At 37.9% G+C, this 144,179-nt stretch overlaps 4 protein-coding genes across 4 annotated transcripts; all 4 read left to right on the plus strand.

Annotated features, from left to right (window-relative positions):
• Positions 1-1,619: 1,619 nt before the first annotated feature.
• LOC108674157 (bicaudal D-related protein homolog) lies at positions 1,620-92,611 on the plus strand. Its single transcript, XM_018162067.2, has 12 exons — positions 1,620-2,226; positions 71,881-71,984; positions 78,704-78,815; positions 81,402-81,518; positions 82,171-82,317; positions 83,545-83,692; positions 84,312-84,415; positions 84,963-85,091; positions 86,252-86,464; positions 87,685-87,819; positions 89,706-89,858; positions 91,383-92,611. Exons 1-12 carry the CDS (start codon positions 1,978-1,980, stop codon positions 91,551-91,553), a joined length of 1,782 nt encoding a protein of 593 aa, XP_018017556.1. The 5' UTR covers positions 1,620-1,977; the 3' UTR covers positions 91,554-92,611.
• A 21,890-nt stretch (positions 92,612-114,501) lies between these two features.
• Positions 114,502-117,818, plus strand: LOC108674156. Its single transcript, XM_018162065.2, has 3 exons — positions 114,502-114,960; positions 115,828-116,513; positions 117,037-117,818. The coding sequence occupies exons 1-3, from the start codon at positions 114,934-114,936 to the stop codon at positions 117,248-117,250; spliced, it is 927 nt and encodes a 308-aa protein (XP_018017554.1). The 5' UTR covers positions 114,502-114,933; the 3' UTR covers positions 117,251-117,818.
• A 1,418-nt stretch (positions 117,819-119,236) lies between these two features.
• On the plus strand, positions 119,237-119,974 carry LOC125179489 (50 kDa gamma-zein-like). Its single transcript, XM_047885483.1, has 2 exons — positions 119,237-119,242; positions 119,531-119,974. The coding sequence occupies exons 1-2, from the start codon at positions 119,237-119,239 to the stop codon at positions 119,972-119,974; spliced, it is 450 nt and encodes a 149-aa protein (XP_047741439.1).
• A 3,932-nt stretch (positions 119,975-123,906) lies between these two features.
• Positions 123,907-126,728, plus strand: LOC108674152. Its single transcript, XM_018162062.2, has 3 exons — positions 123,907-124,183; positions 125,196-125,911; positions 126,218-126,728. The coding sequence occupies exons 2-3, from the start codon at positions 125,199-125,201 to the stop codon at positions 126,408-126,410; spliced, it is 906 nt and encodes a 301-aa protein (XP_018017551.1). The 5' UTR covers positions 123,907-124,183; positions 125,196-125,198; the 3' UTR covers positions 126,411-126,728.
• The last annotated feature ends 17,451 nt before the right edge of the window (positions 126,729-144,179 follow it).

A 144,179-nucleotide genomic window follows, 5' to 3' on the forward strand; every position in this document is an offset into this window, starting at 1 on the left:
AAAAAAAAAAAAAAAAAAAAAATTGGAAAGCACGTAGGCTAAAAAAACAATAGCAGTAAAAATATTTATAGCTATTATACCGGATACTGGCCGCTAAGCTCAGATATGGTCATTTTACTTATTTTTTCTTTATCATTCGCTACTGCCGTATGAAGCAGCCAGTACATCTTGACACTAGGCCAGTATTGTAGCAGTTAGTGGCGGTTATTACTGGCCAGTTGTAACGGACACTACTACTGGCCTCGTGGATTTAGGTTTTTATACCTTGTTAGACTGCATAATTTTACAACGTTATGATCGTAACGAGTTTAGGTACATTTGCATCTGAACAGCAAAGGTTAAATAATAAAAAATAAAGCAACAAACAGAAGCAGGTGAGATGCTTGGCGGGTTGGGGTGAGAGGGGTGCGGACGGGGGGGGGCTGATGTTGACGTCACGGCACCTGGGAACTTCAATGATCACAAGTGATCAGTGCGTATCTGCTGGTGAAAGTAGGAGGTAGTTGTCCGTTTTGCTCCGACATTCCAGGATCTAGAGAGCAAAGTGAACGTTTGCTATTCAAGTGGTGCTGTGAGAAAATTGCGAGTTTGATAGAAGTTCTTGATAACTCGAGGTTTGTTATAAGATCTACAGTGTTTTAGCGTTGAATTTATTGTGTAATTAAGTAATTTTTCTCAAAAGTGCTAACTAGGTTTCAAGTTATTAGACACTGCCGTTCCTGTGTTGGTTGAATTGTCATTGCACTTGATTTCCGATTCAAATGCCTGGGACATTTAGCCTTTAGGGGAAGCATCTGTACGCGAGTCATGGATACCTGCTACGCTTGACGACTGAATAAACAAAATTCCTAAAATTTACCCCATTTATATTCATGATAAATGTACATGTCTCATTAGCATTGGTTGTCTCGGCATCTGTTTTATTCATTAGTATGAGCATGACGTGATGACGAAACTCGGTGAGCATTAAGTGACATTCACTTTGATCGACCATGAAAATCGATGGTTAATGAACTGCATACATGGCTTGATTTAATAGATTTGAAATTTAACTTTATTCTAAAAACATAGATAATTCAAACAAAGAAACGTTAGAAATATTTCAAGGACGTTACGTGGAGAATTTAATTCAGCTTGAAATGCTATTAACTTGTTAACGATGTGCTTTTCACTGCCCATTACCTACCTATTTAGTATTAGTAATCTAGCATTATCAATAACATATTCTATTACGTGTTATGCCATAGACATGATCACAGCCATAATATTCAATTAGTCTTTCCCTAAACAAAATTCGTTAAAAATTCACTAGAATGCTTCACAGTGAACTGTTATTTGTATCACAGGTTTTAGCCTGAAATTTAATGGCCTAAGGCTTGTAAATGCAAATTCTTCACGAAGGCTTCAATGCTGAGATTTATTTTGGCCTTTCGCAAACGCTTAATTAATTCGAATTATATTAAAATAAAATCTCTGCAACGGATTTCGAAACAATTTTTTTTACGTTCCTTCTATCGACATGAGTTGGTACGCGCATGTTTCGGATCATACATTCCTTCGCAATTCTCGATTTGCTTAGGTATCTTGATGCTAGCCGAGATAGCTGACTACCACTTTCGTGTGTTCGACAGGAAGACGGTTCTCTGAGAACAAATTGCTTTTAACTATTTAAATCCTAATCTTTATTAGCGATAACTATACATCATTTTGAAAACGTCAGAATAGTTTCTGACATGTAAGGCCTCAACTGAAACTTCGTTTACGTAGTCAGGAAAAGAACAAAACTGTTAAGCGACCGCCAATCAAATCCGATTGATTTCGGATTCTATTCCTCGCGTACGTTACCAAAAATACGTAAAAATTCCTTCCTCGTTGAGAAGAAGTCCAAGCCCTCCAACCGTGGAGAGTTTACTGGAGAAATGGAGCAACTCCAAGAGGAGTGGCTCTGGAGCTCGATCCATCCACCCTCTGTCCATCATGCCTTCTGGAGTGGATGACACGACTTATGAGCTCGAGGATTACATCTACCAAATGCAGTGTGAGGCTAACAGGACCACTGCAGACGACGATGAAGAGGATGGTCCCAAAGACCCCGAGGCGGACTTGGCCAAGCGGGAGAACGATCTCGTGATGGCCGCGGAGCTTGGTAAGGCGCTGCTCAAGAGGAACGATGACCTCGTCCGCGACAACGAACAAATGGCCGAGGAGTTCAGCCGTAAACTCGAGGTGAGTCATGTTATATTTCCTGATTTTTGGCTTTTACGGACAATCGTCCGACGATTATCCTCAAGTATTCCGTTGTTCAAATCCGTTACCTTGCATCCCGCAACAATGTGGCAACAGTGAAATTTTTCGAATGGCGCTGAACTAATTATCAACGCTCTCATGCCGTAATTTTAATGATAAACCTAAAGATTGACTAAGTATTAAACATCGATTATGTTCTGAAAATATTATGTATACATTATACAATTTATCATTATCGGGCAACACTTGATAACTTCAATTACTCCGTGTATTGATGTACGAGTTATTTATTAATTCTTCTTTATAAGATGCAGAAACAGCTTTGTATGACTTTGATATGAATAATATGGATATGAATGCGTTCACCTACCTACCGGTCGTCGTTTGCTCTTAACATTGGAGCATAACTTGTCGTTTTTATCGTAGGAACTTCTACCGATTACATTTTTAATGTTGTTCATAATACAGGACAAACTTCACGTTCGTTTATCTCGGAGAATTATTAAGTTCATTGACAGAATATGTAACTGTAAATTTATTATTTCAGCGCTGATTTTCCAGGTTGTAAGAGAGAGCTGATTAGTTTCGCTTGTTTCCGTATCGGTGACAGCTTTCCTATAGTTGATTATGAGGTCTGTTCTTTGTGTCATACCTCCTTTGTTCCTGAGGTCAGCAAAAGCTGGGTCGCTTTCGAGCTCATTCTCTTCATTCCATGCGTAGGTACTATATCAGAAATCATGTCAGGTATTCTTTTATCGGAAACAATTCTTTATCACCATTTTTATTAGGATAATGGTAATTATCAGGGTAATGTTAATAGGGAATTTACGGTAAATTTATGTAAATCACACGGACTAAAAATTGTAATTTTTGCAGTCGGTTTATCGAAATTTGTTATGTCACGTATACTGTACCTAACTCGCTACTCATTAATTAAGTTGCATAATGTACATCAGCAATAAAATAATTGGTTGGTTTCTATTAATATGAAAAACTGCAAAGCTGTGCTACATCTCACTCTGATGTTCCAATTAAATTCTGTTTATGAAATATAAAGTTTCCTTTTGAAGCGGTTACTGGTGGCAAGTTAGTGTATGGTCATTTCTTGTTCTTTCTTCATTATATAATTGATTTTTGGTAAAGTTCGTATCTGTACTCTTGCTGATTCTTGAATAACGTACCCATTACGATGCATGTTGTTAATGGAAGAAAGGAAAAATTCTAATCGTGTTTTTTGCTGCTAGTTGATTTATTCCGCGGTCCATTTCCATGAACCCTTTAAACAATTTTGAGCGTATGAATCTGAAACTGAAATGTGTTATAAGCTGTGAACAATTATTTCACGACACTATTTGCTATGTTGATTAATGGCTTCAGAGTTTTAATATTGCTATTTATATATTATTCCACTGTCTCGAACCCTCTACCATCCATGTATGATATGAATACGTACCTGAATAACAAGCACTGTATTCAAAGAAGATAACTTTGTTGTCTTTCTTTCGTGAGCTTTGACCGGTTTGAAAATTAGGTGGAATATATTAAGTATAATGTAAACGAGCTCCTTATCGACTTTTACATACATTAACAGCTCCCGTAGCATCGCAAGCACTCAACAACTCCCGTAGCATCGCAAGCACTCAACAACTCCCGTAGCATCGCAAGCACTCAACAACTCCCGTAGCATCTCGAGCACTCAACAGCTCCCGTAGCATCGCAAGCACTCAACAGCTCCCGTAGCAACGCAAGCACTCAACAGCTCCCGTAGCATCGCAAGCACTCAACAACTCCCGTAGCATCGCAAGCACTCAACAACTCCCGTAGCATCTCGAGCACTCATCAGCTCCCGTAGCAACGCAAGCACTCAACAGCTCCCGTAGCATCTCTAGCACTCAACGGCTCCCGTAGCAACGTAGTAATCGCTTGCTACGGTATCGAAAATTACAGTTCTAGGCACTAGCTGCATCGCAGAAGAAATTCCTGGAACCTCAAATACCAGTTGCGTTTGTACGACGATCGATTCCGTGACCTTGTACCGTCTTGCCACGTTCGTGACATCGTCTTTGTTCAAAGTCAATGCAACTGTACCGTGTGTGCTGGCACAGTCTTTGATCGGATTAGATGGAACTGGTCATGGTCATGGTTTAATGTCCGTTACATCGTCTTTGTTCTTAGTCGGTGCATCTGTACAGTCATGGTCGCAGTGCGACATTCGCTACATCGTCTTCGTAGCCGATGCCTCTGTACTGTCATGGTCATAGTGCGACATTCGCTACATCGTCTTCGTAGTCGATGCATCTGTACTGTCATGGTCGCAGTGTGACATTCGCTGCATCGTCTTCGTATAGCCGATGCATCTGTACTGTCGGGGTCGAAGTGCGACATTCGCTAAATCGTCTTCGTATAGCCGATGCATCTGTACTGTCGGGGTCGCAGTGCGACATTCGCTACATCGTCTTCGTATAGCCGATGCATCTGTACTGTCATGGTCGCAGTGTGACATTCGCTTCATCGTCTTCGTATAGCCGATGCATCTGTACTGTCGGGGTCGCAGTGCGACATTCGCTACATCGTCTTCGTATAGCCGATGCATCTGTACTGTCATGGTCACAGTGCGACATTCGCTACATCGTCTTCGTAGCGATGCATCTGTACTGTCATGGTCGCAGTGCGACATTCGCTACATCGTCTTCGTAGTCGATGCATCTGTACTGTCCTGGGCCTATACTTTCAAAAAAAGTTAAGAGATCGTAAGTTCATCCGCCAATCATTGACGGCCTTTCAAGCAACATCCACCAATCACAGACAAGAAAATAGAGCGTAAGTACTTACGTTCACTTAGCGAGTTTTGAAAGTATGGCCCTGGTCGTAGTGGTCGTTCATTCGCTACATCGTCTTCGTAGTCGATGCATATCTCAGTAAGGTCTCAGGATACCTACTTTAATTGCATTACATTCTCAAAGCTCCGCCACGCTCTTTAATATGCGAGCAAATATCAAACTATTTCGAAAGCCTGGCCATGTGCCATGGTTAATGATTAACATTTATTGTTATCCCTGTCTTTACGGTAGGAAAGTGGTCACGAAATGTAAGGAAAGTAAACAAAAAGTGTTATTATTTACATTCAACGGAAGAAGGATCTCCACCAATTGTGAGTAACTCGCTCAGAAGGTGATGGGGTTTTCTTCGAATGAAAAAATTGTTTTCATGTTTACCTCTTTTAGCTTCTATGCGACCGCTTCTTTCTACCGAAAAACGACGCGATTTTAAAGTAGTTTTTTTCAGATTCGTTTATGTTTTGCTGAACATTATTTGGATTTCTTATAAACTAGGTACCGGTACATTATTATCCGGTAATTGTCTGATAAAAAAATCATTACAGATTTTGAATTGCGCATTTCAAACGAGTTAATCTAATATTAAATCACAGGTTCGAAAATTTTGCTAACAATGAAACTGAGTTGTAAATTGTAATCAGTATCAACAATCAAAGATTGCTCCTGGAATGAATTGACGTTACTCAATTCGCTTGTCGCTCGACCGGCCGTTTCTCATTTATATAGTGAACGTCTGACATGCGCGTCTCAATTGTGTCAGCGTTTGCATTCTAATGAACTGTTCGAGCGATCGCCAGCTTACGTTACTCATTCAGAGAAACTTTTCGTAACACAACAGCTCTTAGAAAACGCTGGACCATTCATCTAAGTCAATGAAAGTGAAAAGTATTTGAAAGTAATTGAAAACTATTGAAAAGTAATTGAAAAGTGATACGTGCATGTTGGTTTTACTTAAGGCACGAAAGTGAAAATTTAAGTAGAAATTAGCATGCAAAGTAGAATTCTAAGCGGTATATTACATGTACTTATTTTTAATTTATTGATATGGTATTTTTCCGAAGCGCTCATTCGGAACGATAACTAATTATAACATGCATTAATGTACATATATGCAAAGCGTTCCTCCACTTGATTGTCAACTAAGCAACATTGTTTAAAAAAACGACGACGAATTTTTTCTCGTTCTTCTGGTCCTTGAACGACGTAGCTTTTGCTCCCAATGCCAAGGATCCCGGCCTCGGTGTTCCCGCTATTGCTTTTTCTATTTCCCATCATGTGTTTTATGGCTTTGCTATTTCCCATCGTGTGTTTTATTACTTTGTTTTCCCATCAAGTGTTTTATTGCTGTGTTTTCCATTTAGGACTGTGGCTCCCGAGTACAGGGTTGAAACTTTATCACTGCGGAGTATGACAGTCGATCACTATATTTTAGCCCAATAGATTACATAATTGGCATATTCCTTGATCGTTTTGTCTTCTATGGTTTCGTCTCCATCTTTGTTGATGTTCGAAAAGTTGGTTCAACATTTATAAACAATTTTAGAGAATAAAAATGATAATAAATGAAGCGTTAGTCGCCATTGTCATTATTAATAAATTATTTAGTGTTGCACCAATCAAGCCCCCGTTTATGGAAAAATCGTTCTGTAATGTCAGGAAGTTCTACGTTGAGCGAAAGCACAGCTTTGGATGTTCTGACCTTTAATACACATCACTTTTTAATTATCATTAGGCATCACAGTTAAATAGATCATGCAGCTTTTTTACAGTGCGAGCAGAGATTCATGATGCTTGTTTCTTAGCCAAGTGCCGAACGATGTTTACTGAACGATGATTGAGTGTCGGCGATGTCTTCAGTTTGCTTACAAACTGACGTGGCTCGTGAGAGTTCGCCGCATGAAAGACACAAACTGGGACGATTTCATGAAATTAAATGTAATTTTTATTCTGGTGATCAATGGTTCATGCCTGAAAACAAAACTATTACAATCAGTTTATGCGCCATAATGGAATGTGTATAACATATTTTCTGACATACATACCAACATGACTTACCTTGCAGATCTTTTATTGATATTTTATTTAGTGCTATTTTTGCATTTTGTTTCATCGAAATAATTCCTCATTTTTGTTATATCTCGCAGCTTTTCTTCGCCTACTACACCAGCATGTTGACTTCAATATCGTTACTAACCTAAACTATATGATTTGTGTTGGTTTTATAGGGTCAGGTGAATTTAATAAAACCACATATGTGGCCGGCAAGAGGTGCGTGAAAGGGCATTAATTGGGCGAGTGAAAGGGCATTAATTTCGAGGGTGTAGCTGAGGACGTGGCGTGTGAGTTGTTTCGTTTCTTGCTTCACACGTTCAATGTGCCACACTCTTTCCTTACTTCTTGCATTCTTTCCTTACTTCTTGCATTCTTTCCTTACTTCTTGCATTCTTTCCTTACTTCTTGCATTCTTTCCTTACTTCTTGCATTCTTTCCTTACTTTTCGTCCATACGCACGACTGTAGTTTTTTCATTCATCAAATGTGGTACCTTTTTTCTTTCATCCATTCATAACATCTCGAAAATTCTGTCCATTTGCTACCTCTTCCAAAGCAAGCGGCGTTCCTTTCCATCTATGCCGCCCCTTCTTCTTATCCCTTTTACACCTCCTTCTTGTACATCTCCCAACTATACCCCCTTGGAAGTACACTCAATACAGTAAACATCGTTCACTCCTGTACATTTTTACTTCTCCCACGTACACCTCTCCGTACACCTCTCCGTACACCTCTCGGTACACCCCTCCGTACACCTCTCGGTACACCCCTCCGTACACCTCTCGGTACACCCCTCCATACCTTCACCTCCATTCATAACCCCTGATTACCTCTCCTCCTCTCCCCTGCGGCTAGACCCCCCCCCTGCCCCCTTGTCACGCACTATACGACAGTAACGTGTCGTGACACCTGCTGCTGGTGCAGCTGCGGCACCCTCTGGTTGTCATGGCAACGTAATCAACAAATACTGCGCTAGCTATTTTTTCTTTTCTCATATTGGACACTTCGACTGGTGGGCAGACGTCGATAAACTGCGGTGATGTTCCGCTAATAGTGATGCTGATGATGCTTGCTGACACTGTACTGTTGTTCTGCTTTTTATTAATGATGATATTGACACTATATTACCGATGCTCCTTTAGAGCCTCACATGATGATATTGAATGCAATTTTATTGAACTCCCAACAATATGGTTATTCTCGAAGACATGTTAGATTGCAATGATTGTTTGCATCATTTGTGCGCCTGTATATATCTCCTCCCCGTTTGTACTTTCTCGAGAACAAGAAAGAATTTGTTATCAATAAGCTTGTGATTCATATCAAGAACGATTCTTACTATTTATTTCACGTATAATTCAATACAGACATTCAATTGTTCTAATCACCGAATACGTTTTCTCCGAGTCGCTCTCTCGCGCTCGACCTCACGTACCTCCATGCGCTTAGTAGTGCAGTGATTATTACGGAGGTTTATTAACTTATTTAATAGCATTGCTTCATCATTCGCGTGACGGCATCACAAATTACGTTAGAGAGATGATTCCTCGCGTGAACAATTGGGTTAGTTTCACGCGCTGGCAACCCCGAGGCGACGGCCAATCACGAGTCATGGGCTAGGCTTTTGAAATCCGACGCGCCGATTGAACCGAAGTCAATCGTACGCTCTGACTGAACCGAAGTCAATCGAACGGGTCAAATGAACCGAAGTCAATCGAACGGTTCAAATGAACCGAAGTCAATCGCACATGCCGGATGAACCGAAGTCAATCGTATGCTTTGATTGAACCGAAGTCAATCGCACACGGCGGATGACCCGAAGTCAATCGCACACGCCGTATGATCCAAAGTCAATCGCACACGCCGTATGATCCAAAGTCAATTGCACACGCCGTATGATCCAAAATCAATCGCACACGCCGGATGAACCGAAGTCAATCTTGATCAAAGTCAATCGCCCCCCCCCCCTAATGAACAAAGTCAATCTTACGCGCCGAATGAACTGAAGGCAATTTTGACGCCGACCGAACAGAAGGCAATCGAACGCGCTAACCTAACCGAAGCCAGTAGGAGGCCTTGATCCTACTGAAGGCTATTATGCATGCAGACTAGAACAGAACTTTACGACTGATGTTGGTTGGTTAATTCGATAAAAATTGTGCACGGCTTTCGATTATTGCTTATCTAGCTTGAGTATGTGAACTAGATTTTGTACTTAGCAGCAAACGTTATTGTATATTGTATCCGTATTAATTAGCTCTGATGTGTCCGTATTAATTAACTGCTGATATCAAACTTCCCCAGCTTGTTCAATTTAGATTCACAGAATGATAACATTAAGAATTCATAAATATTCCCGCGTGAATGGGCTTTGATGTTACTAATTAAAGTGAAAGGTGTTGATGAAATCGGCCTCAAGGTGGAATTGAAATGGTGACTTACAATTACATGGTAATATTTTGGTTTATTTATTGGTTTTTATCTTTATAAAGCACATTTTAATATTGTGTTATTCCGTAGCATAAAAGATGCGGGTATAAAGAGTATAATAGCGAATTTAGGGAAGGTAGAAATGGCCCACACATACTTTCGTGAACTTTACTACACGTTTTCGTGCCCTGACATGTCACTGCATGTGAAATAAGAACATCATTATGATGTGTAATGCAATAGTGATGACACATAACGTAACCTGATGCTCAAGGACACGTCACCACACGCACAACGTTCGGCCTTGACCACATTAGTGATGCAGGATTCACGTGTATCCATTTGAGGATGAACGTCAAATTGGGAATAACTAATCATTGCGGCAGTCTGGGTCGTTGTTATACGGGTCTATTATGCATTATACGGGTCGTTATACGGGTCCATTATACGGATCGTTATTTGGGTCCATTATACGGGTCGTTATACGGGTCCATTATACGGGGCGTTATACGGGTCCATTATACGGGGCGTTATACGGGTCCATTATACGGGGCGTTATACGGGTCCATAATACGGGTCGTTATACGGGTCCATTATACGGGTCGTTATTTGGGTCCATTATACGGGTCGTTATACGGGTCCATTATATGGGTCGCTATACGGCTTCATTATACGGGACGTTCTGTTCTTCTGTTTCTGTAACAAAATATGTTGGGAAGTAACTTTAAGAAAATGATGGAAATATCTAAGCGTCTCTTTATCAGAGCTAAAATTATCGTTGGGTTCTGTACCTACTTAATTTATAAAAGTCATGCCTCAAATATGTTGACTAGCGTTGTTTCGATAATCATAGCAGAAATGCCTACGGCATCTCAAAATGATTTACGACTTATTGACATATAAAATGACTCGTTTTTTCTTATGCATCGAACTTTATGGCTAGAATATAAGTTGATGATCATTCAAAAAGAACCTCCGTGACATTTCGATGCGAGTGATCCAGACCTCTGAGGTATGCAGGAGTTGATTGATCCTACACACCCACACACGCTGATACCATCAAAATATTTTAAATACAAATGCTCTGCACAATATTTTTATTTTATTATGAGCTCGTCTGTGCCTCCTGCGACGTGTCACGCATCAGATGCCGGCGCTGTGTGTAAAATATCTACCTACGCTATTATTTAACTGCCGGGGCCGTATTTATTATTTAACAATATTCTAATAATAATATTATCAGCGTTGCGCAAAACTTTGGCAGAAACTTTGGCGCAAAGTTTTGGCAGTAATTCCTGACAAAACTTTGGCATTGCAAAGCAGGAATTTTGAATCAATGAAAATGTGGAATAATTCGCTATAATTACATTGAGAATATTTCGCAGACATAATTCGTAGCAAAGATTTAGTGTTTTAAAGTTTCTGGCTAACCTGGCATATTTTTGTTTCTCCCGAGCTATAGTCGTAAAGCAAGTATGTGCGGAGCTGCGTGAGATGATAAATAATAATAAAATAAATAAATTTATCCTTACGTGTGATATTATTAGTCAATTTATGGTGATAAAACAGGGCATTGATTCTTTTGATTTGATTGAGTCATCATAAATCATAAAGAGTTGATTAAGAATAATGGAATTCATTTGGTTATTGAATGCAATCGCAGATGTGACTACACTCAAATTTGTTATAAATTCATTTCAATCTAATAAAACATAGAGATATTTTGTCAGTGTTTCTCGTATAATTGTAGGTGATCCAGCAGAAAATGACTTGATGGTTTCATTGCGTGATTGCTTAATAATTTCAGTGAATATCTTTCGCTAGCATTCTTACAATCTGTTAACAGTTTATTTATGAAATGGTAATCCTTGAATATCAGCTTTGAATAATTTAATCGTCTCAGTTTTATTTTATACGTACCTGACTCATAAATTTGAATTTTTTTAATATTATACCAAAATCTCAAAAGAATCATATGCATCGCCTTTAATGCTCTGCTGACTGGCGTTAGCCACATATACATACACAAAAATAAACTTTGTATAAGATTAAAAAAATTATAATTACCCTGAGATTTTACCAAAAAAATTTAGCAATGCGGGCATTTAGTCTACGTTATATTCACAATATCATATACCTACGTGTAGGAATAATACTGTGTTGCTGATATTTTGATTTTGACGTCAGTTTTGAAGCGAGATATAACCGTTCATTGATGCGTGTTAACAATGAGACGTTCATTGTTAACACGCATCAGGTCTGAAGTGAGACGTTCATTGTTAACACGCATCAGGTCTGAAGTGAGACGTTCATTGTTAACACGCATCAGGTCTGAAGTGAGACGTTCATTGTTAACACGCATCAGGTCTGAAGTGAGACGTTCATTGTTAACACGCATCAGGTCTGAAGTGAGACGCGCTTCGCTCTCGTGCGTGAAGGCCGTGACTCGACACTTTTAGACATGCACTGAACGAAACAAAGTCTGATCCTAGCATCATGTATAGTTGCCGGATCCTATGTAATAAAAACGTATATAGGTACGGTACCGAAGATAGCGGTTGTCAGGGGCCGTGTTATCGAAATTAGTTACGAGTTTGTAACTCCATCAGCCATTTTTTTAAATTTTAAAACTATTCCAACCAATCACATACGAAAAGTCTGTCACTTGTGCAAATTCTGATAGCGCGGGTCAAGACCATCTATCGGATGTTCTTCGAGATAAGCCTGCGATTTTAGTATTTAAATTTATACCTATCAATATTGAGAATGTTTGAAATTGTGACGCAAATGTAGCGATCATGCTTGTGACATTATGGCTGGCATTATGTTTTGAAATTGTAATGGCAGTAAAGCTATTCTTGCAAATTACGATTAAAATAATTGAACTTCTTTCATAGGCCGAATATAGACACTATTCTCCTCCTGCCAGACTATGAATAACTCCGAATCTTGCTTAAGAAAACATTCTAAATATTTATTCGTGTGGTATTCTTACCTGGAAATTTGACAACCTATCTTGCTTAAGAAAACATTCTAAATATTTTTTCGTGTGGTATTCTTACCTGGAAATTTGACAACCTATCACATTATAATTGATATTAATACCTCAGTGACCATCGGTCCACTCACGATACCAAACAGGCAAGTAAGCATTTATGATTAACTCTCAATAATTATTTATAATACTAATTATTGAAAAATAACTATAAAAAATAATATTTAAATTTCTAAATCTAATACGTAACTAAGATTCAATGTTCTGTGATTGCTATTGCATCCTTTCAATTCAGAATATATACAAAATTTTATGGTTTCAATTTCTAGCCACGTTCTATTACAAGGAGCCAAAAACCCTGTACTTATTATATATTAAATTAAATTTAGAGAAAACTGTCAGTTTTCCGAGATAAAATTTAATCAGATTTCATAGATAAGATATGAGCTAATCGCTTCATCTCGGTGAATTACGCGCCTGCATGATAACCACTGATAACGTTATCCTAGCGTAGCTAGTGACGCTGACTCACAACCACGCTGTTAATTCTGTTGCTATGAATGACTTAGTATACATAAATTAGGTTCCAGGATTAAATATCCATAATTTTTTATTAATGTTCACAAATTCGTGTGCAAGACTTGTCCAATGAGGTGTATACGACAAAATTTTCTATTTAGATATGTTGAATCTTGCACGATCAGTAAAAAGTTTACCTTCAAGCGTTGTTTTGCAAAAAAAATATATTGTAATAAAGTACTACTAATTTTCATGTTTTGATGTTTTCAAAGGTGCCCCATTTATTTTTCCGGGTGTAACGAACACATACACCAGATAAGAATCTCAAAAGCGTCCAGCTGCTCCGCCGTGGTCGGAAATTAACTTTTTTGTCTTCGTCGGACGGCATTTTTTATGCACTGATTTCACTTTCATTCGCCGAGTGTGCGGCGTGTAATGAATGAATGTGGATAGTTTTTTATTGAAAGCGACTTTAAGGTATCGAAAGAATGGTAATTTCGCTTTCAGCGCGTGTGTATCGTACGTACTTTGATGAATGAATGTTTGAGGTTTTGTCTAATTTCACTCAAAAGTTCTTTACAAACGGAACTCGTATTGAATGAAAAATTAAAGCGTAAAGCCTCTCGCGTTATCTCTATATTTATTAATTCCAAGTGGCATGAATTATGAATAAATCTCTAATCTCTAGCGAGTATTTATAAATATTCCACGCATGTATCAACTGAACGTATGGCATGACGTATCTTATTGTATGTACGTGTGTTTTTATTCAAAATGTTCGTTGAATATTCAATTCAATGTTAATTGAAACCTAATCAATTATGGTTCAGCGTTTTAAGGCAATACTTGTTTTGGTAATACAGCGTTTTAAGGTAATACTGGATTGGTAATAAAGCGTTTTATGGTAATAGGAGTTTTAACTTGAAAATTTCTTAGCACATGTAGTAAACCATCTTTTGTTTGATCTTGATAAACTTGTCTTGTCTTGTTGTCTTGAAAAATGTCTTGGAAGCTGTTGATATGTTGCAAAATGCATATAATTATATAAAAGTTTATAAAATCTAGGAGCTAGATGACTACAGCTAACTATATCACTATAGCAATCTACGTATATCATTATAGTAAAATATATCACTATAGCAAACTGTATCACTCTATCAAATTATATCACTATATATAGGCACAATGACATACTATACGGTATCATTATAGCAGACTATTTCAATACTGCTAGCTACATAATCATGTTTGCCCTTCAAAAAAAAATAATTAATTGAATGGTCACATTAATTGACATTATTTTGCTTGATCGAACGATTTTGATTTACTTGAAGCAATTTTTCTTGAAATGCCAGAAATGCCTAATGCCCATCGACTTTAAAAGATTTACTTTGCAGCCGATTCAACAACTTTGATATAATTTTTTAACGTTAATTTATTTTTCAATGCTATTATTAGAATTATTTTTGCGTGAGACACAAAACTCAGCCCCATGACTCATCATTGCCTCATAGCGGAAGAATTCGTCCTCACATTCATGCGTGTTATTCATGCTGGAAACGCACACATTTGTTTGGTATCATTGTTTCCAACGTGAAAGTGTTCTCTAGCTCATATCCCTTTTAAAGTTCTTGTATAGTATTGTTGAGAATTTAGATGGAAAGTATGAATTTTTGATGTCAGCTGAAATTATTAACCTTCCATATCAATTTATTAGCGTGGTTTAGAATCAATTTGTTATCCTCTAGTTACCCCTTTAGTAATTTAATTAATAGTTACCCTCTAATTAACGCTAATCGCTTTGGATCGTTATAAAGTATAAAAAATAAAAAAGTTCGTAACCAAAGACTATCATATAAAAGTGTTTGTATCATATTATAAAAGTATCATATTATAAAAAATCAAACACCATCAGTGCATGGAAGTTCGCCGAATATTAGCTTATCTACGGCCACACATAATACGACCATGTCTTTCATAAGATATATATAGGTCAAGGCCACGGAGTTTGAATGCAACTATGCAGTTCACCCTGCATCCACCTGCGTACAGTTTATTTATATATTTTAAACAGTTTATATTAGATAGACCAACGCTTTACGATCTGCTAGCGGAAATGGCTGCATATACAGATAATTTTCCAACAATTGTATTCCTTATTGCTTTTTGAACGTTCAGGGAATGATCGTTATATGGAAAATGGCGATTTTACAGCTCATTTTTGTAAATGAATGTTCGATAAGAGAAGCGGGTGTGAGCTTGTCAACACAGTTTAATGAATTGTGTGAGGATCTCTTAGCATCTTTAAAGGAAAAAATTAAAGGCCTATATTACCATTGATGTTCGAAATCTAAAGTGAAATTATGAAACGAAATATACGTTAAACATGTCAAGAATATTCCATTGAAATTATAAAAAATTAGGTATTTTGGTCTGCAAATGATCGCTAAATAGTCAGCTGACTCGGACACACGCGGACTCAGCGTCGTCGATGAGAGCGAAAGTGTCGGTTCGTATAGTGACCGCAAGTTCTACACGCTCGCTGCTGATAACTTTCTTTTAGAATAGAAGTGTCGGCGTTGAAGACATAGGCCCATGGCCTGTTGCCGATTCTTGAATTTTTCGTGACTTGATTCACAAGGGATCCGGCCTTTGGAACCCGATCTTTCCATAACTGACGATTGATTGAGATAGCTGCTGGACTTATTGCCTGGTCCGTAATTTGCTAGGCATTTTAAGACTGAACATATGCTCCTGCATAGCTTCGTCTGGACTTATTGCCTGGTCCGTAATTTGCTAGGCATTTTAAGACTGAACATATGCTCCTGCATAGCTTCGTCTAGTCTGTTGTATATTCAGGTTGTCTGTTTATTTTTGTTGTTCTTTACAACTTCGCTGCTGTTGGTTCTTCCTCTTAAGAAATCTTCGTTCATTTTGCGATGACTTGTAAAATTATTTGCGGATAATTACGTGTGGCGAGTAACGTCAAATTCTCTTTCACGTGCAATTAAAAAGATTGATTTATTTTATATCATTTTTATTTTAAATTTTACAAAAATAAAACATTTTCACCTATGAATTTCTACAAAATAAATTTGGCAACTTTATTTAATATAACTATAAAATGAATGGATAATCTTGTAATGAACCTTTCATTGCCTTCAAGACTAATTCTATGGTATTTTTGATATTTTATTTACGCTGTCGATATTATTTATGCGTAAAATAATATGGAAGATTTTCCCCAAGAATGTTCTCAGGCACAATGAAGAAATTATTCACAGAAAGCGGAAAAGTTGAATATTTTGCTCTTTCAATGAATTAACGCATTGGTAAAATGAAAAAAAGACAATGCAATACTTATTTCAATCAAAGAATTTAATAGAACAAAGCCATTCGAAGACAATCGTCTAAAACTGAGGAATTATTTTTACTTTCGCTCTTACGTGTTCATTTTTTTAGTTCTTTGGTGTTCTTAAATTGAGTAGTTGTTTCTATTTACGCTCTTGATTATTTATTTTTTAGTTCTTTGGTGTTCAGTACAAACAGATAATGTTGTACGATCGCTAGCCTTACACATGACGTAGGTGCCGCTGGTATGTATGTTTGTTCCGACGTAACAACAGACGTTGCAAAAACCTTGAACTGCAGCGCACAGACACTCAGCTTCCTTCCAGACGCTAAAGGTTTGCTGTGTCTCAACTGTTAAAATATCTTTTGTTGCAAATGATAGATTGATACTATAAATGATTAATTGATACTATAAACGATCAATTGATACTATAAACAATTACCGTAATAATTGATATGATAAACTATTAATTGATACTATTTATCGATTTACTTTTCACGGATTTATTTTGGCGAAATTGCATTTATATTGATTATCTGGTTGTCGGGTTTGCATTGCGTATTCATGATGCACGAGTTTTTGGATGCCAAGTATTCACATTTTTTCTCGAGCCTTTATTTTTACCCTCTGCTTTTCACTTACGTTTCACTAATCGTATATACACTCTGTGTTTCCGCATTCGTTTTCACATTTCTGAAATTCTCGGCGACTTATATCCAAAAATATGTCTTTGTATGAGCGATAAATTTTTCGAAATTTAAGCGTATTTTAAAATTTAGGATTTCACTCCAACTGTTTTGGTGAAACTGCATTGCGTTGTATAAACTAGAGTGTTTACTGAGCGGTCAGTTGTGTACACACACTTTCTGTCTACAAATCTTCCTGTTTAAACTTCCTTGCTTAACTGACCGAGTGATGGATGCACTTTCCGCCCACAGCTCTAGTCTGAGAAACTCTTTTATAGGCGTTTACGTCTGTTCAACTTGACTCACTGAATCATGCTGCTTCTTCGATTTCAGGGCATCGTTGAACCGTTTCCATCTTGACATGATTTACATTTCAACAGTTCACGCTACATTTCAGCAGTTCACGCTAGATTTCAGCAGTTCACGATACATTTCAACAGTTCACGATACATTTCAACAGTTCACGCTACATTTCAACAGTTCTCACTACATTTCAACAGTTCACACTACATTTCAACAGTTCTCACTACATTTGAACAGTTCACACTACATTTCAACAGTTCACGCTACATTTACACTACATTTAAACAGTTAACGCTACATCTCAACAGTTCACGCTACATTTAAACAGTTCACACTACATTTAAACAGTTAACGCTACATCTCAACAGTTCACGCTACATTTAAACAGTTCACACTACATTTAAACAGTTCGCACTACATTTAAGCAGTTCACGCTACATTTCAACAGTTCACGCTACATTTCAACAGTTCACGCTACATATCAGCAGTTCACGCTACATTAACATGGTAATATTGTCAAGCTTCCGATAATATTACATGCTCAAGTTTCGCTTAGTAAGATACCAATGTCTTTAAGTTGGAAATGGTTGCTAAAGATGGGAGTGATTGCATTGTTGAAATATTTCGTGCTATTTTTGTTTATGGAAATTAATTATAACATTTAATCTCTTCAAGCCCAATTTATGCCAAATTATAAGCCATTAGCAAATGTAAAGCTTTTTCATCGGAATCATATGCAAAAATAAGATCTTATGCAAAAATAAATATATTCTGAGTGAGAGGAAATTATAATCATAGGATAAGATATCGTCTGGGTAATGGTTGGATGAAGATAAGCCACCAAATGGCCCTTAATAAACCCAAATAATCTATTTTCGCGTGAAAATAAAGTACGAGCAGCGGTGGCGACGACACTGGACGAAACGCTGTGGATGTCCTCGAGTGACAAGCCCGTGAAGACTGGCCCCGATATGCGCTGCCGGACACGCGCGTGTTGGATGTGTGAGTGTGTGTGGTGAGTGTGAGTGTGTCATTGGGGGTGTGTGTGTGGGGTGAGTGCGAGTGTATGATTGGGGGTGTGTGTGTGTGGTGAGTGCCAGTGTATGATTCGGGTGTGGAGTGAGTACGAGAGTGTGATTGGGGGTGTGCGAGTGTGTGATTGGGGGTGTGTGTGAAGAGTGCGAGTGTGTTATTGGGAGTGTGAGTGTATGATTGGTGAGTGCGAGTGTGTGGTGAGTGTGAGTGTGTGGTGAGTGTGAGTGTGTGGTGAGTACGAGTGTGTGATTGGGGGTGTGTGTGGTGAGTACAAGTGTGTGATGTACTCATGTATGAGTATTATGCGGTGTGTTGTATTTGGGAGGTGGTGATGAGCACTGCCTGAGACTATGCCATGTGAGTGTGTGGTTTTTAATTATTGAGTGTGATGAGAGTATGATGCCCGGATATTTTACTCACATGTATTATTAAGACGTGTGGAGTGAGTTGCTGTGCGTCTTGCGATGCAAGACGCGTTACAGTTAATGTCACTCGTATGAACGCTCTAGTTTCATCCCCGCAATAATCCCTCATCAAAGTGTTACATCAAAACGTTATTTCAAATCATTTGAAATTCATCATCAATGTGTTATTTCAAATCCCTCATCAAAGTGTTACATCAAAATGTTATTTCAAATCATTTCATATTCATCATCAATGTGTTATTTCAAATCCCTCGTCAATGTGTTATTTCAAATCCCTCATCGATGTGTTATTCAAATTCATCATCAATGTGTTATTTCAAATCCCTCGTCAATGTGTTATTTCTAATCCCTCATCAATGTGTTATTTCAAATCCCTCATCAATGTGGTATTGCAAATCCCTCATCAATGTGTTATTTCAAATCCCTCATCAATGTGTTATTTCAAATCCATCATCACTGTGTTATTCAAATCCCTCATCAATGTGTTATTCAAATCCCTCATCAATGTGTTATTTCAAATCCATCATCACTGTGTTATTAAAATCCCTCATCAATGTGTTATTTCAAATCCCTCATCAATGCGTTATTTCAAATCCATCATTAATGTGTTATTTCAAATTCATCATCAATGCGTTATTTCAAATCCATCATTAATGTGTTATTTCAAATCCCTCATCTATGTGTTATTTCAAATCCCTCATCAATGTGTTTTTGCAAATTCACCATCAATGAGTTATTTCAAAATGTTTTTTTAAATCATTGCAAATCCCTCATCAATGTGTTATTTCAAATCCCTCATCAATGCGTTATTTCTCCGTACACTCACCCTCCCACATTGCCGCTCATTTCCTCCCGAGTTTCCCATGCAACCTGAATTTCTCCCCACGACGAATCACGAATATGAAAGTGAAGCCGTGATTGATTTATATTTAGGACACGAAGCGTATCAATATGCAACGCCTTTACCTTGTTATATAGGTTGTACTATAGTGCATAGTTTGTTCATTTCAAATAATTTAATTTAAGTTTAGTTTCAATGCGTACTCATTAACTCGTATGGAGAGGAAGTTTAAAATATTCTTGTTCTTAATTTTATTCTCAAGGATTTTCTATTCCAAGTTAATGAATTTATTCGGCTCAAATTCTTTACTTCATTCGATTCAGTAATTTAGAGTTTTATAAAAAAGTGTTTTTAAATGCAATTGAATATCGTCAATGTTAACATTACTTTCAAACTAGTAATAAAGCTGATAAATTTACCTGATAAATAAATTTTAATTTTTAAATTTAAATTATAAATTTAAAAATTATAAATAAAAAATTTGATACATTTTTTGATAAATAAAGACCTTGATAATTTACCGATATTTTCGAGCGGAAATGGCTATAAAACTTTGATCTTCACCATATAGAATCATTTGGCTTTGCGCTGCCGTGTACGATGGTGATGCTTCGTTTCCGGCTGCTGTTTGCGTGCGCAACAGCACCGTTATAATAATGGCGTTGAGGGTGAATAATAATCATAGATGAATGTCAATAGTGTAATAAAAATAATGGTTCATAATAATCATTCTCAATAATCATTTTCACGGTGCACAATAATCATTCTCAATAATCATTTTCACGCTACATAATAATCATTCTCAATAATCATCTTCACGGTGCATAATAATCATTCTCAATAATCATCTTCACGGTGCTTAATAATCATTCTCAATAATCATCTTCACGGTGCATAACAATCATTCTCAATAATCATCTTCACGGTGCATAACAATCATTCTCAATAATCATCTTCACGGTGCATAACAATCATTCTCAATAATCATCTTCACGGTGCATAACAATCATTCTCAATAATCATCTTCACGGTGCATAACAATCATTCTCAATAATCATCTTCACGGTGCATAACAATCATTCTCAATAATCATCTTCACGGTGCATAACAATCATTCTCAATAATCATCTTCACGGTGCATAACAATCATTCTCAATAATCATCTTCACGGTGCATAACAATCATTCTCAATAATCATCTTCACGGTGCATAATAATTATACTCTATAATCTTCTTCACGGTGCATTATAATCATTCTTAATAATCATTTTGAGGATGCATGCAAAACGGTGCTTTCAACCTCCCGCTTCTTAGCGGTATTTTATCATCACTTCGCTTGTCCCGTTAACAGTTTTTGTCGGGACAGCAATTGCACGAATTCACCGTTTCCGCGGTAACGGCGCATGCGATCAACAAATAAAACTTTGAATGCCTTTTATAAAACTAACAAAACTATATAAATGTATCCATACCTTCCTGAAACGGTGATCAAACATCATTTTTAATGTGATGTTCTATCTAATGTGTCAATTTTTATCATCATTCATGGCTGCTAACTTTCTGGACAATAATGCTGTTTCTAATAATATCACAAGCCCTCTAAATTGAGCTTCGATAGTTTTGACTACAGTTCTAAGTACTAAAGGGAGTATGGCCCCAGATAACGTATTTTAAAATTTAATAAGCATTCTTTAATTTCTAAATCAGCCGAAAATCCTAAAGAACTGGATTAATTACAGAAAGAAATAACAGAAATAATGCAAAAAAATATTTTAGCTTAAATGCACATAAACAAAACGAACAGTTATGTTAAGTAGCAGCTCACGTGAAATGTACACGACTTTCTGAGTTAAGCGAAAACGTCTTCGCCAAGCCATATGTCGCTCGCGGCTGAACCGTCCCATTTTAGCGGGTGTGGCGACATAACGTGTCTACTGAGAGAGTTTCTGGAGTGTTACGGGAGTTTCTGGAGTATTACGGGAGTTTCTGGAGTATTACGGGAGTTTCTGGAGTATTACGGGAGTTTCTGGAGTATTACGGGAGTTTCTGGAGTGTTACGGGAGTTTCTGGAGTAGGTATTACGGGAGTTTCTGGAATATTACGGGAGTTTCTGGAGTATTACGGGAGTTTCTGCAGGATTACGGGAGTTTCTGTAGGATTGTGGGAGTTTCTGTAGGATTACGGGAGTTTCTGCAGTATTACGGGAGTTTCTGGAGTATTACGGGAGTTTCTGGAGTATTACGGGAGTTGCTGGAGTGTTACGGGAGTTTCTGTAGTATTACGGGAGTTTCTGGAGTATTGAGATCTTTAATTACTGTGACATAGTATTACGGGAGTTAATGTAGTATCGGGGGAGTTTTGTAGCTTCGAGGAAGTTATTGTGGTATTGTGTGAATTTCTGTCTATAACATTAATGGTGTTTTGCCACTACCGCTATTTCATTCGCGTGAATTATTGTGATAAGTTCCTTACCATATCGCGTAAAGTAGTAAGAGTATATCTTCCTTCTAAGTATTTTATTTACTCTAGTACCGTAAACTGGGGTAACTTTGACCACTTTTTTTTCAAACTGATGCCATTTTTTAACTAGATAAGTTAAACTTAAATTGAAACATGCAAAATACAGGTCTATACTCTAGCTTCACTCACCATAAATTGCTGGCTCCTGCCTCTCATAGTTTTGATGTAATTAAAAAAAAATCACTGGTCTTTTTTACCCCAGCTCTGAAGGTATCTTTGACCGGGTGGTAAAATCAATTTTATTTTTTGGTAAAATAACTCCAAATAACTCCATGCATTGTAGTAGAACTCTTCTAGTTACATATGCAAAAGAAAAATTTTAGGAAAGTGTCATAGTTTACAAATGGGGGGCGCCACCCCCAAATAGGCAAAATGTGACCATCTAATGGCAGCCGTGACGGGGTAACATTGACCAGTTTGGAAATTAAGTTAAAATTACCATATATAAGACTGTAGAGTCTGAAACATGAAGAAAAAAACATTAATAGGTGTATCAAACATAAAATATGTTATATAGGTACCTATGGTAATTTATTGGGGGGCGGCGCCCCCCATTTGCAAACTATGACACTTTCCTAAAATTTGTCTTTTGCATATGTAACTAGAAGAGTTCTACTACAATGCATCAAAACCTGGAGTTATTTTACCAAAAAATACAAAAATTGGAGGGGGTACTCCGACAGGCTTTAAATAATAGCTCTTTTTCGTGGGTCACAGTTTTAATTTTTTAACCTATTAGAAATGCAAACTTTTTAAATCTTTCTATTGTGTTACGTAGCCTCAGTATTAGGCCTTTAATGCCCATTAACAAAATTTTTCTATGTCAAATAGTTTTTGAGTTTTGGGGGTTTCTGTTAAAAAACCAAAAGTGGTCAAAGTTACCCCGGGAGTCAAAGTTACCCCAGTTTACGGTACTTCAGTGTAAACATCTTCCAAAGCAAAGTATGAGGGATGATTTAAAGCTGCAGATCAAATTTTAACAGTGGTATATAGCGGACGGCCGGTGGATGAGTCTGTGGTTGCACTCCGAATCCTCGGAGCTGAACTAGCGTCTCGAAAGTAGCGCTTAAAATGTTTAGGGATTAACGCTATGTTCAGCCGTGAGTTAATGCTGTTTTTTGTCTCCAGCAGTCGTAAATGCACGAATTATATAAATGAGTGGTTTGGTAAGCTCTTGCCTGACAGGCTTCCTAGTCCGGTTGTTTGATGTATTATTTGCGTAATTCCAGGAATTCGGACAAACTTTGCTGTCGGACATGTGTTAATTGAGGCGTGTTGGCTTTATATATAGTTAACGATGAATTGTGTAAACTATTATCGTGAATTGAACCTGGCTTGTATCATGTTGTTTGTATTGTATGACGTTATACTTCTAAATCGTCAATGATTTTTAGTAGATTTTAGTAGCGCTCTATTTAATTATACCGTGAAGAAGAAAATTGGAAGAATTTTAACGAAGAAATTATGGAGCCGTCAGAACTGGTAACAATCACCATCGCGAAATTTCTCAAGAATTATAAGTTGATAAAGTTTATCTTCCAGAAATTGAGAAGTAACTTGGAAGCACCGTGTTGCTGGATACGAGCAAATGAGATTGTGTGTGCTTTGAGTTTTAAATATTATAATTGCAATAAAATAGAGTTAACGTGTGTCTTCATGTCTTAGAAATTACCATGCTTAGGCTGCTTTATCTCGTGGTATCGTTGATCATACAAATTTATTAACTTTTGACCTTTTGACTTCAAAATATTAAGGATAAAATTAAGTTAATTAAGTAAAGAACATTAAGTTAATAACAGCGATTGACACGTTTCTGTAATAAGAGTTACTATTACTGGAATATTAAGAATACGTATTGCCTACAGCGCTCCTAATTTAATGATGTTATTACATCCAACATTTACAGTCCTTGATTGCATCCTACATGTACAGTCCTTAATTGGATACTACTCGGACAGTCCTTAATTTCATCCTACACGGACAGTCCTTGATTACATCCTACGTGTACAGTCCTTGATTACATCCTACGTGTACAGTCCTTAATTGCATCCTACATGTACAGTCCTTAATTGCATCCTACATGGACAGTCCTTAATTTCATCCTACGTGTACAGTCCTTAATTTCATCCTACGTGTACAGTCCTTGAATCCTACATGTACAGTCCAGTCTCCGGTGCTATGGCGTGATGAGACTCCGGGTTAAATACCAGCATGGCTTTGTGGGTTTAGGGCATGCCTTGTTTACAACTTGAACTTTAACTTTTACTTTTTAACTAACTTTAGAGTTAGGTTTATTGGAGCGAGCTTATGGTGAGAAATATTTTCAAATAATTGTGTATAATAACTTGTAGGAGTGATGTGATGCCGGATAACTTTTTTTATATATGTATAAATAACAACAGAGAGTCTACCCCTTTCTAATTCTTAATAATATGGCGGTATTGTTTATTTGCTATATATATTTTTGCAAATTTGGAACGTAGTACGTGTGGTGAAAAATGCATCCGCTTGAGAAATGTACTATAGGAGGGCGAGGTTCATAAATCAATTATTGTTACATCATTCATAAAATGGATTTTGCATTAACTGTGGCTCTTCTAAAATTTTCATATTGAAGATTAGGTGAATAAAATTTGAATTAGATCTAGTAAAACATGGAAAATTTTTGAAGAATAGTCTTATTTTAAATTGACAGTACAGTATTTTTATGTGCTTAAGCTTGTAATACATATCCATTTTTAAGGTAAATTCTCGCGAAAGAATTACTCTGTTCAGGTGCCATCTTATATAACGTACCCAATTTGGCATTATTCGTGAACTGTGCACAATTATTCCTGGTGTCTTCTAAAATGCGAATTTATTGTATTTAAATATATATGAAGTATAGTAGGTATTAGTTATGGCAGTGGCTGCAATATGCACGTTCGCAGCTGTATAATTCTCGTCAATTACTTTAAAATGTACATCAATAGGTACTTAGTTAATCAATCCACAACTGGTATAAAATATATATGAGCGTCAAAATGAACACCTGGCGTTCGATTTGAAAGTGAATAATGACCAAACCAAACACATTGAAATTAATGACCTCTGGTAAACACTTGCCTCAATGCTGTGTCATCCAAACTCATTTGATTGAACTCAAGTCAAGAAAATATGTTTTTAGGTCACGGAAAAATATTTCTTGACTGCTCATACTATTTTAAGTTATTAATTCCTTGTGTAACGTAGTTATTTTTTGCACTTATTCCTTATTCCTTCATTATAATATATTAATTATATTATTTATAACATAATTGATTTTATTAATGATATATTTTATTATCGTTAATAATTCATTTTATTAACGTTAGTGTCCTGAAAGTCTTAGCAGAGTAAAACACAAGAAAAAGCTTCTTTTGAATGCAAAATAGTCATCGCCGACGATAATATGTCTCAACAATTAGTTTATTGAAGAATTCGTTTTCAATTGTAATTTAAAATTTAAATCTAATTTGTAAATTTAACTTTTTAGTACGGGTACTGATTTCCAGCATTGATGCCCACGTTTAGCACTGTAAACAAAAGGAAACAATTAAACAATTTTCAGTTTTCTTTGCACGCTCCGCTGCACGAAATACTCGTAGTTACAGACAAGGCCATGCGATGTTCACGCGTCGGCTGCTCGAAATGCCCTTGAACTCAACACCTATAACAATACTTCAATGAAATAACTCGCGCATCGACGTATAAATTCAAAACTAATTGAAATATAGAGTTAAATCGACAGGTGCAACACAATGTCATTGTGATTCTACTGATTGTATTTAGTTACGCGAAAATTTGCCTTGGTTATTTATTTGTTTGCCTAAAGTTTCGTCTTGATCTATCGTTGGCCGAGACGAAATATAATATCGTTTCTTGTTGTTTAACGAAGACGAATCGAATTGTTTTGATGCTGCTACTCCTTCCCTTCATCAGTTACCATCTTCCACTCATCAGTTCCCATCTTCCACTCATCAGTTCCCATCTTCCACTCATCAGTTCCCATCTTACACTCTTCCGTTCCCATCGTCTACTCATCAGTTCCCATCTTCCACTCATCCGTTCCCATCTTCCACTCATCAGTTCCCATCTTCCCCTCATCCGTTCCCATCTGCCACTCATCAGTTCCCATCTTCTACTCATCCGTTCCCATCTTCCACTTATCAGTTCCCATCTTCTACTCATCCGTTCCCATCTTCCACTTATCAGTTCCTATCTTCCACTTATCAGTTCCCATCTTCCACTTATCCGTTCCCATCTTCCACACATCCGTTCCCATCTTCCACACATCCGTTCCCATCTTCCACTTATCAGTTCCCATCTTCCACTCATGAGTTCCCATCTTCCACTCATCAGTTCCCATCTTCTACTCATCAGTTTCTATCTGCCACTCATAAGTTCCCATCTTCCACTCATCTGTTCCCATCTTCCACTCATCTGTTCCCATCTTCCACTCATCCGTTTGTTACTCCCTCCCACTCATGAATTTGTAACTTCCTCGTAAGTTATTCATGTTCGTCTGCTGCTTCTCTGCCGTTATTCATGACACTCCTCTTCCAGTGAACTACATACAGTCTTCCGTAATTGATTCCACTCGATGGACACTCCTGTTGCGCTCACCGACCACTCCTGTTCCTCTCAACTGCCACTCCTGTTCCGCTCAACTGCCACTCCTGTTCCGCTCAACTGCCACTCCTGTTCCGCTCAACTGCCACTCCTGTTCCGCTCAACTGCCACTTCTGTTCCTCTCAACTGCCACTCCTGTTCCGATCAATGACCACTCCTGTTCCGATCAATGATCACTCCTGTTCCGCCCGACTGCCACTCCTGTTCCGCTCAACTGCCACTCCTGTTCCGCTCAACGGCCACTCCTGTTCCGCTCAACTGCCACTCCTGTTCCATGCTGCTGCTGCTGCTGCTGGTGCTGCTGCTGGTGCTGCTGCTGGTGCTGCTGCTGCTGGTGCTGCTGGCCTTGCTGCTGCTGCTGCTGATTTTGCTGCTGCTGCTGATGCTGCTGCTGCTGGTGCTGCTGCTGCTGGTGCTAGTGCTGGTGATGCTTGAGCTTGCACTGGTGCTGCTGGTGCTGGTACCGGTGCTGCTGGCGCTGCTGCTAGTGCTGCTGAACTTGTTGATTCTAGTGATGCTGCTATTTGCTGTTGCTGGTGAAGGTGCGACTGAGGGTGCTGCTGGAGGTGCGGCTGTTGGTGCTGCTAGTGTATTTGATTTAATTCATATAAGTTAAATCAGCTCTTGTATAGTCATTGCTACCATTCCCATCGGTAGACCGATGACAATTATCTATTAATATTCAGTTTAACTTGACGTGCCACTCAAATATCTCGTTTTCAATACCGCAGTTGTAAGCAGGGCTTGAATAAGAAGGCACGAATACACAGAATTACCATAGGGCCCCTGCCAATAAAATTAATAAGATCAGTGAAACGGTTTTCTAATGAGATAGAGTGCGAGTTTTTAATATATGTGCCGCTTATGTCAACACGTGATGTTGAAATCATTGAACATTGCGCGATCAACTTAGTTCCTGTTATTATTCTATTATTTCAAATACTTAACTTTTCATATGACATGGAATTAATTGGCGAATACGTACTTCGATGACGGGGTCAAATGAATTCATATTCATAAAATTCGAAATTTATAAGTAAAAGATCGATGGGGAAGCCTAGATGTTCAAATAAATAGAGATGACAGCTTCGTTTTTACACGGTAAAATTTAATCAACGGTCTTGGTCTCGTGGATACAAGCCCGTTTCTTGACTACTCTTAGTGTAATTTTGGTCTAAACATAAACATGACATATAAGCATAGGTTTATAGGATGGGCAGGGTTGGCTAGAAGGCGATTCCGATAACGCTCATGACTTTATTTAACCTCTTAGATATTTATTTAGTAGTACCTCATCACGGTTCTAGTGAACGAATGGTTTGGTGGTTAATGTTATAGATGAAGGTGATTCTAAAACAGATATTTGACCTCTTAGAAATCTAAGGACTTGCCTATTGACCTGCAGCTCTATCTAAAACTTACTTTGAATCTAATAAGCTGCGGAGTTTCCACCAATTTCTGAGAAGGGAGGCACTTTTAGTCGGGAAATACTTTTATTTGCATAGATGCATCTATAGTCTGTTCTTGTGTCTCTGTATGTGTTCAGTGTTATTCTGCAATTCTCGTCCAGAATTAACGTGTTGTTGGTATATAACTGGTCGCTGTCACGTGATTTTGTACGTTAACGAACTCAATTGCTGTCATTAATTCCTTCCTGGAACCCCGTGCGATAACGTTTATCTGTCGCTAGCCCTTGCGCTAAATGGCCAAGGTCACATGCATATTTGTCGTCTGAACTTCACGAGGAAATCTTTCTTCAAATGTGTTTCTTTATTAACTTGAGTTCGTTTTGTTTATGGGAATTCATTTCACTTCGGTTTGTTTGTGAAGTATTTTTTTTTTCTACTGGGGTCAATAGAATTTTGCAATTTTTGGATATGAAATTTTAGAATTTTTTAAATGGAATTGAATTTTTCCTATTCGGGTCAATGGAATATACTTTAAAAGGTCAATTGCCCTATAGAAGTATATTTTTAAACGTCAGTTTAGGCATCTATTTAGCACATTACCATCAATACTATAGAATTAAATCCTACATATTTCTAGAATTCCGCTGAGGATATTCAACAAATTTTATTGCTAAATATTTCTAAGCTTCCACTGAGATAATTCAACAGATTTCAATGGTCCAAGCATTCAGTTGAACAGGTACCTTACCTTCTGCCGTAAAACGTGCGAGTTGAATGAAGTTGAACGCCTTCGAGTTCAGCAGTCGCTTCGTCACGTCATGCGATTTCATCGCTTTGTAACCCTGAACGTTGATCCCGAGTTTGATGATCATTTATGGTTCTGTATTGTGGTTCATTATTATTAGAGCTTGATCATTTGTGTACCTACCTGTATTGTGGTTGATTATTATTAATTACTTACGAAGTTCTCATATTTTTCCACAAACTGTTTGCACAAGATGTTCGTTTTTAACTGGACGTGAGGTATGCTTGACACGTGGAAATTCACTTTTAGTCTTTAAAGTTAAGTAAATAGAAAAATTAATCTGGCCATGAGAGTTGGCGCGAAGTAATCCTCCTGCAAACGCTTTATAGCAACGATAGTCAGCTTGAACAGTTCAAGCGAAGACGTACAGGATTGTCGAGTCCTAACTACGGTAACGCGACATTCATATGGGAATATCCTAATGCGGTTATTGCAATATACGTTCGTTAATATTATTTAATTATAGTTAAATTCACTCGCTGAATTCCTATTTCAGACACGATAAACGCGTCTCACTACTGGATCCTATAAACAAGTCAGAAACCCTTGATTGCAGTCAGTCATAAAACTTCTCTGTTTTCTTAGACAAAATCCGTCACTTGATATAAACTGCATGCGGCTGAATGGCTGCTGTTTAGTACAGTAGCTACTGTTAAATAGGTACCTACCTCTGTTGCGAGCAGTGGTTGCTTTTGAATAGCTGTTGTGTAGTGGCTACTCTTGACTGCTGTGTCTCCAGGTAATTGGCTGCTGTCTTGTGCTGTGGGTTTGGTGCAGAGGCTCAAGTTCAGTGTCCTGCATGGCTGCATTGCAGTGCATGCAATGTTGCTGCACTGAATTGCTGCATTGCAGTGCAGTGCTGCTGCAGTGCAATGCTGCAGTGTCTCGCACAGCATGCTTGAGCTGTGGCTTTGGTGCAGTCAGGTGCAGTGGTGCAGTCAGGTGCAGTGCTGTAGTCAGGTGCAGTGCTGCAGTCAGGTGCAGTGCTGCAGTCAGGTGCAGTGCTGCAGTCAGGTGCAGTGCTGCAGTCAGGTGCAGTGCTGCAGTCAGGTGCAGTGCTGCAGTGCAGTCAGGTGCAGTGCTGCAGTCAGGTGCAGTGCTGCAGTCAGGTGCAGTGCTGCAGTCAGGTGCAGTGCTGCAGTCAGGTGCAGTGCTGCAGTAAAAAGTTCCCTCCCACGCAGGGCACTCGTACAAGTGAGCGCTTGCCATACGCGGGCTGGAGGCGTGCCATCCATGCGCTGGTGACTCAACCGTCTGCTAAGATGTCTTCAGTAGAAAAAAATTAATACGATATCGACTCGAGAAAAAGGTCGAGTTATAAAAGATACTCTTTTTGGATTATAAGTTAATCACAGGTAAAAATTTGATCGTTCGAACGTAAGTTGTCATGCGTTCTAAAATGATTAGTGTACCGCAACTTGAAACAATACCATTATGGTGGCATGGTTAAAAATGTTTTACAACTGCAATGAATTGCTGTTGCTGTTATGTATATAGAAGTTCAACCAAATACAAGAAATACGGACTTGACAATTGTGTTGATGACGAACAACATACGCCTTGTGATGGTGCTAATTGGTTGATTTGTCAACGTAAAGTGTACCCTGATATCTACAACAAATTGCCTCGTAAAGGATCTTCTTTGTGAAATTATCTATGCACATCACGCGAAAATAAAGATTGCAGCATACGTTCGCTCTCAATCAAGAATTCTGAATTGCTTCTGAGAATGCAATTGATCTCAGGAGCTTGATGTTTTGAACAAATTGCATTAATCCGCAAAAAAAATGGTCAACTTAATCGATAATTGCGAATTCATTTGGTAGTTAACAAACTTCGAGGTAAGGATTCTTTACCTTTTTTGAAAATATTTTTTTTCAAACTTTCTTCCAAAATTTTATGACCGATGCGAGCTTGTCCTAATCCTGAAGATGCTCGACCTGAAGCAGAAAGCTGCAGCTGCTGTAAGATTTTACCAGCCTTTTATTCTCGTCACATGTACGTCGGCCTACGAGAAACTCAATGAGTTACAAGAACCAATTAATTTTTTAACGGCCTCTGACAACATAAGAGGACTGGTTATGTTCAGAATCTTTAAGTTATCCACACTCCGGTTTGATGTAGTTGGATCAGACTTGAAAGAAGCCATAAACCCACAAATGTTTTTGATAATCTGAATCAAAATAGACATTTTTTGGGATCTTGAATTCTTGAATAGGGAAAGTGACGACTAATAAATTCTTGATCTTATCTATCAAATTAAATTCGAATCTATTAGTTGATTGACAATTTCAATATTCGCCGACCATAGTTAGAGTGAGGAGACTAATCCATAAGTATCTCCTATCAGGACATAATGAACGTACCAAATCTCAAAAATAGGTAGGTAGTCCAAAAGCCAGAACAGTGCTTGTCAAAACTGATTACAAGATTGTGCCACTATATTGCCAATTGCCCTTCGTATAATTTACTGATTAATTGACAACAGCAAAACTTACGCATTCCATAGGAGATTCGCGTTTTTGTGTTAAGCAGTTAACTGTTAATCGTAAACTATATGTATTTCCTGCTAGGGTGCGCCGTAATCGTTTTTCGTTCGTATACTTCAATGACCCTGAAGGATACGAGACCGAAGTTGCAGTCGGCACAGCAAGGGTTCTCACAACCGACGGACCTGTGACAAGATAGAAGGCACAACTTTATGAATTTATTCATATACAGGGTGTTTCAGAATTAAGTAACCCTTTTAATTTGTTAATAAATAAAAAACTGAGAACGTTATGAAGTTGAAACTTGTTTTATTTAAAAGAAGAACATTTTTATGGTAATATTGTATCCTAGTTTTTAAATATAATATCTTTTAAATGCCCACCACAATTGTTTTGACAAAATAGGGCTCTTCTCTTTGTTGCTTTCATAACCTTCATTAGTGTTTCTGACGAGAGTGCAAATTTTTGATATCCGCAAATTTTCGATAAATATATTTAAATGTGTTTTTTGAAGGATCCTTGTTTTGAAATGGATCCTGTAATCACGTTGAACTTCTGTTATTGACATCGTTATTGACTGTAGCGATAATTTTTGTTCTTTCTTCTTTGCTGTAGGGAATCGTGATATGATGAAAATTTAAGGCTTGATAATTAAACACAAATTTAGCAAGCTATACAGGATAATGACGTAACTATGATGCAATATTACCATGAAAATGTTCTTCTTTTAAATAAAACAAGTTTCAACTTCATAACGTTCTTAGTTTTTTATTTATTAACAAATTAAAAGGGTTACTTAATTCTGAAACACCCTGTACAATCGTAGTTCTGAAGCTTTGAAATTATATAGCGAATTTTGAAGATTTCACTAAATTTGGCTAGGTAAATTTAAAACACCTACCGAAATGGTCGATGGTTAAGTGAAATTATATAGCAAAATTTGAAGATTTCATTTAATTTTGCGAGGTAAATATAAAACACCCATGGTTAAGATGTTTAAGCGTCATATTTACGTACCACAGGTAAAGTTTACTACTGTGTTCTCTATTTATTGTTATTTCAGTTAGTATTCTCTTCAACCGAATATACAAGCTGAGCGTAGTTTGCTATTAGGTAGCTTCTGAATAACCTCGCCTGCAGTTCAGCACTGTTCATCGATCAGCACGTTATTACAGAGACCTTGAATAACTTTTGCTCTTTGCTGTTCATCGATCTCTGAACGGCTCTGAAGGTCCCTCTATTGATAGTAGAATATGCGAGTTGACTGGATTTTTCTAGAATGTCGGCTTACTTACAATTTACCGAGTCAGAGAAGAGAACAATTCCTTGAAAGTTATCTCGTGTGTTGACTAAAATAGGCTGACACAAGTCAAAGTTATCCTCGTATGTTGACTATAGAAAACAAGTTGACACAAGTCAAAGTTATCCTCGTGTGTTTACTATAACAAGTTGACATAAGTCAAAGTTATCCTCGTGTGTTTACTATAACAAGTTGACATAAGCCAAAGTTATCCTCGTGTGTTTACTATAACAAGTTGACATAAGTCAAAGTTATCTTCGTGTGTTGACTATAACAAGTTGACTCAAGTCAAAGTTATCCTCGTGTGTTGACTAAAATAAGTTAACGTAAGTCAAAGTTATCCTTGTGTGCTGACTAAAATAAGTTGACATAAGTCAAAGTTATCCTTGTGTGTTGACTAAAATAAGTTGACTCAAGTCGAAGTTATCCTCGTGTGTTGACTAAAATAAGTTAACATATGTCAAAGTTATCCTCGTGTGCTGACTAAAATAAGTTGACTCAAGTCAAAGTTATCCTTGTGTGCTGACTAAAATAAGTTGACTCAAGTCAAAGTTATCCTTGTGTGTTGACTAAAATAAGTTAACATAAGTCAAAATTATCCTCGTGTGCTGACAAAAATAAGTTAACATAAGTCAAAGTTATATTCGTGTGTTGATTAAAACAAGTTGACACAAGTCAAAGATATCCTCGTGTGTTGACTAAAACAAGTTGACATAAGTCAAAGTTATCCTTGTGTGTTGACTATAACAAGTTGACATAAGTCAAAGTTATCCTCGTGTGTTGACTATAACAAGTTGACATAAGTCAAAGTTATCCTTGTGTGTTGACTATAACAAGTTGACATACGTCAAAGTTATCCTCGTGTGTTTACTATAACAAGTTGACATAAGTCAAAGTTATCCTCGTGTGTTGACTAAAACTAGTTCACATAAGTCAAAGTTATCCTCGTATGTTGACTAAAATAAGTTGACATAAGTCAAAGTTATCTTCGTGTGTTGACTAAAACAAGTTGACATGAGTCAGGGTTAAGTATGGTATGGTGGTATGGTATGTGGTCAAAACCGTTCATTCTGAAACTAACTGATTAACTGACCGGGATCTTTTTAACCCTTATGCCCTCGTGGAACGATGCGTTGCAGTTTTAAAATAGCCCAACGCCTTGTTTTCCAATACTTTATGAAGACTGTTGAATATTGGCTTATTTCATTGCAGTCTCTTTACCGAAAATATACAAATAAATCAAAAATTTTACCTGAAAAATAAATGGGGAATTCAATTTTGATTATACCTGAGCTCCAGACCGTGAAACTCGGTCTTGTTTTCAACGTTAGCAAAAATTAGATCTTGAACTCGGTTTCGCAAATGCGTCGATTATGCTGATAAATATCGTTGAGTGAACGTTGATGAAAAGGTTGATCCCGGTTTTGATCCGTTTACACGAAAGCTTGATCCCATTTGCATAAAAACTAAATTATATGCCGGTATTCATCCAAATGTAGAACGAAATCATGCTCCCTTAATTTTGCCTAGAAAACAAAACCAAATGCCGTTATCCATCCAAGCAAAAACCTTAAATTGTGATTCCGGTTGAAGGAAAGTTCGTTCCGTTGTGCACAGACACCTCTCCGGGAAGCGGATGTTCCGTATCCGGTTTTGTCGCGTGACAACAGAACAGCTGCCGGACGGACGGTCGACTGGGATACGAACGAATATCACCACAAACTGCAGCTATAGCTGGTGTATAGATGGCCCATGTATATATATTGAATCAATAATAAATTGAATAATAATGAAAATAAATCCCTTAATTTTTACTTCACTTCGCAGGTCACCTCAACAACCTGGACTACCTCTGGGGAAATACTGTAAAAAATTAACTCAGTACTCACTGCAGTGAGTGACAGAGAGCGCATTTTCTCGTCGACGAAAACTTGACGTCACGGACGGACAGACAGACAGACAGACAGACGGACGGACGGACATGGCGAGCACAATAGTGCATTTTTTCCATAAATGAGAAAATGCGCTCAAAATAGTTAGGAGTGTATAAATCCGTCAGGCAACGGATTTACCGACGGCTTTCGAAACTAACGCATCCAATCATATATCTCAAATCAGCCGCTCCGTGTACCTATATATAAGCAAGCTTTGAAAGTGAATCTCCCGGTTTTGCTCTAATTTATAGCAAAGAACGCATGGCGTTAATTCAATCTATTTGCGTCAATTTTTTTTAATCGACTATTAAACTTGTGCCCACCATAAAGATATTCTTCTCAAGTTAGATCTGTCATGTTTCCACAATGTTATGCTTTCATCTTTTTTAATTAAAAACTGAATCCCGAATCCCGATTTCGATTTTTTAGCCATATAGTTGACGAATGAACACCACATCTTCTCGTTTAAAATAAATATAATTCTGAAAAAAGAAACACAATTTTGCTCATGTTCAATCAGAAGTCCGATGTTCAAAAATTCATACAATACGCATAAATTATTTTTTGGATTAGATAGTTTAAATTCGACGACGAGATTTCGGATTAAAACGTCTGAAGCGTATAATCTAGCCTACCTAAACAACTATTACCTAGAAACCAGACCGTACCCGGTACTCGATTCTCTTGCGTTCCACGTATCTAGAACGCATTGATTCGCATTAATTGCCGTTTGCAGGCAGTACTTAATCACTGTTGTAGTGAACGAATGGTTTGATGGTTGATGTTAGGCATGTAGGTGATTAAAAAGTATAACTCAGTACTCACTGCAGTGAGTGACAGAGAGCGCATTTTTTCGTCGACGAAAACTTGAAGTCACGGACAGACGGACAGACAGACCGACAGACGGACATGGCGAGCACAATAGTGCATTTTTTCCATAAATGAGAAAATGCGCTCAAAAGGCATTTCTTATAGTAAAAAATTGTTTTGCGCCGGAAAATGCATGACCTTATGCTTTTAGAATATCATTTTAGTTGAATAATGTGACTAACGAAAAAATATTCTAGGTTGTGAGCGCGATGTTCTCATGAGGCGTCGAATTTGTTGACATGTGCGTTGCTATAGCGTCAATGACGTCGACTGATGAATGTTAATAAATCATCGATTATAGGAGTCTGCTCTAGACAACGTGGTGCAAGTGTGTTGTTCTTAGTCTGAACGAGAATAAAGAACTTTATCGACTACTGACATGCCATTTGAAAACGTGTGGCCTGATCTCTGCAGTACTACAAACTGTCCAATTTTGACTTCAATGGGCCGGCGATGGCTCAAAACGTGGTGTGTTGGAAAGAAATTACAAATTTTAAATGATTTGCTGTCTTGCATATTGTTGTCGGGTCGCTTGTTAGGGTTTGGTTCAGTAATTTCGCACAGGGAACAATTTAAAAGTCATTATTCAGACTTAAATGAAACTTGTGTACATTATAGATATAAGATGTAAAGTTTCTAAATCCTACTTGGAGACAAGGCTAGCGCTAAACAGGTGAAATAACACGAATATAATAAACAAAACTAGTGGATAAAAGGTTATAATTCTACCTACAACATTTTAAAAGTTTTTCGAAAATTCAACCTCAATCTTAAACCTTAATTATTACATCGCTGTCACCGTCGCGTATTAATTGTATCTATTCTTTCTTATCTAATTAACGTGCCCGAGTGTTAGATTTTTATATTTATTTCGGTTTTATTTTCATGTTTTAATTATTTTTCATCGACTACATTCAATAATACTTGGTACTACAGACACTCGCATCAATTGATGAACCAGTTTCAAATATTTTCGAATCACGTAAATTGTAAGGAATATTCTTCTAGCTGATGCCCATTAAAAAAACACGTCTACACATGGTTGCCTTCGTCTCGTTGGCCAATATTCGTCTCGTTCGTCTCGTTGGCCAATATTCGTCTCGTTGATGCCGATGGAGAAACACGTCTAGTTAGGCCACGACAAGGAGGGTCTGGCGGGGGTCGTTTTTCGTCGGGTTTGTGTCGGTTATCTGTCGTCACTGTGATCCGTACAGCCGCCTCGGGGACGATCAAGGCCGTGGTCACGTCCATCCAGACGAAGGAAAGAGAAAATAATGAGATCGAAGAAGCGTCGAGGAACCTGACGTTGAATAAATGTATTTTAATAAAAAATCAACGTTGTCTAAAAATTCAAATAAAGTTTTTTTTAATAAAAAATCAACGTTGCCTAACAAATCAAATAAAGTTTTTAATAAAATAATCAACGTTGCCTAGAAAAAATCAACGTTGTTTCATCGTTATTGGAATGCATATGCATATTGGAAAATCCAGTTAGTACAATATTGATATTATAATTAACACCGAATAATAGTCCTGTGAACTCTGAATATTTTCAATCTTTTGCTAGTCAAAAGTTTCTCAAATTAATCTCCGTGTCAGTTTAAGCATAAGTCACGATTTTAAGTAATTCTAATTTTAAATCGTTTTTTAATTCTAATTTTAAATTTTAGTTCTAGTTTTTTTAATTTTAATTTAATTTTAATTATCTTCTTCTCAGGTACGTAACTTTTGGGCTACCATATGGACATCCGTGTTACCGGAGAGTTGTGAGTTTGTTGGCGAATATAGCAAATTCTTCATTATATGTTGAAATTTCTCGTATAAGAACACTGACTGATGATTTAAAAGTTCCATGAAGTTACGCAAGAAAATTCTATCAACTACTTCTTCTGTTTGTGTTTTCCAGTCTTGGTGTTTCACATGAATAGAGTTTACGCTATCGTTGTATTTGGTTGTACAATACCTTTATAATTTGTTTATTTTGACATATGTTATGTCTTTTGATTTTTTATTTATGATGAAAAACGATACATTAACAAACACATTGCACGAAATTCGGCTAGTGGTTAACTGGAATGATTGTCACCAGCGGGTATATAATTGATGTGTTTCATTGAAGTGAATAATAATTTAATCAGTGAGAAATAATTTAATGTAAATTATTGTAGTACGTCATTGGTGTGAATAATTGATGCAATTAGTCGATTTTATTGAAATTTGTGTGTTATTGATGAGGTTCGCTAGTGTGAATTACTGAAGTGTATAACGGCGTTGGTATGGCGACTGGCGCGTTAGACCTTTTCCTGTCGTTTAAATTCAGTGGAGCAGCAAACTGTTAACTTCTTGCATTTCCGCGTCGTTCAGACTTATAGTGGCTAATCCACTTCAATCAATAAGTCATGCAACCTACTGCAAATGCTGAATGTTGGTTTACCTATCATTCTGAATTACTTGAAGAATGAAGTCACATATTATTTAGTTTAAATATTCACCTAACTTGGAAAACAGTGCTCTGTAAAAATAAGTTGGATTGTTTGATCTATGTTGTTGTGGCTATATAACCATTCTCTATGTGACAAAATAAATTATAAAACACTTCCAGAAGCTGTATTATATATTACTTCGCTATTTTTTATGGAAATTTCTAGACATTTTCAATCACTGTCTTCGTTAATCCGGTGATTGTGCCCGATTTCGTGATTGGCCTTCTAATAAGTATCTATTCTTCACTATTTTAGTATCGATATCAACGCAATTCCATTTTCACACCAAATATAGGAAAATGCGCAAAATTAAACCAATACACGAAAGCATTGGTTTTAATTGGAAAACATCACAATTTTTTAACATTGAATAATTTCAACAACATCCTCTAACTTCTTGTAAGCTATTTTTCATTTAACCTGTTAAACATAAATCTGTCCATCGTCCTTTAACCTATCTATAAACTGTCAAAAATTACTCTAATAAATACTTTCTTGATTATATCTATTTAGCTACTTAATGAAAGTTATTACTGAAAATTATTTCTCTTTACGTTCCAACAGTTTTTCCTCATAAATTATATCCCATATTGATATGGGGTTTATCTACTGTATATCATTACATACTTTATACTGTAATAGGCTAGTATACTTAACTTATTGCTTATATCCGCCTTTAATTCAAACATAATTGTAAATGGTCGTCTGGCTCGCTATTACTCACCTCTCTATATCAGGGCTCAGCTGTGCGTGTGATAACGTGTAGGTAATAGCGCACGCTGACGTGTAGGTAATTACGCATGCTGACGTGTAGGTAATGACACACGCTGACGTTAGGTAATTACGCATGCTGACGTGTAGGTAATTACGCATGCTGACGTGTAGGTAATTACGCATGCTGACGTGTAGGTAATGACGCACGCTGGCGTGTAGGTAATACCGCGCGCTGACGTGTTGGTAACAGCGCACGCTGACGTGTAGGTAAGTAATTACGCACGCTGACGTGTAGGTAATGACGCACGCTGACGTGTAGGTAATTACGCACGCTGACGTGTAGGTAATTACGCGCGCTGGCGTGTAGGTAATGACGCACGCTGACGTGTAGGTAATGACGCACGCTGACGTGTAGGTAATGACGCACGCTGACGTGTAGGTAATAACGCACGCTGACGTGTAGGTAATAACGCACGCTGACGTGTAGGTAATAACGCACGCTGACGTGTAGGTAATAACGCACGCTGACGTGTAGGTAATTACGCACGCTGACGTGCAGGTAATAACGCACGCTGACGTGTAGGTAATAACGCATGCTGACGTGTCAGTTCGTATGCAGGTAATTAAATTACTCACGTAATCGCACCAGTCACACTGCGTGACTCACTCCATTGCCTCTCTCGTTCACACTCTCCTGCATCCCTCTCTAATTTGCTCTCCATTCATGCCTCTCTTTTTTGTATTCTTATATTGTGTTTCTGTTCCAGCATGCGTTTCATGCTAAATTTTCTATTCTATTTTTCTACTTTTGACAGCGAGTTGTTTCATTTCAGCTATGATTTTCGTGCAATTGGTTCTGAGAACGACCATCACAAAGAAGAATTTTGATACGAACTCACTATTCACCTTTCGAACTTTTTCATGCTAATTGAATAAAATCATCATTATTAAAGTTATTAGTATCCTGCAGCTTTTTCGAAACGTTAACATGAAATAATCTCATGAATAAATGAATGAATGTATCGGCTTTAGAATTAATCTGAAATGAATTCATCGGCTTTTTAATCAATTAATCTGTAATGAATTAATCGGCTTTAGAATTAATTAATCTGAAATGAATTAATCGGCTTTAGAATTAATTAATCTGTAATGAATTAATCGGACAGCCTGTATTATTCAGCAGCCTGTATTATTCAGCAGCCTGTATTATTCAGCAGCCTGTATTATTCAGCAGCCTGTATTATTCAGCAGCCTGTATAATCGACCACATGAGTTCTCATCGAGTTGCCTATTACCTTTCATTGAATGCTTGGAAATGCCCTCATCGATTAAGCTCCCAGCTCGCCCTAATTTTTATAGGTTCAGCTGTATAAATATTTGTATTTTTTGCATTTTCAAATGTTATTAATATCCTTACCTGAATTCGGAATTTATATATTCCACTCTTTCTCCTATACTAGCTGTCCGCGCGGAAATATTCGAACGTTCATTAATTATTACTATGACATTCCTACCTAGATTGTTAATTATGCTGTAAAAATCATACCCGAGATTTGTAATGAACTAATTTTTGTGCTTTTCACGCTTCAACAAGCAGAGTTGAAGCTAAAAATGAATCGATGCGATAACAAAAGAATTGCGCGTCACCAGCGGCGCATGGGCTGAGCAAATCAAAGCCTGTCATTCAATGAACGCTTTGGCCTTGGATTATTTAAAACCAAGTCGATTGCATTTATTTATGAAAGAAATGAGCGTCTATTTCTATCAGCACCATTTGAGTAATTTCATATCACTCAACTCTATGTGTCTCACTGGTGTTTCCGAGCCAATATTTTGCTATTATAATACGTTATGCTGTAGAAATATCGCGATACTTTCATATATCTTACACTTTTAAATTAAATTATGTATAATCATATGAGTAAGGAAGCTCAATAGGAGATTGGAGATGATTCTTTCATATTTAAACAAGCAATGTCAATTAACGCCTTTTTTCAGTTTTTATTTCAGTTCCATTCAGGAGCATTATATTGCATCAGAGCCAATTGTTTTTGCAGTTTTTTTTTTGACATTTTACCTTGAAGTTTTGCTCAACTGCCCCCCAATGCACACCGTCTTTATTGACTCGTGCGACTCGCTTCACGAGCCGCTGCTCAACGTGTCTCCAACGTCTATATACGCCGCGGCAACTAGTGCACCCAATGTGCGGATGTTTTATTAAAATTCAATGTTCCTTCACTAGCCGCTGCTCAACATGCCTTCAACGTCTTCATACGCCGCGGCAACTAGTGCTCCCAATGTGCGCTGACTTGCCTTCAACGTCTCCATACGCCGCAGCAACTAGTGCGCCCAATTCTCGAATGTTGTAACAAAATTCAATGTTCCTTCACGAACCGCTAAGCCTGACTTGCCTTCAACGTCTCCATATACGCCGCGGCAACTAGTGCGCTCAATGTACGAATGTTGTATTAAAATTCAATGTTCCTTTACGAACCGCAGCCTGACTTGCCTCCAACACCTCCCTACGCCGCGGCAACTAGTGCACCCAATGTGCAAATGTTTTATTAAAATTCAATGTTTCTTCACGAATCGCGCAGCTCGACTTGCCTTCAACGTCTCCATACGCCGCGGCAACTAGTGCGCCCACTGTTCGAATGTTGTAACATAATTCAATGTTCCTTTACGATGTTTGCTAAACCCATTGTCTCGGGTGCAATGAACAAGTGTTCTTCATCAAACCAGTGAATTTCATGAAACCTACGCATGACGGTTTACTTGTGCAATCAAAGATTTGCGTTTTTAGATTGAGTGATCAGGTTAATAATGTTTATTTTTATGATCAACTTTTCAACCAAATATCAAAGTGTGTCCCAACAGTACAATATTATTACGCAAAATAATAAATTTGAGTACCAAAAATTACCACGTTTCTAATGTTTGAATGATGATTGTGTTATATTTAAATGGAAAAAACTCTATTGTTCGCGTGCACAATTCACGATTATTACCTTCTGAACAGTGCTGCATTTTCTATTCTACGAATGTTCAATTAAGACGCTCGGTTTCATTTGTTGTGTTACTGCAAGGTCAAGTTCTTTCAAATACTGCATTTATATGAAAACCAGTCACTCCTTTCCGTAGCGTCAGGCTTTCTAAAAAACTGGTTAGAATTATATGCATGGTAGCTTATATATAGGTTCTGTGTTACGAATGTCTTCTGGCTGGTATGAGAAACTCAAACGCGTAAGAAACTAGCTCGTACAGCACAGACATTATCGAGGTATTGCTGCGCCATCAGAGCTGCATTTAGGTGAGGTTGGGTAGTTTCGCTTGCAGCTAGTGCGGTTGCTATTGCAAGACGTATGCGCGCAGTAAACTAGGCCACTGATGTACGAGCGGGTGCGGTGTCGTAAAGAAGAGACAGTTTAACCGGAATTATTTCCTTAGGCGTTCATTTCTACGTGCCATTATTGTAAGGCTGCTGCAATGGTTAAATGGCTTGCCGATTACTTAGATGTGGATGGGACTAGTCTTCACTTTTTCAGTATAGCTAATATTCATACTTCAGTTGTTTTCATACATGGCTGATATAAAACGGTTACATTTCTTCATTTAACATTGACTTTTTGCGTGAATTCTCTTGAACCTAATTGGGAATGAAATTTGCCAGCTATCCCCTAACCATGCTGCTCCACATGTTTGATCAGTTGCGAAATGGAATGCGAGATTTTTCAGCGCCTTAATTAATACATACATACCTGACCTTTAAACAACGATAAGCAACTCAACTAGGGCAATAATAACCACAAGAATAAAAAATATAACTCAGTAGGTACTCACTGCAGTGAGTGACAGAGAGCGCATTTTCTCGTCGCCGAAAACGTGGTCACGGACAGACGGACAGACAGGCAGACGGACGGACGTGACGAGCACAATAGCGCCTTTTTTCCTTAAATGAGAAGAAAATGCGCTAAAAACGTAACTCAACCACGTGGGCAATGTCAGCTCGTGCAAAAAATCTCGAGCGTGACTCGGCGTCGTAACGTGCAAAAATCTACCGGTCGGAATCGTCTTCTTGTAATTTGCTGCGTGTTTCAGGCCTCTGGGCGCGGCTATCCAGCACAATTGTAGGCGGTTACACGCACTGCTTTGTTTTATTTGCCTCTTTATTATAAGGGGGACTGCTTGAAGAAAGCAATGTATTTTGACTATAATATCTAGAACATTCTGATCTAACCGTTTTTTAAATTATTGTCATGAAATTTCAGCAGAAATATTAATATTTTTGACTGAAGACAGCACTCTAATACATCAAACGTTGGGAAACTGAATATTTCAAAATGCCTGCTGTAAATATGTAAGACAGGTACCGGTACGCTGTTCTAGAATATGTTTATTTAAATTGAAACCATTGATAATTTTGCAATTGCATTTGTAAACTCAAGTGTACCGTGCGTGATTATATATGCATGTATGTAAGTTATTTGTTGTTCAATGGCTATACCGTATCACATGCAGTATGAGATTTGGAAATATGCGATGTCCTTCATACTTCGATCGATGCTCTCGTATCTCGTACGTGAGCCTTACATGAACTGTCGTATATGAACGTGGAATTCGTATGTGAACATGTATGAACGGTCGCATAATGTCGCCAGGTCTCGACATTTTTTCCACGTTGCATAGGGTATGTAAAACAATTCGTGACCAACATATCACATTCATAAATGATTTTTAGCGCATTTTCGCAATTATGAAAAAGCGCTATAATGTGCTCGTCATGTCCATCCATCCGTCCGTGACCTAATTGTCCGTCAGTCCGTCCGTGACTTGCGCTCTGTGAGAAAATGCGCTCTCTGTCACTCACTGCAGTGAGTACCTACTGAGTTATATTTTTTTTTCTTCTTGCCGAAGAGATAAAATATAAAAAAATTTTTACCAGGGTCTCACCAAGGCGCTCGATGGAGCGAGTGCAGAATTAGGCAGATTAGCTCGTAGGCGACACACGATCTCTCCTGCATGGCACGCCTCTTGGTCAATGTTGTGACATGGTACGGTATATTGCATGGTTATGTATCATGTCACATGACGCGTTCATGTATCTTACTTTGTCATGTATCTCACACTGCCATGACACATAACGCCGTTATTAATCTTACACTGTCGTGTATTCCAATCCCACGATGAATTTTTCTGGATTTTTCTAGAGAAAAATTCCGACTTAATAAAAAAAAGGTAACTCGCTTATTAAACCGCATTTTTCGGATATTTACAACAATTTCGGCAGAATCTATGCGCTAGCTCGAAGTGCAAGATGAAGGACGGTATTTCTGATTTGAAAGTAGATCAGCGAAAGATATCCTCTGATGAGGGCAAAGCCAACGTACTTAATCATTTTTTCAGTAGCGTATTCACTGAAGAGGACTTGAACAGTATTCCAGCTATTGAGGAGCGCCCAGTCGGCTCCAAATTAACAAGCTTTGAAATACAAGAAGAAGAGGTTCTCAAGCGCCTTATCGCTGTAAATCCAAACAAGTCATGTGGACCAGACGGCTTCCACCCCAGATCACTCAAAGAGTTAGCAACTGTCCTAGCCGGCCCTCTGACGTCACTTTTTCGAAAAACTTTGAACGAAGGAATGTTGCCGGCTGACTGGAAAGAAGCTCAAGTGACACCATTGTTCAAAAAAGGTGACAAAAGCTGCCCGGGCAACTATCGCCCTGTCAGAAAGGCCGGATCCCTTGTGAATCAAGTCACGAAAAGTTCAAGAATCGGCAACAGGCCATGGGCCTATTTCTTCAACGCCGACACTTCTATTCTATTCTATTCTACCTCTGATTTTCTTCACAAACTTTTCCTATTTTTGTAAAATACTTGCACTTTTTCGTTCTAAAAGATATTATCGGTGCGGCCAGGCTTGACTTCCTCGAAATGAGAAGATCCTGTTTGACCGGAAGTTGGGATTCCCGAAGCCTGGCGACGACGCAGACCAAGTTCATTATAAAGCTCATGCTTTTAAGCGTTCACCTTCATAAAGAAAATCCCCAGTGATTCCTCAGAGGTGGACGATAAGATGAATGATGATATGATCTTATACGATTTGTTCATCTGAAAAAACTGACCAAATTTGTCACCTTTTCGTTTGGTTTCGTTGGGGCCGATTTTCGCAACCACTTTAGGATTCATGTATGATAATAATGAATGATGGTTCATCTTAATGTATGACACAGATGACTGATAATCCATATTAATGGATGATAATTGATTTGAAAGGATGATAGAATGGATCTTGTGGATTCAATCTTATCATCCTTTTGCTTCCACTTCTATACCGAATTTTTTTATGCAATTCGTTCACTGATAATTATATATATTTTTTAAATTAGAAGATCGCCGTGCTTTGAAATGTGTTTTAAAATGATATTTAAATTGACGCAATGCTCATTTGAGGTATGAGTAAAAACCTGAGCACGATCAATAGGGCTTAAATTTTAATAAGAAAGTATTTATACAAGCGTAATCAAGCCTTCTATACAAAAATTAAAGGGAATGTAATGTAATGATTCAGATTTAATTCTGGTGTGCGTTCAAATGAACGACCAAGTCGGGCAATGATTAATTTAGACATTTTTGCTTTTAGTTAGTTTAATTTATAACAAATCACGTAACAAATATAAATGTTATTGATATTTTGCACTACGCGTTCATGTGGGTTGCTGCGCTACCTGCTGCCTGGTTGCTGCGCTACCTTCTGCCTGGTTGCTGCGCTACCTGCTGCCTGGTTGCTGCGCTACCTGCTGCCTGGTTGCTGCGCTACCTGCTGCGCTACTTGCTGCCGGTTTATCTGCACCTAATATATTTATTAAACTCTACCTTCTTATTCACTTGTTACTGCTATATCTGCTAAATATTACTACTTCATTTTCTGTATACATTTATATTTTTCCGTAATTATGCTGAATGTATCGTTTTGTATACTCATATATATTTTTTTACGTAATTATCCGTAACTTTTTTGCTTTGCTGTTTTACCTGTCGTGTGGTCATCACCAAACGTTGTAGCGGAACCTACCGCTCAATATACCATATACTATATACCATATACAATATAGGTACCGTATACCGTACCATATACCATACACAATAAACCATATACATATACCATATCTGCTGCAGCCTTGAATGAGGATCTCAGAGCTCAGCTGATTCATGCATACAGCGATGCTGGCTGAGTCACTCGTCAGGCTTCACCATCCAGAATGTTATAGAATATTGAATTCATGTCAACCATCTATAGAATTCTTATATATGGGTGACAATATATAGAATAATACAGAATTCTTGTCACCCAGAATGTTATAGAATATAAGCTCAACTGAATATTTTGCTAATATACGAGTACTTTCAAAGTACATTATAATGATGGAAATTATACCCTTCAATGTCTGCAGGTACCTATATATGAATATTACCTTGAACCAGCAATGTAAATTTCTTCCTTATATTTTTTGAATGAATTGTTAATACCTCGGTCATTTGCCTCCTTGAATGCTCATTGTACCACTTGTGTGTTCATTTTTCAGTCGTGTCGTTTATTTTATTATTTCTTGTAATTTTCAGTACGTAGACCATTTCTGATTCTAACCTTAATTTTTGTCCTTGAACGTATATCTTGAATTTCATCTTCAATTCAGTCTGTGTCAACTTCGCGCAACTGTCCAACATGCACATCTATGTATTTATTTAAATTCCCTCTGGCTGCCTAGATCTTAACTTGTTTTGCTCATATCCTCGCTCCTGCACAATTTTTTTTCTCCAACCTTAACGATGTCTTCCTCTTTTCTGTCCGTCGCCTTCATCCCAACCTGCAGAGTTGCCAGTGGTCGTACTATCAAAAATAGTTGTGAGTTCGGATCTCTGTGAGCCAATCACTGTTAGGGTTTTTACCTAAATCTTCAATAACAGTCGAGACAATGGCCGCTACGCGTACTTAGGCCGCTACGTGTACTTAGGCCGCTACGTGTACATGAGCCCGANCCTTACCCTCCTCCCATTTACCCCGTCCTCGCCTTACCCTCCTCCAATTTACTCCGTCCTCGCCTTACCCTCCTCCCATTTACCCCGTCCTCGCCTTACCCTCCTCCAATTTACCTCGTCTGCGCCTTATCCTCCTCCCATTTACCCCGTCCTCGCCTTACCCTCCTCTAATTTACCCCGTCCTCGCCTTACCCTCCTTCCATTTACCCCGTCATCGCCTTACCCTCCTCCCAATTTGCCCCGTCCTCGCCTTACCCTCCTCCAATTTACCCCGTCCTTGCCTTACCCTCCTCCCATTTACCCCGTCCTCGCCTTACCCTCCTCCAATTTATCCCGTCCTCGCCTTACCCTCCCCCAATTTACCCCGTTCTCGCCTTACCCTCCTCCAATTTACCCCGTCCTTACCCTCCTCCTGTCTCTTATACACATCTAGATGTGTATAAGAGACAGTACTTAGGCCGCTACGTGTACTTAGGCCGCTATGTTTACTTGGGTCGCTATGTGTACGTACTTAATTTTAAGCGAGTTTTAATATGAAGTAACCAGCAGTTATGTCTATCTCACGCTGTCCCGGAAGCGTGGCGTTCGCATGACGCCATCGTGACCACGCAGCATGACCTCTCCGCACCGCCGCTCCCGACATTTTGTCCTCAATATCTATCGTATTGTGGATACCGTAGTGATAACCGGCCATTTTATCCGCAATATCTTTCGTATTGGAGATAGTGATTACTGGTCATTTTGTCCGCAATATCTTTCGTATTGGAGATAGTGTTAACCGGCCATTTTGTCCTCAATATCTTTCGTATTGTGGATAGTGATCGCCGGCCATTTTGTCCTTAATATCTTTCGTATTGGAGATAGTGATCGCCGGCCATTTTGTCCTTAATATCTTTCGTTTGGAGATAGTGATTACCTGCCATTTTTTCCTCAATATATCATCGTATCAAACTCAGCGAGGACCTACCAATATTGTGCCATCAATATAATAGTATCTAATAAATTATGTGACGAATATTCCATTGATTGTTCATTGTCTTGTCCGCAGCTATTTCATAGCCAGAGGATTTGAAGATACAGCAGCAAAGATGGATGAATTTGATATTAATATATTCTTAAATATGCAACGACTTCTAAAAATTTGTCTTCCCACCTAATCGTTAAGTTTGGAATGTTTCAAGATAAGTCATAAACCGGAGTTATTTAAAGTTTTTCCCTAAACCTTATTAAAGGTTTAGGTTTATCTAAAGTTTATCCCTGCGGCATAGCTACATAAATGTTTGTACGTTGTGATATAAAAATAAAAAATTAGTGTTCATCAATTCCGTCATTTCTTGGGATAAAATCCGTGGCCTTGATTGGTTAAATTGGTTAAGATTGGTTAAAAATTGGTTAAACTGAACTGCATAAGAAATTGGTTAAGATTAAATTGGTTAAGATTGGTTAAAGATTGGTTAAACTGAACTGCATAAGAAATTGGTTAAGATTAAATTGGTTAAGATTGGTTAAAAATTAAATTGGTAAAGATTGGTTAAAATCCATGACCCACCTCGTCCAGAAATCCGTGTCCTTGATTGGTTAAGCGCTGGGGGGAAGGGAACATCACAGCTGCTTCAGTGCTGCATCTGCGCACACATCTGCTGCACCTGCAGCTCTATAGCTGCTGTGCAGTCCACTCCACCTAATACACAAGTACACCTGTACTAGTGTATCTCCAGTCCACCAACAGTTCATTAACCGGCGTTAGAAAAGTTTATTTACATATAGTCAAATGGGGTAAGACAGGATCGCAGCCTTCATGGGGTAAGAAAGGACCGGCCCATTGCATGCATTTTATTGTACTGAATTTAATTTGACAAAAGAATATGTTAGAGCAATCATTGCCTGTCATTTCAGTGTTTGTTTCAACCCTCTTCTGCAAATAATTAATTTTTGGTTAATTTTCAAAGAAAACCTATGTAAAGAAGGGTCACAAAATAGTTAACCCTGTTTGGGAAATTAGCTGTGTCTGATTAAAAAAGAATTTTTGGCCAGGTTTGTGGATGTAGGCAAGTAACCTCAAGTAACAAGCAACTTTTGAGACATACTAGGCATTCCTACCTGCTATCATCACTGCCTGACAACTATTCTAAAATGGGGTAAAAAGGACCGGACATGGGGGAAGACAGGACCACTAAATGATCCTGTTTTACCCCACAAATGGTCCTGTCTTACCCCATAATTGCCACAATCGGTCCTCTTTTACCTCATAGTTTATCAAAAATAGCTTTTAAATGAATATATTATTGTTCATATGTATACATGGAGTATTTTGGTCAAAATTTTCATCTTTTGCTTAAAATAACCATTCTAACTTGTTAGCTTTTTTTATTAGATAAATTTAGCATACTATATTGTGAATTGCATCATGGGGATGGAGAAAATTGGGATGTCTCTTCCCATTAGTGAGCTGCAGAACAATGTGCAAGAGTGGTTGGGGGAAAAATCCTTGTGTGAAACATAAAAAATAATTATCACAATTTTGTGAGAGGGCATGGGCTATGTTTGAAGAAGTGCACCACAAATGCAGTTAGCAAAAAAACGCATGACAACCGACTCTTAAGTTATTATCTATTGGTTTTATTACCAATTTGATAAATTTTCAGACAAGGACACTAATGGAATATACATGTAGCACATTTGGCAGTGCTCTACAATGAATCAAAGCCAACCTACTATTTCTCTGCTTAACAAAGTTTTCTCGTGTCAAAAACTCCAATGTGACTGATATTATAGTTGACTTCCTGCAACACAAAACAGTAACAAGTGGACGTTTAATCAAATAATGTGTTTCTAGATGGATAATATTGAATATCAGATTTATATTTTTACTAAAAACCTTGTAACATAAGAATTACCTGTTGGTCCTTTCTTACCCCAGCCTTACCCACGGTGCAGCTCACTTTTTTTAATTTGTACAGAAAACTGTGTTGTATGCAAAAAGTCTGAGTTGTAGCTTTGAAGCCCATTGCATAACCACATGTACCTTATGATAAGTTTAGGATTTTTTAGTTATTCATGGTACCTATAGATGCTACATGCCTGTTAGTGATTTTGGTCCTGTCTTACCCCATCTGACTATATATATATATGTTTATGTTTTGGCATATATTTATATATATATATACAACGCGCGACTGTACTGGTAATATTTCGTATCCAGTTAATGTATGAGCCTACATGTGTAAAACAAACTGGCGTTTGTAACATATAGGTTCAATTTTTCGTACCTATCTTATTTTAAATTGAAGCTCAATTCCTGTTCGTTGTTCCGTGGAATTCAATTTGAAGTCTTGAAATCAATGGCTGAACTATGATCGTCATGAACTCATTTCAACATACAAATTCAATTAATGAGAGCGTCCGGGTCAAAAAATCGAAAAAATTGGCTTTTCGTTTTTCTACTCATTTTGGAGCTGCGGAAAAGGCGCGTCTAACGCAGCAAACCGCATGTATGTGCGTGCACTAGTTATTGCGTAAAGCAGTTTCAAAATTATATAAAATAAACATTTTTAAACAAAATGTACAAAAATTTATTTAATAAAAATTGTTATTATTCGCGTTAAGGGAGTGGGTTTTAAGCTCCTTATGTAGCTGCAAAGGCGCGTCTAACGCAGCAAACCGTATGTATGTTTGTGCTTCATTTTTTCGCGTAAGACAGTTTCAAATTTATATGAAACGAACAGTTTTCAATAAATGTTCAAAGATTTCTTTGAAAAATTGAATTTGTCGATCATTATTTACGTTAATTGTTATGTGTTTGGACTCATTTTGAAGCTGCAAACGAGGCGCGTGCAACAAAGCAAATAGCGTGGATTTACATGCAATACTTTCTTGCGTAAAATCGTTCTGAATTTTTACCAAATGGCCATTTTATATAAATGAATGTATTAGAAAAATCACATTATTAACTCATTATTCCTGTAACACTGGACAAGGATAAGTCTAAGGACGCTTAATTGCTGGAATCCTCAATACGAGCAATTGGCAATGGGAAAGCTAGGGTTACAGTATCAAGCAATTTTTATAGTATTTTATTCTTATTAGCGCATTTTCTCATTTATGGAAAAAATGCATAATTTTGCTCGCCATATCCGTCCGTCAGTCCGTGACTTCACGTTTTACGTGCAGTGAGTACTGAGTTATATTTCTTTTACAATTTCATTTATTTGGCTCTCTGAACAATAAAAATTACTAAAAAATGCCACCTAAAAATTCTATCTCCTATAATTTTCAAGCTACAGCATTGGAAGACATATCATTCAATTTGTAATGACAATATCTCGCGACTCTAGAAGCCTTTTTTCTGATTTTTACATGCTTCGGATTTTATATTGAAAAAACTATGGGGGGATAATGGAAAAAAGTAGTCTGAAGAATAAATAAAATGAAAGATCAAAAATAAAGGTTTCCATTTTCAATAGATATTCTCTTTACAAATAAGATAATATCTCTCGATGTTGTAGCACCTAAATTGAGTAGGAAATAAATTTATAATGGACATCTCTTTTTAGCTCATTTTCTCTTTTATGGAAGTTATATGATCGTCATGTCCGTCCGTGGCTTCACGGACAGACGGACGGACAAGAAAATGCGCTCTATCACTACACTGCAGTGCATATGTGTACTGATCTAATTTTTGCCAGTTTTCTATGCATTTTACGTTTTCTTTCATCTATGTAAGCAAAATTTACAATAGCGAAATTTTCTTCTCATGCTCTTTTACATATGCGTATTAGTTTCACAAAGATCCGTCAGTAAATGATTTTTTTTTTATTCTTAGGCAATAATGCTATTGAAATTAAATTGTTATTTGTGCACTTATGATCTAGTTTCATCACATTTATGGTTGTTATTTCAGTTTCAATGGAAGCTGACATAAAAATTATAGTTTAGCTTCGTTTTCTGTCGTTTCCGGAATCGTTAGTTTTAATTCATTGAGCAAAAGGCCTTGAAATGTCTTGATAGCAAAATTACTTATAGTTTCATTTTCTTTTTTACTATCGTATTCTACGCACGACTGCTCACTCTGAATGCCTTTTGGCGTTACGCAAATGCTTTCAGCACCAACATTCATGCCATATAAAATCAATTGTTATTTATTTTCCCGCCTGTACTTGCGGCAAATCTGCCCTATGATCCTATAAAGACATTTCTTGCCTCTTTTAGTTCTTTTGTTCTCGTAATAAAAACTTTTTCAGGGTGTCATATCGGAAAAAAACAAAAGAATTGGAAACTTTAGTGATCTCATACCAGGCAAAAATGAATATTTAAGCTATCAGAAGTCGTGTCTAGGCAGTTGATGTCCACCAGAAAATGCGTTTAGAATTTTATATCTCAAAGCCCATCTGAAAACGTTGGTAAATTCCAATCAAGTTTGAGGTTGTTGTTATGGCACCGTGGACGGCTGATGAACTTCACTGAAGTTTGAGGTCGTCTTCACGGCCGTTATTGCGGACGGCTGATGAACTTCACTGGAGTTTTGGGTTGTTTTCACGGCCGTTATTGTGGACGGCTGATGAACTTCACTGGAGTTTGGGGTCGTTTTCACGGCCGTTATTGTGGACGGCTGATGAACTTCACTGGAGTTTGGGGTTGTTTTCACGGCCGTTATTGTGCACGGCTGCTGAACTTCACTGAAGTTTGGGATTGTTTTCACGGCCGTTATTGTGGACGGCTGCTGAACTTCACTGAAGTTTGGGATCGTTTTCACGGCCGTGATTGTGGACGGCTGATGAGCTTCATTGAAGCTTGAGGTCGTCTTCACGGCCGTTATTGCGGACGGCTGATGAACTTCACTGAAGCTTGAGGTCGTCTTCACGGCCGTGATTGTGGACGGCTGATGAACTTCACTGGAGTTTGAGGTCGTTGCTACGGCCGTGGTTGTTGAGAGGCACACTTGTCTCGTTATATGACGTGTCCTGGAAGGTCAGTTGACATGACGGCCCCTTGACCTGCTTCCTTAACACTTGTACACCTGTGCACCCGCATGTGTAGTTGTGCAAGTGTGCATCGTCAATACTGCGCACATGTCAACCTGCTTAGACTGCGCACATGTCAACCTGCTTAGGCTGCGCACAAGTCAACCTGCACCTGACACGGTGCACTGCACCGCGCCTGACACGGTGCACTGCACCACACATCCGCCCCAGGAAGGATGTGGATTATTTTTATGCGTCGTTCGTCGAGACGCACGCGATGTCGGCGCTTCTGAGACGCACTCTTGTGCGCTTCTCAACGACGTTACTTCTCGACGTCTTAGAATATTTCTAGATTATTGAATATTTCTAGACTATTGTTAGAATATTAGTGGATTATTGTTGGATAATTACTGAAATATTGTAAGATTATTACAATATTGCTGGAAAATTATTAAAATATTAAATATTTTTAGGAAATTTTTTTTGAATATTATTGGAGAATGTTCTGGAAGAATTATTATAGTTTTGTGTAATTCTTGCTCTGGAATTTTTGAGTTATGAATGTCTTTCCGAAGTCATTGCCAACTAATCTTTATTGCAACAATCGCTATTCGGAGCAATTTTCACGTACTAGTATATATGTGTCTTAAGATCCTACAATTCCCTGCAAATATCCTGTGATTTAAGATGCTAGGTACATAATACAGAAGAAATATTTGAAATTGGTTCAGAACATGCATACATTTAGACACAATTTTATCATACCTGTTTCAAGGGAATTACGATCCCATAAATGCAATGTAAGACCGATTTTCGATCTTAGTATTCATAAAAATTTTTAAATCCTACTTAGCCTGTAATCGGCTGTGGAAAAATCGCCCATCTTTTCAGCAGCTTCTCAAGAATTGTAACTTACGTACAAGGTTAATTTATTACCTCATTGTCTCTAAATTCCCTTCTAAACACTTCAACATACTTTCACAAATCACGTGAATAAGTCACAACTTTTAATCAATTTCCGAAACATTACATCTCTTTCATGCCCATTCAAGAACGTCAACGATCGCGGTTATTTAATTTTTTTACCCATATAATTTTTATCTTCCATTCTGCACATGCACCTAAACATCAGCGTTACCCTCCTGAAACTTACCCCATTGTCTCACTATCCTTCTGCTCACCTGGAATAACAGCGTTACCCTCCTCCAATTTACCCCGTCCTCGCCTTACTCTCTTCCAATTTACCCCGTCCTCGCCTTACCCTCCTCCCATTTACCCCGTCCTCGTCTTTCCCTCCTCCCATTTACCCCGTCCTCGCCTTACCCTCCTCCCATTTACCCCGTCCTCGCCTTACCCTCCTCCTGTCTCTTATACACATCTAGATGTGTATAAGAGACAGTACTTAGGCCGCTACGTGTACTTAGGCCGCTACGTGTACTTAGGCCGCTACGTGTACATGAGGCCGATACGTGTACTGAGGCCGCTACGTGTACTGAGGCCGCTACGTGTACTGAGGCCGCTACGTGTACTGAGGCCGCTACGTGTACTTAGGCCGCTACGTGTACTTAGCCGCTACGTGTACTTAGGCCGCTACGTGTACTTAGGCCGCTACATGTACTTAGGCCCCTACGAGTACTTAGGCCGCTACGTGTACTTAGGCCGCTACGTGTACTTAGGCCGCTACGTGTACTTAAGCCGCTACGTGTGCTTAGGCCGCTACGTGTACTACCAATTTACCCCGTCCTCGCCTTACCCTCCTCCAATTTACCCCGTCCTCGCCTTACCCTCCTCCAATTTACCCCGTCCTCGCCTTACCCTCCTCCCATTTACCCTCATGGAATGCCAGGTGGTTTACTCTTCCCTTGCGGTGCCACACCCTCACATTACCTGATTAATGGCCTCTCTCTAACTGGGCGCTTCAGGTCTCCGGCTTTGCGTTTAACACGACAATAAACTAATCTCGATGGCTACTTTATTTCTTCATGTCTGTGAACGCGATCAAGTTTACTGTTGTTTTTTATTTGTTTCAGAATTTTTAACTGAAGTTTGTTTCTGCCGACTCGCTGAAATTTAGCTAGCGAAGTAGGAATACATGTGTGTCTGCTATGCAGTGTATTCAAACGTTGCATGTAGCTCTTACTTCGAAAATAATTGCTATGTATGCATATATATAGGTTATAATACTCAAGGGTTCGCTTGTATATCAACTGCAGAATGACATACTTGTTCGAGAACACGTTATCGTGCGTGCTGTTTCGATGTAATTGTCGGCTAGACTAATAAAAGTTATAATTAGTAAGCATTTTGATTTTATTCAGACAGTAAATATGGCGAGGACTCAATACAAAATTCATGTACATGATACGGGAATAAAATTGTAGAATATTCGAAGAAATTTTGAAAAATGGATTCATCTTGTGGGACCCATAAATCCTACTCATAGCCTAAATTCCAAATTAGTTTTCTTATATGTGTTTAAATGTACTTATTTAAATTTGAGGGAAGTCGTGACGTTTGTACAAATAAAAAAGTGGGAATAAATTTATTTACTGTTAACAAAGTTTTACTGCTAGTTTTATTATGTAATCTTCATAACAAATTTCCCTCATCTCCGGCATTTATTGAGCTTCATGACATCTTTGTTGTTAAGCCGTCACCACAATATTTTTTGTTAAGCAGTCACCTGGATCGTGCACAAAAAAAAAACACCGTTCATATCGCGCTGTCGTTCACGCTTTCTAGGACTGACCAGTGAGCGGTGATGTCTGATGCCATACTTTCAAGAAAAGTTAAGAGATCGTAAGTTCATCAGCCAATCATTGACGGCCTTTCAAGCCATACTTTCAAGAAAAGTTAAGAGATCGTAAGTTCATCAGCCAATCATTGATGGCCTGTGAAGCAAAATCTACCAATCATAGACAAGAAAATAGAGCGTAAGTACTTACGTTCACTTAGCGAGTTTTGAAAGTATGGCCCCTGATGCGTGTAGCGTCCACTAAACTGTCCTGTGAGTCGTACATCAGACTTGCATTCTATCCGTGATCCGTGTTGTAGCTTTGCATGTCGAGTTGACCTTAAAATGTTAATAGTTTAGGGGCCATACTTTCAAAACTCGCTAAGTGAACGTAAGTACTTACGCTCTATTTTCTTGTCTATGATTGGTGGATTTTGCTTGAAAGGCCGTCAATGATTGGCTGATGAACTTACGATCTCTTAACTTTTTTTGAAAGTATAGTGAACGTAAGTACTTACGCTTTATTTTCTTGTCTATGATTGGTGGATTTTGCTTGAAAGGCCGTCAATGATTGGCTGATGAACTTACGATCTCTTAACTTTTTTTGAAAGTATGGGTCCTGGACTGTATTCTCATTTAATAGTGGGAGAAAACATGCGAGGAGTACCTATATAATTGCATGCGAAAATAATATAATTGCGTGTGAGGATAATATGTGGGGATAATTTAATTACATGATAGAAAAATGTAATTTTAGGTATTTATTATATAATTAAGCGCAATGATTATATTATTGCACGTAAGAATAGTGTAATTACATGTGTGGATAATATGACTACATGCTAGTACTTTGTAATGAATATTGGGATAATATAGCTATAAATGCTAGTACTTTGTAATGAATGTTGGGATAATATAGCTATAAATGCTAGTACCTTGTAATGAATGTTGGGAGAATATAGCTATAAATGCTAGTACTTTGTAATGAATATTGGGATAATATAGCTATAAATGCTAGTACTTTGTAATGAATGTTGGGAGAATATAGCTAAATGCTAGTACTTTGTAATGAATGTTGAGATAATTTAACTACATGCTAGTACTATGTAATGAATTTGAGGATAATATAATTGCATGTGGTATTATACAATTTTTCGTAAGGTTTATGTTAGTTATATACTGCTCGTGAAAATATCGTAACGTAATACCTACTGCATGTAGCATGTACGCAGTAGGTATATGATAAGCTTAAGGGTACGCACACAATGAAAACAGGTTTGTCCGCGCGGGCAACCTGCTCCAACCTGCCACAAGAATGAACATAGGATAATAATGTAAGTGTTCACAGTGAAAACCTGTACGAATAGGCTTCTGTATGCTATGGTTTCAACCTGCCACAAGAATGAACATAGGATAATAATGTAAGTGTTCACAGTGAAAACCTGTACGAACAGGCTTCTGTATTGTATGGTTTCAGGCGCCAGCCTGAGCAGGTAACCAGCACGCTGGTAACCTGCTTTCACTGTGTGCGTACCCTAAGTCATGAGAACTTACCGTATATATATCCAGCCTACTTATAGATCTCAGCTAAGACTATAATAAGCTGTTGGCCTTCGAATACGCAGAAGTGTTGGCTTATCCCGTAAAGCTGGTTCAAGTCTCGTGTCCAGTGTCGTATAACATAACTGTTTTCTTTTTTATTTCTTCTTTTTTTTAATAGCTCTTTTTTATGTTATCCTGTTTTCCATGGTCAAGATTAGTCCTAAACTTCACCCAAGTCTGACCGCTTTTACAGTGGCGGCCCTAATTTTTTACGGTAAATCTCACCTCAATTCTATCGTAATATTTTGGAACTGTTGATTCAGTAATTTACATATACAGTAATAAAATTTAACTCTAATTTCGTTTCAACTTGTTGAGTAACATGAGCATTTCTACGTTAGAAGACTTCGCATGCGTGGATTAGGAGAGTAAGAAGCATGTCCTACTTATTAACTCATTACTGAGTCTCGTTACTCGTTTGAGTGCTAATTAAAAGCCTCGTTAACATGTCATTAACGAGACACAATGTCCCGAAGCATGCACGTTTCTCTGCTGCCGATATATATGCGCGTTCGGGATGAAAACTGCTTTCGGTCTCGAATTATGATCTATTACATTTACTAGAGAAAGTTTGTTTGTTTGTGTGCTTGTTTATCGCATATAAAATACTATAAGGGACAGTACAGCATCTACAATAGTTACCGTGTCAGTATATTACACAGCTGTGCCTGAAATTTTAGTTTTATTGATGTTAATAACGAGACCTGGGCAAACGGGTCCATCAGAGATGAAGGTCAATCAGGTAATTGAAAAAGGATTTTTTAATTTGGCATGTGCACATTTAATTCAATATTTCAAGATGGGAGCTAAATAGGAGTTCATTTCTGAATGTGGATGGGACAGTTCTTCCTTCCATTAATGTGCATCAGGTTCAAAATTATTAACTGAATTTCGGACGGTGGGGATTGAGATAACAGGATTTGGGATGAAGGAATTCGGTATTGTCCTATTATTTTATTTAAACAAATTTACCTATATTCTGGTTGTCGAGGACACCCGTTGTATAAACTGACTAAAGTGAAGTCATTTTCGTTTTATTTAAAAATGGTGAAATTGAGCCATAATTTCACCCAGTAAATTTTGTTGATGGACGCTCAAATTTTTATAGCATTTGCAGACGCAGTAAACATAAGGATGAAAAATAATCCGAGTTTTGTTCCTTTTTTGAAATTTCACCCGAAATAAATAAAAATTAAGCTCATCAATCAACTGACCGTGGATCACATATGAACGTATCTCTAAGCAGCTCACTCCCACCGAGGAGAGAAAAACATTTATGAAGTGTACGTACTATTTGCGAAATCAATTAACCACGGCATAATAGAGGTACGAATTCTAATACATTTTTTCATGCACTTAATGAACGTTTTGTTGCAGCCCAATTTTACGGTTAATGAGCTATTCCAAAGTAGATTGGTTCACGAGATCGTTGCGTTGTACAATTAATACGTCATACGGGAACTGGAGCGCGGCCGTATTCACGGAGCTGCACACGGACGAAGGCCGCTTAAAAGGAAACGGATTCTATAGGTTATTTTGTTTTGATTCTATAGGCTATTTTTATTCTTTTTTCCTGACATACGAGGTTGAATCAGTCTGTTCAAGGATGCTGTAGTCAAGGTGAAAGAAATTGTTTTATAAGCGAGCGAAAAACACTTCTCCCACACGATAAAGATCGATTCAGTTCCAAAGATTATCAATTTCCAACTGAATTATTTTCTATAAAATTCTTATTGCGGTTGCAATGACATTTTTCTCTGCCCTTGCTCTGTAATTGTACTTTTCTCTACTTTGGATATCAATAATATTCTCTCACTGTACAATTTTTGTTCCGTATTATAAACATTGTCATTTTAGGAACATTATTATTTTTCATTCACCATATTATTTATTATTCACAATTTATATTGAAAAAATGTTCAACTCCTTAGCAAGAGAAATAGGTCAGATATTTGCACCAATATACCATTAGCCTATTTTAATAGATGAATGGACACATCACCCTAGTCCGCACCTGTGCATTGTAATTACACGTTCACCTTGCATCGATCACCAGTGACCGTGATACTGTGTGCACCATGAGGGCAACGATACAGGTTATTACCTCTCATTGTCTTTTACTTCCTTCATTTATATTTCATTCATCATGAGGATTTTTTTGTCCGGGTTTTCCTCATTATTATAATTTTTTGTATAAATGTGTATTGCTGTAACATTTTATTTTTATTTTTTTTTGTCGGTCTTAATTTTCCTTATTTTATTGCTACATATCTTATCATCTTATTACTTATTATTATCTTAAACATCTTATTCATTTTAATGAACTTAACAGTTCATGAGATGAATTTTATGAAATTCTTGCATTTTCTACATAAAATACATATTATCTTTCAATACAATATTTGCTTTTCTTCTCACTGCAGTAATTGACTGTATTTCAACGCCATAATCATTTTGATCTTCATGCATTTTATTTATTTTTTTTTTTTTTTATTTTCATGTATTAGTAAATTTCATTTCATGCAGAAATTGTTCTCTTTTTTTGGAAATAGAATTTTTTGGAATTCGCAAATATCCGCAATTCACTTGCAATCCACGAAGTTCATATCCGTTGCGACCAAGCCTGTGGTTAAGAAATGTATTTTAGAAACCCGAGTCAGCGAAGTAAGTTCACGTGGTCGTTAAACCTGCGCAAAGTTGACATGCGATTGCGTGTGTAACCTTGTATTTCAAGTTGATGTAATTTCATTTAATGTATTCTGGTTTGAATATTTCTTTTGATTAGGAAAACAAATTATTTCATTGGTGGAACTTGGTTTGTGAGATGGCGAATATCACAGTGATCGTGAAACGCATTAATGGCCTCAGTTCGACGTAGAGGACTTTCTATAGCAATATCTAGGATTTGATCTGTGCATGTGTTTTATCCTGTTTTGTAACGGTACCGTATGTTTTTTAGGTTGGCACTAGCTGTGTGCTGTATAGTTTGCTTTGTGCTGTATAGTTTATCGTGTGCTGTATAATTTGCTGTGTGCTGTATAGTTTGCTGTGTGATAGTTTGCTGTGTTCCGTATATAGTTAGTCGTGTGCTGTATAGTTTGCTGTGTGCTGTATAGTTTGTTGTGTGATAGTTTGCTGTGTTCCGTATAGTTTGTCGTGTGCTGTATAGTTTGCTGTGTGCTGTATAGTTTGCTGTGTGATAGTTTGCTGTGTTCCGTATAGTTTGTCGTGTGCTGTATAGTTTGCTGTGTGCTGTATAGTTTGCTGTGTGCTGTATAGTTTGCTGTGTGATAGTTTGCTGTGTTCCGTATAGCTTGTCGTGTGCTGTATAGCTTGTCGTGTGCTGTATAGTTTGTTGTGCGCTGTATAGCTTGCTGTGTGCTCTGTGTTGTGTGCTACGTGTAGCAGGAGCTGTAGAGCTTCACTGGTTGTAGCCTTCACGCTCTCAGGTGGCCTTGATCGTTCAACACTTGGAAGGAAATCTTACAAATGAACGCAATTCTCTCGCATGGATCTGGAAAGAAATCTTAAAATGAACGCAATTCTCTCACATAGATCTGAAATAAACCTAGAAAAACATAATTCTCTCGCATGGATCTGGAAAGAAATCTTAAAATGAACATAATTCTCTCGCATGGATCTGGAAAGAAATCTTAAAACGAACATAATTCTATCGCATGGATCTACAAGGAAATCTTACAGAAGAATGTAATTCTCTAGAATGGATATCCCTCTGAGATCTACTGTATGTCTCTGAGATCTATCAACTCAGGCTCGACTTCATTTACACCCAACTTCAGATTAAACGTATAGCTATTACAGCTTGAATGACTTCTCCTCTTTGTAACACGAACAAATTTGAATAAATTATTCAAATTAATGATTATATTATTGAAAATTTATTCAACTTCTCCAGTTATGCTCTGTCTTGAATTTTCAACTTTATTTATTGAATTAATGAATGTTAATGTAAATATCCTACAAAATATTGCATCAGAACTCTGTATAGGAAATCGTTACTTCATACTTTATTTAATAATGATTATATTTTCACGATACATGTAAATTTCTATCGTATTTTTCGAGTCGGTACAGGAAATGTGGCTACAAGCTTGAGATTTTTTTTACGAGATATTTAGTAATAATGACATAAGCTTCGATTTCAGTCTCTCCCGTCTCTCAAAATTTTAGATATGAGTATAATATATATAGCAGTCTTACCGAAAATAAGTTAATAAATTATTATGGTAGAACAGTCTTATAGCGTACGGCAACTTCCGTGAGCACATCACAGGACAAGAATCGCGTGCGCTGCGCATATAATTGTTGAGATCATGTAGCGGAAACGCGCGTTCTTAGGCGCATAATTACTACATGCGCCTAAAAACCAAGTCCCGTTACATGAACGCTCCAACGTGCGTACGTAAATCCCTCGTGAATGCGCGAGCAGAGGTAATGTTTTCTAATCGTTCTGATCTAAAATCGTAGATTGTGGGGAAAATTGATCAATTGTAATGGTATTATAAATAGTATTAATACATTTAATTGCGTTAATTGATTACTTAATCGTAAAATTTTATTGCATCAATTTTTATAGATTGTAATAGGGTGAAAATACAAGATTCCGGGGTTGATGCCTGAATTCAAGGTTGATGGTTATTTAAAGTACTTATATGCCTAATATATTATATAATATTTGACTAGATATGAAAATATTCAAGTAAAATATTTTTCATACAAAATATTTTATATTCCTATATAAAATATATATAAATGTATCTTATTTTATATTTTTATCGTTATTTGGTATCGTTAAGCTTTTCTTTATTTCGATATTTTATATAGAAATTATCGCTTTGTCAGGCCGCTCTGCATATGTCCCGCGTCATGCCGACAGCTTTCTCTTCTCGATCCTAAATAGCCAGAGCAACACGACCACGTTGATCCATAATTTTACACACCGATCATGATTACTTTTCTTTTATATATTGCTTGCGTAATATGTAATTTTACACACCTACCATGATTACTTTTTTTGATTGCTTACGTAATTAAACTCTTTGTCGTAAGCTGATTGCAAATTTAACTTGATCAGTCACTATGTAAATACATTGCATCATTGCTCAGTAAATTATTTAGTGCAAAGATAAAGTCTTTATTTCAATGGAGCAATTAATTACATATGCTCGATTTTTACCATACTCCTGAGATGTAAAGATGAAAGTGAATTTAGTGTTATATATCCTTGTGAATATCTTGTTCATATTTATCGTTAAGCTCTTGCACAATTTCTATGAAACAAATATGGCTATTGCGAATAAAATATAGGTTCAATGTGCGATATATATGTGAAAATGTCTCACATGCGATAACATGAAATTTTTTCATTGATAAATTCAAATGAGATGCAAGCAAAAATAACGGCATTGTAACTGTTAGAGTTTATATTTCTCGAGTCATAAAATCTAATCTAAATTGTTATAGTTTCTTACGGAGTGACTGTAAAAAGTCAGTTGCCGTCCAGTCTTTGGTTCTGTACGGTGTAAATGTAAACATTGTATAAATCGCCTACTTGATTTGTATTCTTCGATCTTGTTACAATTTAAATGATATGTTGTACTTAACAACAGTATATTATAATGCCTGACGTACATATTTAAAAAACTATAAAATAACACTAATTTCTTTTCGCGACAATGAAATTCATGAACAAAAATCTGATGCACATCCTTTGTATATTGAAGACATGAATTTACATTCTATTCTATTATGCCCTGACCAAAAATAAAGTCATGAATGAATGCGATTGTACAATTGATAATAACACTCGTGAAGCGAACATCAAAAACATATGGATGTGACTGTACAAATACTATCGACGGTCACGATGCGAGCACATATAGCTTGTTGTTCACTGTATGATGTTTTGTTATATTTATTTTCCATAAGCAATAAAAAGATAAGGAGCTTCGTGAAAGTTGCCGTGACGAGATAGAAGGAATAAGTAACGGTGCCTTGTTCGAGGAAGCGTGATTTATCTTCAGGCGATGACGTTATTGATATTGAAATTTTAAATCATTTTATGCGTCATTGTCGAAGAAAAATATTGAAGCTAAAGTGTTGACATGATCTTGTATGAATTTGAAGTTTATCGTGATAAATTATATTTTTTTACCATGGGAATTAAGCTTGTATGAATTAGTGTTTATGCGTTGAATTTCACCGCACTCTAAGCAACCACTTTGACGTTAAATATCTACGCGAATTGATAATCCTTGAGACTTGCACATGAGAGCGGATTTGTGCGAACTTTACGGATGTTTAGATTTATTCCATCATGTCAACGTTCGGCTGTACGGAGACACAATGGTTATATGACTAATGAGATATAATGGAGGCTTGTATTAAAAATTCCTTTTCCCCTAAGATTTCCTAAACTGTATAGGCACTTTATTGCGCCACTGTGGCCCCTCAGGGGGGACTTCTGACGCGTGTCTGTGCTCGTCAGAAGTCCTATGGGATCTCGCGCTCCTAGGGGGATTGTTCCTGAGCGCCCCACCGCTGAGCTCGCGGTGTCTGACTGCAGATTTCAGTTGTGGGGTTAAGTTATTATGTAGGTAGGATTCCTTACATTTCCCTTCTCTGTCTCTCTCCTGCGGGCGGCCGACGTCCCGTGTAAGCGACCTCTTGTTCGTGTGTCTTCGTTTCTGTTGCTTTTCACCTGTCCCTCCTTGTCACTTCGTCTCTTTGAGATGTTAACGCTGCTTCTTCTCCGGCTTCAGCAGGCTGGACAACTGAGACCTTCTGCCCCTTGTGGGTGATAATTAACTTGAGATATTGAATAATTGAGACCTTCCGCCGCTTTGGCGATGTTATATTTTGACCTTCGGTGCGAAATAGCTTGATAGCTGAAGCGCTAGCAAACCATTATACTACTACTACTACTACTACTGCGCCACTGTGGCACGCAATAAAGATCTCAATAGATTTAAGGTTTTCATAAGTTGTTAAATTGCTGAATAATGTCATTAAAAACTGATCTGGAATGGCTAGGGAACAATAACTCAAAATATTTGTAAGCCCGATCAATAAAATGCATAAATGATGTATTGTATCGCTAATAAACTAAATTAAAAAATCATCTAAGTTATTGTAATTATCGCCCATGGTCTGAGATGTCAAGCGTTAGTAACTTGAACAAATTTTGAGCCCATTAATGCCGAACACTGGATGCGTCACGCGGTAGCGAATGGTTGTGAAGCCTATGGTTGTGAAGCCTATGGTTGTGAAGCCTATGGTTGTGAAGCCTATGGTTATGAAGCCGGTTATGATATATGAAGGGTTATTGGATGCGTCACGCGGTAGAGACAGCGGCAGCCGATGCGCTTATTATAGGAAGTGATTTAACCTTACGAATGGATATGAAGCCGATGATTTCTTAGTTCATTTTTATAGGGAAGGTAATAATGAGGAAAAAGATTTAGTACTCATAATAATGAATGTTTGTTGAAAAAAATTCCACTGACGAGACGAGCGTTTTTTTTTTTTTTTTGATCAAGATCGTTGTTTGATTTAAATCGAGAGCTGTATGTTTATACCGTACCTGATGCGATTTTTTCAGTTTTATAAACATTACGGTACCATGTTTCCGATCAACAATGTTTGAACTCACGCTAGTTTTCACCAGAAAAATACCTAGTATAGTATGTTCGGATATTTCAGTATATAATTTCATTTAGCCTTGAAATTGTTATTAACACCACTCTGGCCCAATTATTCCAGCCATGTGGTTTGAAGTTGGATAAAAAGCAAAGTTTCAACCACAATGTATTATATTTATTTCTATAAATCTAATTAAAATTCTTTCAATCCTCCGATTTTTTATGGACAACCAGCATATTTATGGACTCGTATATAGTTTAGATGACGATCGAGGTGTAGATAAAGTCATGCGTACGGAACATGCGGGTGTAGAATCAGTGCAAGGTTGTCACTGCTTTCCCTTTGGTCGTGCAGGCTAGACATATTTCAACATATACTATATATATATATATATATATATATATATTATATATATAGTCATATGTCATATATGTCGTATATTTCAACATACGACATATCCGATCCGATTGTATTTGTTCCGGTATTGTACGTTATATATAGGGGATTTTGTATAGTCACGTGCAAATGTGACTACAAAATCACTCCACTACTACATAATATACAGACTACGTCATTTTAAATGATATACCGTAATCTGAATGTCTTCACTAATTGCGTGTATTTATTAAGCACAATAATTAAATTTTTTCAGCAGTTAATCACGATTCCAGTTTTACATATTAAAGTTCTTTCCGAAAATTAGTCTGGGACGCACCGAGCAGGTAGATGTGATTTTTTACCATAAATTCGCTTCTCTAAGCTTTTTATCACTTTTTGTTTGCAATCTATACCTAACAAATTACAATTTCTTGGATTTATTTAGCCTTACGAACGCTTATACAACAACAATTTCTCGCACCATTACGAACGGTGTTGCCTTCACGAACGGTCGTGCAAAAAACGAAGCTTCAAATAGATCGAGCGGACGATTATCTATCTGCACTGAGAACACATCTCGCGGTGTTGCAACGCGATACGTGGCATCGCATGTACATCAACCTCAGCTATAGCGGTGTTGGTTTTCTTTGTGATTACATTATCGTGATATCGTCTATCGAATTATTCATATCGGTTACCCACACTGCTCGGGGCAACACATAATATTGACAACAGTGAAGGCCAAGCAATTAGCAATTAATTAAATCAATTGAATGTATAGCTAAAATCTCAGATAGAAAGCTTCGGTATCGAGTTGATTTATGATGATAATGAACAAATGAAATAGAGTGCGGGAGTGCGCATTAGAGAACGGAGAAAGAAACAGTACTGCTTATCGTGTGAGAATTTGAAATCTTTCAGATCAGTTAAATATTGTGAATACGTTGCTTGACACAATTGAATACTTTTCCTCGACTTATTAGACTGACCACATAGCTGGCATTAAACAACACCGATCTCGATTGACCTTTCTTAATTTGATAGTGAGCAGGTGATGAATCTACTTAGTATCGATCGTGCTGGCAGTGACACGAAATTGTTTTATTGCACGCCATCTTCATTTAATTATTACTCATACTTGAACAACTCCGACTGATTATGCGACTGAAAAGTACGCAATTTACAAGGTTAACGCACCTAAAATCCTCTTTGTTTTAAAACGCTGGAAAATGGCACGTTTTTAACGAATTTATGAGCGATTTCTAACGAATTTTATGAGCCATATTATCCGGAATTATCGACAGTTCAATTTTGATGGATGCGGCGTTTCCAATTTGTGGTAAATTAGTACGTTCTCTCGACGAGAAAAACACACATTGACTTCTACGAAACTTCAACTACTGAAGTATGATGAATTGCATGGATGTTCCGTGCCTATTGAAGAGGTCAACTAATGAAAGGCAACGCTAGGTGCGGGTGGCATGAAAGGTGAAAGGTTGCGCTCGAAGGGAGCGGCGCTGCTGCGGTTAGGATTAAGCACGACCTACGTTATGGCGGTTGGCGCTTAGGTCACGACCGCATTTCCAGTACAGAGGTTGTTAGCACACTGAATATAAATATGCATTCCTGGGCCTATACTTTCAAAAAAATATAACTCAGTACTCACTGCAGTGAGTGACAGAGAGCGCATTTTCTCGTCGACAAAAACTTGAGATCACGGACAGACGGACAGACGGACATGGCGAGCACAATAGTGCATTTTTTCCATAAATGAGAAAATGCGCTAAAAAGTTAAGTGATCGTAAGTTCATCAGCCAATCAATGACGGTCTTTCAAGCACAATCCACCAATCATAGACAAGATAATAGAGCTTATAAGTACTTACGTTCACTTAGCGAGTTTTGAAAGTATGGCCCCTGGACTATAAACATGTATTTTTATGCACAGATACATTAGGTGAAATGAATTCAAACAATGGTTTCATGTAAAAAACCCTATAATTACTTACTATTGGGACTTCATTTCATTACTTGTAAAATTCTGCGTAAAAAAATCTAGTAAAATCTGTGAAAATTCTGCGGAACAATTTAACAATTTGTGAAAGGCTTAAAATCACCGAAGGACCGAATAAAAATTTACAAACTTTAATAGGACCGAATCATTAGTTTGTGCGCATTTGTTTGTTACTTGAACTATCTTAAGCTAATAAACAGATTATATATATTTCATCGTTGACTTAAGAGCTGCATGGACGAAGAAATGTATATAAAAACTTCTCGAAATGCTTTTCTAGAATGAAAATTCCAAAATTATTTTCTAATTATTTATTTAAACGTAATATTATAAAGTACGAGTAATTCGCTAAATAATTGACGGCGATTTTTATCTCTAAAATTTTAATATTTCCCACGATGACAAATTTCAGGCAAAACTGTGTCGCTGAAAATATCACAACGCAGTTATGTAAAGATGTTTCTCACCTGACGCCGCTACCTTCAAGTTTACCATCAAGTTTCCTCTGCCAATCGCGGCAATTTTCTTCAACCTAGCATGACGGATCAGGGCGTAAAAATGAGCCTTTTGATCGTTAGTCACGCACGCTGTACTGTGACGCTGCCCTTGCGTCTTGCGATCGCTGGTGCACGTCGTTTTATGCACATTTTCTCATTTACGGAAAAAATTTCCTATTGTGCTCGTCATGTCCGTCCGTCTGTCAAGTTTTCGTCGACGAGAAAATGCGCTCTCATTTACTCACTGCAGTGAGTACTGAGTTATATTTTTATATGCATAGCTCACTTTCCCACTTGATTTTGACTACACAAGCTATATTCGATTAAGCCGTTTATTATAAGTTCATTATATTGTGTCTCAAATTATTATTTATATGTTTTCAATCCATCACAAGACTAAATTACGAAAAATTGAGAAAAAAATTAATAAATCCACCTGAGACACTAGTACGTAAAGCTCTATTTTTATCGTGAGCATCAACGATCTTCTAACTCGATCAAATAACGTAAATTCATGTACGACTAAATTATTTCCAACTATATTGCGTGGCCTGCATCGTACATGAGCACCGGGATGCGCGCATCTTCCGACTCGTGAGCTACAAAGGAAGCTGCGGCCCCGACGCCGTAAGGTCAACCGTCCCTCCGTCATCTCCCAGAACGGGACCGCCAGCATGCCGTTCTGCGCGGTGATTACGGCGAATGTCATGGCTTAGGGCAAAGACCTGTCGTATCGGGTGGCCAAAGTCTTGGCTTAGGGCAAAGACCTGTCGTATCGAGTGGCCAAAGTCTTGACTTCGAGTGGCCAAAGTCTTGGCTTCGAGTGGCCAATGTCTTGGCTTAGGGCAAAGACCTGTCGCATCGAGTGGCCAAAGTCTTGGCTTAGGGCAAAGACCTGTCGTATCGAGTGGCCAAAGTCTTGGCTTAGGGCAAAGACCTGTCGTATCGAGTGGCCAAAGTCTTGGCTTCGGGCAAAGACCTGTCGCANTACACGTTTGTTTAACAAAATCAACACGTGATCGACGTCCCACTAGGCATTTATTGTTGAAACACTGTTGATTACTCGCTTGTTTTACGAAATCAATACGTGATTCACGTCCCACTAGGCATTCAATGTTGAAATACGGTACTATTGATTACACGTTTGTTTAACGAAATCAACACGTGATCGAGGTGTTTTTGAACGTCATTTGCCCGCAGGGTAAAAAACCTTCTCTTTCATGAATTTCCTTTCGTGAATTACCTCAAAAATCTTATTTTCATGACATTTGAATCCTCAAAATTAATTATATTAGTAGGTATATCAGCATCAGCGCTCATAATTGCATACTAAGCTGTTTATAAGAAACGTTTGGGTGTAACACATGTAACTTTTTTATGCTTTACCTTTATAACATACGTACCATTGTATCGTTTTATAACTTAAGATTTATTGCCTCTTCGTTAAAGTTTATTTGTTGATAATGCTATAGAGCAGACCATTCACGTGCAATTCTCAAATTGAAAGAAACTTCGATGAGCTTGTCAATTGAAGCTCGACTCTCATTGCACCTCTAAAATAAATTTTATTCTCAAAATCCCAATTAGTAATAAATTATTAATTATGATGACGCCTAACAACTTTCCGGATAAGGGATTTGCTGTATCGTTTCGAATCAATCGAAAAAGCCACATTCACGATTGATCATTCAAGCTAGTATGCAATGAAGACTTCAATATAAATCGACGAGTCTATAATAAAAACCCAGACACTAGCTGCCAAGCTCTCGAGAAGCCCTCGCCAGCAAACACAGCTTGAAGTGTACTCAAATGTCACGTAAAGTTGATTCTATTTCCCCTTATTTTTTTGCCTGGAAGATTTTACACAAACATGACCCGCTACATTTTGCTCCCTGCTCCAAGATCTGCCTTGTTCATGGATATAATGTTACATGATGAATTTCATCAGATTCCTCCAACGCGGAGGAATCTCTGTAAAAAGGAATCTCCAACGCGGAGGATTTATCGGTAAAAAAATTACCTGTTTGAAACACGTTCATATGATGAATTTTCCAGGGTACCAAAACGGCTTTCTGGACTTATTTATGAAATATGTTTGAATATAAAGACTTTCATTGGATGAATTTCACGGGATGTTTGACCTTTCTCCTGTTGAATATTTTCTAATGGATCGAAAACTCGAACACTGCGCCGACTGCGGGATTGAGGAAAGTTCGATTACAGTTAATATTGCTTGTCAACTTATGTCGAAGTGGGGTTGTTAATAAGCGTCCGTTTCAAAATATAGTCAATTGGGGACAGTTATACCGTTATTGGTGCAAATTCCTGCTAAATTTGTGAAATAAGATAATTTTACTGTCCCGTTGAAATTTAAAAAAGGGTTGATGCTGGTGAACTATATATTGAACACGATATTAGAAAAAAAATTAAAGAATTAACCGAATATGCCTTTGGCTGGAGGCTTTTTTGTCACATTTGTTATCTACACAAAATAGAGGAACGGTTGCTATTGCATCACGATCTTTAATTTACGAGTTCGTCTTTGGGTGAAGCCGTTGTAGATGCATGCAGGAAATGTTTAGTTATCAAACATTTTTAAAGAAGATTCAAAGATTTCCTTTCACTTTCCAAAGAATTTATTGAGAGAAATCTTCGATCGATGCAATTGACATGCAGGATGGAGAGTTCGATTGTTCTAATTCTGGTGCCTGTGAATTGTTCGTCGATCGAATTACATGAACATTTTCCGGAAGGAACTTTGATGGCCCTAATTCTGACAAATTTATCATCAGAAAATCAGAAATGACTGTTTTTTTAAAGAAAAAATTAAAAATTTTGAAAAATGAAGCATTGTAAGAGAAAATGAAACGTAAAATAACACATGCAGATTCTTCGTGAATGACCACAAATATACATATGTTGCTATGCAGTTTATGCAATAATATAATCCAAAAGAATATAACATCATCAGAATATAAACATCATCAGAATATATACTATATAAGAATATAACATCAGATCCTTGCGTCCATTCCCACGTAATATCCTCCTGATCATTTCCCATGTCCTGTATCCTTCTACGCATTGTAATAATTTAATAATGACAATCAGTGTAGCTATCATTTCTTTAGACTTCTAACTTATGACTAATTCCAAAATGCAACTTTGTATTACATATTGTAACTCTTAGTACAAGTATATTCACGCTGCTAATCATGGTTCAGCTCATTGCACAATAGCACTTCCGCGATCTTTTCCAGGGGCTAACTCAAGCGTACCACATAAAACTGTTCTCAACGCAAACCGATTTCACTGACCGATATAATTCAAGTGAATTGCAGTGTTGATATCAGTGTTTGAATAAACTATGTTTTAACTTCGCGTAACTGAAATTTAAATGTACCAAATATTTTTAAATTTGTCATAGAATGCGTAAAATGATCAAATATGTATCACCGAAAATATTTTTTTAGCGTGACAGGGCCAGCAAAAAATATTTTCTTTGCTATTGCAACGCCGGAATATTGAATTGCAACTCCGGAAGGGCGAGTGCGGGTCAACGAATGAACTTTGCCGGGAATTTCAGGAGTGTCTGAACTTTCAGTGACTACACCGTTAATGCATGGTTGTTGACAAGTAACGAGTTGTTAGCTATCAATGAATGTTAACGATGTACGATTTTACACTCCTCAAACTTTGCTGCAGAACCTTATTTTCTCACGCTGGAGCCCAAATGCAGTTTCACACTTATTGTTATAAATTTCAAGAATTTTTATTCATCGATCCATTAATCAGTGGAGTGATTGGATTTGATATACTCAAACCGAAACGCTCAGATTTTTAATCTTCAAATTTGTTTTAGATCACTAAAGTGAGCTATTTCAGATAAAATTTATTAATTAATTTAATTAATCCGGATTATTTATCTCAATGCACCATATTTTATGTCATATTCTTATCGCAATACACAATACAGTTAATGATAGCCCCACGTTATAATCATATTGACTGCATTGACTTATTGTGTTGTGTTTACTTTGTGTTTACTGTCTATTGTGTTTTTTACTATGTGTTTTTTTACTATTGTTGTATTTACTTACAGCAACTGGAGCAAGACAAGCACTTGTTGCGCCGGAAGCTGGCCTCCACCGAGGGTGAATACGAGGTGCGGCTACTGGAACTCACCAGCGACCTTCAGATCATCACGTGAGTGGCCTTCAATTATTATTATTATCTACATCTACACTACTACGCGACTATATATATATATATACAAATCTACTTCCTTGCTCCGATTACGCGTAAACCTTCGATTCCTCGAACCGATTCCTTACGCTTAAACCTTCGATTCCTCGCGCAAACCTTCGATTCCTCGTAAATAACTTTCTGCACCTATATACTACTATATGCTACTATATACTTCTATTTCAATGCTACGATATAAAACCTTCGATTCCTCGTAAATAATCTTCTGCACCTATACACTACTACGCGACTAAATACTTCTATATACTTCCTTGCTACGTAGTACAACCTTCGATTATTCGTAAATATCCTTCTGTACCTAACCTACACTACTACTGCGACTATGTACTTTTACTTCCTTGCTACGTAGTACAACATTCGATTATTCGTAAATAACCTTCAGTGCCTAAACTACTACGTGACTATACACTTCTACTTACTTGCTACGTAGTACAGCATTCGATTATTCGAAAATAACCTAACGCACCTACACTACTACGCGACTATATACTTCTATTTCCTTGCTACGTATTACAACGGCAATGACCTAGCATAATTCTACAACCATTTAAATTTCAGAACCAACCATCTACACTTCTCTACTTCTACGCAACTATAAACTAATAATGCTCTAGTGAAATAAATACGGCGTATTTATACTTCATCGCAATATCTAATTTTTAATTCTACCATTTCATATGTATTCGTAAATCTATAACCGTTTCGTATGATTTCTCACACACTCGTTCATGTCTCTTTCTAACATCTTCGAAGATCTATTTTCATCTTATTTACGCAATCGGAACTTAGTATTTTCTTTGCACAAATCTTGCATATAATTTTAATATTCAATGCACACTCACTTTATTGTGTTGCTCTGAGATTAATCGTGCAGCTAATCTGTTTTAATATGCGTTTGAAAATTAATTTTCAAAGACAACACTCCTGAAGAGGCCAGTGTCTCCGATGTTACATGTGTACAATGAATTTCTTACTTTATTTTTAAAAATAAAAAAAAAATAATTTGTTTAATTTTTAATATGTAATTCGTTTTTAATGTTTAAAATTAGTTATTCTGTCAATTGATTCATGCATTGTCTCCGACTTTACGCAAGTGTACAGAATTTTAGATTGATTGGACGGGTAGTAGAAGTGTGTTATATATCGATTATATGATTTGTAACAGACAAACAAAAAGAAGTGAAGTTAAAGAGAAGTGTTGTAAAAAAGGGGTGCGTATACCCAGAAATATGGAGGTGCGAGATGTGTAGGTTCTCTCACAGGTGTGGCTGGTCGTGACTCATGCCTTGAATGCTCGGTGTTGAATACAGGTTGGGCTCTCAAAAACCTGCGCAGTCATCGTCCCTTTGACCTGGAGGGCCCTGAAGCTAGGGTCGTTTTTAAAATTGACTTGGCAGAGGAGAGAGCAATTACAAAAATGTATATATATATGTAATTTTATTTACGGCTTTCATATATTATAGTACGTTTACAGCAAATGGCCTATTTTTGGTTTTGGAAGCTTTGTTATTCAAAAAATTTCACGACTCTCGCGTTAAAAAAATTTTTGTTTTACACTCGTTTCTATAACCAGATTATTTTTCTTCCGTTTTTACTGCAATATTACACAGCTTGACTATACTGCATCAATTATAAACTGTGAAATTTCTCACATGATCAGTGTTTATTGGCAAAATATAGTGCATCAATTGCCCTTTTATTCACCTTGAAATTTCGTCGTTTTGGAAAATGTAATTTCTGCAGTCATGTTGTTTACGTTGAGAATATTTGGATCGAGCTTGCATTTTTCTCCCTGCACACTTAAGACGTGACCACGAATACCCGTCTAGTCTTCCTCACTCAAGATCTTCATGATTTTTTTCACATGTTTATCTGGTGGAACTGTAACTAAATATTGCATTTAAATGCATTACATTTAGTGCTTACGTATGTACACAATCTCTGTCACCGACGCTACTCCATGAGTGTGTCTCTCCACACTAAATCGAGTAGAAGCAGTAGGAATGTTATGAACTCGGATCCCTAAAAAATAACGATACATAAAAGAATAAATTTTCAGTTTATGCATTTTGCAATACATAATACCTAGATCATAGAGCAAAATGCCCAGCAAATTACGGACAGGGGCAATACTTTCAAAACTCGCTAAGTGAACGTAAGTACTTACGCTCTATTTTCTTGTCCATGATTGGTGGATTTTGCTTGAAAGGCCGTCAATGATTGGCTGTTGAACTTACGATCTCTTAACTTTTTTTGAAAGTATATAGGCCCAGGCAATAAGTCCAGCAGCTATCTCAATCAATCGTCAGCTATGGAAAGACCGGGTTCCAAAGGCCGGATCCCTTGTGAATCAAGTCACGAAAAGTACAAGAATCGGCAACAGGCCATGGGCCTATTTCATCAACGCCGACACTTCTATTCTATTCTATTCTATTCTAAATGACAGTTATTCAATGAAGTTAAGTCTCATGTGGACTTTTGTAACTAACGCTGCTGCAATTTTATGGGTGTTTATGTATGGGGATTAAAATATTTTAAAACATTAGAAGGAAATGTACTTATTATCCAGTAATCATTGAATCTATATGATTAACCAGTTTAAAAATACGATGAGTGGGACTGCATGTTACTGCAGTTGATTAACTTTCAGTATTTAACCACATAAAGTCATATAGCTATTAATAGTGTACTAAAATAAAATTTCTGTAAAAATTCGCTAGAAAACAGCAAACAAAAAAGTTATTCGGCACGAGTTCATTTTTCACCAACTGTATTTTATGGCGACGAATTGAAGCGATGGTTAATGATATGCATTTTTTCGAACAAATTTTTCATAATGAGCTTATAGGTCAGATTAATATTTTTCAATTCCATTTCAATAAAATTCTGCAAGGGAAACTTTCTGTATTCCTGAATAACTTTTTGTATTTATCCCCAATTCAGCTAAAAGTTTTCATGTTTTATTTCTCTTACTTCGGTCAAAGATTCTAATACAATAGAACGTTGACGAACTAAATAAAGAACTATTAAGCCGTTTTCTTAGATCACTGGAACCCTTAAAACATAATCGCTTCTCGCTTACATTATAATTCTAATGGTAAAAAATATAATGCAATGGCAATGCATTATATTTATGGTAATGATAATAAAAATCATATAAATAAATGGTAGGTAATATATAGCAATGAACTAACTTATTAAACCTATTAAATGTAACCTATTAAGCCTAACCTATTAAAGCTGACCTTTTAAACCTAACCTATTAAATCTATTAATTAATTAAACCTATTAAACTTATTAAACCTAACTTATTAAACTATGAAAAGTTGCGTGAGAAGTTCCTAATCTGAAGAAGTTATCGCAAAGATTTCATTTTCCGCCATTCAGTACAAGACAATAGCTCCGTGCCTCCATATCTGCCGTATCGTGAAAGCCGCGCTGCTCGATATCAATAGCGGAAGCCACGGTTTCATATATGACCTGATTAATGCACACGTGTCGTTACCGTGTGCATGAGGCGTTACCGTGTCGTTACCGTGTGCATGAGGCGTTACCGTGTCGTTACCGTGTGCATGAGGCGTTACCGTGTCGTTACCGTGTGCATGAGGCGTTACCGTGTGCATGAGGCGTTACCGTGTCGTTACAGTGTGCGTTAGGCGCTGCCGTGTGCAACGGGCGTGAGGCCCTGCCGTGTGCAACAGGCGTGAGGCCCTACCGTGTGCAACAGGCGTTAGGTGATGCCGTGTGCAACAGGCGTGAGGCTCTGCCGTGTGCAACAGGCGTTAGGTGATGCCGTGTGCAACAGGCGTTGGGTGCTGCCGTGTGCAACAGGTGTGAGGCTGTGACGTGTGCAACAGGCGTGAGGCTGTGCCGTGTGCAACAGGCGTGAGGCTCTGCCGTGTGCAACAGGCGTGAGGCTGTGCCGTGTGCAACAGGCGTGAGGCTCTGCCGTGTGCATGAGGCGTTAGGCTCTGCCGTGTGCAACAGGCGTGAGGCTCTGCCGTGTGCAACAGGCGTGAGGCCCTGCCGTGTGCAAGACGTGAAGCTCTGCCGTGTGCAACAGGCGTGAGGCCCTGCCGTGTGCAACAGGCGTGAGGCTCTGCCGTGTGCTTTATATATTAAAAAAAAAATAAAAAATTTATTTATTCACAATCGAATGATCGAAATCCACCTATTATTTTTCACATTGGCATTTACAAAGTTTCACTACAATTTATAGCTTCGAATATTTGTGCAGTTTGAAACAATAATAAGTAATCGATCATCTTCCGTTATAGAAAAAGAACGAACCTTATACAGAATTATTAATTGAATAAAATACGAGTATTGATCATCCATACGTACTTTTGTTTTTATCTCGTGTTACTTGATGTATTTGTTTTTAAAGTAACTTATTTTTCCCAAGAATATCATGAATTTTGATAAGGATAAATTCATATCACAAGACATGCGGATGCAAGCTATCAGCCACTGAAGGTATGACTTGGCACTAATGCTACAGGCTTGTCCATCAATGACTTCTCTCCCAGTCGTTTGAGTCGAATCGAACGAATGCTAACATGGAAAATATAATATTGAATAATATTTCTATAAACTTGAGGACGTTATTTAGTTATTAACTTTTAATCCTTCTACAAAATTTTATTTATTTTTAGTACACCGAACAAATTTTCATGAAAATTGTTCATATATATAATCTTTAGGTATTAATTTTTGATGGAATCAGCCGGGAAACTAATAATGCGAATGTCGAAGGAAATTGATTACCGTCAATTACGCGTTTTACCTAGAAAAATTATATAAGAAAAAGCTTCCGTCTTGTATGGACATGAATGCAAGAAATCTATGCTGGCTGTAATGGCCGTGAAACATGTGATCCTAATTACCATATTCTGCGGCTTCTTGTAGGAGAACGTTTCAGGGTTAAGTGAACATTAAATGTTTTTATTGCGGTGCTTATACAAGTCTGTTTTGCGAGCACGGCTGCAATTGCGAAGAATTACTGTCTTTATGATACTACCGTAGCTGCTTTTATCTAATTAACGCTTTGACACCTCAGTCATCCCCCAGGCAATAAGTCCAGCAGCTATCTCAATCAATCGTCAGCTATGGAAAGATCGGGTTCCAAAGGCCGGATCCCTTGTGAATCAAGTCACGAAAAATTTAAGAATCGGCAACAGGCCATGGGCCTATTTCTTCAGTGCCGACACTTCTATTCTATTCTATTCCATTCTATTCTATTCTATTCTATACTGCGTGATGAAACTGTAGCTTATAGCGGTCCTGAGCAGCGTGAAGATTGGATTTTAATGTTAAGAAAATCTGCTAATTTTAAAGTCCAGTAAGGCAGTGTGCAGTATGTGTTGGATGGGTAAGAATTGAGTTATCAGATTAGTATGGCTAATCTCTGCAGCTTACTCAATGGCAACTGAATGTTTTATTTTACTTTGGTTGAGAGTGAAGAGAAAATAAAAAAATATTATGATTTTATGATTTGATTTGAAACAAAGAATAAATGAATTTATGTAAATAAGGTTACATGTATTTTCATCGGTTAATTATTTTATGCATTATTAATTGTTCTTCATTTTTATTTTATTCCTAATAATTGAAGTCGACGGTAAGGCAATTCGCGTTTAATATCCGGTGAATATTACAGCTCAAATGAATATCACTGCATGTCAATATATCAATATCACTCAAATGAATATCACTATGAATATCACTATGAATATCACTATGAATATCACTATGAATATCACTATGAATATCACTATGAATATCACTATGAATATCACTGCATTATATGGGACTTGTATATTGATTTAAATGATTGCTTCTTGGCAGCCTAACAAGACGCACACAAATACGATACTGTGACAGCAATTTGTTGCTGGATTTACCCGTGGATTCATTTGTCTGTTTCTTTACAGTTAGGAGTTAGAAGGTTACAAGGAAAGCGTTGACTGATTAAAAGGGGTTGTTCCATGAATTTATATGACTATTTATTTACAAGGAGTTGGAGGATTACAAGAACAGCGTTGACTGATTATAAAACAGTTGTTCCATGAATTTATTTAAATTTTTATTTGCAGGAAGGAGTTGGAGGATTACAAGGAAAGCGTTGATTGATTATAAAGGAGTTGTTCCATGAATTTATCTGAGTATTTATTTGCAGGAGTTGGAGGATTACAAGGAAAGCGTTGACTGATTATAGAGGATGAATTTATTTAACCATTTATTGAAGGAAAGAGCAAGAGGGTTACAAAGATAGCATTGTCTGATTATAAAGGAGTTTTTCCATGAATTTATTTGACTTTTTATTTGCAGGAAGGAGTTGGAGGATTACAAGGAAGCGTTGACTGATTAAAGAGGAGTTGTTCCATGAATTTATTTGATTATTTATTTGAAGGAAAGAGCAACAGGGTTACAAAGAAACATTGGCTGATTATAAAGGAGTTGTTCCGTGAATTTATTTGAGTATTTATCTGCAGGGAGGGAGTGGAGGATTACAAGAAAAGCGTTGACTGATTAAAGGAGTTGTTCCATGAATTTATTTGACTATTTATTTGCAGGAAGGAGTTGCAGGGTTACAAGGAAAGCGTTGACTGATTATAAAGGTGTTGTACCATTGAATTTATTTGATTATTTATTCGCAGGAAGGAGCTGGAGGATTACAAGGAGAGCGGCAAAGCCACCGACAGAGAGCGCTCGCTGATTATAGAAGAACTCACTGAGCAGAACCTACGCCTCACCAACGAACTTAAAGAAGTAAGTTTCCCGCGATTGCTATGTAAAAAGTTAAAACTTGAACACAAGGAAGTGAGTAAATTAATTAATTAATTATTGAGGGTAAAATACTCTTGATATAAATATAACTTCGATTTTTATAGCAAGTAATTTCTGAATCTCCAATTTTTAGGCCCGATTTGAGAATAAACAGTTAATGGTTGTGTTAATTTATTTCATCTAATCAATTCTGTTAACTAATATCCAAAATAATCATAATGGCGCCCGAGAATGAGTACATAAAAAATATCATACATTTGTTACCAGTTGAACTATAATTTGACTGCGTAAGATGATGTAATCGACGTGTTGCCATCTCGGTTTCGTAGCAACAACTTCATAAAACATCGAGAGCGACGCCGTTGATCGATCATGCAGTAAGCCTGGCACTATTTGTCTGGTGGGAAAATTCCCACGCTGGTGTAGCATGTGAATAATTTCCGGCTTTTTTGCTTCAATCGAAGATCTCATTGTTCGAAGGCACGATTTAGTCAGGATATTAATCGTGATATTCCATCTTCATCGTGAAAGCTCATGTAGTCAGGATATGGTTTTTAATTTCCGGCTTTTTTGCTTCAATCGAAGATCACCTTTTTTGAAGGCACGATTTAGTCAGGATATTAATCGTGATATCCCATCTTCATCGAGAAGGCTCCATTAAGTCAGGATATGGTTTTTAAGTTCGTTGAAAAAATAGTATATGCGAGCTAATGTTGAATATGCTTCGGTATTGTTGATACTAAAGTATATTTTTAGCGGTCGTAAAAAAATCGGTATATAACAGATTATCTGATATCTAGTAATGAAAAAGAAAAATACATACGTTATGGTATTCAATTTTGTACTCTCAACAATCTCATGTCTTAATTTTAATGATAATATACGTTATAAATTTGGTAAGGACTTCAGTCTCGTCATTATTCATGTCATATGAGAATCCCGCGCAAGGAAATATCAGTTCTACATTTAAATATAGGTATGGTTTACTGTCAAGTGATAAATGAATTATCGTTCTGCGTGTTATTTCAATATTCAATAATTCAAGCTCGTAGGCTCCTACCGAGTTGTGTGTGTGTTCCAACCTCCTACAAGTTGTGTGTGTGTTCCAACCTCCTACTAAGTTGTGTATGTGTTCCAACCTCCTACAAGTTGTGTATGTGTTCCAACCTCCTACAAGTTGTGTATGTGTTCCCAACCTCCTACAAGTTGTGTAAGTGTTCCAACCTCCTACAAGTTGTGTATGTGTTCCAACCTCCTACAAGTTGTGTCTGTGTTACAACCTCCTACCAGTTGTGTATGTGTTTCAACCTCCTACTAAGTTGTGTATGTGTTCCAACCTCCTACAAGTTGTGTATGTGTTCCAACCACCTACAAGTTGTGTATGTGTTCCAACCTCCTACTAAGTCGTGTATGTGTTCCAACCTCCTACTAAGTCGTGTATGTGTTCCAACCTCCTACTAAGTCGTGTATGTGTTCCAACCTCCTACTAAGTTTATCAGTAGACAAACAATTGCACTGATTCTTCATTAGGAAGCCTGATGTGTTGGTCCATTGTTCTTAAGTCGAGATTGTTCGCGCTTGTTTGCTTGACAAATGACGGCGGTGAAAGTGATTCTAATCCTCCTTTGTACAGCGCTATTTGGTTGCTGTGAGCTTTTTAAATGAGTATTTTGTTCCAAATCGCGACTCTGCTCTGAGATACTCCCAACCGCAAGCATGACGCGACAGTTTCGGTAGCGCGTCTGAGTTGCAAAATCCGCTGCGCGCTTTAACTGTCAAAATTGAGAAACTCTGTTACGCTGTTATGTTTCCCATCATGGCTTTGTCTAAAGTTCATTTTGCAATCTGATTTTTGACCTTAATTGCTGTTTAGTTAAGTTTGCCCTGAGAAAATCACATTAACAAGTTAAATTGAATTTGGTCAATTCAATTGTACCTTGATTCTCCGTTTATGTTTCTGCAAAGTTGTTGTTACCTAAAAAAATTGCAAGAAATTTAGTAGTTTCTTTATTAATAGTTTTGAAATTTGAATGAACTTCCCTGCTATCAGTAGTATATGGTGTTAATTGGAATAACATTGAATTCGTTTTTTCGACTTTTTACCCCATTGCTTCTGATAATATTCCAGTGAAGCCGTTTTTCTTAATGAAAGTTAAGCATGGTATATTTTCCTAGCCTTTCGAAATTATTACACGTATACGATATTAAGATTTAACTAATAAAATTGATTGTTACTGGTTACTGTACTTACAGTCATGCCGGCAAATGAAAGTTCAGCTGCATATATTTTTCTAGCTTGTCGAAATATTGAAGCGTATATTATATTAAGATTTAACTAATTATATTGATTGTCACTGTACTTACATTAATATATAACAAATAAAATTGATTATCACTGGTTACTGTACTTACAGTCATGCCGGGAGATGAAAGTTCAGCGGCATATATTTTCCTAGCCTCTCGAAATAATGATACTTATATTATATTAATAATTATCTAATAATATTGATTGTCACTGTACTTACATTAATATATAACTAATAATATTGATTGTTACTGTACTTGCAGTCATGTCGGCAAGAGGAGTTACTAGCGGCGCAGGTCCAGCAGCTCAAGGAAAAGATGAGCTTACGGCAGTCCAGCATGACAGACCACATGACTACCTTAGAGAGCCTCCGCACCGAGGTGGGTCAAATACGCTCATAATTATTGTAAACTACTAAAAATACATAAACTACGCTTCCCTGCGCTCATAATAAATGTATTAGTATAGTGTTAAATACTATAAGACTATGCATAGTGTTATAAACTACGCTTCCCTACGCTTATAGTAATTTTTTAACTACTAAAAATGCATAAACTACGCTTCCCTACGCTCATAATAATTTGTAAACTACTAAAAATACATAAACTATGCTTCCCTACGCTCATAATAATTTTTAAACTACTAAAAATACATAAACTATGCTTCCCTACGCTCATAATAATTTTTAAACTACTAAAAATACATAAACTATGCTTCCCTACGCTCATAGTAATTTTTACACTACTAAAAATACATAAACTATGCTTCCCTACGCTCATAATAATTTGTTTGTTTCTCATTTGCACTCCGGCTCCAGCATTGCAATCCTTAGTTTTCTCTCCACATAAAAATGTCTTAAATGTTAGTAAGTAGTAAATGTTAGTAGTAAATGTCTTAAATGTTAGTACCTATGTACCGATCATTTGCATTTGTGAATTCAAATGATGAGTATTACTTATCCATTGCTTCTGTGAATTTAAATTAATTTTTCATTTTCATTCAAATTCAAATTTATGAATTTTTGGAGCTCAGATCATGCGGTTGACGGACAAGAAGCTGGAGCTGGAGCGGCGTCTGGAGGGCTTGGTCGTGGAGCGGGAGGGCCTCAGCATGACACTCGACGAGTCGTCCGATCGTATCATGCAACTGGAGCGGCAGAAGGAGGAACATCAGATCGAGGTGAGCTATCATGTAAAAGGAAACTCGATCAGTTCTACTTACAGGAACAGGACGTGGAATACATGTATGGATTTTTCCAAGTATTTATCTTATAATAATTGAACTAAATGTTCATAATCACAACAGTGATTACGAAAATCTGAAGAATGTACCTACTGAAAATATTAGTACAATGGATTGAATGCCGCACTAAACTGCGGGCATTAATCACAACTAGTGATCTGCGCACGAATTTACGATAAAATATATGATTTTACAACAAGATATATTATAGAAGGTACTAATATATGTCACACATTGCTGAATATACTGAGCATCCTTCTGCTCAAGATTAATATCTATGGGACAAAAGTTCCATTATTATTGATGTTCGAGACTGCATTTATAATGACAGCGTTCACCATGGCCGCCTATACTATGAGTTGATAAAGGATGATTTATTTACCATGAATTTATTTACGCTGGCCAGCTTTACCAAGACTTAATAAACGATGAATTATTTACCATGACTATAATTACGCTGACTTGCTTTACGATGACTTAATAAACGATGAATTTATTTACCATGACTTCATTTACGATGACCGGCATACTTTCGCGATGAATAATCTCATTATGCGTAATCTTTTGCGTTGCATTTACGATGACAGGCTAAACCATGACTGAAAACGTTTACCATGACCGCTTATTCTATGACCTAATAAACGATGAATTTATTTACCATGACTTTATTTACGCTGGCCGGCTTTACGATGACTTAATAAACGATGACCAGCTTTATTATGACTTTATTTACGATGACCGGCTTTACCATGACCTAATAAACGATGAATTATTTACCATGACTTTATTTACGATGACCAGCTTTACGATGACTTAATAAACGATGACCAGCTTTATTATGACTTTATTTACGATGACCGGCTTAACCATGACTTCATTTACGATGACCAACTTTACCATGACATAGTAATAAACGATGAATTTATATACTATTACTTTATATACATACGATGGCCGGCTTTACCATGAATTTATTTACGCTGGCCGGCTTTACGATGACTTAATAAACGATGAATTTATATACTATTACTTTATATACGGTGGCCGGCTTTACCATGACTTAATAAACGATGACCGGCTTTACCATGACTGTATTTACGCTGACCGCCTATACGATGACTTAATAGACGATGAATTATTTACCATTATTTATCCGCGCACCAGCTGCGCGTGAAGGAGCGCGACCTGGAGGAGATGCGCCACACAAACCTGAGTTTGTCGGACCGCCTGGAGGCCGTGAGCCGGGCCTCCTCCTCGCCCTCCATGGGGCACACGTCCCTCATGAACGAGATGGAGCTGTCCGAAAACGAGGGTAGGTGCCTCGTCAAGAGGGTAGGTGCCTCGTCACGAGTGTAGGTGCCTCGTGACGAGGGTAGGTGCCTCGTGACGAGGGTAGGTGCCTCGTGACGAGGGTAGGTGCCTCGTGACGAGGGTAGGTGCCTCGTGACGAGGGTAGGTGCCTCGTGACGAGGGTAGGTGCCTCGTGACGAGGGTAGGTGCCTCGTGACGAGGGTAGGTGCCTCGTGACGAGGGTAGGTGCCTCGTGACGAGGGTAGGTGCCTCGTGACGAGGGTAGGTGCCTCGTGACGAGGGTAGGTGCCTCGTGACGAGGGTAGGTGCCTCGTGACGAGGGTAGGTGCCTCGTGACGAGGGTAGGTGCCTCGTGACGAGGGTAGGTGCCTCGTGACGAGGGTAGGTGCCTCGTGACGAGGGTAGGTGCCTCGTGACGAGGGTAGGTGCCTCGTGACGAGGGTAGGTGCCTCGTGACGAGGGTAGGTGCCTCGTGACGAGGGTAGGTGCCTCGTGACGAGGGTAGGTGCCTCGTGACGAGGGTAGGTGCCTCGTGACGAGGGTAGGTGCCTCGTNCTGTCTCTTATACACATCTAGATGTGTATAAGAGACAGGTCCCAATATTATGCCTGTATCTCCAGTGTCCCGGCCACACTCGCACCAGGATCTCCTGGAGATGGAGGAGGACATCGAGTGCGAGGATCCTGTGCTTACTCCGCACTCCGACGCCGAGGTTCTCAAGCGGGTCAGTTTGACACACCTGGCAAATAACGTTTAAATAACGTTGGTTATACGTTGTTTTAACGGAGTCAATGCAATATCTATGTTGTTTCACCGTTATTTGAATAGAATGAAATAATTAACGTATAAACTCTCAGTAAAATTACAAGAAAGTAAGTTGAAACCCATCAGGCATCTGACGCCGAAATCACGTTGATTAAACGTTGTTTCAACGACATCAACTTGTAATCAACGGTGTTTCAACGTCAATTCCGCGAAGGGATTTTATAAGTAACGAATAAACTTGAAATAAAATCACTAGCCGGTCCGTTCTAACCAACTCAGTAAATTTCAAGATGCTTTACTCTTACTCAAAATATCTCAAAGTAAGTGTATTATTTTCTCATAAATATTCCAATCGCAGTGGAGTTCAATTGTTATATAAAATCAACGTCGCCTCTCAAAAGCTCGAATATTTTAATTTTTAATTTAATTGAATTCAATTTGTATTTTTTGTTTTTTACTTTGGTTAATTGTTATGTAAATTGTTGAATGAATTATATTTATTGCAGATGAAAGGTGAAGTGGGTGACGCCGTAAGCCAGTTACGGGTGCTTGCCGACCAGTTACGGCAACGACGTAACTCTTTAACGTCGCTATCTACCAACTCCTCGGACGACTTCAGCGTTGCCAACGTCAACGTACGTCGAATGGTCACTTCCAATATTGACATTTATCCAATTCGTACATTAAGCCAATACGTGCATTCATCCAAATCGAACATAAATTAAAAACTTTCATTCGTCCAATTTGTACATAAAGCCAATACTTGCATTCATCCAATTCGTGCATAAATCCAATAGTACGTGTATTCATCCAAATCGTACATAAATTCAATACGTGCATCCGTCCAATTCATACATAGATCCAATACGTGCATTCATCAAATTCGAACATAAATCTAATACGTGCATTCATCCTATTCGCACATAAATCTAATACGTGCATTCATCCTATTCGCACATAAATCCAATACGTGCATTCATTCAATTCGTACATCAAGCCAATATGTTTTTTCATCAATATAAAATTAAAACTTCCATTGTTGAAAATTTTTAAATATTTATGTAACGTCTTGCATTATTTAATGTTAAGAACTATGACTGTTCTTCATTATAATTTTCGGGTTTAATTTAGAACGTCTGTCATTCATTCGTATCGACTTCATTCAAATTTTCGAATTAAACCTAAAACATCTTGGTTTCTTATTCCAAATTCAATGTTATGTTATTTCATAACAAAAGAGGTTTTTCTACCCTTTATTTGTGGTATTCTGGTGACGGTTAAGTCTGTGAAGCAGAGCAATTAGTTAATAACCTGTTTGTTATTTAAAAATGTTATTGACTTTCAAATAATTAATCAATAATAAGCGGGGAAATTATTTAATAATTGGGAAATTAGTTAATTACTTCTTGTAATTTACTTAATAAATTTTCTGTGGTCGTTTTCAGTTATTCAGTCCGTGTTGTCTATTTCAGTCAAACGCGAGTAAAAAGTAAAAGTAAAATTTTTCTTAAATAAAAAGTAGGTAATGTTTTTATTTGCTTATACAGACTTCAGTCCGCGTTGTATGCTTCAGTAAAATGCAAATAAAAATTAAAAGTAAAATTTTACTTAAAAAAAAGTTTCAAAGTTTTACTTCAATATAAAAAGTTTTAAAGTTTTACTTCAATAAAAAGTTTTAAAGTTTTACTTCAATAAAATGTTTTAAAATTTTACTTCAATAAAAAGTTGTATAGTTTTACTTCAATAAAAAGTTTTAAAGTTTTACTTCAATAAAAAGTGAAGTTTTTATCTGCAGCCCGGGTTGCTGAGCGGGACTGTGAAGGAACTCAAGGGTCTGGTCAGGACCCGGCTACTGAGGGAGGCCCAGGGCCAGTGTGGGGCCTGTGGGGGCAAGACTGGGCCCGACGACCCCAAGGGCCTCCTCGAGAAGGAGTGCCATAAGGCACTCGAGGCAGTCGACAAGCTCAGCCTCGAGCTCCAGGAAGTCAAGGATAAACTAAAGGCAAAGGTGAGCAGTATGCGATTGTAGCTAAATTTTAGGATTTTTTGTGTAGAAAAATTTGTTCTACAAATAAATAATTTAAAAATTCATAAATTTATTTTCCACAAACAAATTTTTTGTGCTGAAAAATGAACTGCGTCAGTTTATGATGACTTTTTGTCATTGAGCTTCTCTAATTCTTTAATAATTTCAACGAACCTAAAAAGGTAATTTGGTCTTTAAATTCATATTTTAGTAGTAGCAACGTACAAGCGTGCCAAAGGAACAATGTAGTTTCCATTTAATAACATATGAAATTCATAAAATAAATTCCGAATTCCTGCTTTCGGGCAATCAAAGCTCTCTTACTTTCGAAAATAATTTCTGAAAAGCTAACTAATTCAGCCTAACTAAAACAAATTCTTTAATTCTTTACTTAAAACAAATTAATTATCCGTTTCCCCATGAAATCTTGGCAACCACTGACTGCTAAAATAATTACTGAGAGCTTAACTTACTCCATCTAAAGTTTTATCAGCGATTAAATGTTGAATGTTGAATGTGCCGCCTGCGCATTGGTAATCCGTAACTGTTGAATTAATTACTGATAGCTTAACTCATTCCATCTACGGTTTTGTAAGCGATTAAAGTATTTACAATGTTGAATTGTTCGCCTGCGCATTGGTAAGCCGCAACTGTTGAGTTAATTACTGAGACCTTAACTCATTCCATCTAAGGTTTTATAAGCGATTAAAGTAGTATTTATAATTTTGAATTGTTCGCCTGCGCACTGGTAAGCCGTGATTGTTAAAATTATTAATGAGACCTTAACTTATCCCATCTAAAGTTTTATCATCGAATAATGTATTAAATGTTGAATTGTTCGCCTGCGCATTGGTAAGCCGTAATCGTTGAATTAATTAATGAGACCTTAACTTATCCCATCTAAAGTTTTATCATCGATTAAAGTATTTAATGTTGAATTGTTCGCCTGCGCATTGATAAGCCGTAACTGTTGAAGTAATTACTGAGACCTTAACTTATTCCATCTAAAGTTTTATCAGCGATAACTCGGCCTAACTAAAACAAATTCCTTAATTCCTTACTTAAAACAAATTAATTATCCGTTCTCCCATAAAATCCATACAAGCAATAACTGCTAAATTAATTACTGATAGCTTAACTTATCCCATCTAAAGTTTTATCAGCGATTAAAGTGTTTAATGCTGAATTTGTCGCCTGTGCAGACGTGTGAGGCGGAGAAGCTGTCAGGCGAGGTGACGGTACAGGAGGCGCAGCAGGCGGCCCTGCAGGAGGAGCGTGACAACCTCAGGCGAGACCTGCAGAACACACACCTCGCCAGGGACGAGATCGTTAAACGGGTTAGTCTTCTACGCTGTCTGTTGTCTGGGGGCGCATGTCGGAGGCCAGCTATGCCTAACTTCACACTTAGTTCATATTCCTTTCCATAGGTAAGAACGCTAGAGTGCATAAGGGTACGCACACAGTGGAAGCAGGTTTGCCCGCGCGGGCAACCTGCTCCAACCTGCCACAAGAATGAACATAGGATAATAATGTAAGTGTTCACAGTGAAAACCTGTACGAATAGGCTTCTGTATTCTATGGTTTCAGGCGCCAGCCTGAGCAGGTAACCAGCACGCTGTCAACCTGCTTTCACTATGTGCGTACCCTAACGGCCTATGAAGTCAAGTGCTCAAAGCCATAGCGCCGGATGTCCACAGCCACAAAATAAGCTTGCTAAAGGTAAACATGGCCATACTGCATCTGGCCAAACCTTATCTGGCCTAACCTCTTCAGGCCTAACCTATACGAGCTGCACGTACCTTCCTCCACCCAGAACAAACCTGAGCGGACCTAACCTAACCTCATTGGCTGCAAGAAGTTAGGAAGGCGGTCCAAGTGTGCTGGTAGAGCCAGTCATTGGCTGCAAGAGCGCTGTGAGCCGGGACAGCGAGAATAGGTTAGGCCAGAAGATGTTAAGCCGGAGTAGGTACAGCCGGTTGGGGAACTGCCTGCTTATGAGCGAGCATGCTAAAGCATTGGCTGAAGACCTACGGCGCTATTATCTTTCGGCAGTGTGTCGCTTGTCTGGATTACGGAGTTCAAGCATAGTCTGCGGCGTCTAGTTCTGAGGCTGAGTAATTAATGCATAATGAAGCTAGGCGTTGGCTCCAGGGCTTATTTAAGAGTAAAATTTGTGGCCTACGGGTGCGCCCCCGGTGTCTTTAGTTCGATGTCTCTTGTCTGTAGTGCGCTGTTTGTTGTCTGTAGTTCGCTGTCTCTTGTCTGTAGTTCACTGTCTGTTGTCTGTAGTTCTCTGTCTCTTGTCTGTAGTTCGCTGTCTGTTGTCTGTAGTTTGCAGGCTTTAGTATACAGTTTGCAGGCTTTAGTATACAGTTTGCAGGCTTTGGTTTACAGGTTGCAGGCTTTGGTCTGTAGTTCGCCGTCTATTGTCTATAGTTTGCAAGCTTTTGTCTGTACATAGTTTGTAGGCTTTGGTGTATTTTAGTGGCTTTTATTTGCCGTTGGCTTTTTTTCTGCTGTTGACTGTCTTATTTACGGATTTGGAATGATTTGTCGTATTGAGAGGTCCGTCTCTATTTCCTTGTATCCATAATTTCTTATCATGATTAAGCAGCGTAGACTGAAACATGGTGTGCATCTAGGCTTGATTTTGTTGTACCGAGTTTTGAAAACCAGCATACCAGTTAGGTAAAACATTCAACATTTTGCAGGCATGGGACAGTCGGAGTCGTGCCGCTATGTAACTGGTGGAAAAATTTTTCGTTATGGGACATTATTATAAATGACTGAACATTTTATGGTCACGGGACATTCTTATAAATGACTGAACATTTTGCAGTCACGGGACATTCTTATAAATTACTGAACATTTTTCAGTCACGGGACATTCTTATAAATGACTGAAAATTTTACAGGCATGGGACAGTCGGGACCGTGTTGTTACCTAACCGATTGAAAAGTTTTTAGTTATGGGACATTCATATAAATGACAGAAAAATTTGCAGGCATGGGACAGTCGGGACCGTGCTGCAATTTAACTGCTTGAAAATTTCACAGCTATTAGACATTCTTATAAATGACTGAACATTTTGCAGGCATGGGACTGTCGGGACTAAGCCGTCATGTAACTGATTGAAAATTTTTCGGTCACGGGGCATTCTTATAAATTACTGAACATCTTGCAGTCACGGGACATTCTTATAAGTGACTGAACATGTTACAGGCATGGGACAGTCGGGACCAGGCCGTGGGCCGCAAGAACAAGTGTGAGATCGAGCTCGCGAGGACGCGCATAGATCTCATGGCCGTCAACTCGCAGCTCCTCGAGGCCATCACGCAGAAGGTGGAGCTCTCCCAGCAGCTCGAGCAGTGGCAGGTCTGATAACTACGTGAATTGATTCTTATAGTTTCTTATTAATCATTTAATCATTTCAATCATCATGTAAGGTTATCACGCAGAAGGTGGAGCTGTCCCAGCAGCTCGAGCAGTGGCAGGTCTGTTAACTACGTGAATTAATAATTATAGTTTCATATTAATCATTCAATCATTTTAATCATCATGTAAGGTTATCACGCAGAAGGTGGAGCTGTCCCAGCAGCTAGAGCAGTGGCAGGTCTGATAACTACGTGAATTAATACTTATAGTTTCTTATTAATCATTTTATTAATTACATGAATTAATACTTATAATTATCTATTAATCATTTAATCATCTGAATCGTCAGGCTTCATGGTTTTCTGTCAACCATTTCCTATTAATCGTTTAATTATCTCAGTCATCAGGCTCCTTTGTTTTCTGTCAACCATTTTCTATTAAACATTTAATCATCTCAATCATCATGCTTATTAGTTTTCTGTCAACAATTTCCTATTAATCATATAATTATCTCAATCGTGAGGCTTCATAGTTTTATATCAACCATTTAATCAACTACATCGTCCTAATCATGAAACTTCTTAGTTTTTTAGAAATATTTTAACCAGCCCAATCATCTTCATAGCAAGACTCCTAAGTTTTCTATCAACCATATATAATCATCCTTATCATCATACTTCTTAACAATAAATATAAATTGATGTACCTATGCTCATACACCAAAAATTGAAATATATTGAATTCTTCGCTCACCGTCAAGAGCCTCGTGAGCGTTATTATCACTTTTGTTGAAGTTTAACCTTTTCAGTTTGTATACTGAAATTAATCGAAGACAGTTTTCTGAAAAAATAATTTATTTGCATCATAGGTCTAGAATAAATTTATCTTATTTATACTGTGTACCCTTATTTATACTGTGTCTCACTTCTAACCCCTATAAATTCGTTTACAATTTCAGTTTCTCCTTGACCATTCTGTCCACCCTTGATCCATGTATATTTAACCCTCAACCCATTTTTCTGTCCTCGACCCCATATATCACTTATCAACCCTTGATCCACACGTATATTCTGTCCACCCTTGATCCCGATCCACACGTATATTTTTATCCTCAATCCTTATTTCCGTCCTCGACCCCATATATCCTATCAACCCTTGATCCACACGTATATTCTGTCCACGCTTGATCGCCATCCACACGTATATTCTGTCCACCCTTGATCCCAATCCACACGTATATTTTTATCCTCAATCCCTATTTCCGTCCTCGACCCATAGATCAATATCTACCCTTGATCCACTCGTTGTTCCACACATATATTCTGTCCACCCTTTTACCACACGTATATTTTTATCCTCAAACCCCGTATATTCTGTCTATCCTTGTTCCACACATATATTCTGTCCACCCTTGATCCAGATCCACATGTATATTTTTACCCTCAACCCATTTTTCTGTCCTCGACCCCATATATCAATATGGACCCTTGATCCACATGTTCACACGCATTTTTCTGCGTGCAGCAAGACATGCAGCAGCTGCTGGACGATCAAATGCGCACGAAATTATCGCGCCACGAGCTGAGCCTCGGCGAAGGAAATCTTACGGACTCCGACTCCTCGACGAGCGAGAAGAACACGCCTAGGAAATCCACGAGGAGGTTCTTTAACCTACTCAATATTCTAAGAAAATAAATATAATCTCGTTGTTAATTTGCTGATAGTGTTAGATAATTCTTGCAATGCCATTTGACACACACAATAATGAATGCTGCTGAGGGTGAGAAAGGAGATGAAGTGAAGTTCGTTGAGGTCGTTGGGTTCGTTGAGTTCTTTGAGTTCGTTGGGTTCGTTGAGGTCGTTGGGTTCGTTGGGTTCATCGAGTTCATTGAGATCGTTGGATTCATTGAGTTCTTTGGGTTCGTTGAGGTCGTTGAGTTCGTTGGGTTCGTTGAGGTCGTTGGGTTCGTTGAGTTCATCGAGTTCGTTGGATTCGTTGAGTTATTTGGGTTCGTTGAGTTCGTTTGGTTAGTTGGATTCGTTGAGTTCGTTTGGTTCGTTGGATTCGTTGAGTTCGTTGGGTCAGTTTATCTCAAGCAAAGTTTCAACGTGTGCATGAAAATGCACTTCTTAAAGACCGGAAAGTTGGAGTGGTCCAGTAACAACATTTGTAATTTTTTCACCTAGTATTCATAACTTATTTTCCTTGCTCCATGAAAACTTTAATGTTTTGAATATGTAACGGCGTCGTATAGAGTCTTCGTCTGTTTGTTAGTTCTCTTCTATTTTGGCTGTTAGTTAATCTATTCTGATTGTATCACGCTGGGCACAGACATCAAATTCGTTCATGCCTTTTTAAATTCCGGATCGGATTTTATTTTGTTCTTTACTGTTTTATATAAAATAACTAATTGTTAGACAATTCTCGACTGAGATGCCTCGCTTCTGCTCATATGGTTACTGAAGAATCGAACATATTTCGTTCTCTTCGCATTTGCGATTTAAGTTTTCGTAAATTACTTCGAATTCGCCACTTTCCAAAATATTATTCTCAGAAAATCGATTGAACTCGAATTGGTATCGGTTACCGTTAAAATCAATGGTTAATATTCAAATTGTATTACAATTGTAAACAAGTTTCTATTGTATAAAATCTTTCGGTCCTGCACGCCGTGTGATGTGCATTTCTCGTACTTCTCAATATGTAATATTCATTTATTAGTTTCACGCAGAGAATTTTATTCAATTAGTGGGGCTTCAAAGAATTTTATTCGAGATAAAAATTTAGTTTTCATTTTTGTGCTTGCGTTGGCGAAACATCAACGTGTCCACAGATGCCATGCTTTCCTGTGAGAACTTTCACGCTATTGGTCAACTATGTCACGCTGATCGTGTTGCGTCTCGACAACGTCACGCTATTTGTCCAGTGCCTCTACAACGTCACGCTATTTGTAAAGTGCCTCTACAACGTCATGCTATTTGTGAAGTGCCTTTGCAACATCACGCTGAAGTTCCTAATAATTTGACGTTGAAGTGCCTTTAAAAATCACCGCAAACGCCATGTGTCTTGAAAACTTTGGATTCTGGCTTTCGTTTTAAACAATTGGTCTCCAATCAAAGAAATTTGTCTCTATGTGTGTATGTATTCTAACATATATTTTTGTGTCTGTTCTATGTATATACTTTCCACTACCTTATTTTTCTGGTGAAAATTATTTCAGAATGAAAGAATCCATATGCTGCAGTCATTTATTCCTATGCATTTTTACATTTTCGTTCCATTTCGAGTTATCACAGTCCATTTATTTTTCCACATCATATTGATATTGTTTAAACTTTGCATCTGTAAATCCTTCATTGCTGTCACACAGGAAAAATTCATTCCGTATGAATAATTCAGACCATGTCATGGATCAGGTTTGTAATATGCCCTCATGAACGCGATTGTCTCATTATGCATTAATAAATAACATTATCTGATGTTCACGTTACACGTTAATCAAGTAATGTGGTTGTCGCATTACGTAGTTAATCACATAATGTGGTCACGTTACACGTTAATCACATTATGTGATGGTCGCGTTACGCGTTTATCACATAATGTGAAGGTCACGTTCCGCGTTTATCACATAATGTGGTCACGTTACACGTTTATCACATTATGTGATGGTCACTTTACACGTGAATGACATAATGTGGTGACGTTACGCGTTAATCACATAATGTGGTCACGTTACACGTTTATCACATAATGTGGAGGTCACGTTACACGTTTATCACATAATGTGGTCACGTTACGCGTTTATCACATAATGTGGTCACGTTACGCGTTTATCACATAATGTGGTCACGTTACACGTTTATCACATTATGTGGTCACGTTACACGTTTATCACATTATGTGATGGTCGCGTTACGCGTTTATCACATAATGTGAAGGTCACGTTACGCGTTAATCACATAATGTGAAGGTCACGTTACGCGTTAATCACATAATGTGAAGGTCACGTTACGCGTTAATCACATAATGTGAAGGTCACGTTACACGTTTATGTGGTCACGTTACACGTTTATCACATTATGTGGTGGTCACGTTACACGTTTATCACATTATGTGGTAATAAAGCTTGCAAGTAAGCACTTCAATATCATATATGTCATGCAATATCATATATGTAACCATGTACAGCTAGTAATTATCTAGTTAAGTGTATTAGCGACAGAACTAGAGCTGTGATAGGCTACTAACTGTTCTATTTTAATTCGATAGGCCTAAGTGTTATAGTTCTTAAGATGCCTATTATATACGAAACTCATTCCTACGTATACCGTCCTCTCTATATCTATTATCCTTAATAATCTTACAGTTTCTGCAGTTTAAACTGCGTTCTTACAGTGTAAACAGTTACTGCAGAATCTGTATGGTTCCAAATGAAATATCTTTCAAGTGTATTATACCATAAAATGATCTGAACTTCTTAATATTGCTTTGTGTAAATATATTGCTTGAAGATATTCAGTACATTATTACGCATGATTGGTAATCGTACTTATTATGTCGTCGAAAATTCACATCAACTATTTTCAAGAAGCTAATTAAGTTTGTTTCTCTTATTAAACTGTGCAGCTCTGATATATAATACGGCTAGTCTGCATTGTTGCTGGCGTCTTAATCCGTTGCTTTTTCATTTAGTTTCATTGCAGCTAAAATATGTTTTAATTTTCCAAAATTATAATGACAATGGTTCGTTTTTCTGGTAATGAAAATTAATACTAATATTAATAAAATCGAAGCATCTTCTGGCCAGCAAACCGAGCCGATATCTTGAAATTAAATAATATTTTCTATCGCGGCTTTCCTCGTAAACCACTATTGAATACTAAATTTAAATAAACTGAATAAATGTGTTCAGTTTGTTGCTTCAGTACTGCACAAGCTGTATTTTGGATGTTGTAATATACATGAAAATTTCATGACGCCATTTTATTCATCGTCTTCGCAATATTTGTGAAGATATGTGCAATAATATTTTATTATTATTGCCGTTTGCTCCGTTGTTAAAATTGGCGAACGACTCTAATTATTTTTTTAATGTGGACAGTGATTGCGAAAATTGCCTTCGATTTATTTTGAATTACTGAAAGGGGAATAATTATCATAGAAATCATTCATTTGATTAACGAAACATTTGGCTATATTTGACCTATGATAAAATGCTTCGTCTATGCCATTATTTGAAAATGATTTTCATGCATTTTATGCGTTCCACCAAGCCGACTGGTATGACGTTTTAACGTTGTTCAGTTATATTCATTTATGTCATCTGATTTTTTATGGTTGTGAATGCTTTTGAGCTGAATTCTTCGTTCTGAAGACGTAGATCGGTTATTAATATGTTTGATTTTAGTAATGCTATTCATGTAAAATAAAACCTTTTTTATCAATGGTTTCTATATGTGTGAATTTTTTACATTTCAGATCTTTGAATTTATATTGCTTTCCGAGAATACTTGAAATGTAAACGGTTTTTCAAAATTCATTCAAATTTAGCTATCAATCATAAATTCGTTTTATGACAAACTGAGTCAAGCATGATAATTTTAGTTAGAAGTTGATTGTGATACCCAAATTAATTAAATTTAAATCTACTTTGCATGGGCAGCAATATTCTCTGCAGTCCCGTATTTTAGTGATGCGTATAACGGCCTTTGAAACGTTGCTGCAACGACGTCATTATAGTTTTGGCAGCTCAATTCTGCTATTCTTTTTAAGTTCTTTGCCCAAAGATTAGAAGTTATTATTATATTAATTTATTAAGGTAACATTTTGCATTTAGCATCAATATCTATTGAGCCGTTTTCTTTACCTATACAGCCAAGCCATGAATATTACATGCAAAAGGTGCACTCCTGGCTGATTGTGCGACGCGAGACTTCTGCATTAAAGTGTCGAGTAAATGTACTTTATTATGTAATTCTCGTTAATGATAGCAAAATTCATAAACAGAATTCGTTGAGTGAGTCGAGTTGATGCCTCGCATTTTTATGTTATAGTGGAAAAAAAATTTTAAAATTTTTTTTTTTGGTCTTTTATATTTTTAACTTCGACTAGAGAACTTTTTCACGTCCTCTTAAAGTGGCTTTTTTAATTAATGAGCCTATGCACGCTATGCATTTTTGTAACAATTGACACTCGTGAACCTAAACTTGTAATGAATTTTAGATTATTTTAAATTGTAATATTTTAATTCCGTGTATTCGCGCCGGAAGTGTTAGAGCACCCAATTGTATTTAAATTAAGCCTGTCTGTAAATTACCTTCAGAAATTTCATAAATATTCAATTATCATCGAAGCTTTACAACTAACTATGGTTTCTAATTGTTATGATGCAATTATGATATGAATATATTTTCACACACGTACATGTTTGTATATTGACGTGAGGAAGAATGAATGAACGCCGCTCCATTCATTATTATAGTCCGCTTTTTTCATGTCTCTTTCATAATTTAATCATATATGGGGCAATAACTTCGAGATGAAATTCGGGTTATAAGAAGATAAAATCTCACTCCTGGGCCGTAACGAAGATAAAATTTCACTCAACTGTCCAACTTGGTCTTAATTTTGATATTTTTCTCCTATATTCATGCCATATGCTGATGCTAAATAAGAGTTCATGTAATTCTGGCTCAGCTGATCTCAAAACACTATTAAGTCCTTGAATTTTCGCCCTTGAATTTCACGAGCATGACTCGTACTTCATTTTCCATGCAGCTATAATGGTAACATTTGTGTCTATTCACTCGTGTTGTTAAGGTAAATTACAAGAGTTTGCCTTACGCCCCCACTGATTGTGATGTTGGGCTTTGTACATACACGTATAAAGAAGCTACACGTTATTTCATTTTATCCCAGAGTCAAGAATTTTATCCCATGCGCCATTTCACGTTTTTCTTTGCTTATTAATTTTCGGAATTTGAAATTATTTGAAAATTAAAAATCAGATTATTCGGAATTCGAAATTTGATTCGATTATTTGCGGAATTTGAATTTAACTTTTATTGAAATTAACGTTAATCTTCAGCAGCGATGATGTCATTCGACTTTCTGAATTGATGACTGTGAATTGTTGTGAGTGGTTAACAATAGAGGATCTTTTGCCCCGTGTTGAGTAGCAAAATTGAGCCTCGAGTAACACCGAATAGGAGCACAAATCGTTGCGATGTTTTAATTCATACGATTTCACCATCAATTCTCACAGTCTTACCATCGCTGATGCTTCTCGACCCTCAAGGGGGATTTCTGACCTGTATCTGTACTCGTCAGAAGTCCTATAGTATTTCGCGCATTGTTCCTGAGCGCCCCACCGCTGAGCTCGCGGTGTCTGACTGCAGGCATCAGTTGTGGGGTTAAGTTATTATGTAGGTAGGATACCTTGCATTACGTTATTATGTAGGTAGGGTTCCTTACATTTCCCTTCTCTGTCTCTCTCGTGCGGGCGGCCGACGTCCCGTATAAGCGACCTCTTGTTCGAGTGTCTTCGTTTCTGTTGCTTTTCACCTGTCCCTCCTTGTCACTTCGTCTCTTTGAGATGCTAACGCTGCTTCATACGGGCCAGCTTCAGCGGGCTGGGCACTTGAGACTTCCTCTTAACGGGTGAGTATTAATATAAGACATCTTTAATTGTCGAGAGCTACCGCCTTGCTGGCGATGGTAATTTTTGACCTCCAGTGTGGAATAGCTCGATAGCTGAAGCGTCAGCAGACCATGCCACCACTACTGCTATATACACTTTCGAAAAAACCATAGCCTCGAGAGTTGTGTCTTTCAAAATATTTTTCTAACATTTTGATGCAATAGAAGCCATGCATCATTCATTAATTGCGTTTAAAATGAATCTACAAGCTTGTATGGAGTGTTAGAAATGACTTAGCACGCCGGGGCCACTAGTGGTGGTCCCTATATCTTTAATATACGAAACGCTAAAAATTACCGCACTGCTGGCCTAGTGCATTGACACGGAAAAACCCAACACCGCTGCTGACGTCAGCAGCACTTTAATAAGGGGGCTTCAAAGGGTCTTGAGGAAGGTTTGAGGAGAAATAAAGGGTTTGGTATACGAGAATTTTAGTGGCCGCATGAACTGGCCCCAGGAATAAGAGCAATGAAATAAAAAACTTTTACTGCAGCATCTGTGATTGCTGACTGGAAAAACACGAATGAGCTAAAGAAGAGGGTGGTTTGGGTGGTGGTTGGGTAACTTGGGTTTTGAGAAAGGTTTTACAGCAACCTTCCCTCTTCCCTAATTAATTAGTGGTCACGTCTAGTGGGGTTGTAGTTAAGACTGCGAAGCTCAGATAGTTTATTGGGGATGAAGTACAAAGACGCCGACCGACCAACACCTGTATCAGTGAGGGCCGTTAGAATCGACATGACAAGAACACAATGAAATAACAATATCAAAGAATACAAAACACAATCAATAACTCAGTTATGACAGCTACACTGAATAATCCGTTACCTAATAAGAATTGAATTCTAGTGAAAACTTAGCAGCTTACCCCTTAGTATAGATGTTAACACGTCGACGTGAAAAAGCAAAGTGATTCTACCGTATGGTTCTAGCTCTCTGTCCGCTAGCACGTTCTAAACGAAAATAACTTTCGAGTGATCGAATTAAATATAAAACCATTTTTGTCGTATATCGAACTATATTGTAACTCAAAAATCATACAAATATTATTAGTGCTAGAAAATTGAGAATATCTCCTTGACAGAATGTTTGCATGATTATGCAGAACTTAAATTGATGACATAGGAAGTAATTGGCAAGTTTCTAGGTAATTAAGTTGCGACTAGCTATAGAAATTGGTGATTTGAAGAGTTAATAAAAATAATTACGACATTCACAAGAAATGATAGTGCGAGTTATGGTCGAGTCACTACAGAGCAAATAAAAAGGTTACTCAATGAAATCTTTACTATATAAATAATATTTCTGCACGGAAATTAGCCTAAATCAAAGAGTATTTGGTCGAGGCTCATCATATTTGGTCGAGGCTCATCGTATGAATAATGAAAATGTAAACATTGTTATTCTCACGCCCGCCGATATTCAGCAGGCAACCTTAATTTAGGATAACACTTCGGCGAAAATGTTTAAGAGAAAAATTTGTGTTGACAACATTCCGACAATATTATCCAGGAGCATCATGTAAATAATTGACCAGAAAATTTCAGTGCGAGTCATATCTCTCGATATTTAAGGTTTTGCGAGTAAAAATCTCTACGAACGAATCCATAGTGCAATTATTCATATTTTATCTAACAAAGCTACAATATTAAAAATTGAATAGCTAACTCATTAAAATTGACTACTGTTTAACATCAGGAACTTATTAATGCATTTCGTCAATAATTTACAACTTCAACACGATTCTGCATATTGACGAAAGCGTTACGTGGCTCAGCAATACAAAAAGATCCACATTTTGCATAGAGTTACTCCTCGAAATATTTTTTCTGTCAGAGACTAGTTTTCTATGAATCAAACGTTGAATAGATGGGTTACAATATTAAAATTGGGAATATTGCATTATGAAATCAAATTTTAAAAGTTCCTAACTTCCCGTTCTTCGAAATACGCGATTAGACATAATTGGGAAAATATTCCAACCTTGCCTAAAATTCATGCCACGTAAAGGTCACTGAGGATTTTTTATCAAGGTATTGCGAACTATATGATGGGTGCGGATGACGAAGGCCTGTCACAAGTCACCAATTATATATCCAATCAATAACTACAGGTACGGCCGGCACAGTTAAAGCATCATCGAAAATTTTACTCAAGAATTCGGGAAATAACAGTACAGCATACAGAGGCCGAATGTTCCAGCACGCACCCAATATTTGACCGTTGGTCAAGCGTTCTCACAAATACCGTTCGTGTCAAGAAACACGTGTGTAAATCCAACTTACGTCAATAATATAGGTTTCATACATTATGGTTTTGGACAAAAAATCAAATATATTGCATAGTGCAAACATTTTTTTAGCTTATCGTTATCATTTTGCAACGTAATCGAGCATCCGTCGGCTGACTCCATTGCCCACAAAACATCGTTGACAGTAAAGTGGACGACAGCCAACAATTGAGGTAGGAAACCGTAATCCTTAGTATGAATACATTGTGCAATAGATAATATCTTAAATTTCCTTAGGGCTGTTGTCGTTTATTGCATCAACGTCACGCTCGCACGGGGGAGGCTCCGGTGGTGGTCATGGGAGGAACACTGGAAGAGGGGGTAAATGGGCGAGGGCAGGGAGGGTGGCCAGGAACGCCGCCGCCTCCAAGGGACTGTCCCACAGTGAGGAGACACTGAGGGCCGTGGGGGTCGGTTATCGAAGAGGGGATCATGGACGGACTGGAGGGGGTCCCCGCACTCTGTGCAGGAGGCACTGGAGGAGCGTCCGATCCTGAAGGTGTAGGACGCCAGAGAAATGCAGTAGCCCGATCGGTAGGAGCGAGGAAGCAAGGCTTTTTTTCGACGCAATCGGTGGAGGTGGGGTTGCAAGAACCGCCTTGTTTTCAGCCGCCGCCGGGACGCGGGAAGCGATCTCCCTGCGAAGGGAGCGCTTAACTTCTTCATAGGCGCCGTCAGGTATGATGCCGTTCTCCAGGAAGGGTGTAACGAAGTGGCTGAATTTTGACGTAAGGAAGGCTTTCATGGGACGGGCCCCGAAGGAAGCAAAGACAGTGTGGAATGAGGTGTGGGTAGGCTGGAGGGCGCTGGCTAGGAACTGAGCGCCTGTCAGGTCAAGGTGATCTGGTACGGGAAGTTGGAGATGGGCAAATGGGGCTATCTTGAGGCAGCTGGTGGCCAATCTCTAAGCTGTGTTTTGGATAGTTTGAAGACTCACGACCGCTGAGCGTGAGACGACAGGGTACCAGATGGGGGCAGCGTAGTTGAGGATTGGGCTCGTGATTGTCCGACAAGTGGCGATGATGTCCTTGGAGAAATCCCAGTTGGTGCCAGCCACACTAGGGCTTTGAGATTCGTAGGGAGCCCGTCGCTTTAGTGGCTATGGCTCAGACGAGAGGTGAAAACGTGTAATGGGTGTGTCCCAGGTGACGCCTAGGATTTTGGGGTTTTATCTAGAGGGATGATGTGATTTGTTGCAGATTGTGGGGGAAGGGTGTATGCGAGATTGATGGGTGTTCGGGTTGAAGAGCGTGACAGATGACTTGCTCGGTGCCACTGTCAGTTTCTTGGAGGCAGACCAGTAAGAGAGGCCCCGTAGAAGCCCAACGAGGTCAGCCTCCGCAGCATCAAACCTCGGGGAAGACACGAAGATCGTGAGGTCATCCGCGTATGAGGCAATATTGGAGACTGGTATATGAATGTCTGAGGTGAAGTGATTGAATAGGGCGGGGGAGATAACCGAGCCTTGGGGAACTCCTGGGCGAATTGTTCTGAAGGGAGATTGTGTTCTCAGATAGAGGCGACAGCCTGCCTCTGAGGTAACAGCACAGCAAGCAGAAGAGATTGTGTTGTAGATACAAGGCTGCGCTCATACTGAGAAGGACAGGGTGGACATATCGAAAGCCTTCGATAGGTCGACCGCGTCTGGCACTGCGCGGGCAAGGGGCTGCCGTGAGTTGAAGCCCGGCGCAATGCACGAGCGTGTGACAGTTAGAGTGTCCTGGTTTGAAACCGTGTTGCGAGGAGACAGTAGTAAGGGAAGCAGAGGTGTGCGGGAGTAGGAGTTGTTCCAGGATCTTGACTGCTGGGCAGAGGAGGGAGATGGGGGGCGGTGGGATGAACGCTTGTTAGCAGGTTTCTCGGGCTTGAGGATAAGGTTAATAATTGAATTTTTCGATATAGCTTGAATAGAGGCCGTGAAACAGATATGTTAAAGTGAGGAATAGGAGGCCACGGGGGCCAAGGTGCTTGAGATAGAGAACTGAGGCCGTGTGGGCCCCGGGCGCATGAGTTGCTGGCAGCTCCGATGACGAGCTTGACCATGTCGGTGGTGAAGAGGGAGAAGTCCCTGTCAAGGGGATGTTCTACCCAAATCCGACGCACAAGGCGGCGGGTGGAAGGGCTTCGAGTGCTTGACATCTTCTGTGCATTTTTTGCAGTAATCTATATGAATAATTCAAGGATTTTCTAGGAACGATGGAAGTGAAAAGTTTTCAAAAGGCGGTGGATATATTGCGCCGCAAGATGAGGGAGGTATGACCAAATTGGATTGGTTGTTTGGGGTGGCGGTGACGCTTTCCCGTCAAAGAGCGGAGGACGTTCCTTCCAGTGCTTCGACTGGAGGGTGCGTCTGTTACACGACGGCAGACGTGTCCACCAGGTATCCCTGGCGTGCGTCTGTACAGAAATTAAGATTTCCAAGTTGAGATCTGTACGCCTGGAATCTTTGAGGTTGCGCGCCCTGATGCCCTCTTGCTATAGCAAGAGGGCTCGGTTGGCAACCGGGTGCCAGGGTCGACCGAGTGGGAGAAAACCTTCCGGGAACCGGCAGGAATGTGTTATTTGGCTGCAGCATCCAGAATGCCTTTCAGGGTCGCAGGCTTTGCTGCTGACGCAGCATACTTTGGTCTATAGAGCAGTAAGAAATAAGATTATAACCGAAAAACGTGTAATCGTTTCCAGAGCTGAGCTCACCCAGAGCTCACCCAGAGCTCATCCTAAATTAAAATTCATGGCCTATAACTATATCTATATCTAGGAATATGCACAATTACTCGACGAACTAAGGAAATGGACGATTCTGACGAAAGCCAGGACCGGAACTTCCCTATCGATGAAAACAGGAATTCCTAGTAATACTCATAAAGAAATCTGACTAACATGACTGAACATATGGGAGTTTATACGAATAAACTTTCGCCTCACTGCGCCACACCTCAACGAACAATGACAGTTTAGAACCATATAGAACCAAGACTGCTGTGAAATTTATATAGTACGTGGCTCCAACGCAAACGGTATTGCTATGGCTGCAAACGAGACCGTTAAAATAGTTATCTATCTTGTACAGGCGATTAATCAAAATATCACCAGTGACAACGCGGTGTAGGCAACGCGTGTATTGTGGTGAGCTTCTCATTGAAGTCTGTGAGCTTCATCTCGTGCCTGTGCTTCGCCTCGAGAGTGTGTCTTCTCAATGTCTTTAGTTCGTTAATTTAACTGAACTGCATTAAAATCTACCGCATTCCCAGCCGCGACATTCCCAGTACAGCCGCGCGTCTATGTGACGTGCTGATGTTACAATCCAGAATCTGATAACCATTTCGCCCTCCTTGATCACTACAAGAACCTACCGCATCATTTTGATGCGTATCTACCGTTCTTACTATAGCTGTCGAACTTTCCACGAAACAATATTGTCATAAAAAGAACTACTTCCATATTGCAGTTTCGACACTATATACCCTTTTACTGCGACGTTGTAACCCAGCAAAAAACTGTAAAATTTCTATCAGTATCTACATTTATTTCCTAATTCTTGAGTTGATAACTTTGTCCCCCAGTCAAAAACCCTGCAAAGTTTTCCGCTTTAATTATGTAATGATTGATATATTCGCGAATGAAACGGCAATAAAAGAGGCTTGCAGACCATTAAAGTTTGGAAAAGTCTATGGGACCGTATAAACACTGAGTGTATCATATTTATCATTTTGCGTCTCGTCGGGAAACTTAGTATCCTTAGTATCCTTAGTATTTGTTTGGGACACAGCAGTCCCAGGCCACGATGGATCGCCGCCTCTGATTATCGTTCATCCGCCCTCATTTGGGCCACCTGATGCACGATGCTGTTGCTTGCTTCTCGCCGCTGGTAGTGTTGCAGGGGAGGTCGGTCTGGGATTGTGCTCAGGAACACGTCTAGATAGGCCTTCTTCTCTCAGACGCTCGAACTGTTTGCACACTCTGCATGGCTTCACCCGCCCACCCTTCGTTCATAACGCATTTTCTACATATGAATGATGTTCTCGTTTTTAAATATCTTGCAAGTTGGTATTCTGGAAGTAGTGAACATTCGAAGTGACAAAATTGTCTGCATGTGTTACATCTTAGCGCCAATTGTCCAAAATTGCATTTGTTGCATTCCAGGCATTCTCCGGCAGGTTTACTGACACAGACTTTGGCTGCCATGTTTCACAATCAATTGGTAACTTACTCACTTTTTACTGACTTTACTTAATTCAAGACTATTCACTGGAACACTTCAGTATAGTATGGGTCAACAGAGTTAAATCTTACTCAATTTTTCTCAATCAATCGTTACCTGCACTCAATTTTTTTAATGGCAGTTCTCAGTTTTTCAATCAATCGTTACTTGCACTAAATTTTTTACTGACTTTACTTAAATCCAGTCTATTCACTGGAACACTTCAGTACAGAATGCAATAACACAGTTGAACCGGCAAAATTGAATGTAACCGGCGGACCGCGCGCGACACCAAACGTCCGTTCGCCACGCTGTCACAAGCAACACTCCAAACATAATATAAATATTTAATAAAATCGGGCGCCACCCAATCCCCTCTATTCATTTTTATTATCACTTCCATAGTCCCTTAAATTGACGACGATCGTCAGGTTGTCAGGATGGAATAATTGTGACGCGTTGTCGTTCTAGCCAATGAATTTTGACGAACACGAAGAATTTATTAACACAACACACGTTGAAATGAATACAAAGCACAAATAAAGCAATAATTTTATAAATCCTATGTCTGGGTATAGTGACTAAACTCACTTAATTTCTGAGGTAAAGCTTGGTCTATAGGTGCCAATAAGTATAGGGTTTCGTCGTACAGTATTGCCTATCCGAGCTGAAAGGCCGCATAACGCTACAAAGACAGGACAAAGGGTCGAATCTGAAATTTTGCATCGTGAACACAGTATAGAATTTTTAACAGTCCCAATCCTTGGCACCCTTGATTGACAGTCCATAAATTTCAGTATCATAGCTATAGAAACCGCGAAAAAGAAACTGCAGGAATGTACTTTTCGCGGACATTTTTCGTGCATTTCTTGCAGTGATCTCATTTTTAGTTTTAAGGTGACAGATTTCATCCAATGATTTTTATCGCATCGCATCGTACTGAAAATTGAATATGATTAACACGGTAGTTGTTGAAAATTTAATGCCTCGTAATCCTTACAATACACATGATCAGTTAAAATCTATAATCCCTCCAAATGGCGGCCACGACCGACGCTGATAAAGAACCATTTGAAGTCTAAATCGCTCTCCAGAACGAAAGATCTGCTACCATTTCTAGTGGAAATATTGGCACTCAACTGAACTGCCTCATCGTACCAAACAGCGACAGGTTCTTAAAGTGACGCCTCGGAGCTTTATTATAGTGACAGATAAATAATAACCTGCCAAGTTTACAGCGATGGTGAAACAATGACGTCATTTTGGATGAACTCATCGAGCCGTGGTATCGTGGAGCTGCGGACTCGATCTTCCAGAGACAATTTCTTGGCGTGACAGTCAAGAAACTCGATATTGCGAGCACTCTGGACGGGTAGAAAATTGGTGGTTGAGTTGGATGCTCGAGTCCAAATGATTGGATCAACCAATTTATATTCTTTTCGAGAAAAAATTGACAATGCAATAGCTGGGCGAGGCACTTTAGTATTTATTTCTTCTAATTTAAATCGATGTGTTTTTCCTACGGCAGCAGCTTCTATTAATTTTTTTTTATTAGAGGTGAAATTATGATCGGAAATATCAATACAACGATTAACCGACACATCAAACATAACAAATTAACTCATTTATATATTCTTGTTTGCACATTGTGTGTTCTCTAAATACATAGTTTTCTAAATGATGGACCCAATTTAATAAATAATTCGTTTCATTCATTTAATTCATATTCATTCATTTTAATTCAAAATTAATAATTTATTCTGTAGCAGAAAGAGAGAGATTCCATTTTTTAACTTATTCAAACGCGGAATTGGGCGGAGGCTCTACACTTCTGGCCGAGATCACCTGATCTCACCCCATGTGACTATTTCAGATGGGGTTACGTCAAGGAAGCTGATTACGTCCCGCCTCTACCAGCAACTCTGTTTACGTCCCGCCTCTACCAGCAACTCTGTTTACGTCACTCTGTTTACGTCCCGCCTCTACCAGCAACTCTGTTTACGTTCCGCTTCTACCAGCAACTCTCTTTACGTCTCGCCTCTACCAGCAACTCTGTTTACACCTGCCTCTACCAGCAACTCTGTTTACGTTCCGCTTCTACCAGCAACTCTGGTTGATCTGAAGAACCGTATCACTGTTACGGTGCACTCAGTAACAGAATATATGCTTCCATCGTTTAGAATAACCCTGTGCGATAAGTTGGCCTAATCATCAGCTTCAGTCCATTTACCAAAACTTAAACCAGCTAAATAATTTTTACTAGCAATGACCAGCTTTGTGCGATCAATTTTTAGCGATTAATTTAGCTTCATACATATTTGCGAATGAATCTAAAATTATCGCTAAAAAACTTCACCATTATGAAACTGGTCACTGGGAATAAATGCAAATGGAGACTTGAATGCCAATTCTAAATTCCCTTAACGCAAATTTCTCAAAGCAGAATTGTTTCGACCTTATTTTTAATTGAAGCAGCATGAGCGCATTTGTACCAAATGCTCTAAACACATCAACGCCTGAACACACACCTTCCGTACATTCAATTTAGAGAAGCTGCGGCGAGCATCCCTGCCTGTAGCTTTGATCAAAAGCCATGAATGAATTCATCGACGTTCGATTTGGTCATCCAGTTACGTAGACGTGACCGCAGTTATTCTGCATGGACGGTTGTGGCAGAGATCGGTGCTTGTGGTCACAGTTCTGTGTGTTTACCGTCTAAATGAACGTTGATTGCATTGCATGCGTTCACCTCTAACTGGAAATGGCATCGCCGTACCATAACAACAACATGGCATCGCCATACAACAATATGGCACAGTCGTACAAAAGCAACATGCAACGCGGCATCACCGTACAATAACAACATGGCATTCGCCGTACAATAACAACAGCGTGGCATCGCCGTACAACAATATGGCATCTCTGTACAATAGCAACAACATGGTATGACAGTACAGCAACAACAACATGGCATTGCCGTACAACAATATGGCATTCCTGTACAATAAACATAAATGACATAGCTGTACAACAACATGGCATCGCCGTACAGCAACAACAACATGGCATTGCCGTACAATAACAACAACATGGCATTGCCGTACAATAACAACAACATGGCATTGCCGTACAATAACAACAATATGGCATCGCCGTACAACAATATGGCATTCCTGTACAATAAACATAAATGACATAGCTGTACAACAACATGGCATCGCCGTACAATAACAACATGGCATCGCCGTACAATAACAACAATATGGCATCGCCGTACAATAACAACAATATGGCATCGCCGTACAATAACAACAATATGGCATCGCCGTACAATAACAACAACATGGCATTCCAAGCTGCCAAGACAACACCGGCTGCTCAAGGACAGTCAGAGGAGATGGAGGACAAGTAATTAGTAGGAATGATGTCCGTAGATTAAGGCCTGTAAATAATGTAGGGAGTAACCGCATACATCAAAGTGAAAGTGCACACCGTACAATAACAGCAACATGGCATCGCTGTAAAATAACAACAACATGGCATCGCCGTACAATAACAACAACATGGCATCGCCGTACAATAACAAATTGAAAAATTGAATGATAGTGTTCAATAATAAATTATTATTTGTAATATTGACAAATAGAATTTTTTATCACATCAGGCCTTCGTTTAAAAGCCTATTTCTATTGTATTTTTTTACGAGTAATTCAAGCTTTCGTAGAAATTTTAGTCTAAAGGAACATCCGCAAAACCTTTTTATAGTGTTTTTCGGTTATCCGTTTTGGATTACCTGTTTTTTAAAATTCCCAGGTTTCCCACTCTGTGAAAATAAGATAAATATATAAATATAGCAGACATTCAAAGTGGCAGAAAGTGTCTAAATGCTGTGCTCACCAAAAAAAAATCTTAAAAATTGAGAGAAAAAAGTGAAGTGCATAGTTGCCATGGTGTTAAATAATCTGCATATAATCAAGTGATTCCAAAATAGTTCTTTACTGGCAGCTTGAATTAACTAGTGGCTTAGATTGACAAGCCTATATGGGTTGCCGGTTAGAAGATTTTCATACCAAAAATCATTTAAAAGTTCTAAAACATCGGCTATACCGACGCTAAGTCGAACCATTTTGTGTAGAGAATGAACATTATACGTTCACTATTAGATATTAGAGTTAAATCAAATGAGTGCTTTTATTAGATAAAAATGTTGCGGGAAAGTTGGCACAACACAAATACATGGATGGATAGCTACATATTCTGCAATCCAACCTATTCTACACTGACTTCATGAAGCGGGAAATTATTCGCAGCCTGTTCGTTACTATATTTAACCCTGAAGATAAGAAATAGTTTGATGCTGCCATAAATAGAATCGTCAAGTGGCAAAGCAGGGCAAAATCACGATATTCACGTAATATTGAAGCTACGAATAATAGAACCGACAGTATAGGACAGTCGTTTCAAAGTATTTACACTGAATTTGGCTAAAATTTATTTCCAATATTGAGGTACATAAATTAGAAATAGGCAGTGAAAACTTAGGAGTTTGTTGACGACGTCTGCTTTACAAGTCACGACGGTGAATTTCATGACGCTGCGCTCAGTAGTCGAGGCGCACGTATACATACGGGCTGCTTCCCAACAGTCGTCGCTGCAGTCGTTGGCAGAAGTTTCTTAGTCAATGCACTCAGAGGTCGTTATAACTGGTCCCTAACAGTGGTCGCTGTAGTTGCTGGTTGAACTTTCTTAAGACAATGCAGGTGCTCGGTGGGCGAGGCGCTGGCGCTGGTTCCCGGTAATCACCATCACGGCAATCACTATCATGGTCGCTGAGATTGAACAATGTTGCAGTTGACAGAGCTCGTTCACGATGATCGAAGAAGCCTTGGGATGTTGCAAAGCCTCCGAGGACTGTCACCAATTAGCATGAGACCTGTAAAACGATGCCCACTGCCAACATCACGATGGAAAAGGTCTTTACCTCAGCCGACAGTACGAGACCGGAAGATGCTGCGAACAGACTTCAGGTAAACAGCGTGTAATGTGCTGGAGAAAAAGAAAGGAGACATGAGATTCATAGAATCTCGGGCTACAACAATAACACCGGGATGATTCGAAGGCACAGTAAATTTACCCCAAAAAGAACTGATGTAATTATTAACGCGGAACTGATGTAATTATGGAGAAAACTTGTATACCATAAATCGTTTGTGGGTGTATTCATAATTTTATTATCCGCTCGAATTTGATTTAAACCACGGAACGGGAAATTATCGGAATAAATCCAGGCGTTACTCTTCTATTATGAATTTCATGATGAGTAATCATAATCGAAAACTTTTATTTATAACAGATTTAATGTCCGTAGTCGGTGATTATTTCCTTCTCTGTGATAATTTTATACCGGAGTAGCATAGGGGTTTTGCAAAGGCAATGATGAGCTCCTCTCTCTGCGCGGGAGCGAAAAAATATTCTGACAAAGATATTGTGAAATTAATGGAGATAAGTTGTATGTAATTATTATATGTAATGAGTTGTTTATAAATTCAGGATTGCAAAATTCTAGCGTGGATCACCAAGTAAATTTGCCTGTTTTGTAGTTTAATATTATTCAAAGCCGACAGGAAAATTCTTACAATTCTCATTAAAGCGGAATAAAAATAAAACATTCGTTCTTTATTCCATGTCAGTAAGTTGGCAACAACGTAGATATGGTAGTGACCTATTTCTACATTCCAGCCTGAGTCACTCTCGTGAAGTGACATCGGTAGCAAAAATGTCCTTACTTGCATAGAGGTTTATGCACAATTACTAAAATGATTTATTTTGAATTTTTTATTTTGGTCATAACTTTGAAAGGAATTTCTTTAGATTGCATGCGTTGGATCGGAATTTGTTTGTTGAGGCTGGTGGAAATAACACTGGTTAATTCAGCCATCATTAAGTTTTGCCTTAGAACCGGAAGCAAGACTTCATTATGTTCCAATTAGCAGCAGACAATCTTGTGTAATGTTGATGTTCGTCTCTAATGAACATCGAGTGTGCAATTTGAAGTTTATTCTTGCTGAAAACTGTGGACATTCATTCATTAAATCAGATTCGGTGAAGGGTGGAATATTTAATTAGAAATTCCACTTAATTTGATGTGTGATAAAGAAGCCAGATGTTCAAAGGAAGTGCAGGCTTGACGAAGACGTGCTGCTAGAAAAAGAGTACTTTAAATGTTGATTTAAGACAAGGCGAGCAGCTTCGGGTAAAACTTAAAAAGCATACCTGATGTAAGTAATAGAGATTTGTTCAATCAATCGATTTTGTACAATGTTTTCTCGAGCAGTTGAAGTATAATCGACAATAGTCTCTGTTTATTTATAATTTCACGTAAAATGAACTAATTAATAACTGGCAAGTCTCTATTCTTTCGACCATTTATTTTCTCAGAAACCCCAATAGTTGCAACACAGTGTTCTATGAATTATTAATTGTTCTTCCATAACTGTTCAGCCAATGCATACTGAATCCTTGCTTTTTGGTAAACTGAAACATCAAATTCAGTCTTACATTAAATATTAATTATTTAATTACGTGGACGATTTTCAGGGGGTTGCTATCTATGGGGTTACTATCGAACTGTTACTGTCAATATGGTCATTCTGTATCGAGGATTAGATGGCACCATAACAGCGTGACGTACATAAGACATACAAGTGACGTACAAATGACGTGCAAATGACGTACAAATGACGTGCGATAACGTTCGATATGACATTCGTCTACTTTACTAATGATGTGGGCTTATTTTATTGGTGACAACCTGTCGCGCTTTTCTAAATATTTTGATTAAATGCTTCGCATATTATTGATGAACTATAATACTACGGGTGTTCTTTGCAGCGGATCAAGTAAATACGCTTCAAGGTTAACCAAACGAATTTGAACTGAATGTTGAACTGGATTTAAAAAATAGGACCGGTGTAACGAGGAAGTTGTCACAATACTTCGCAATTAGATGCAATGAGTCAATAAACTAATTAGAAAGTAAGGAGAGGTTAGTGTTCTGAGCGTTAGCATTAGATTTATCATGGAGCTTGAATCCAATAATAGTTCATCTTTTCTTAATTGCAATATTACAAAATTTAATTGTGGTTTTCAGACATCTGTTTTCAGAAAATCGACGTTTACCGGCAAAGCAAAAGCTTTTTTTTAGCAGTTGTTCTTTTCGTTTCAAATTAAATGGGATTCAAACGTTAATAAACCGCGGCTTTTGTATTTGTTCTACTTTCCTAGTTAAGCATTCAGCATTTGAATTTTCGCGCAGTATGTTTGCACTAAATAGATTTCTAACGAAAATATTATGGCGGGAAAATCAGAAATACAGTCTCAAATATATTATTTTTAATATATCCGTATAGAGAATCAAAACCCGCGGACGGTTTTGACGATGCGCAAATCCCGCCAACTTTCGTTCAATGAAAAAGCCGATGGATCGTAGGTGGATGACGTCTGGGACGAAGTTCCCGCGCCACCTTCCAAACGAAATTAATCAATTAGGCACTTACGATGATGATAATCTTTGTGTACGTGCAATATAGGGGCATGGTTTAACACGTGTACAAATCTATGAAATTAATCGTTTCATCAAATATATAAATCTATTTAAATCCTTTCTAAATCAGTTTTTATCAATTTTATCAATTTTATCGGCTCTTCATCTTTATTGTAAGTCAAGGCCGTGAAGCGGCTAAAGATCCCTAGACGCAAACACCGTCCTTGACAATAAATTGCGCATTTCAAGTTGCCGGACTTACAGTGCATGGTCAATGGGACAAGCTCCGATGGTTGGTTGGTAGGGCAGTAGGCTCAGGGTGCAGGGCGTAGAAGTCACAGATCCCGGACCGGCAGGTGTAGAGGAGACTTAGAGGCTCATCATGACGTCGCGGAGGAAGCCAGAGTTTAACAATTAAACATTTGACCAGAAGTTGTGTTCCGAAGCCATCAGGCTCCCTTCCCGTTCACTCCAGTCTTGACGCCGACCTCCTTTCTGGGCTCCTGATCAATGAGAAGTCTGTCTCCTATTGCCTCGACAGTGTTGTCATCACAGCCGAGGCCCTGCTTTTTCTTCATGAGGAAGTCAAAAGAAGCACGGACAACAAATGATATGAACAATTCAAAGGCAAGCAGGCGTTTGGGTCGTATGGACTATAGTTGAATTTTAAGGCTGCCTAAAGATTATACTAACAATTACGTTCCAACTGAAGTAAATTCCCTTTCTTCAAATATCACATTATTTGACAATTTCCCTCGCAGCTGGTGTATACTAAAATCATGAATTTTTTGTCTAAGAATTTTAAGAATTTAAGATTGAGAATTTGTCTCATTATTCTGATGTTGTTCCCGAACGTGTAAACAGAAATGTTGTTTATTGTTCATTTCTTACTTTGAGGACTTCCTTCGAAGTCTATGGCTAAGAAGTTGAAAGTTTTGTTCACTATAAAGACCTCCCAAATGTAAATCTTCACATATTGCTGTGGATAATTTTAGAATCAGCTCTTTCTTCAAGAATGATACAATTCCTGTTTCGTCCATGTGATCGTCCCTAGTTTATCAATATAGTTGTGCACAGTGCGCATCTGCATACGTCGGTATGGCGCCGCGCAATTTCTATACTAGGCTGGCAGAGCACAAAGACAGGAGTTATAGAGCCGGAAACCTGCTTGCGCATTCTTCTCATTCATATGAGTTCTTGCCGAGCTGTGCAACGTCCCCGTGTGATAGTGATTTTAGAGTTTTAGTCTCCACAACCGGCGTTTCTGACCTGCAAATTTTAGAATCCCTGTACATTTATCAACAGAAGCCGGGTTTAAATGCCGCCAACAGTTCCGATCCCATCAAAATTGTAAATGGGTAGGTTCACCTACTTATATCCATTTCATTTTTATTTTTTTTTTATTTGATAATATAGGTTTTAATATCCTCAATGCGAATTTTAGTTAGTTAATTGTTTGTACCTGTCTTCTAGGTTTTAAACAGTTAATTGTTTGTACCCGTTTTCTAGGTTTTGTACTGGCAATGGGGCTGGTCTCCGAAACGTTTTCTCTCATTAGAAATGGTGAATTTTTCGGCTGTTTGCTTTCATTTTAAATTATTGATAAATCTGCGATTTAAGCCATCAAGTGTTCTTAATGCATTAGCATTAGCGATGTAATTATATAATGATTAGGTGTGAGTATGGAAGATGTAAGAAGAGTTAAATAAGATATATTAGGAGCTATTATGAGTAAAAGGTTTCCATCTATTCATCTCAAAAGTTCTGCACTTGGTAATGAACAACGGTTTTCAGACAAGATCTCCATTCATTCATTTCAGATGAGGCATGCAATCACTGAAAATTCATAAAGCAGCTATTATGTGCAGAGAAGGTTTTTTTAATTTTTAAAGAAGGTTTTTTTAGCAGTCGTAGCTCTCTTGTCGAATTATTTTATTAATTGAGACGCCACAGACATCCAAGAAAATGGCTCCTCAGTAATTAAACTTTTTGTCAAAAATATAATACCTCGGTTAACAAATAGAATGAAATGAAACGTAATGTTAAAATAATTATTTTTTCTTCGGGACAAAACACGTACAATTCATGAAATTTTAAGTGCCTACACTTCAGCACACTCAAATCAATCAAATCTTTAAGCACACTCAAATCAATTGACAGAGTATTTTCACGCAGCTTCGCTCCAGGAAATATGAATGACTTTCTTAAAATGATAATGAACATTTAATTTTGCTTTTGTGTGGGCCATACTAACCCACTTAGGCCCGTCAAAAGTGAAATGAGTGCTACGTGTAGGAAAAAAACGCTATTTAGGCTGCATGACCGATTCATTTCTCTCAGTTTTCTTATATTCAGTTTTCTTACATATTTTATATTTAATACTTCACGCCCAGACTCCAGGAAAGTGCGTATATATTGACTTAGGCAGGTATAGCTCACCTGACGGGCACTTGATATTCCTTCGCAGCACCCGAATTATCTTCATGACAGACCACGCATAACATTTATGCATTCCGTGAGCCTTCACCTGAAGAAATGCCTCCATCGTTAAGTAATAGTGAATGACTCATTTCCATGCATTGGACATTTTTTTTTTTTCTTATTTCTTATTTTTCTTTCAAAATTTTTAATCATATGTATGATTACAAATTTTTCCAGTGCATTTTGGGTTAATCGAAAAAATTTTTCCCGCAGACGAAGAAGCACAAGCCCAACCACGTGAATATTAATTGTGCATTTTGGGTTAATTAATATTATTATTTTTAGCACTACAATAAATTTCCCAAATCCATATAATAGGATCTTAGAGCTTGATTATTAATTAATCATTTTGCAGCACATAGGCTTACATTGTGATCTCCTTGAATATAGTGAATTATTTTCTGCCTTGTCTAACTCGCATTTTTTTTACTTTCAGAGTAGATTTATTTTTTTGCTTTCACAGTATTTTTAGTGCTGAATTTTTCGTGTAGGTTTTCCTAACGGGGAAGAAATAGTCGAGTTAAATTGAACGTGACAGGTTCATTTCATATTTCTCAAAAGCTCTGATAAAAGCCTTATTTGATCAAAATTTGTGTCACATTTTGGTAAGCCTCACGCAACAATCGAGACTACTGCGGCTGGACTTGAATCCAAAATCGACCATTAATTCCAAGCGCATTAATTACAGTTCGCTTGCTTGTGAAAGTCTTTCATAAACTTACTGATCTTTATCAGCTCTGTCTCAAGGTATTTGAGACGGTGGGACGTGGAAATACTTCAGTACCTGAAAATTGTTGATCAGAGCCGTTAGTTCGAGCGCTAATTTGTTTCAAAGTTGAAAACGAAAATTAAAGAAAAAAAATATGGAATGTGAAGACAAACAAGACAAGGTATGTTAAAAAATTATTTCCTGCAACCTCATTAGTGCACGTTTTTGCGTATCTGACAGACCAGACAACTAATAAATAAATGATTCCCCTGTGTAAAATAGAATATTTGTAAGTAGGAAAGGAGTCCCACCTCAAGATATCATTCAAAAGGACTGCTCATGATCCTTGCATTCTACGAAGTGTATAGTTACTACAAGTATTTTTTTCAATTACGCTGAGTTCAATTTGTGGCTACGTAACTACATCTGTTGGGAAGCCACTGACGCCATTACGGAACCATCCGATTGAAACTACCTTTGTTTGTGTGATTTTGAAATTCCTTCATCAATTGAGAATCCAGTCGACTGTGAAGTGCGTGCGTTTCTCTGTGCTTAAAGCTTCAAATCAGTCCGCATTCATCGCCAAATCAGTTAAATGTCCGGTGAAATATTATGAGTGGTGGAATGGTGCGTAAATGGGTTAGACCGTTAGAGTTTTTAAAGATGGCCGCATGAACATCCATGATGAACAACCAAGTGGGATAACTCCAGTCATTACCGATGATCTGATTCAATAAGTGGACTGATAAAGTAAAAGATAAAATAGACGATTCACGATTTCGTTTTTAGCTCACGGTTTCGTTTTTTCGTGATGTCGCGAAGTGTCGTTTAAGAAATTGCCTAATCGGGTTGTCTTTGCTGAAGACAAGCTCTTAGAGGATGGCATGCAAAAACAGGTCCCAAATTACGATAAATGCTTCAATATTAACGGAAATTATGTATTATTCCAAGGAGCCACAGAGGGTAATGTTGAGTTTCTTGTCACTTATAGTAATGAATTTTACAATTAATGATTGTATTTTTTATGGATTGTTTTTAACTTTTTCAGGCACTTGAACAGGCTTCTGAGGTCGCCTCAAAAGCGATTTTGCCAATCCAAGCGAAGCAATTTTTGGTTGATCTTGAAAAAGACCTGGACAACATCGCGGACCACGTGATGTTGTACAGACTCAAGAAGATTGTCCGGCATGTTCTCATCCCGCGATGCCGCAGTAATCTTGTTGGAACAATCGATCAGGAGTTTATGGTAACCTCTGAGGCGCTACCAGATATAATCCAACTGGCCATTCGGATAATTACTGCTATACTCGAAAGAATGGGAAATTTAGGTTTCTCCTCCGTAAAATATCAGTCACGCATGAAGAAAGATGCCACATCTGTAATTGGTTATCTCCTACATATTAATCTGGGCTTCCACAAGGCTGGTGGTAAGAAGGAACTAGTCGGTCGATTCCAGAGCAAAATTTTGTCGGCAGAAAGAGTCTTCAAGCTATACCTGTCATACGATTATCCCTACCAGCCTGAGCCGAAGTCTTCCGTGTTCTCTGATCGTCTCTGGAGTAAAATCAAGAACATGTCTGAGCTTCAGACGACCGAGAATGCCCACTACTCGTTCTGCAATGTATGCATCGCTCCGAAGGGGCTAGCAGACTACGCCATTCTCGACGCATGCAATCATCTCTACTGCGTTCCCTGCGCTCATCGTCTCTTTGGTTTGCCCGATGGGAACAAACCGTGAGTTCAATAAGTTCAATTAACGATTTAACTCGCGTCTTTTTAACACGTTGAATGCTGCACGACCCGCTAGGGTTACCAGATGACTTAGAAACGGTCAAGTCCGCGGACGAGGAAGGCCTATAATTCAATATTTACGAGTAAATCGGTAGGTTCAGTTGCAAAAATTAAATTCTAAATTATTTCGTATTATTTAACATTTATTAAGGAAGTACAGACATCACAAATTTTTGCTCAGCAACGCAATTGAAAAAACTAAATCACGGACTTTGTCCGGAAAAAAAAGACCCAGCAACTCAACGTTTTTATTTATTTGGCTGGAAATCACCATTATATTAAAAAGAAGGCTCACCGGGGTTCTTATTTAGAATTAAGTTCACGACTGTTTTAATTAGGTAATTGAGAATTTAAATCCAGTGGTGACACCTGAGAATATCATGCATTCATAATGGCTTTTGAAATTTAAAATTTTGTCTTATATTATATTATTAACTTATGCAAATAAATTACAATTTTTCTTCAGGGAGTGTCCGATGTGCAACAAACGCGTGAAGGCGTTCACCACCACAGAGGACGTGCGACGCTGCAAGCTGCAACCAACAGTCAAGTCCAAGGCTGTACGAATGTTCAAGTCTGTCAAGAAAACCATTGGAAAGAAATCATCAAGTGCAGAGGACATAGTAAAATATATACGTCTAAAGAATGATAAAGACGAAAAGTACATGGACAAGCAATAACCATTAAGAGAATAACTCGTATAGCAAATAACGGATCTCGCTTTTTCGAGCACTTATTTTCAAAGAGGACTCTGTTGAACTCGCACCCGTGTGCTAATAAGTTGACTTGGGTGCTTGTGTGATGAGAAAGCTTCATGATCCATAAGAATGTGAAAAGTTTCTTTTTTTGAAGTTATTTACTTTGACGTTTATTCGATGTTAGTTTACGGTTGATCTTAATATATATATATTACAACTCCGGAATTACTCATGGAATTGAACTGTTGTCAGGATAGCTATGAAAATTATATATTTCTTCTTCTCGTGATCTAGAGTTAACAGATGGACTTATATTTTTTTTCAAATTCCGCATTCGTTGATTGTGTTCCTGAAAAAAAGTTTTAAAAACTGCATTTAATCTTTCTATATTATGAATGACTTCAGTTGTTGTATTTTAATCTGTTATTCCAGTAATTGGAAATGAAATTACTAACTCTTAAGCGTTGGGTCTGGTAGAAATAATTCCCCACCTTTGTTTTACAAGACATTTCATAAGAACTTTGACTGGAGTAAAAACCATTGGGATTCATAAACCAGTTTTTATACCCCATGCCTTGGCGTTTTGTTTGTCGTTGTTTGCCACAAGTTTTTTCACTGCGAGCGCATGCAACGCCTGCTCATCTATCGGAAAAGCGTTAAAAAAACTGACAAAAATTTTTATGTTCGGAAAAGGAACTGATGAAGCTTAGTATTAATTTCTCTTCATGTATCGAAAGATTGGTGCCAGAGTAAAATGAATGGAATCGACGAATCCCTGACAGAGCGAAAAGCCATTAAAAGTTGACATTAGTTAGCTGAATTACCATTAACATTAGTTAGCTGAATTACCTACACTCCCGATGCTAGGAAAATTTTAATTGTATTTGTATTTCAAGAGGCGTAAAAATTTAGATGCAACTTTTATATTTCGATGATAATCAAAGAAAGATTATATATAATTTATGATCACGAACTAAACGCAATATATATTGGCCAATAATACAAATGAATGATTACAAATCTTTTCATAGCAAGAACCGTATCGTTTTCGCTGCTATAAATACGAAGTATATGGAAGCATAACATATAAGCCTTAACTGTAAAATGTTCTTTTTTATCGAGGATATTATCAACTGATGAAACAAAACGATTAAAACAGACATTTATAGAGCATTGGACTGCAATAGGGAGAACTGTTCTAAATTTACCTTTGTAGTTGGGTGAAATTAGTAATACAACTTTGATCAATTATATGCAAAAGAATCCTTTGAAAACTCGTATAAAAGCACGCACGAAGATACCCAAAGAGAATTAATTAGACGTATTGAGAGTTTCTGACAATTTTGACCCATTGACAATTTCAGAAAATATATATGTAATTATTTTATGTGATAACTTGGAAAATTTCAAGATGAAAATTTTCCACCATTTCCAAGTTTCAACCTCGTTTTCTGAAGATACGCATGAGTTAACTCGCCCATGCGATTTTGAAACCATTATTCATATTAATTTATTCATTGAAATGTAATAAAATTGCGCTTGAGAAAATGGATTTCATTTGGCAATCCGTTGAAAGGCTGCATTGACAACATTTCAAAGTTTATGTAGGAGAACATTCTGCTAAGCAATGCGGGATACATTTTTGTCATAAAAAAGTGGGGTACAACAAAGAAAAAAAAATTGCTTGAGATCAATGACCGATTAAGTTTATTTTTTACTTCCAAAACATTAAACTTATGACAGAAGAATAATTTCAAACCTATTCTGTCGCCTAGCGAAATCTGAGTGTCATTAAGTGCTGTTGGAAATATTTTCTGGCGTGCTCATCAAAATTATCATCAAATGAAAACCCATATATTTAATTACAGAAATATTCAGGGTTGAATAAATTCCAAATAATCTCACGCGAGTAAAGATTGAAATTTTATATGTACGCAATGAACAGGACTAGATAAAACGGTGTAAGTCATGACTGTATGGAACGTAGTTCGGGGACGAATTATTCGGGGACAGGTTATGAATCGAACTCGAATACCACCGATCGTGAAAATCTCACAATCGTCGATTCAGCTACGATCCCCGTAAGAGAATTTACAAATGACGACCACGTTTTTGCTACATTTCTGTACGGCCAACGTCAAAGCAACGGCCAAGCCTGCCGTTATTCAATTGCGAGACCAGAAGCAACCAGAAGCGCAGCTCTTATAAACAGCCGGCAACCCCTTAAAGTAACGTCAAACGTACGGTTTGACGTATCAACAGCAGCACGGTCGGAATCATCAACAGCAGTACGGTCGGGCTCATCAACAGCAGTACGGTCGGACTCATCAACAGCAGTACGGTCGTACTCATCAACAGCAGTACGGTCGTACTCATCAACAGCAGTACGGTCAGGCTCATCAACAGCAGTACGGTGTGACTCATCAACAGCAGTACGGTCGGACTCATCAACAGCAGTACGGTGTGACTCATCAACAGCAGTACGGTGTGACTCATCAACAGCAGTACGGTCGTACTCATCAACAGCAGTACGGTGTGACTCATCAACAGCAGTACGGTCGGACTCATCAACAGCAGTACGGTCGTACTCATCAACAGCAGTACGGTGTGACTCATCAACAGCAGTACGGTCGGACGCATCAACAGCAGTACGGACACGATATGACGGCAACGTCACTTAAGTGTAAACCATCACAGCCGTTTTGAATTACGGCTGAAGACAATTCTACGCGGATGCGAATTTGAGATATCGGTCGAAGAATCGAGACTTCAGCTACAGAAAGATAAACGCAGTACGTCTGCTACATGGGTCAATACTATCTCCATTACGGCTACAGGATTACAAAAGCGGTACGGCTATTTAGAACTATATACTTAATTAATCCTGTTGCGACATTTGTTATGAAAAAATAAATTTTCATGTCTTTTTCTGTTTTGTTAACTTAGGATGTGTCTGAATTTTCGCCAATTTAATTTAAAATGTCAAAGTGTCTCATTTTTGACCCTCATGTACTTTATTTGTGATGATAAATTCCTAGAGAGCCTTTCCCAAAAACGCGCTTCATTGACCATCTCGAGCCATTTCGATTGACCATCTCATTGACCATCAACACGCTACTGCATTTTATTACCTTATTCTCAACGCACTGGAAGTGCAAAAGTGTTAGGAATATCAAGAAAAAAATTTTGTTAGGAATATCAAGAAAACAACAAAACCGACTTCATATATGTCATTCAAACGATGGCAGAATATTGAAAATTTGTTTTTAAATTCTGAGAATTAATAAGTCATAATCTTCATAAATTGGCTCCCGATGATGTTTCTTTCTTGTTAAAATGTCAAATTTATAACTTAATTTCAAACCGAGTGCATATTCCAGCAGGCACGTGCAAGGAACGTTTATCGAAAATTCCTTCCTCAATTGCCACTTGGCAGGGGAGAGGCAGTGTACCGCCAGCCCCCCAACCTGACATCTGACGCTGAATCAACGTTGATTAAACGTTGTTTCGTTGATTCAACGTTAATTAAGCGTTCTTCTGTTTAATTAACGTTGATTAAAAAATATTTTTGTTGAATCAACGATAATTAAACGTTCGTCTGTTGAATCAACATTGATTAAAAAATGTTTTGTTTTAGTTGAATCAACGTTGATTAAACGTTGTTTCAAAGCCGTTTGCCGGGGCTTTACGAATGCGACGCAATGATAGCCACTGGTAACCCTGAGGTTATTCTTCATTTATCTCTCGTCTTATTGACATGCCTGGCTTCTAGTTAGCATTATACGATCGTATGTACATGAGTGTAATGCGGGACCCCTTCTTAATGAGATATTCAAAGAATTCATGAATAATCCATTTGTCGAAATTTGAAACATTGTATTGTCTAAATGGTTTTAAAATGGAACTTTTGGTCCCATTATTAGGCCTATTGTGAATAATAATTAATATATTTTTACGGATAGGTACTCAGAAAAGCAGGACTTCGTCATCACTTAGGTAGAGCGGGGTTGCAACTACTGCCAAAAGTCAAGTCCAAGGCTGTCAAATTGTTCAATTCTTTTAAGAAAACCAGCATCAAAAATGATTTGGCGCGGAGGACTTGGTAAAGGCTGGCAGAGATCTTGGTAAAGGAGCAAAAATTAGTACAGGCTCAGAAGACATAGTAAAGGCGCAGGCATAGTAAAGGCGCAAAAGATTTAGTAAAGGTGCAGAAGACTTGATAAAGACGCAAAGAACATAGTAAAGGCGCAGATAACTTTGTTAAGGCGAAGAGGATTCAGTAAAAAAGGTGCAGACGACTTAGTGAGGGCACGGAGGATTTAGTAAAGGTGCAAAGGGCTTGACAAAGACGCAAAATAATTATTAGACATGCAGAGGACTTAGCAATGGCGCAAAAGATTTAGTAAAGGTGCAGAAGACTTGATAAAGACGCAAAGGACATAGTAAAGACGCAGATAACTTTGTAAAGGCGCAGAGGATTTAGTAAAAAAGGTGCAGAAGACTTAGTAAGGGCACGGAGGATTTAGTAAAGGTGCAGAGGATATTAGGCGCATTCAACACCATGTCTACAGGTTGAATTGCTCTTCATCAAATGAATATTAATGGCTTTTTCCATGAGATTTCACCTGTAGAAACAATTTTTCCCTCGCCTTCTTGATCCCCCAAAGTCTGTCGCAGTCAAAGTGTTAACCAAATTTCGGCTGAAGATCAACATTTCGTTTGAAAAAATTCGATTTACCAAAAAAATTTCGTTAAAAAAATCAATTAAAAATTGTCCAGTTTTTATTCAGGAAGCGTTACTAGTGAGTCAATGTAGATATAGTAGATGTTTGTTACGGTGAACAGGAAGTGAAATTTTCTATTCAAGGGTAAAGTTATTGACTTTTGCTTTTAAAGCTTCAAAGTTAATGGCAGAATTTTATTTGATATGGTTAGTCTCTAACCTATGCACATCCGCAATTACCGCCATAAAATGAGAATAATATATTAGCATTAATCTGAGAATAGAATATTTCCATCTGAGAATAGAATATTCTCATCTGAATATAGAATACTCTCATTTCATTTCAGGATATTTTTCATCACTTTAGTAATACTTTTGTAGAGAGAGAGTGGAAAGAAAAACTAACGATTTGAACAGATATGAGCTCGACAACTCTATCTCGATCAGTGTCCACGATGTCAATTAATAATTAATTGGAAGTATAATATTTTATGGAATTTAAAAAATACGCTATTATTCAGAGCGGAACACAAAATGAACAGGATGAATTACTTTGCTTCCTGAGCATTTATTACCACTCGGCGCACACTATGCAAGGTTCTTTCATCTGGACACCCCGAGGCGTTCACCACTAATGCTGTAGGGATCCTTCAGTGCTGGAATCCTGGGCCTATACTTTCAAAAAAAGTTAAGAGATCGTAAGTTCATCAGCCAATCATTGACGGCCTTTCGAGCAAAATCCACCAATCATAGACAAGAAAATAGAGCGTAAATACTTACGTTCACTTACGTTCAGTCCCATAGGCATGAACATTGATGGGTAATTATGCCCATGCCTCACCTCACTGGCTCCTGCCATAAGCCGTACACTGATGGGCAGTCTTGTTCATTAGTAGATTGTATGATCCAGACAAGGACCTCCCCTCAACTTCAAGATGAGTTCACTCGTCTGTGTTGTTCATCATTAGTATCAACAATTGTATTGAGAGCCTGTGCTGTTCATCATTAGTATCAACAATTGTATTGAGGGCTTTATGCAAGTACTACAACATAGACCAAAATCTCCTCTAAAGTGTCATTGTTCAATTTGAATATTCTACGATTGCCTGCTCCTTCATTTGACATAAGCGAAATAAATCGATTATTTACTCACTTTCATTTTTAACGTCACCCAGAATTTTGTGTTTAACGTCGCCCTCATTTTTATTTTTACGTCAGCCTGAAATAAATCTCACGGCAATGGTAAAAATTAATTAGCATTAAAATTATAATGGTGATTCAAAAGTTTAATGCTCATAAAATTTTAACAGAATTGAGTTACAAAATTCCATCCAGTTCGTTTCTTTTTGTCATATCAGAAAAAATGCAATTCTTTGTGACAGATGAGGCAAATATAGCCTCAACAAAACTAAGAAAACAATTTCAAACAAGCGGAGTAAGTGTCCCGTACGTGTGTCACACTTTGACGTTTGTTACTTCAGCCGAATTCTAACGTCGATATGTACGCTTTGAACAGCTTCAAAGCGCAACAAATTGCATATCTGGGCCTCGATCACAAGCGCATAAATTTCAGCTCAAAGGTCTTTGAATTTTTGAGAACTAAATTTAATGGGAGAAATCTCAACCTCATGCCCGCCATTATACTTAGAACTTCTTTGGAAGTTATGATGCTACGTCTTTAGAAACTAAATTTTATAAATGAATGATAGCGCGACACTAGATGCATTAATTATAGCGTTATAGAATCAGAGACTTGGAGCCGTAATATCAAAACTCGCCAAGTACACGCAGCGACTCACGTACACGTAGCGACCAATTTCTCGTCTGTGATCGGTGTGTTTAGCTTGGAAAGCAATTAGTGATTAGATAAAGGAGTTACAAACTCTTATTTATGATAGTATCATTCCAGAGAAAGCCGAACTGCTTGTCCGGCGAGGGTGGTATATATTAGCTGGGATGAAGAGGACTAGCGGTTCAAGAAGCCTGGGAAAGTATGGAATACGAAAGAGGGAAGGGTCGGTGGGGGGAGAGGAAAAGTGAAGCTTACCCAATGAACCTCGAGGTGCTCGTTCAGTTGGTCAGTATCTTTGATACTGGGAAGGCATTGAGTCGTCAAGCTAATCTTCACTACATGGCCACTAGCCAAAATCCAAAACGGAATTTGAGCCCTGGATTCATAATTTTTCTTTGCGGTGAGTATAATGTGCTGAAATATGCTGAAAATTTCGGGACATTATTTTGACCGTGGACGAGTTCTAACACCGAAGTTACTTCTTTATTGGACCGACAAATTTTAATCAAAGCACGGTGTCATGCATGCAATATCTTGAAATAGTTTGCATGGTAACTTGTCGAAATAAACAGAGTTCAACGGCTCGTCAAACCCAGGAAGTATGATATATTATTCGTGAAACCTCGTTTTTCGATGATGAACCTCTATCAAAGCTGAAATACGAACACCAATAGATTATGTGATCGCAACTTGCTGATCGCATCATTGTTGGGTTACTATAACGTCAACCATACGTCATGCTGACGTCCGCTCTCAGGTGTTCAATGAGAATATAGTAGGTAGTTATTTGACCGGGCCTAGTCTGGTGGATCAGCGGTGTCTTTTGTAAGCACACAGAAAATCGCATTTGTTAATATAGCTTACCGTTGTGATCATTCACCGATAGTTTACCGGTTTACCATGTGAATGAAATAATTCATAGATATGCATCCGTAGTGAGACTACGGCAACGTTAGGCACGTCAGATATGATCGTGGTTGCATTTGCTCATCAACGGTACGCGTTGGTGCAGTTCGTGCGACCGACCTAAATGCAATAGTTTGCGGTAGTGAACTAAAGAAGATATGCAGTACTGAAGGTTTCAAGTTACGCAGTGAAATATTTACGATGCGTGTTACTGAGCGATTTACGATACTGAAGAATCTGCGATACGCGTCCCTGAACAAGTTGAGATTATCCGCTCCAGACGATGTGCGTTGAATTTGTGTGTAATTTATATGAATGGTTTTCCTAAAGATGCTTCGAAAGTAGGATGCTGAACTAACCAAATTACGGTAGAATTAACCGACTAATTTCTGAATTTCTATTTTCACAAGTTAATGATAAGCTTTACGATCAATGTACGATAAGCTAGGAGAAATTAATGCGATGTTAACAATGGTCATAATCTACCTAACTTGTTTCGTTGGCAGGTGATGAATTTCGACCGTATCCCGGATCGTGTTGATCTCGAACATGCAGTCCTTTTGCTGGCGAAAGTTTATTCCAACTTTGACACCACGTCAGATCACGGTGTGACGCACAGTGTCTTGCAGATCCTCAACCGTTGTAAATTACCCAAAATTAAACCAGTTCCCGTCAATCAACAAAATGAAGCTTACAGGCAGGCGGCGTCCAAACTGCATTTGCAGATGTGGCATCTCCTGCAGTCCGGATGTAACCCGCTGCGAAAACTCACATTCAGAATCGATTACATGGGTTTGACGTCATTTGGAATGGAGAAACAAATTCAAAAGGAAGTAATAAAAATATTGCGCGTGTTGAAGCGAATCAAAGAGGCAATGAAAAAGTTGAAAAGGACTCCATGGGAAACTTGTTACATTGAAGAAAGTTTGAAAACCATTCGTACATCTCTCTTCCGTCAACTTTCACGGGACAACTCTCTAGTTTGGCAAGATAATTTACCAATTCCTATTTTTGGAGAGCCAGACTACATTTCTGATACGACTCTCCTCGTTGAATCTACCGATGCTAGAGGAACTAGTGATGACAGTGGAGGTATTGACGCTGACAGATGCGCTTGCAGAGCAAAATTAGAAAAACTGAATTTGACAGTCATGAATTGCTGTCCTCACCTTGTGCGTTCCTCATCTAGGACCACATTAGCTTTTCCTGACGATTCGACAAGGTAGGTAACAACTTATAAATTAGTCTTTATTAGTCTATGAAGAATTAAAATTACGGCATACTGATACTGAGATTACACACTGCTCTGATACTTGGTGCCGAATGATGTCCTGCTTTTTGCACAATCTTGAACAACCCCACTGGGAACAATTAGAGTACGGTAAGTCTTGCCTTTCGTAATTATCATTGAAAAATACTTTAATCTAGTTTGAATGGATTTCACTGGTCACATAATTCCATTAATGGATTAGGCAAGTATAATTGATCTTGACCATTTTTCATAATTTTTGTCTGCCGTATTTCACAGTAACTTCAAAACAGTGACCCAACAACCCCGTAGAGAGTGGCCAAAGTGTCGAGACGCTGGCACCCTAGTGTCCTCCTCCAACCTCGTCCACTTCAGGTCACGTCTCGCCTTGAGGTCCAGAGTTCGTAAGGTCTTCAGATCGGTCAAGATGTCCTTATCAAACGTGCAGAGTTACATCTCTCGTCCTGCATAGTCTCCATTAGTGTCATTAGCTACTCGCTTAGTTGCCTCGAGTTGTGACGACTGCAACTTGATATTTTACGGAAGGTTTTTAAGCAAAGTAAGTTTCGATCTGTAATTACAGTAGGAAAATTAGAGAAATGAACTGTAGCTTGAATACATAAGACTATCGGCAACCAATCCACTCGCCGCTCATGCATTTTACTTTAGACGAGTGATCAAGTAGTCCTTCTGAAACCTATATTTAGGAATTCATTTGAACGCAGAGTTCACTAAGTAAGAATTAGTTTAATGTATGTAAAGAGTGTCGTAATAAATTTTGAACTCGTAATTCCAGTCAGTGCCGGAATCCTAATTGTTTTTTGACGTGTAATGTATTTAGTTGAAAAGGAAAAGATTATTCAGCTTGCTTTGCATTCGTACCTAGGCCCAGTGAAGCTAATTGGAGAACTGCGCCCTATGGGGAGCATTCTATACCTACCAACACGCTTTTAAGAAGCTCTTTATGCTTATATCTACTAATACTTTCGTGCGTTCATTAATTAATCTTGCAGTGGTCGCTCGCAAAAACTGAGAAGATTAGAAGCCTTTTCGCTCGGCTTCGTTACGATAGAATTTCGTAGGTGTGAATTACATGTGGAATGCACGCGATCACTGTTAGGAAAAGTTCTTTGAATTCGAATTTCTAGTCATTCGATTAAAATACCACTGCAGGGTAACGCATTGGAACATTTGTTACACGGTGGATATTAGTAGGTTGAAAATTTTTTCGCCGTGCACGACTGTGATTGTGTGCAGCTACCGCAAAATATGCTGTAGTTTACATATAAAGCAAATTAGCGTACAAAATTGCCGAATCTTTTATTGAAGGATAAATGGATAATTTTATATATACATATCACTTGACTTGTATATATGAAAATATGGCATATATCCAGTGAATATTGCCTCCATCTCCAGGTGCAATATTTAACTAAGAATGAGAACTAAGTTTTTATGAAGTTAACAATGATCAGCATCCCGTAGTTCACACGACTACCAAAGGGACTAAAATGAAATATTTCTAGATGGTTTTTAACTACGCTTTTTGAACCTGAGCTTGGAACTTGCCATGGCCTGCCATATTTTCGTCAGTGGCTAATAAACGTTCACCATTAATAATCAGAACGAGGAGAAAAAAATGTGCCATGTTACTACGTTGACGGTGAAGGAACATTGACGGACTGAAGTTAAGAAGATTCAGATATTAAAAGACGGTCAAAATTTTAAATTATCAAAATTCAACGGTCACGGATTGGAGTTATTATTTCCCTAGTTAGGGAATTGAATCTTGATACTAATTTTGGGATACGATACTAATTAGGGAATCTTTATACTAATTTAGGTATATGATACTAATTAGGGAATCGTGACACTAATATTCCATAAAGAGCGAAAACAAACTACATGTATCGGTAGATTTAAGGTCGCTGATCTCTGAACCTCTTCTGTCAGTAGGATACAAATTTGGAAAATTCAACTCTATGCGTGCCTATGACTAGAACAAATTGAAAAATGGAAGGATAAGAACTCAATCGATGCCAATATTTTTTAGGGAGCTTGTATAGATAGAAAAAAATATTTACAGACGGATCATTTTAAAACTTGGTGCGCATATATAAATTAAAATTCTAAGACTTTTATGTTAATGTAAATTTTTCGAAAGAAAAATTAAAGAAAGCGTGAAATTTATAGAAACTGCAAAAAGAGGGACTGTACGCCTCATTCAATTAACGTGCTACAACGTCGTGGACATATCCATTGGATTCCACATCTAGAGATTCACCGGTAATTTTTCTGATTTTTTTTTCGATTTTTTCCTTCAATTTTGACCCCTTAATTCCTCCCCCCTTTTTTCAATATGAAATCAAAACAAAAAAGAAATAGAAAGAAATTACCAGGCTATCTATAGATTTTTTTTACGAACCGAATGGTATTTCTCTCAATGCTGTAGCTTGAAAATCACGAGAGAAGATAGATTTTTAAGATGGCGTATTTGGAAATTTTAATTGTTCAAGGAAGCTAAATGGGCAAATTTCTCGAAAAATGAAAAATATGCAAAAAAATGCTTGATATAGTGGCCCAAGCTTTCCCAGTGCCAATTAGTTTCCTTTAGGGTACCTCCAAGCGTCTTTAGGCTCATTCTTGTCCAGTTTAACGTGAATAATATTTATGAATTTATATATATGTTTATATTTATATATAAATTTGTATATTTATATATAAAAATGTATATATAAAATTTATATAAATCAAAATGTTCAATTTATATAAGATCCAAATGGCCTAACGCAAAGAAAAAAATCAATTGCTGTTACATCCGGGGTATTTGCTTTCATGAACGCGCATCTGTTGTAGCTATCAAACGCTTGCAAACATTTTGTTTGCAATTAACGCGGATAATGATCTACAAATATAATTTTTTAAATTAAAATTTGTAAATATTGTTATAACATAGTCAGCTCATTAAAGTTCAAAATAGTCTTAGGCAAAAATTATTGCAGGTGCATCATCTATTGTTCAAGGTTTGTTGAACGCGTCTTGTTTGCAGCTTTCAAACGAGAGCAAACACTTTACAATTAACGTAAATAATGATCTATAAATACAGATCTAATGTAAAGAAATCCTTGTACATATTTAAAGAACGTTTTTTTATATATTTTGGATTGATTTACGCAAAAACTAGAGCACACACATACATGCGGTTTGTTGGGCCTTACCAGCAGCTACAAATGAGCCAAGGAAACGGAAAAGCAAATATTTTCGATTTTCGACGCACTGCTGCTCCTAATTAATAATAGAAGAAATGCCGAAACAAAAATCATAAGCAAATGAATATTCGATGATATAAGGTACATTTTGTAGGAATAAAAATAAATGAGGAATCTTAGACCTGGTAATATGTTGGGCACAAACTAAAAATGTCAAAAATCGCATATAAAGGCTCCTGAGTTGCTATCGAATTGTTTGTACAATATTTTTATTTTTCGAAAAAACAGCGACGTCTACAATTAAGACATAGTCTTTAGCAGGTAAGAAGAATTGCTTCGAAGCCTCGAATTCGTAACGATTTAAAAAAAATATTCATTTTTTTAAATCGACTTGTTCATTAGAACACGTCGTTTGATCTGTCGGTTAATGAGATAAAACTTGTATTTTTTCGTAATTAATTCAAGCCAAGCGACAAATTTTCTCACCTTTTTAACAGGCAAAATTCAGTCAATTAAGTCAATTAAAGATTGTCTCAATGCCCAAAGACAAAGTTCGATAAGAGCAGTTACATATATGCGCAATACGGAATAGGTGGTAAAATTTATATACGACTTATTCATCAGATGGTAGTACAAAGCATTCAACTAATTTCGTGGGAATATTATACTATACGGCTAGGGTGGCCTTTTTAGCGCATTTTCGCATTTATGAAAAAAATGCCCTATTGTACTCGTCATGTCCGTCTGTCTGTCTGTCCGTCCGTGACTTCACGTTTTCGTCGACGAGAAAATGCGCTCTCTGTCACTCGCTGCAGTGAGTGCTGAGTTATATATTTTTTTAATAGCCTCCCTTATTAAATGCCTTTCCGTGAGGCCGGTGCTTCTTTTTTGAGAGGTAGGAATTACTGTGATGAACTCGCCAGCCGGCAGCCATGACCTCAACCCTACAAAAATAAATGGTAAATTATTGAGAATTGGGCAGAATTAAATCCACTAATTTAATAGAATTTTTAAGATTTATTCGATGAGTAATAGGAGGGAAGGAGTATGGAATTCTGCTACATGAAGATCGGCTTATGAAGCTGACGAAGCGAAGTCAGGAAAATGTTGAAATAATTGTGGAATATTTAGTTTGAGGGATTACATACAATCTCTTATGTTTAATATCGATTGTTAAAATTGGGCCAGGCATGAATTCACTGTTTCTTTTATTTCTAGCAAAAATATTACGTAGAAATATCACCAGATAGGACTATAATTAGGAACATCATGCATATTTCACGCAATACCATAGAATCTTTCTCAATCATTAACACCAACCAGTAGATTGCGGTCAAAAAATTAGTACGGTTAGAGCCTTTAAATAAACATGCCGGCCCGTTCATATCGGCGTCTATCATGAAGCATGAATGGATGAACTAGTGATCCGCCGATGAAGCAGTGAATGGAGCGACGGTTTCCTGGCTACAGATTCGACCGTGGACCATCGATCTTTTAATTAAGAGAGTTTCAGGACGCTTGTCCAATAATTGTCCTTATACGTTCATAAGAGAATAAAAATTAATAAACTGGCACGAATCTTATTTGTATTAAAATCAAGATTTTAGCCCTCTGAAGATAATGAATGACTTTCCATCGTACGGATGATGGAAATTACTGTGAAAATTGTCCAAATTTGTCAACGACGCAAATGAAAAAATATTCAGTGAACATTTATTTTTCCCAGTGAAATAGAATTCTATTGGGCAAGCTTCAGTTTTTGGTTAAAATCCTCTCCCTGGTCCAATCAGCGAAGGAAGGATGCCTCCAAGAAAAAATTGAGTTAGCAATCTTGCGGCTGTGCGCGTGCGCAAGTTAACATTTGACTTTAGTTTAAACGCATACTCTACCTTCATAGTTCATTTTTCTACTGGGATTTTCGGTCAAGTTACCTACCACACTAACGCGATTGTAGCCAAAGGCCGTACTATAAAAAATTACTAATTTGATACTACAACAGCCAATCACTGACGGCTTTTTAAGGAAAAAAGAAACCAATCACGACGAAAAATCGGTCGCTACGTGCATTTAGACCGCTACGCGTGCTTCAATGAGTTTTTTTATAGGACGGCCCCAGATTTCGAATGGCTTAGCTACTGGCAGAAATTATCGCTAAGCTAAGGAAATCATATAGAAATAAATGAGAAGATTATCAGAAAATAATGCCTTTTTAGAATTAGTGTGTTAAATTACGAAATTGTCCCGCAAAACTTACTCGGTCTGTGATCAGTAGAGTATTTCCAAAAGTCAGATATCAGCAGGAAGCTGAAACTTTAATTATTTAAACGATAGATGGAAACAGGCAACGGATCGACGTTGCAAACTAACATTCATCTATGCACAACACACATCAGCAGAAAGCTGAAATTTTATTTTAATAATTTAAACGATACATGGAAACAGGTAACGGACCGACGTTGCAAACTAACGTTCATCTATGCACAACACACATCAGCAGAAAGCTGACACTTTATTTTAATAACTTAAACGAAAGATCGAAACAGGCAACGAATCGAGCGTTGCAGTCTCACGTTCATCTATGCACAACACACATCAGCAGAAAGCTGAAATTTTATTTTAATAATTTAAACGATACATGGAAACAGGTAACGGACCGAGCGTTGCAGGCTCACATTCATCAATGCACCACACACTTACCGCGTTCCAGCCTCCCTGGCTCCAGCTCATCAGCCAAGCATGACAAGAATCAAGGACCGGCAGACTCATCAATCTTGAGAAGCCATCAAGGAAACCGTTGGGAAATCATTTGCCGCCTGTAAACTATTGATAGAAACTCTCCTTCTTTATTGACTTGACAGGCACGAGGAGAAGGTCGGCTATAAACGACAAGGTAGAGTTAAATTGATACGTTTTAGGTTGTTCGCAGCTGCAAAATTTGTCAATTATTCTTGTTTCCTTCAATAAGAATAAAATGAATTCGAATAGAGGACTTAAAATTAGCATGCTTGAATAAATATTTAAATTATGATCACATTTTTGCCGTACTATTTCTAAAATTTATTCAATATATAGCTAGAAAATTGCAAGTCATCAGTAGCACCCACAATATGGATTGAGAGTTCGCAGCCTCATGAATGTGGTATCATGTCTACAATTAATGATGCAGTGAACTACAATTAATGAATTAATGAATACAATTACAATTAATGAATTACAAATTTTAGCTGAATACTGGTGAATAACTAGTATACTAGTGAATAACTAGTATACAAGTGAATAACTAGTATACTAGTGAATAACTAGTATAGAAGTGAATAACAAGTAACTAGTGCTGAATTATAACGTGATTAATGCTGAAACCAGCCATCAGTTCCTGAGATCAGCCATCAGTGGCTGAAATCACATTTTCTTCAGAGCCGATATAAAAAATGAGATAAAAGTGAAATCCTGCAACTGCAAACCATGCACCACAGGAAAAAATTCGTATAACTTTTACGGTAGCCGGAGTCAACAATTGCATGTGATGTCGACGCTAAAATAACACCGAGATTCTATTAGATTTCACTATCCATGTTTAAAAACCTGGGTCTGTTTTTAGTAGTGCTAATAACTGCAAGCATTTGCTTCGCCCAATAATCGTTTGCCGCTGAGTGCAAACGCGTGAATGGGATTTCCGCCTGGAAAAAAATTTCAAATTTCTGCGAAACAAATGATCGCATATTGAAGCGCCAGTAAATAATTTAACGAAACATTAAGCTTCACGTTCACTAGGATTCTGTAAGTTCTATAAAGGATAAAAGCGCGGAAAATATATATTTTTTTGTAACAACACTTTATTTCATGCTCGAGTTCACTTTTCCCACTCTTGTAATCATGATAAAAATAAAAAAAATACACGATTATACTTTTGCCTCTGTCGCGTGAATTGAAATCGCGTATAAACTGACAAAAAAAAAATCAAAACGGATCGACCGACATTCACGAGGCCCTCGAGCATCGTTTTCACGGCAGCATCGCGGCCGGATTGCGCGGGAAGTTGCGTAGGTCGGCACCGCAAACGTGACTTGCGACCCGATGAGAGTTTCCTCAGAATTTTGACCTCAGTTTTGACCCAAAAATTGTTCTATGCACACAGAAGGCTTTTATGCTCTTCGCTCTCTGCCTGAAATCAGGCCTATTTTGTGGTTTGAAATTCGATTATGCTCATGTCAAGGGTTCTATGTTTAGCATAGTCTGTACTTTCTTTTCAAGTCATCCGTACTTTATGTACATACGATTAGATTTGGAAATAAATTTCTGATTCACTCTACCAATTGTTTGTCTGAACATAAAAGTTGTTTTTGAACATTAAGCTATCCGGTGGTAGATCCAAAATCGGGTTCGCACTGTGGTTTACAATATGTTTTTAGCCACAGCGATTTGAGCGATAGAGTGCAGCTTGTTCAGGTAAGATATTTGTGATGTATTGTTGAATAATGATTTAATGATAGTGCTAGAAAGTAATGTCTTTACATCGCTATTAAACATTAATGAAGGTGTTTATCTCTTGATTATACACAATTAGAATCCTTCTAAGTTTAAAAGCAATGGAATCATCATTTTTTAATTTAAAACAAAATATCTGCCTGAATCATATATGTTCAACTGAATTGAAAGCAAATGAATGAATTTCTGCAAAGTTGAAACAATTTTTATCGGCAATCTCTAAATCAATCTCCAGCCCTAATAAATATAATTAAGTAGGTCCCATGCATGTAAGTCATCGGCGTGAATTTACATGACTGGAACTCTTTCCTGACGCATACATTCATACCGCCACTAACCATCGCATTTCATTTAATTCTTAAATGGCCTTCACTGGAAAAGTGCATTAAAAATAATCTGGAAACATGCAAAATTTATTTCTTTTTATCAAGATTAAATACATTCGCTTCGAAAAATATTATATATAAATAGTCTTCGCTTCGAAAGTAAATTACATCTTTTTCAATTTAGTGAAGCGATAATTGTAATAAAACTGTAGGCTCAAAGTTACGTATTGACATTGGGCAAATATCGCTAAGTCGAAAAGTTACACGAAAATAATCGCCGTGCATAGACAATCGGTCACGCGTAACGGGCAGAGCGCTACAACCTTGCCAGGGCGTCGAGCGAATTTGAATGGCTGCTGCATGATTTCCCTTCGGCCCAGCCGCCCTCAGAGAAACTACAGACCTGAGCCCATGCCTTCAAAAAAGTTAAGAGATCGTAAGTTCATCAGCCAATCATTGACGGCCTATCAAGCAAAATCCACCAATCATAGACAAGAAAATAAAGCGTAAGTACTTACGTTCACTTAGCGAATTTTGATAGTATGGCCCCTGATTTTTCACTGTAAAAGAATAGAACTATAAGGCTATTCTAGCGCGGAGTTTATAAATGAACACATGGTCATTTTAAGCACGCGAAAGTTCATCTGTAGGAACCATAGATATTTTTTCGAGTTTTCACATAGCACTGAGGTATATATCATAGCATTAAAGAAATAAATGAGTGAACGCTAAAATTTAGTTTACTTGTAATCTTATAAATATATCATCTAATTTGCGACTTGTATGCGATTGAGCATCCCATTACTGTCTCCTTGAAGATGTAGATTCATGTTATATTATGAAAGTGGGGTTATATTGTGACATTTCATATTTAATTAAGAAGACTTGGCTCAAATCAACTCGATTTTATTGCATTCATCTATACAACCATTAAACCATTCATATATGATTGCAAGTATTTAATAACATAGACACAAAAATCAGGCTGCAAGTTTGCACTTCCTATCGTTCAATTTACTGGTTACTTAGTAGCATCTCATTTCATTAAAGTATTTGTGTAAAATTTCTTGCACAATTCCTATTATGAAGATTGTAATATCGGAATTAAAATTTTCTGTTTCCTATGAGCACAAGCGTACTATAGCACTCCGTTTTCGCATTAGCTCAGCCGGTGGCTGCCGTTCTATCGGCAGTAGATTTCTATAAGTCCTACTAACCAAACCTGAACGCTCGTGATCAGATTTTCTCAAACCTTCAGAAGCTAATTACGCAGCACTGCAGTTTTGTTCCAGCTAGAGCCAACTTTCCTTCGAGCGTTGGCCCACTTTAACTACTTCTCCATGCTTAGAGCAAGCTGAAAATTCTGGGGGGGCGAGTAACATTAGTATACCAAACCTGGCGTTTCGGTCCGAGGAATCTTGCATCTGATAAAAGATCAACGATCTTCGCACTGATGGCCTCTAAAGGCAAGATAATTGTACGATTCTAGGAGTTTTGTTATTTCAATTCAGTTGAAACAGGTTTCCGAACGCCTGAACACGTTGGATTTCAATGAATGCTTTACAAATCTTGAAAAGCTTTGCATGCGTGTTTCGAATATTAATTTGAACTTGTCTTTGTTAATCTAAATTGTTCTACATTTAAATTAGGATATCTCATATTCTGTCATGTAGAATATTTATTTTTTGAACCTACGCAGAGGTGACGCAAATATGAAAGATGCCTTGGAGAAGTTGGGCCAAATACTGAGAAGTAGACGGTAATTTTTGAACATTTTATTATGTAGTTCTCACATTTGATCTGACATTTGTGAGCCAAGAGAAGAAGTTTACGGAGACGTCGCCTACCAAGTTTGCGAGCTGCTCAACTCCCTTTAGGGTGGAATTCCCTCAACGTAGCACTCCACCTAAAAGTTACGAAACTTACGAGCACAACTTGGGAATACAAAAGGCGGCAGGTTGTCCTAATGCAACGCTTTGCTCAGTTTTCGGATGTCAAATGATAACTTTAGAAGTGGTCAATCGATTTGTACTGGAGAGATATTGGAAGCTATTTAAAAAAAAATCGGATCATAAGGCGTCAGTTAAAATAAACATTTGGAAATATGAAATATCTGTCTTCAAGATTCAGACTAAGCTCAAAATTTTATTTTAATCTGATTATTCGTTGTCGTATGAAGAACATTTTCGAACTATCAGTTGCCAATCGAAAGTAAATTTATATTATCAGTGAACATTCTAAACATCATTAGGATAACTTATTGAGAAGGAGTCATATTCTGCACAATCGGATTATTTATTATTCAGCAAAAGATAAACGTTATCAGATTACCAGTTGCCAATTTAAAATCACTCACATTATCAGTCACTGATTGATCAGTAAACTGTTTTAATCTTGTCTAGGGTAAAAATTCTAGCGCTGACCCATTGGTTCATTTTCGGGCGAGGTTATCCTATTTTTCCGTCACCCGATCAGCAGCTAGCGAAACATTAATGAATTAATTCGGTCAGAAATAATTAATGAGGCATTTTTGACGCTTCGCTCATTAGATTCCATGACCTCACTTAAGCGCGCTAAACTTAGGCACAGTCCGCCATGTTTATAGGATGTTTTGTACACTGTTGATACAGGATATTTTTGTCGTTGTGTAACTGCACGAGTTTCGTCATTGTGCTAAAACATACAAGGTTCAACTTTGCTTAAAACACATTTTTTTGTCGTTATGTAGAAACACACGAGGTTTATAGTTGTGTATTGTAAAGGAATCTGGAATACAACTCTAACCGTAATCTAAAAAAAAAAAATCTCGGAAAACCCAAATTTTGGCGCTTAAGAGTTGCTCCGGTCAATGAGTTCACCACTAAGGTAGCCGGGCTTCGTCCAGGAACGCAATTCAAAACGCATGATTTGTAAACATTTAATTACCACGAGGTGGAACAAGAATGTTGAACAAGAGGAAATCAAGTATTGTGAGAACCTGCATGAACTGAACAGGGCAGGGTGGCCCAGTGGTTAAAGTTCAGAGTACCAAGATTGGATCAGAGAGGTGCGGGTTCGATCCCAGCTCTGTGCGCCAGTTTCTGGTCAGAATCGGCGAGGAGGCCGGGCAGTTAATACAGCAGAATTGTAGCAGCGAGTTGCGAGTTTGAGACCGCAACAAGCTGTGAATGTTCTGCGATGTTAAGAATCGGCGACAGGCCTACGGCCTAATAAAGGCTGAAACCGCTATTATTATTATTATTATTATTATTATTATTATTATTATTATTATTTTTATTATAATTATGAACTGCAGGTGTAGTGGAACGACAGGTAAGGCACCAGGCTGCAGGGATGCAAAATTCCACCGGAATGCAAGATTCCACCGGGATTCAAATTTTCAGGAACCTTGAATCCCTGCATTATGCATTCACCGGGATGCAAGTTTACCCCGGGATGCAGGGTTCAAATGGGATGCAAATATCCAGGAACCTTGAATCACTGGATTTTGCATTCACCGGGATGCAGGGTTCGAATTGGGATGCAAATATCCAGGAGCCTTGCATCCAGAACCTTTGCAATCACTGGGATGCACGGTTCTATCGGGATGCAAGGTTCCAATGGGAGTCAAAACTCCACCTGGATGCTAGTAAAGCGCCGTATGCAGCAGGAACAAATTATGGTATGCAAAACTTTCGTGTCTGCTTAAATGTCTGTTGTATATATATCCGAAACGTTTATTATTATGAATATTACTGAGTAGTTTACTACTTGTATTGTGTAAATTCATTTCATTACAGAAACCGTATTGTCTGGGAATACAGAAAAGGAAGAACACTCTAAATTATTTTTCTGTTAGATAAAAGTTGCGCTTTAAAGCCTCAAAAAGTCCATAACATACGTAAATACACAAAGTTCGTCGTTCAGTGTGAACACACGAGCTTCATCGTCGTGTGTAATCACATGAGGCTCACTGTCGTTTGAAAAAAACACACGAGCCTCATCGTCGTATTCGTAACGTAAAACACACGCAATTCGTAATTGTATGTAAATACACGAACTTCGTATTGTAAGTAAACACACGAACTTCGTAGTTGTATGTAAATAAGCGAGGTTCGTTCGTGAAATGATAGATTAAAAACTCTCCACGCACGATAACGCAACAAGTTATTTCTTTGTAACGCGCGATGTCGTGTATTTTTCTTCATGCAATATTCCATTGCAAACAAATAAAAATATGTAATCCATGCATACATGTATTTTAAATGGCGATATTATTAGCTTACACTGACAGTGTTCATTACTAGGAGTGTTCAACTTTCTCAGCTTTCCCACACAGTTCCGCCAATATCATCCATCAGGAAATTTTTTCTTGTGAATATTATAGGTTTTAAGGATTAAAACGAGATTTCTGCTACCTCAAAAGAATTGAGAAAGCACTAATTAAAATAATTTACGAAGGCATTGTGATCGTAGACGTGGGCGAGCTTTTGCTACAGCAAGTCATAAAACATTACAAATTTTTCATTAAACGTTATATTCTAGAATTAATCCTGGTGTTAAGTATAGAATCAACATCCCCGGCAATCAATTTATGGAAAATAAATGAAGAGAAAAGTCATACGACGGTTAGTCATCGAATTACCAAATGTGGAAAAATGACTTAAACTTTTCAGCAACTTATCGCGGGCTATAATAAAGCCACAAAACTCTCAAATCGTTTCAATATTGATGTGGAATTCCGATAGGACAATGTGCGTTGCGAGGTAATAAAATTTTTATTCTAACTTCAACAATAATAATTCAGTAATTCAAGTGATTTTATCAAGACGAATAAACTTTCAATAAGGCAAGTCTAATCACCGAGGCAGGGTTGAGGCTGAGGCAAAAGTCACGGAGGCAGGGTTGAGGCTGAGGCAAAAGTCACGGAGGCAGGGTTGAGGCAGAGGCAAAAGTCACAGGCAAAAGTCACGGAGGCAGGGTTGAGGCTGAGGCAAAGTCACGGAGGCAGGGTTGAGGCTGAGGCAAAAGTCACCGAGGCAGGGTTGAGGCTGAGGCAAAATTCACGGAGGCAGGGTTGAGGCTGAGGCAAAAATCACGGAGGCAGGGTTGAGGCTGAGGCAAAAGTCACGGAGGCAGGATTGAGTCTGCGACAAAGGTCACGGAGGCAGGGTTGAGGCTGAGGCAAAAGTCACCGAGGCAGGGTTGAGGCTGATGCAAATGTCACGGAGGCAGGGTTGAGGCTGATGCAAAAGTCACGGAAGCAGGGTTGAGGCTGAGGCAAAAGTCACGGAGGCAGGGTTGAGGCTGAGGCAAAAGTCACTGAGGCAGGGTTGAGGCTGAGGCAAAAGTCACAGAGGCAGGGTTGAAGCTGAGGCAAAAGTCACGGAGGCAGGGTTGAGGCTGAGGCAAAAGTCACCGAGGCAGACTTGAGGCTGAGGCAAAAGTCACGGAGGCAGGGTTGAGGCTGAGGCAAAAGTCATGGAGGCAGGGTTGAGGCTGCGGCAAAAGTCACGGAGGCAGGGTTGAGGCTGAGGCAAACAACAACGACAGCGTTGGCAATTAGAGGGCTACGATCTCTTTGTTAGGAGCAACTGTTCAAAAATAGTGGAAGCAATTATTGGTGCTTTGTTGGCAACAATCAAGCGCACAAAACAGGGAAAACAGCAAAGAATTTAAAAGATCTTCTTAATTAGCAGCTACATCACAGGCAGATACGAGGTTCATTCAGCCACACGTGTACAACCAAATGAGAAACGCTTTGCTTGCTTTAGTATCTGAAACACTGAAATAATCCCCACTGGTTAAGAAAAGATATTCAAGTCATACTGAATCAACAGCTACATAAGTCACGTAGAGGCTAAATTTCCCTTGACGTCAGATAATAAATAAGTAAGCAAAAATTACCTAGCACGGGATCTAAAATTTATATTATTTATGTAATTTATTGAATAAGTAAGGAAAAATGCCTCAGCAAGGGACTTAAAATTCAATTTATTTTTACGGCCTTAGCTCTTAAATTGAATATTTAATCACCATAATCTCACAAAATCTTAATCGCCAGTCGTTGAATTGAGAGTGCTTGAATTTTTATTATATAAAAACACATTAAACTTATTTCCTCTTTTTATTCCCTGCATTGTTGTCGTTCTCGATAATGAAACTTTTACCTCTCGTATTCTAGATTCCTCCATCACGTAAGTGGGCCGCGATTATCTTTAAAAGATCTAAATTGCTCGGTCAAGACCGAATTAGCAGCCCAACAGTAGCATGGCATTTGTATATTCATTAATGTCGAACATAGAATCAAGTTGCACGTCTATGAACCTTCAAGGGTTAACTGGAAGATGTATTGTTAAAAAAATGCGAGTAAAGTGCATCTAGTTTGCATCGAATATCTAAATAATTTGCCGGACTTTGAATTTCGCTCCCAAAATTCGCAGAATATTATTCGCATGCATGAATATGCATAACTTTACTCTTAACTCATTCATGCTGAATTCTATCTCCACCGCAAATTACTTGATACCTGAGAGCGTCAATAACGTGCGTGCAGTTCAACTTTTAATCTCGAACGGCATGACCAGCGAGGCGATTTAATTTGAAGTCCGAGCGAGCAAGGCAATATATATGTCATGCGATCGTTCAAAGTTTAATTCATTTGTAATGAAGCGCGTCGGGGTTTGCATTAGAGCTCGCCTCATTCAAAGGAAGATCGGCCGGCGAAGCAATCAGATCCTGTTTCCGGCCGAAACATCGACGAGAGTTTGGATCCTGCCTTCACGCTTTGAATATTCGCAGGTCCATGCATTTCTATGTAAATGGTTTGGAGTTCTGCACAAAATGGTGCAGTTGTTCGCTTCAAACTGATCTGAACTCGTCGAATAGGCGACACATTTTTAAGAAGCGTTCTACTAAAGCGTTCATGGCGCTCGACTTCAAACGCTTCGTTCCAATGCAACCGAAGGCAAATTGCCGTGATTGCTCATTTAAACGCAGGCAAGAAAGGCGAGGAAACGTATCGTCCATTGCATCTTTTTTGCATACACAAAAATGTTGGCCGCTCGTTGTTATCTTGCACCAATTGATGACCATACGATTCGAATAGGATTCAACATTACAACAAGATTACAAAATTTACATACTTTGACACCAAGCCGCTTTTATAATGTAAATTCAGAGGCGAAACTTTCTCTTTTCTTCGACACATTCAGCCTCTACTTTACTATTTACTAGGTAAGGAAAGCTAATAGTCCTGCAAGTTGAAAAGTAGTTTTAATGCAATCAATGCAAGTTTAAGCCCATAAGAGGCCCGCGAACCATCACTCATATTCACAAAAAAACTTCGCTGACGCTTGATCTGCATAGCCTAAATATCTTATGATTCAGATCAAAATTGCATTACGTAAGGTGAACTTTTCCTATTTCTGTGTTAAAAGGCACATTGGACAGGAAGATCGATCTCGCAAAAAATAGTCATATGAATATTACTTATAATGACTTCGCACATGAATTTCGAATAAAAATGCCATTATCTTAACAAGAGAAGATCACCTTGCACACATTACGATTAAGCCAATCTTATACGAAGATAATTCTACCTCACTGAAAAATAGAAGTCAAATTATTACGAGAGAAAAATTTAAGAGCCACGAAGAAGATATTTAGTATGTTTTGGCAGCCCAGCAGCCGTGCGAAGCACGCATGCATATTTTTGTCTCGTTTGAGGCTCCAGAATTTTTTACGGGACCCAGTTCTTTTTTGGTTGGAATGAGCTCACTTACTTCGGCTTGTTAATTACAAGACGAAGACTCGTGCTGATACGGCACCCATTTCCCCCCGTTTTTAACTGAGTTGTGATTATGAGTTTCGTTCCACCAAAAAATCTCGGTCTCAGGAAAACCTAAAAGATATTCTGCTTGCCTTGACAGTTGTGTGCATGGCGGCTCCCCTCACGACCATAGAGCGACTCTCCATAGCGCAAAAGATTCAGAAAAAGGAGCTAAATATTTTAATCTAAATGCTCGACTGAAAAGGATAAATATGAATTTGGTCTTGTATATATGGTTTAGGGCTCAATCGAATAATTTCGTACTGTAGCTAGAAAATGCAAATATCATTCAACTACGTCATCCTGCAGCTGCACAAGAAACTGATTGAAAATCGGAATTTTCCACTCATGCTTCCATTACCTATGCACGTGGTTTGGTATCACAAGTGCAGGCTACCGAATACCAAAGTATGGGGCATTTTTGCAGGGTAGTAAGCTGCAGAAAGTATAGCTAAGTGCCCTCAAGCCGTAAAGTCCCGAGTATTTGTTAGGGACAAGTTATACACGCTCGCTCCTGGCATGCTTTACGTAAAACTTCACCGAAAGAAGATTGCTATGCAAGCAGCATCATAAACAACGTATATTAAATAAAAACTTCTTCTTTTGCCTGCTCTTCTCATGAGCTTTAAGCGATACAAACTTCCGAAAAACGTTTCAAAATTATCGGGTGAAGATTGGTTTTGATTTATTGGGAGTAATTTTTGGAAAATGACACTATTTTACAACACTTCTCTTTAACTTCACTTCTTGTTCGTTTGTCTGTCTGTCTGTCTGTCTGCTATAAATCTTATAATCGAATTTTAATACACTTCTACTTATCCTATCGATCTGAAATTCTGCACACTTGCGTAAAGTTGGGGACAATGCAAGAATCAAATGACAAAATAAATGATTTACAAATTTTTTTCTGTATTAAAAAATTGAAAAAAAAATAATTTTGTCAGCTACAAATCTTATAAGTGATATTTGACACACTTTTACCTGTCCAATTGATCTGAAATTTTGCACACTTGTGTGAAGTCGGAGGCAATGCATGAATCAATTGACAGAATAAATAATTTTGAAAAAAATACAAATTAAAAAAAATTGAAAAATTAATTTTTTTAATATTCGAAAATAAAATGAGAAATTCATTGTACATCTTTAACATTGGAGACACGGATTCTTTAGAAGTGTTGTATTCAAAAAGTAATTTTCAAACGTATATTATTTGGCCCTAGCACCGTTGCAAAATGGGACCATTGCGACATTTTTTATATTTAACGGGGTAATTATCCAGGAGCTTTTGTATGAACTAATGCATTACTCTTCAAACAAACGGGGGATATCACAATAAATCTGAAGACTTAATTTAAAAAGTAGCCTAGACCATATTTACTCAAAATTCAATCCAAAATCTACATTGTTAAATAATTAATACAGGATATTCATTGACATTCCACACGATCATCTGAACACTCGTGACAGCTCATGTGAGCCCTTAGGAGAAACCAAAAAGAGAAGAAATAAATTTCCATTTAACGACCTCCAATGGTGCGTTGATGAATATTAATCGAAGGAAATAGCCAGCAGCCCACGGAAATAAATATTCAATTAAAATGTAGAATTTTCCTCTTTTATTTACAAACTTTGTTAAGTAAAAATACAAATTTCAATAAAAACGTTTAATGTCCTACAATTTGAAGCCGTTCGTATGAAGCTGTGAATACAAATGAAGTAATTAAAGCGCTTGAGTTACTCAAGGGACCGTCATCGAATATTATGGAAGGTTCGAGCTCTAATTTAAATACATTTAATGATGTGAGTGACATCACGTGTAGGAAATATCGTAATTCATTTCCGCCCTAAACTCGATTGTAATAATGATTTCAAAAATTATAAATAACTGCTTTTACTACGTATTACTATTGTCAATTTCCAGCATAAACCCATGATTCCTATGTCAATTCATCAAAACAGGCAGATATGGTACTTTTCGAACTTGAAATGTATTCAATAAATAAAATTTGAAGAATTTTAATTTAGCGCCGCAGATTTGATGACGTTGCCGAAGTTCATTGCAGCACGAGAGATTGCAGCTTAAGTAAGCTGTGAGCACAGAAAAGGAGTTCGTCAGGTCAAAAACTTCTGCTTTATCTTTTAGTGTTTATTTTAAAACACTTTAAAACTCGTGTTTAATGGGCCTCCGGTTAGTAATATTAATTCCACTCTCAGTATTATTGTCGATTGCTTTGTCAATTTCGGCCAACGTGATAAAAATCACTGATACTGCGTCCAAAAGACAAAACAATAGAAATAGTACTATACATCATAGGGCAAAATACAAGCCACAAATGATGCAAAATTAATGGATCTATGAAAACTGTCTATTTATAACTTACATATATAACTGCACTTTAATGGTTTGTGCC

Source organism: Hyalella azteca, unplaced genomic scaffold, assembly GCF_000764305.2.
Source record: "Hyalella azteca isolate HAZT.00-mixed unplaced genomic scaffold, Hazt_2.0.2 contig17999, whole genome shotgun sequence".
NCBI lineage: Eukaryota > Metazoa > Arthropoda > Malacostraca > Amphipoda > Hyalellidae > Hyalella > Hyalella azteca.

What these genes read in the sequence shown, in the direction of transcription:
- LOC108674157 (XM_018162067.2), top strand. Translation starts at nt 1,978, where the DNA reads ATGCCTTCTGGAGTGGATGACACGACTTATGAGCTCGAGGATTACATC. An exon ending in TAGAGAGCCTCCGCACCGAG is followed by an intron (nt 81,519 to 82,170) that starts GTGGGTCAAATA and finishes TTTGGAGCTCAG; the next exon opens with ATCATGCGGTTGACGGACAA. An exon ending in AGGATAAACTAAAGGCAAAG is followed by an intron (nt 86,465 to 87,684) that starts GTGAGCAGTATG and finishes TCGCCTGTGCAG; the next exon opens with ACGTGTGAGGCGGAGAAGCT.
- LOC108674156 (XM_018162065.2), top strand. Translation starts at nt 114,934, where the DNA reads ATGGAATGTGAAGACAAACAAGACAAG. An exon ending in GTGAAGACAAACAAGACAAG is followed by an intron (nt 114,961 to 115,827) that starts GTATGTTAAAAA and finishes TAACTTTTTCAG; the next exon opens with GCACTTGAACAGGCTTCTGA. An exon ending in TTGCCCGATGGGAACAAACC is followed by an intron (nt 116,514 to 117,036) that starts GTGAGTTCAATA and finishes ATTTTTCTTCAG; the next exon opens with GGAGTGTCCGATGTGCAACA.
- LOC108674152 (XM_018162062.2), top strand. Translation starts at nt 125,199, where the DNA reads ATGAATTTCGACCGTATCCCGGATCGTGTTGATCTCGAACATGCAGTC. An exon ending in TTTCCTGACGATTCGACAAG is followed by an intron (nt 125,912 to 126,217) that starts GTAGGTAACAAC and finishes CGTATTTCACAG; the next exon opens with TAACTTCAAAACAGTGACCC.